This window comes from Chroicocephalus ridibundus, chromosome 7 (assembly GCF_963924245.1).
Source record: "Chroicocephalus ridibundus chromosome 7, bChrRid1.1, whole genome shotgun sequence".
NCBI classification, from domain to species: domain Eukaryota; kingdom Metazoa; phylum Chordata; class Aves; order Charadriiformes; family Laridae; genus Chroicocephalus; species Chroicocephalus ridibundus.
In genome coordinates, this window is record NC_086290.1 from 41,843,728 (window position 1) to 41,964,887 (window position 121,160).

At 44.9% G+C, this 121,160-nt stretch overlaps 1 protein-coding gene across 1 annotated transcript; it reads right to left on the reverse strand.

Moving 5' to 3' along the window:
* Positions 1-16,333: 16,333 nt before the first annotated feature.
* On the reverse strand, positions 16,334-82,274 carry ABCA12 (ATP binding cassette subfamily A member 12). The gene is made up of 52 exons (XM_063341130.1): positions 82,271-82,274; positions 80,597-80,707; positions 79,846-79,955; positions 78,929-79,114; positions 77,456-77,634; positions 74,407-74,519; positions 73,240-73,336; positions 68,958-73,112; positions 68,214-68,329; positions 67,411-67,517; positions 65,622-65,875; positions 65,401-65,513; positions 64,828-64,952; positions 63,828-64,001; positions 62,741-62,905; positions 61,548-61,749; positions 60,826-60,965; positions 60,123-60,242; positions 58,860-58,950; positions 57,352-57,531; positions 55,546-55,861; positions 52,818-52,932; positions 51,152-51,481; positions 50,183-50,252; positions 49,951-50,085; positions 49,121-49,276; positions 48,195-48,372; positions 46,436-46,654; positions 45,578-45,774; positions 45,023-45,183; positions 43,143-43,367; positions 41,824-41,962; positions 40,197-40,449; positions 38,920-39,006; positions 37,622-37,715; positions 35,934-36,061; positions 34,977-35,064; positions 33,468-33,573; positions 29,932-29,986; positions 29,260-29,437; positions 27,273-27,388; positions 26,500-26,659; positions 25,227-25,495; positions 24,377-24,587; positions 22,641-22,750; positions 21,875-22,019; positions 21,595-21,729; positions 20,111-20,214; positions 19,772-19,864; positions 19,213-19,318; positions 18,360-18,497; positions 16,334-17,079 (listed from the first exon to the last, which is right to left on the reverse strand). The coding sequence occupies exons 1-52, from the start codon at positions 82,272-82,274 to the stop codon at positions 16,960-16,962; spliced, it is 11,679 nt and encodes a 3,892-aa protein (XP_063197200.1). The 3' UTR covers positions 16,334-16,959.
* Positions 82,275-121,160: the final 38,886 nt, after the last annotated feature.

Sequence of the window (121,160 nt, forward strand, 5' to 3'; positions counted from 1 at the left end):
GAAAAGGGGAAACATTGCACCCATTTTTATAAAGGGTAGAAACTGGGAACTCCCGGCCTGTCAGCATCACCTCTGTGCCTGGGAAGATTGTGGAACAGATCCTCTTAGAAGCTTAGTTAAGGCACATGGGGGACAGGGAGGTGATTTGAGACAGCCAGCATGGCTTCACCAGGGGCAAGTCCTGCCTGACCAGCCAGCAGCCTGCCAGTACTTCATGGGGGCCTACAGGAAAGACGGGGACACAGTTTTTAGCAGGGCCTGTTACAATAGGACAAGGGGTAATGGCTTTGAACTAAAAGAGGGTAGATTTAGACTGGATTTAAGGAAGAAGTTTTTACACTGAGTATGGTGAAACAGCGGACAGGTTTCCCAGAAAGGGGGTAAATACCTCATCCCTGGAAACATACAAGGTCAGGTTGGATGGGGCTCTGAGCAACCTGATCTACTTGAAGATATCGCTGCTTATTGCAGGGCCCATGGGACTAGACAACTTTTAAGGTTGTTTCCAACCCAAACTATTCTATGAGTCTATGAAATCGATCAAATACTCAGACCTCATGCATCTGTATACATTGTTCCAATTATAACCAACATGTCTGAGGCAGCACAAACGTCTCCAACTGAAATGAGCCCAGGAACGGGTGGGCGGGCGCGACATGGCGGTGCTGAGGGCCTGCTCCCCTCACGCCCAGCACACAGCCCAGGCGGGCCACCCGCCCCCTGCCAGTGCTGTTCCACCCCGACTTTAAATGTTTAATTTTCTTCCCTCTCTTTCACCTGTTCATCAGCTTCAGTCTGACCGAGACACTTCACTGGTCACTGTTACGTTGAGTGTCAAGGGTGGTTTTTTCCTCGGCCTGTGTGTCCAGTAGTGCTGCAGGGTTCAGCCCAATCTTCCACTTTTTACAGGTTGCTTTTTTGAGGTGGTACCTCCATAGAGGCAGCCCCCGCCTTCCCCGTACAGTGTAATTACTGAAGCACATAAAGCAGTTATAGCAGGAATTTATCACTTTCAGGTAGAAATACTCCTGGCCAAATAAAAGATAGAGCAGGAATGCCAGGAGCGATTTATAACAGGCTTACTGACATTTCGCATCGAGAAGCTCCGCTGGTGAATAAGCATCAAGCCATAAATCTCAGAGAAAACATGATTAAAGCGAGCGAGTTATTCTTTGAGGGAACTTCATCATAAAAAGGATGTGGCGGCATGGAGCTGCAAAATTTGGTTGGCGACAGTCGTAGAAAACAGCCATCAGAGAGGTGTCCCAGCAGCCCTTCTGAAATTTTGGCAGCGTTTCTCATCGTGTGTCTGCCTCCGTTTGCTTCCTGCAGGTGGGTGGTTTCCCTTCGTCCCTGCTTGCCAGGTGAAGTAAAAGCAGCGAGACGTTGAGTACCGCTGCTCAGCCGAGCAATGGCAGCCCGACAACAGGAACTAATTTGACTGCTGCTGGCAACTGGGCATTTTCCACAGCTCTTACCTCATCTAGAGAGAAGGGCTTCTACTCAGATAAGTGTTAAATCAGGGCTGAAAACATATCTTAATAAGTTATCCTTGTCTTCCAAGAAGGGGTTTCTTCAGTTTACAGGTTTCACGCTCCTTTGCTTCGGTAGTTCATTCCCTTTGTAGCTCCTGAACATGGGGGATGGTTTAAATTAGGTTATTTTTTTTTCCTTTATTTATGGAAGGTTAAATATTTATCTTTGCTACTAACATTAGCCAGAGGTGCAAGGAGGTCAGCTCCACACTGGATAGGGAGTTGTGAAATCTCTCAGCTCCATCGATCTGAGAAAATTTGCTGCTGTCATCTAGGGCAAGCTGATGTGTCACAGGGTGAAACACCATCACGCTGGTTTGAACAGTGGCATATTCAGCCTTTATAAAATCAATGTCATCGTATCTCCTAACCTGTTTGATCCCAGCAAACAACATCTTGGCTTTCTCTGTCTTCATGATAACTCATGGTCTTTACCCATGAGAAAGGAAACTGTGGAGCTGTATGGAGGATCCGAAGGGTTAAACAACAGCCTGTCCTTTACAGGTGACTCTGTCCTTGCAGAACTGGGGCTGGAGCCCGGAGGGAGAGGTATGGATGTAGGCATCCCTACCACACACCCCATCCACACACCTTGGTTTCCTTGGCACAGAGAGGAGAGCTGTTTGTTGTCATTGACAGCACAGTAGCTGCATCTGTGCACTTGGATCCAGCTGTGAAAAGTGCGGTTGTATCTCTGTAACAGCCTGTTGTTTTCTGGTGCTCAGGAAACCCCCCGCTGCATTAATAACACTGAGCGGTGTCCCCTTTGCTAACAGCCTGTCATCCCCAGTGGTTGGGATCGTCAGGCCCTCTGTGGTAGAGAGAAGCAGCTCTGGGGAAAGAAACAACAGCCTCAGAGGCGAGCATGGAAGTAAAACAAAAGCAAATGCCAACCGCACCTTGTTAAGAGACATGTGTAGGCATCAGATGCCCCTGGGCAGGCAGGCTCAGGCGTGTTTCTGGCAGGAGCTGACTGTGGAGAGCTGCTTCAGAACAAAGCGTCCTCCTTGCCTGTCCTGGGGAAGGAAGGGGGCAGCAAGAGGTGCCCTGGGCCCTGTCCTGCCCAAAGGGGAGCTTGTCCCCAAGCCCAGTGAGGTCGGGGACTGGTCCATCCCATGGTGTCTCTTCACGTCCTGGGTGCAGGTGCCAAAACATCTGGATGCAGGAGAGGGATGACAGCGAGGGACACAGCGAGGGCACCTTCACTCCTTTCCTCGGGCTGCAGGGCATGGAGCTGGGACGGGGACCTTCTCCCTCACGTCGCTGAAACCAGGATAAACTCTCAAACTAAACTAAAACAGTCATTTGTCCCTTAAACATGAACAGTTGCCAGATGCAACCTTAATGTCCAACTGTCTCTTACTTGGCCATTGTGCACTTGTCCTGTGCTCCAAAAAAGCAGTGCCTGGCATCTCCCAGTGCGTGGCAGGGTTACTGGAAGATGGCAAAAGGCATTGCTGCCGAGATGAAACTTTGACGCAATTTGAGGCATTCAGCGCAGGTTACAAACAACACTTGATCCATAGATCTCTTGAGTCAACCTGGCATTTATGTTCACAAAATATGAGATGCCGATATATACTGTATAGGACAATAAAACAGATAAGTACCTCGTCTTCCTTTCCTCCGGCTGAAATATGTTTAGTGTCCCTCTCAATAAATCCACAGGTAGTCTCCATTGTGTGGAGACATTATGTGGGAATTTACAAACGTTTACAACTAAGTTAAACTGAGGCAAAGCACTGCTCTGGGCAGCCAGCATCTAACAAATACTTGTGTTTGAGAAAGATGTAAAAGTCACAAGTGATTCATTCTCCCTAATTTTATAAAGGTTAAGGAGTTGGCGCTCTTGGAAATCTAAGAAACGTCTTCCTCTGCAGTGAATTACTGCAACCAATTGGACAGTCAGAAGCAAAAAAAATGATGCAGAGAACAGGAGGAAGCAAGAAATATATCTCTAAATTTGGCTTATGCAGTATTTAAAGTACAAGTAAAGCCATTCCAGGCAGTATAAGGTCCACACACTTTAAAATAAATTTGTTGCATGACAAACCCAGTAAAACGGTTTCAGCAGTGGTGTGATATAGTGCGACAGTCGCGTTTGGTACATGCATGAATCAGCCGCTCCATACCCTACCGAGGCAACGATCATCTTCACCGTGCTAAACTGATAATGGGATTTTCAAACAATGTGAGGCTTCAGAGCAAAACCTGTGCTGAAGGATGGTGCTCAGCTTCTCGGCCGACGAGGAAGGTAAAAAATCCTCGTCTACCTCCTGCTTCATTTGAAAGCATTGCCCATCTGGTAAAGACCCTTTTATGTAAATACACCGGTACCTGATATTATATTCATTAGCGAAGCTCCCCAGCTGTTTTTCAATAAATATACAGTTATTACATGATTCATCATGTAACGGCAAGGAGCGTGCAGAGGGAGGCAGTTCCCTCAAGTCTCACAAGTCAGTTGTTTTCCCAGGGGTTAAAAGAGCCAAGGTGTCTGCAAGGAGGGGGGGGTCCCTCTCCTCTTGCCCACTCAAGTACCGGGCACATCCTGAAACAACTGCACCCTGCCAGGAAGGGGTGCTCAGCTCCGACGTGCCATGCACCCACAGTAAGCAACAGGATGGATCCACTTAAGCAGAAGAATGGAAAAAAATGGGAGGAGGAGCCACCTGACGCTTCAAATTCCCTCTTTCTCCCAACATCTGAATCAAAGCCTTTAACAGGCTTAGTTTGCTCCTCAGGCAGCCCCGCTGGGGCCAATTTTGCCGCACGTCCAAAGCCCTGCAAGTGCACCGTGGTCTCAGAGGCATCGTGGGCTGCGGCACCGCCTTGAAAGACACAGGGCTGCTAAGATCATTCAACAGAATAATTGGTTAGGGCCATTAGAATAGCAAGTTTTAAGATTTCAAATATTGAGAGATTTGATCCCCAAAAGGAAATAATAATAATAATAATAAAATAATAATAATAAAGGTCTATTACGTTTTCAGACTAAGCAGCACAGTCAGCATCGCGTTACACGGCATTAAATTATTAGTCGAGTCTCGATAGCAGGAACATCTGCTGGTGTTAGACATGGCATTTTTAATTAAAGGCAGCAGCAGAGAAGCCTGTGGTTCATCGGTTCTGCTTTCGTCGTGCGAATTGCTAAATCCAAAGGGCACTTGTACAAAAGATTTGGTCAGAGCACATGCTCTGGACCTGGCACTGCAGAAGCACGAGCGGAAAAGCAACTGTGATGACAGGTAATTTACACCTGCGTCCGCCGGGCCCTTCACTCGGCGAGAGCATTCTGTGAATTCCCGGCTGGGTCAAAACTGCGGGGGACTTTACAAAATTGAGATTACCGTTCTGTTTTTTCCAGAAGAGGGTGGTTTTTTTTCTGAGAGAAAGGCAAGTAACAGAGAAAAGCAAAGCAGGAGGAAGCCCAGCACCCAGTGATGGAGCTGGGGACCGTGCGCACACCTTTGCTTCAGCAGCTGCTGGTGCTCCCCTGCTCCCGGCGCTCCCTGCCAGTGCTGGGGTGCATGAAGGAATGGCACAGACCCTCCATATCAAACAGTGTCCCCTTCCCAGAGTTTTACCTTCCAAAGGAATAAAGGTTTGAATGGGGAATAGTTTGCATCCCCATCAGCCACCCACCTAGCCCCCTGGCTCTAAACAGGTCAAACAGGATCAAAAATCGCCATCAGACCTGGACCAGGGTGGAAAATGCCTAAAGCCCTTGGCAGCGTGGATACATCCAAGAAATACCTGTGTGGATAGAGCCAACCAAAAAAAAGCCCCCTTCCCCTCTTCCACCATCCCAAGGCAGTCCCACAAGCCTGAGTCATCGGTAGGCAGCCTCCTTTGATGGGACCCAGCAGTTCTATAATAAAATCTGAATTTTTAAGTCTGTTTGCAAAATGCCAGGTCCTAACTCAAGAGGATGGGCAGTGATGAGGAGCAGAGAAAAGCTCTTGTCTCAGGGTATGGATGGCAGAAACGTCAGGCCCCGTGGACACGCGTGGCTGCCTTCCCGTTGGTGCGGAGGGGGCCAGGATTTCCCTCGACGAGCCCCGCAGATGGTGTTTGTTTGCTCAGCCACGATAAAAAAGGAAAATATTTGGTGCAATCTGCTAGCAGGCAGAGGCAGACATATGGTCGGTGCGACGCAAGCCTGGATGCTTGGGAAAACGCAGTCAAAGCTTTGCAGCGGCTTTTAGATGTTGGATTGCCCTTGAGTTGAGCACCATACAAGTCCAAAGAAGCCTTTGAAGAATTTGGGTACAGGTTTTGGACAGTGGCTGCTGTGGCTTGAACCCTCTTATTATTAGCCCCACTCTGATTAGTCCTATTATACTATCCCTGTTGTACTCGAGTTGTTATAATTAACCCAATTTTAATTAATGCGAGCCTCGGCTCTGGCTCAATGCTTGGAGAAATTCTCCCTGGTTCGAGGGGTGTTCATCTGGCACACACAAAACACAGGCTAAAAGCGACGGAGGCAATTAAAGGCAATTGTTTGCGTGTTCGGACACCGCATTGGTTCTCTTTACCTGTGATTTACGAGCCTGTTGTTAAATGTATCATTGCAGCATCAAGCCTGTGAGAAATCTTTGGGCCACCCCAAAACATAAAATCCTTTTTATTTCCCTTTCAGTTAAGTTTTAAAAGCCCAAACCCTTATTTTTCTGATTTCAGTTTCCCAAATATCAAGGCCCGTTTCTTAATTGGGACTAACCCCCAGCTAAGATGGCACTGGTGACATTAACGATTTCATCGTGGTTTCCTGGCTGTGCTGAGGGGGCGATGGGGCAGCGGCCCACAGCCCAAGAGCCGCAATGGGGCTGTGACACGTGCACCACGATGTGACCCTGTGACTGTTTTGAGTCTCCATGTCCATCCGATCCCAAGGGAAAATGCCAAGGGCAGCACATGCTCCACTGCAAACATTGCTTTTTTGGGTGTTGTGGGTTGGTTGTGTTTTTTTCTTTAACCGGAGAAAGCAAGAACATTTCCTTTCCATCAAGGTGCCTTTGTCAGGATTCCCTTCCCCCTTGTACATCTCCTTTTGAAGACATACAGTCAAGTGTCCCTTTGAAGTCCTTGCTTTTAAATTTACCTTTTGGTTGCCGTGTGCTCCCTGGGGTCAGTCAGGGATCTCCACACTGTCGGTAAGGGCCCAGCACCTCAAATTTCATCAGGATAAAACAGATTACCAGAACGGCAGGTGCTGGGCTCCTTTCATGGGGAAATTTGCCGTGACTTGTTAACAGCAAACCTGCCTCACTTTGAAGAAATCAAGTCATTTTTGGGGAGTTGAGTGGACTCCCTGGCTACGCCTGAGTGCTCAAGGGCAGGGACAGATGCTGTGTCTGAGCACCAAGATGGGGAGCCCTGTGGGGTAAAGCTCTATCCCCACCGCATTCAGAAATGCTCTGTGGGGAGGGATGGGGCCACCTCTCCGGCCCTGGCATAAGCTTCACAACCAAAACACCAGGTATGGTCAAACTGGTGCTTCTGCCAGCCTTGCTCTAGTTTATGAGCAGCTCAGCTCCACCTTTTAGCTTGAATAAAGTCAGATTTTGTGGGAAAAAATAATATAGCAGCCAGGAGTATGGCTGGCATTTATGGAGAATATGAAATGTGTGGGTAATGCTCCCTTAATTTAAATTGAAATGCTTCTTCCCTGTTAAGCCTTCCTTCCAAAGGCAGGAGCAGAGGGCTTCAGCATCCCACAAAACCCATGCCTCACGCTTTTTAAATTTAAAAGCCAGAGCTGAGCTGCAAATGAAAAAAACAGGAAAACCAAGGGGTTACTACAACGATATGTGGATGCAGTGCAGTACCTGGGAAACTCCAGCCTCATGCCCTGCAGAGGGGCTGGAGGACGGGCTGGGGGCCGGCGCAGAGAGGTGCCCCCCCGAGATGTGTCGGAGACCTCCTGGACTTTCTTTTTCCCTAGGTGCTGAGTTAGCCCATAATCGCAAGAGAGATTTTGCTCAGCTGCAGCTTGGCCTGACCCATTGCAGACCCTCACATGGCAGAGCTCACGCAGCGTGTTCCCCACTCTCTTCCTAGCAGGAGGAAGCTAAGGACCAAACACCCAGCACATCTCTGTGTATTTACAAGTAGGGGAATGTATTTTTTTTGAATACGTAAGATTATTCTTTTTTCTATACTAATCTATACTAAATCCAAATTACCGCGATAGCTGTTCCTGGTGATTTATGTTGTTATAATAAATAACAGCAACCGCATGCCGCTTAGCTGATGATTAATGATCCTTATTTACAGCGCGTTCAGCTCAGGTCTGCAGTTTACACTTGCAAACATCAAAGGAGAGTTCAGCTTTCCTTTTCTCCTGTATTTTGAGGCCATGTCATAAATCCTGTACGAGCAGCCTTGATGGCTGCATTTTAATCCACAAATAGGATTGCTATAAACTGCCAGAAGAAATGCCAGCCTGACCCGGGAGCCGCAGGGGCTCTTTGCCTTTGGCCTGGGGGGCACAGCCGTCTTTGCCAGCCTCTGCAGGGAAGAGTGCCGAAACCCCAGCAGCAGCCAACACCGTCGCACCCTCCCCTCCGAGTTATCGCAGTCTGTCAGTTGAACGTACCAAGCACCGAGCCCTGTTTTTGTGCTCTGATTTTCTTACAATCTCTCCTCTCGGTTCACTTCTCAGGCAAGTGAGATGGTTTGTGAGCTCCTCCGCACAAAACTTCCCCTCCCAGAGCCTATGCACACCCCCAGCCCTGCTGATGGGCCCCCCCCGCCCCGAGCCATCCAAGCCCAAAAGGCTCCTTTTTCCTGCTCCTCCCTGCAAACAGGCCCTTGGGGACACACGGACACTCCTATTTTCATGAGATCACTGCTGAGCACCTCAATGTCACAGCCTGGGAGGATGGAAAAACAGCATCCCATTTTTTAAGATGATTTCAAGGACTTGTATGACCACATAGGCTGGCGTGCTCCATTACGCAAGCCAAGCAACCTCACACGGTAATTTCTGCTTGAGCCAGAGCTTGAAAACGCCCAAGGAGGTGGGAGGGAAACACAAGACAGCAGCTTTGGTTTGTCAGGATGAGACTGATGAGTAACACAGACATTTAGGAGCCCTGGGATGACACCAATCTCTCCCATTTAACTTAGTGTGAGAAGTGGTGTTATATTGTGCAAAGGGGCACTATGTTAACGTGCCATATACAAGCCGAGTTCGAGCACTGAAACTACCCCACGTAGGATATTGACAGAGGAAAAATAATCCTTATAACATCAAGACTCTCCAAGGGACCTGTGGAGGTTTCTCACTCTCACAGGTCAGGGCTGAAGCCTCACTAATGCTCACCCAGTAATTACGTTTTTTCTGTTTGCCTCCAGAGTTATGTTATTTTGGCATGTGGGAGTTCTGTAGCGGTTGCAATATGAACTCTGTCTGAAACTGCATCCCTCGGCCCCGCTGCCCCCACCATCGGCAAAGGCGCATGGAGCAAACCATCCCGTCTCTTCTCCCAGCGGCCAGGGCTGAGCCTTTTCCAGCATCTCCATCCCTGCAGGCATCTGGGGACACAGCTCCGGCACATTAAAGGACCTTTGAAGGTTTGGGCTTTTTTTTGTTTGTTTGTTTGTGTTTGGGGGTTTTGTTGTTGTTAAACACCTTTTCCTAATTTAGACCTGAAGCTTGACTGTTCACAAGCAGCCATCCCAAACACATGTTCGTACCTTAGCTGTGCACACGCCGCCTAGTTTTCAGCCCCAAACCTCCCCATGAAGGTCCCCGTTGCTGCAGCTCCGTGGTATTCCCTAATCCTACCCAATTTCACAAATCCCAGTGTATAACCCTGAGGAGCAGGAAGCTCCGGTTAACCCAGGGAACATCAGACTGACAACCGGGGTGGTTTATAACAAACATACAAGCTTTGCCTTTGCTGCCATCCACCGATGCATGGCAAAGAGCTGTTTATGGGTAAAAAAAAGCTTCTTGCTGAGTCTATAATGAGGATGCTCAAATGCTGAAGATGTAGAAAGCAGGTTAAAGGAGAGGCCTCGCTGCCCATGCGAGGGAGGAAACCCGCGCAGCCCCTCCAGCACATTCGTACAGAGGGTTATCACAGCGGGAAGCACCAGCCCATGAGTAAATGCTCCCTTTGCGGCGCTGCACTCCCTGGAGAAGCTTTAATAATTCCTAGGGAGGCTCTGAAGGCTAATAAAAAAAAATGAATGAAGAAGTCAGCCCGAGCAATCGCTCTCTTCCTCTTTCACGGCTAGCCTCGAGCTGCCCTTGTCTGGCTGATCAGGTGCAGCTCTGATTTCCTGGGTTCCTGAAGCAGAACGGATTCAGCAGCATTGCAGCCTGCTTTGTGCTGATGGATGGGAACGATTATAATTGTTAATCTCATTAAGCCTGTGGTCTCAAATTTTGCTCATCTTACTGACATTGAAGGCACTTAAAGAAACACTTGGGGAGGAGCATATGAAGATGTATGCAGCACATGCTTCTGTGCACCTATCAGTATTGATCTTAGGGCACAATCTGGTGCAAGGTGACGTGATTTTGCATTAAAATTGGGTCCCTGGATTATCAACACGCACCAGCCCTCAGGCTTGGTATTACAATGGGCAAAAAAGAGCCTCCTTCAGCTTAGCTTTCTCTCTTTGACAGGATTTTAAATAGGAATTTTGGGGGACCAAGATGTGATCCCACAGCCTGCTGCAATCCAGAGCAGCCCAGCTATAAGCTTCAATAGCCAAGGACCACACTCCTGACTTCTACCTGCTGCATCTGGCTGCTTTGAGGGTGTTGTTATGCTGAAAAGTAGAGGTAGAAAAGTGTTTTGAGTTCCTATACCTCACATACCTCACCCCGGAGATGGTTGAGGAACACCTAGAAGTACTCTGGCATTTCTAGCGTTTCTTAATGTTTGCATTGTTAATATTTTAATGAGTTTTCTTATCAAACTCAAATGCTTTAGCTTCCACGGTTCCTGGGAGCAGGGTATGTTCAGTCACTGCAAGAGGGAAAGCCCCATCCACCAAAAAGGGTAGAAAAATCTCTTACCTTTCAGAAGCACCTGGATCTTAATTGCTTTGCAGCAATCATTTATTAGAGAAAATTGCTGGTGAAAATGGTTTCTGTGTTTTTCCTCTGCCTTGCTCCTAGGGCTGGCTGAAGATAAAGAAGAGGCAGCCCTTTGGGGTTGGGTTACCCAGCTCAGGGCTGGGCCCTGACTCGGCTTGGGAGCTTCTCCAGGCTCCCTCTGCAGCCACCCAGCAAAGAGAGGATCTTTGAGAAGGTGATTAAGGGCTCTTGCTAACGAGCTCCATCCCTTGTGAACCATCCCAAAGCAGAGCTGTCCACAAAGGTGTTCCATCGCCAGCCCTTGTGTGGTGAGGCTGCAGGAGCAAGAAGGGAAAAAGCCCTAGCGCAGAAGCACTCACAGCTGGGCTGACACCCTGAGGAGCACTGGGAACCCTGCTCCTGGGCCAGGCTGGGCCACAGCAGCAGCTCTTCCCCCAGTGGAGGAGCAGACCACCACTTAGCCATGCACACCTACGCGTAACTTCTCTGGAGCCCTCATGGATATGGGTCACCAGGCAGATTTCAGCTCTGTGCTGATGGTCCTCTCAGCACGCATCTATTCGAAACTGCACTGGTGTAATTAAAGGTACTCTACTAATTGGATGTGCAACCCTAGGGGAACTCGTTTAATTGCATTTCAATCTGGTTGGTATCATTTTAACTTAAATTCATTGCTGTCTTGCGCAGGAATAACCCAGTTGGGTCTGGTTATGGAGAGGCATATCGTCCCGCTTCCTCCTCCCCATCACGCGCTGGATGCACTTCAATTCGTTAGGCTCTGGCTGTGAAAAAGCTGCTGCACATTAAAGCGGAGGGCTGTGTAAAACCCCTTCAGCTGGTAACGAGGACAGAGACACTAGAGGGCTGAGAGTTCACCTTGACCTGCTAATGGAGGTAAAAACCTCAGTTATTACCCTGTCTTCGCTTGGATTTTATCTCGTGTGCGTTATCATAAATTCTGTCGTGCCCTGAAGATGCGTTCTTTTGTTTCTTTCTTTGGAGTCAGTGGAAACCTGAGCTTTTTCTAAGAGATGCTTCATTTTTACCCAAAACGCTTGTCTGTAGTGAAAGACCTGCTGCTTAAAATTCAAGAGCCTCCATTACACTGGAGGTTGGGGCAGATGATCAGATTGTTGCTTTGAGCCTTAAAGCTTGTGGGAGCACGGACATTTACTTCTCTTATCTCCCAGCACGGGGGCCCTCAGAATTGCTCTCCCTGGCAATGTCCTATTTCCAAAATTCTCTTCTAGTAGCAATTAGCAATGAGGTGGGGGCTGCACCCCCAGGACCTTAGTGCTGTTCTCTTCACCCTGGGCTGAATGTGGCCACTGCGACTGTCCCTTGGTTTGCCGTGTGCCGGCTTTCAGGTGCTGCAGGATTGTACCATGACATGGGTCAGGCCCCAGTCCCAAAATACTGATGCCCCTTGGGGTGGCCTTGTGCAGCTCTCCCTGTGCTAGAGATATTTTGGGGTGCTGCGCTCCCTGCGCTGCTGTGAGTGCTTGCGGGGCCCATCGTCCTCCCTCATTACCGGCACGGCGTATGCGAGTGGCGTGAGGAGCAGAGCCAACAGCAAGTTAGCGCTGGCTGTGTCCCATACTAATGTTGTTCTTACTATTTCAGTGCCATCTTCCTTATTTCCACCCTCTCCCCGAACAACTAAATTAATTAGAGTGATTTTTTTTTTTTTATTTAAATACTGTCATGGAATAATAATTCTGGTGAATTCATTTTTTTCTTTGTCATTCCCCACTGCTTCTTTTCTCTGTTGTGCTCTCTTTTAATGCACTGTTGATATTTTGTTATAGCTATGCAAGATCACAGCTGTTGTCTGGAAAAAAAAAAAAAAAAAAAGAGAGTGAAATGATGCTATGTGCTGTTGCCATCCAACAACCATTTTTCTTCCTCCACCAGCTCACAAAAAAACCCCCTTCCCCTACCAAGTGCAGGAGCGTATATTTTTCATAGCTTGTAAAAAGCCAAAAAACCTCACAGCAGCTTCAGTGAAGCTGCAGCAATGTGAGGAAGCTGAAGCCCCTACAACGGGCTGGGGCCCCATCCTGAGCCTGTTGTGAGGCCGGATCCTGCCAATCCTGGATCCCAGGAGGGTCCACGCAGGCGGCAGGTCTGTGGGTATCACCCACTCCTGCGCCTCACTGGTCACTGACTTCTGCTTACCTGGACGCATTTGTGTGGTCAATAAACGTTTTTTCTGATCACATCCCGTAGCAAAACCACTCCTGCGGTTCTCATGAAAGAATAAAAAAAACCCTTTTAGACCCTGAATTTATATTTATGGTACCGGTCAGGGCTGAGAGAATCATTGCTTAATGTTGGCCCTTCCAGGCAGCTTTCCCTGGCTGCTGCCAGACCTTTTCCGGCCCGGCAAGTTCAGCGCTCGGTGGCCATTTGCATGGGGACCGAAGCTGGGCAAGGCTCAGGCTGGAGAAGCGCCGAGCTCTCAGCAGCAGCACAAAGCCATAAACAAAGGGGAGCTGGGGTGGAGATCTGACTCGTTGTCTCCAAGTCTGCAGCTCCAATTACAAAACTTGATTGGAGTCAGTCTCACAATCCATATAACCGGTTATGAAATTCCTCCTTGACTCCCCGGACCCGTTTAGCAATTGCACTGTATAGACCTTGTGTCTGTAACATTTTAGAGCATTTTTAAATTAAGCTCAGTTGAGGCCCACACAGTTCCAGTTAACACATTCGGGCTGTGTGATCGCTCCGGCAGGGCTTGCCCGGCGCGGTTGCTCCCTGTTGCCTCGAACAAGGGTTAGTAGAGTGGCTGAAGTGAGATTGCGTTAAAGTGAGATAAAAAGCTTGTTTTCCCCTGGGCTGCAGCGTTCGTCTCTCGCTGCAGGAGAGGTGATGCGCGGTGGTGTGCAGAGCGCTCCTCTGTCCCTTCCAGGGACCCCCGGGTCAATGTTTTCAATGATCTGACCTCCCTGCTCAGACCAAAGACAGGACGGAGCTTGTTGGCTGCCTGGCCTGTTTTTGAAAGCAGAGTCACGTAAAGCAAAAATTTCTGAGGGGATTCAGAGGGGGGTGACAAGGGAGGGCAGCTGCTATTACGCCCGCACATCAGCAGGGTGAAGATTACTGCGAGCACCAGAGAGGGAAGCGTCCCCATCCTTCCTCTGACACGTACACCCTCCTCCTCATCTTTAAAACAGATTTTATCAGTTGTTTTCTTAGGCAGGGCTCGGTATTTCTGGTCACCCCTGGAACCAGAATCAACCCTCCTCAAGGAGAGCAAGGGGCAACGAGGAACCTGGAGCCAGTGTTTGGAGGCAGGAGAGTATCAGCTTCCACGTTCGTCCTCCCGGAATTGAGCCTGGCGTGTGTCCTGGCACCGGAAGGGACAGGTTCGGTCTGTGAGGCTCTGCGGGGAGTCGGGATATTTGCGATGTGGCGCAGGAGGTAATTCAGCCCCTGGTGATGTTCTCTACAATCTCCTCGCCAGATGCTTCAACCCCCTAAACAGTTGTAACCGCTTCTCCACAGGTTTCAGTTAAATTCCCTTAAGTATGTAAACTTTGGCTTGTTTGGACCAATACCTACCGACTTGGTGGCAATAGCAGATGTTTTATCTTTACCTGCAAGTGAAAACGGGGAGCGTATATCATGGCCGTGACACATTTTGCATGAAGCAGATGTTCCTATTAATGCCAGAATTGTGTGGAAATTGAAAGGATGCCTTTTGCTTTTTTTTTGAAAACTCTATTTTAGCCAATTAAACCCCAACTTAGTGAAGTATTCCGATGAATCATTTCCTTTTTTTTTTGATTAGTAGGCTCTAAAGGGACAAAAGAATAGCTTTGTATCGGTCTTCCTCAATTAAATGTAAAGTACATCTGGACAGAGTCTGAAGATCCATCTTTCACTGGCAGTTGCAAAGCCATCGACATAATAAAATAATACTCTGATTGGTATTACAAGGCTGCATTTAAATCATTGGCATTCATGCTCCGAGTCCTTTGCAGGGAGCACAAGCCCTCCATTAGAGAAAAGCTTAATTTTATACTGTGATCTGTATAAGATATGCAATGAAAATGAGAAAAAAAGCGCTTTTGCAGAGCTGGAGACATAATAATAGAAGCCACAATGAATGTCTGGGCAGCTTTTTCAGTTACTTATAAACTGCAGGTGTCAAATGCATTCTGGAAAGAAGCTGAATTCCAGTTTTAATTACGGTCAGCAGGTTGAGGCATAATGCAGGGCTTAATAATACCTTCTGTCCGTAACAAAGCTCCTCCTGCTATCAAGAAGAAGTTTACACCAAGACCAAGGATGCCCTCCTTGCAGGAGCTAAACTCTGAACTTCAGTATCCCACTGTAAAATCCCGAACACCCTTGATATTTAAAGTACCTATTCCTGGCATGATCATATCCGTGAGCCTCAGCATCAAATGCGAACTGAACTCGTAAAACCCCTCTGATGATCAGGGTGAGAAAGACGTGTCATTGAAGCTCTCATCTAAAGTTTCCTTTGGCTCAGATTAACTTTGGGGGGGAGGGGGGAAGGAAAAAAACCCAAACCCCTCTGGCTGGAATGGTGTGCGTGAACCCAAAAGCCTTCCCAGGTCTTGCGAGGCCAGTACAACCTGGCTTTATCCACAGCCTCTTTTACCAGCAACAGTAAGTTTATTGAGCTCAAAGAGTTTTAAGTTCGTTATGTGCTTGAATAGCACCACGTACATCAATGCCCTGACCCAAAACCGAGTCTTAGCAGCCTTATGCTGATACTTATGATAACGAGTAATATTAAACCATTCTACCTATTAATGATTCTGGGGGGAAAAAGCAGGATGTGCGTGCTGGGGGGCTGCTGCTCTAAGGTAGGCAGAGGTCTCATTTAAAGCCAGAGTCTTTGAAGGAGAAGCTCGTTATGCTTTATATTGTGTGGGAAAACACAGCTCTAGAGTTAGAGGGGCAGCCACCAGGCGGGTGTTGAGGAGGAAGGTCGCTGAAAAGGAAGCAGTGTGGCAGAGGCAGACGTAAAGATTTCTGAGCGAGGGAGAAGCTCGTTGCTTTTACTCTGCTCAGGGAAACAACCTTATCCTCATATCAGAGGATTCAACCAATACACCTGCCTCGCCTCGTACCATTCGTCTGGTGAGGGGTCTGGAGCACAAGTCTTGTGAGGAGCGGCTGAGGGAGCTGGGGGTGTTCAGCCTGGAGAAAAGGAGGCTGAGGGGAGACCTTCTCACTCTCTGCAACCCCCTGAAAGGAGGGGGTAGCCAGGGGGAGTCGGTCTCTTCTCCCAAGGAACAGGCGATGGGACAAGAGGAAACGGCCTCAAGTTGCGCCAGGGGAGGGTTAGGGATATCAGGAAAAACGTTTACACTGAAAGGGTTGTCAAGCATTGGGACAGGCTGCCCAGGGCAGTGTTTGAGGCACCATCCCTGGAGGTATTTAAAAGCCGGGCAGACACAGTGCTTAGAGATACGGTTTAGTGATGGGTTTGTCAGAGTTAGGTCGATGGTTGGACTCGATGATCTGAAAGGTCCCTCCCAACCTGGGCAATTCTGTGATTCTGCCATAATGGAGAAGCCCTGAAGAAGAAAGGGGCTGGTTGGTGGAATGATCTTCCATCGGGTACCAAGAGCCAGGTACTGCCTGGGACTGGAGGACTTACTCAAGGAGTTACATAGAGCTGGGATAAAGTACAGGAACAAACCAAAACCACTGCAAGTGCTGACTTTTAAAATATTTATATTTGTACTGACATAACCTACACATACAGATAAGCTTTATGTCATTACCAGAGATGGCCCCCACCAATGGCATATGTGACTCTCAGTACATAACACCTACGTCCTCGCAACACCCCTGTGAGGGAGGGAAAGGCCGTGAACCCCATTTCACCGCGGGGAACCTGTCAAAACTGAGCGACTTTCTCATGGTCCCCCAGAAAGTCTGCTGCTGAGCAAGGAGCGGTGCGTGGGCTTGCAGAGAGGGCAGCTTTTTTTTGTCAAACACCCTGCGCTGCCGACAGCTCCTCTGCTCCATCACGGCCATTTCTGCTGTAAGCCAACGGCCACGAGCAGCAGGTGATGTCAACTAAGTCCTCACAGGCATTAAAGTGATCATAAAACAAGAACAGGGGCGGGCGGCGGGGGGAAGAAAAAAGAACCTGTGGAAAGACTAATCTGATTTGTAACCAAATGCCAGTCTTAAATGCTTACCATGTTCCTAGTAACAAAGTAAGTGCATATAAAAAAAAAAAAAAGTAGTAGTACTTTAAGAAAATGTGACTTTTTATCCCAGAATCGTAGAACATAAGGCTGGAAGAACCCCAAGGGGTCATCAGGTCTTTCCCCAGCTTCTATGATCCCCCGTGGTTGGGTCCCTTCAGTAGATGGAGCTCATGGTGCTGTCTTGGCTGCTTGTTTCAGAGCTGTCCAGTGTCACATCAGGATCTGCATCCGCGCCATCGGGATCTGCTTGGTCTTTAGCAAAGTTGATGAAAACCTAGAAGTTTAAAGGAAAACATTCAGTATGTGGCAGCATAGAGAATTTATACTATGAATTAGTACATAAAAGGAATGGCTGTTTGTTTGACTGTGAGCCTGGAGAGAGTGCTCAGGAATGGAATTCACACGGGCTTTGAGAATTGCGAATGTTGGGCTTCTATGGGCTAATGTAAATAAGTGGATGTGCCACTCCTGTACTGCTGAGTCGACACCCGGGATGCAAAGGTAGACATTTCTGTACAAAACCTACTTGTCCTGCAGCTCATGTTTCAAAAGTAGAAGCGAAGTAATACCCGTGCGGTAGCTCATTTTGATCGCAGCGTAATACAGCCATATTATTACTTTATAAACCCATCTGTCTATATATAATTGACATCCGTGCACGCACAACTGCGTATTATAGATATAGGTATATATAATCACATGTAAGAGTCTTTGTTTGAACAGTATCTAATGAATACATAAAATAGTCTTACTAGAACACAACCTGCAATCGCATTCGCATGTACACAAATCCAAGCTGTCCTCCCACAAAACAGGACGGGGGGCTTCCTGTTGGGACTTTGCGGTTGGGACATTTTGCGGTTTGTCTGCCCGGTTCTCTCACCGCTGCCCCTTATTAAAACAATATGGAGGATCTCCTCCCCCAGGTCTCTGTCTAACAATTCATAGGATTACAGGGCTGCAGTTTTTGTTCCTGCCTCTGGGACAGACCTATTATACCAGACGCTGATGCTCAAACAGGATGATTTCTTCTGGATGGTCCTTGCAGCATCCCTTCAGCTGCTGTGCTTCCTACAAGATTTTAATGCCAGTGGGAACGTTCTTCCAGGGGCAATTGGAAGGAACTTAGCCATGAAGCTAGGTTTGGAGTAATGCTGCATGAACTTGCAACCCAAATACAGTACGAAAAAGAGCAAAATCAAGGAAATTTCCAGGATTGGTGGGAAAAGTCCACCACTGGGAAGCCCAGCACTGGGCTCAGGGGTGATTCACGTAATCCTGCCCTTCATCCACACCCACGAGGCTGCTGAAATCAGCAGTCACTGAGGTAAGAGCAGTTCCTCTATGCTACAGGCAGCTTTCCATGCACGTTTCCTAGCACCAGCACAGGTATCCGGAGGCAGCAGTACTGATAAAGTAACCCCCAGAGGAACATAGATGGAAATCCCTTTCAAAATGTAGTCTATTGTGTGCAGCAGTCCATTATGCGTAACCATCAGTCTGCTCCCCTGTTAACAGTTTGAAATGGATGGCCACACATCTTTCATTCCTTACCTCCTCTAACGTTGTTTGACTCACTGAGAAGTGCCTGATATCGAAGGCTGCTTTGCTGGCTTCCAGGAGATCAAATATATTTGCTACGCCTCCTGCAGAGACCGGAACGTGATACTCCACCATGTTGAAATGCCGATCCTGTGGGGACAGGAATGACGGGGTGAAGTTAAGAGGTTGCTGCCTATGAAAAGCCAACAGATCCAATGGCTGAGAATGAAAGCAAAGAGGATGTGAGCCATGGGAGAATGAAGGGGCAGAGGGTGTGTTCTCTCCTTCTGGCTCCCAAAGGTGAGGAATATTATTGTCTGGTATTGACTGGTGTTTCCCCATGGGAAGTTTTTGCGGGTTTTGTGACTGGGAGATGATAACTAAGCCGCAGAGCTGGAAGCTCGAGGGTAGAACATAGCATTTTCCAGTGCCAAGCCTGCTGCTTTGATTAACAGAGAGATGGAGTTACGGACAACAGACAGGATTCGTGACTCAGTTACTCTGGTTTTACAATTATTCAGTTACTAGAAGCACCCGACCATCTCATGAGACCATCTCATTATCCTTCGTGCAGCCCAGGCTTCAGCGGGGACCATTCACAGAGGCAGAGGGTCACCTAACAGCTGCCTTACAGGACACTGCACCTGTTTGGCTGAAGTTATTTAAGCCACCAAGGAACGTGGGTGCTCCAAGCCTCGGACAACGTTGCTGACGGCACTGACAAGCGTGTGTGTTTGAATCCCTTACACCCTGAGAGCACAGATCTACGTGTGCGGTGTGTTACAAAATGTCTATCTTGCGAGATCCTCTTGGTTAATTTGAAGGGATTGAGAGGGCCTCTCCTGAAAACATTTGTCCTGCTTACCTTCAGGCACGTATTTGGAAAGTGTGACTTCATGAACTCTGTCAGCATCTCGGTGTTAACTGTGTTGCTATTTAAGTGCATCTTCACAGTGAATCCTCTTCCAAACCTAGGGGAAAAAGAAAAATCACAATTAACACAGTAGGAAAGAGAAACAGATAAAGAAAATCCCTTGGGAGTGCTGCACGGCCTCTTTGGGGAAATCTAATCCAAGCAGAGTGCAGCCTGAACGGGGTCAGGGTTGTTAACCTGGAGTCAATCTTAATAAGCAGCCGAGCTATTGTGATAACTAATAAAATCAAAGCTCAACCCTAACATGCATTTCACATTTTCAGCGGTGAAGAGATTACTTTGGGGAACACATCTCTGGGAAAAAAGGCTGTGAGAGAGTGGAAAGTGCATCAGTTAATGCAGAATTTCAATGGTGTAGTAAGAAACAAACCAGAAAATGACGTTATTTTGACGCCTTGTTAACAAAGGTCTCATGTTCCGAGCCCCCGGAGCTGTAGGTTAGTAACTCCACACGCCGTTCAGTGAAAGTGAACGGGCACATTTTACTGACCTGCTCTTGATATGCTGCAAAGAGCCGATGCACTGAAAACTCCCGTTCACCATAATAGCCAGCCTGGTACAGAGGGCTTCACATTCTTCCATGCTGAAAAACCAACCCAGAAACTCAAAGTCATTGAGAAGATATAAAAAAATATTAGTTATTTTTGTGATCAGAGACTATTAGTTTCCCTAGAGTACTAAAGTGTTGTGGGTCTCTGTGGGCACCCACATTCACTCACAACAAACCCCCACACCTGGCTTGGTGCCCTGAAATTCTGCAAGGACCAAAGGGGAGTGTGAAGGACGGACCTCTCCATACCTCCTGCAGACCCCGAAACTGGAGACCTACCTGTGGGACGTGAGTATCACCGAGCATTTGTTCTGCACTTCCTCACTGATGATTTTCCAAAGGTGGCGTTTAGCATTTGGATCCATTCCAGAGCTCGGTTCATCCTATTGGGGAAGACAGGACTGAATGTAAATTTGCACTCAGAATCTGATCTTCCTAACACTTGTGCTCTTTTTAGGTTCATCGTTAGCGTTATGTTTGCTAATAAGGACCCAAAGGAGAGCTTACAGTGGTACAGGTCAGGGAGAAGGATTATCTTCAATTGCATTGTGGATTTGACTGAGACATCCTACGCTCCCTTCAAGCAGAAGCAAGTCAGCTTGACTAAGAGCTCCGTCCTCACTGCCCTTTGGAACTGCGCAGCTCTCCTGGCGACTAGTGGAGACTCTCAACCTTCGCTGGACTCTAGAGGAACTGACTGGTGCGATAGCACCGGCTAAGATAACCCTACTGTGCATTTTATACCATGGTGTTTTAACGATCCGTAAACACCACAGGCATAACCTCAGACAAGAAACTACCGACTGGCACTTGGTTCCCACGTGCACCTGCGTTTTGCCTCCTTCGCGCATGCTGATGAAGCAAGTCTTGCATTTCTCCATTTAGAGAAAGACAGTAAGCCGGAGATGGAAGATGGTTTACTATCCCCTGTCTTATACATTGCTGATAAAACTGTTAGCCAATTGTTAGCCAAATCGTTATTGTTGAGGACAATGCCTTATAGAAGGCAGAAATAAAACCGCTTGGGTTCAAGGCAGCAGTCAGTACAGAGGAAATTTCCCCACCTTCTATTTTCATTGAGATTTTTTTAGCTCAGAAAAGCAGCTAGAGCGCTGGTGCGTGTGGTCAGAAGTAAAGGCAGGAGCGCTGGGCTCGATATAAGTTGGGGCAAGGGAGATTTATGCCCACTAGGTATAAAATTTAATACTGGGAAACCTGCTCACAGAGCACTGCACACATTCAAAACACCGCAAGCGGTGAAACTGCACAAAAAGGTGTGTTTCAGCAATGGCCCATCTCGTGGAAGAACTGGAAAGTTCAAAGTGATAGACCAAAGGGGAAGCCAAACCTAGAAAAACAGTTTTATGTTCTAATCCTGAGGGAAGGTGCTCATTCGCTTTCCTACAGATTTGGAGCCTTGGATGCCGCTTTTCTTGCAAGACTCTGCAGGTTAGTCGATACACAAAAACCAAGAAAGAGCTGGGAACAAGGAGAGTTTAATTGGTAAATATAGGATTGATTTTTGGCCTCTGAAAGATGGCTAACAGAGAAACCACCAGACTCGCCACTCAATGCCCTCAAAGAAAATTCGTGTGCTTGCTGGAATCTAAACTTTCCTCTGATGCATGAGCTGTCAGGCTGAGTATGGGCGTTTGGGGAGCGTCTGGTGAGCTGCGCCTGAGGGGGTTTTGCTGGACTGTCGAAGGACCCCTGCCAGCCCACGGAGCTGCTCATCCTTCCCCCACCAAGGCCCCATTGCTCACCAGCAGCAGAATCGATGGATTCCCAATGAGAGCCAGAGCAGTCGACAGTTTTCTGTTGGTGCCATAACTGCACATGGAGGTGACTCTGTCTTTGTAGGCCATCAGATTCAGCCGGTAGAGAAGCTGGAGTACAACCTACGGGGGCAAGAGCACTGCTTTCGCAACAATGTCCAGACATAACTTACCATGCGCATATCTATTTCTCGAAAGACTAATTAAATCACTGTAAAGGCTCTCAATAACTGGAAAATGCTTTCAGTCAAGCCCCAGTGTCACTCACTCCTTTGATGTCTCTCTCTGGGATGCCGTGGAGCCTGGCGTAGTAATACATGTGCTCTTCCACTGTCAGTAAGTCATCCAAGGCATCTTCTTGAGGACAGTAGCCAAAGAGCGACCAGTGTGCCTCACTAATGTCGTTCAAGGACCTGTGTAAGGAAGTTGGCAAGTCATTTCCAACACACTGAATTTCCAGTGCGCTCTGGAATTAGACAGGAGAGAGAAAAACCCCTTTCTCCTGCTTCCTACCCCCTTCCCCAACCCTTGAAGGAAAGTGCTATGAATTTGCAGACCTTCAGCTTTTAGGCCCTCCGTTCTGCAAAGGAGGAATTGCATTTGCGGCATCTGTTTGCCACGATATCTAGTACAAAGCTCTCCAATTACCACCAGCACTGCAGACGGCACGGCTGCCACCAAGCCTACTCCTCTTAAAGAGCACTTTGAGATGAGTCCTGCTGGTCTCCAGGTACCAGCTCAGGAGCAGGATCACACTCAGCTGAGGATACGAGTCTGATCCCATTTGTAATGGAATGAAGTGGAAAAAACACCACCGAGAACAAAGAGGTACGACAGCAAAATGCAGACCCCTAGGGAAGCAACCATACCATCCTCAAAGGATGAAATTCCCCACCTTATTTATTTTTGCTCTGTTTTGAATGTTTTGGTTTGTTTCAGACTTTTACATTTCTTTTCCTTTGCCATCCAGCCTTAAAAACCGCCCCCGGGCTGATTTGCTCGCGTGCCTGCCCCAGAAATCACATCCTCCGTACCCAGAATGATCCTGGACCCGCAACTTTCCGCTGGATGCTCCGATGTCACCTGTCAGCATCTTAAAGATGGTCGTCTTTCCCGCTCCGTTCACACCAAGCAAGCCAAAGCACTGGGTTGTGGGAAAGAAAAGTAGAAATGTAACCACGCTGTATTTATAATGCAGAAATATTGCTCCGAGATGAGTGCTCAGTGCATCTTGTCTCTTCCTTTTCGTTGGACCCTTGAGCAAGATGAATTGCACAAGAGGCAGAGGCACTCGGAGGATACGAACGTTATAATGGAGGTTGTTTATGGTGCAATATACTGCAGATTATATTAGGACCGTTTGTTTAATACGGTGAAGAATCAAGGATGTGTCTCTAATAGAGTCATTCCTTTTACTGCAAGGTGCGTTTTTGCCGCAAGCTCATCTGACAGGCCAAATCCTGATCGTCTAATTTGTACAAAGCCTCCCGTTGACAGGAATGGAGCTACTCATAGGAATGAGGTGAGTGAGGTTTGTGCTGTCATTGGTAAAACCTTAATGCGGCACCAGATTTTTGTCAAATAATCTCACTAATGCACTACATTAATAAGATTAAGAACTGGCTCCCTGTAGTGCAGTTCAGTAGCTGCTGCTAAAATCTATGTTTTATTGCTAAGGTTGGAGCTGTGCAGTTGTGCGTTGCATAAGCAATCACCATTGGGCTGATAATTACTATTATTTTGATATGATTAATACAAACCAGCAGATGTGAAAATCCCGATGTGTTGGGACAACTGCGGATGCACAGCATCTGTCCAAGGCTCTCCCCCACCTTGAGGTGCATGCAGGGACAGTATCTGTGCAGGGCCATGGCCTCTGCTGACACCAGCATCGGGCTGACTTTGGCCAGAAGTTAGAAACCTTGATGGCAGTTGTGGCTTGGAAAAAATCCTCTGCCGGAAAGATCAGCGCCACAACCTCAATGTGAGGCTGCTGTCCTCCTGCCCAGCACCCTCCATCCTTTCGTATGCTCAGTATCTCAGTGGGACCCAGGCAATTAAAAAAATCACTTACCAAGGATTACTTCCAAGCTTCCCCACAAGTCAGGTGCTCAGCCTGAAGCAGGATCTGGGCTCCAGAGGCCCCAGGAACTTTCCCCTGGCTCTCAGAGGTGCTCCCCGTGCTCCTGTCTTTTCTCACGAGTCAGTGTTTTTGCAGGTAACTGCACTGACGTGACCAAAGAACGATTTTTTCTTTGGAGTTAGACTAAGTCCTGATTCATGAAAAAGTGTTCAGCTGAAGTGATTTGTCTTTCCCTGATGGGAAAATACAAGCAGATGAACCTGCCTCACTGTCTCCCACGCAGTTTAGGTGAATAATTGCAACTGGACAAATTCTGCTGTCTTCATTTACCATATGGTAATTGACAGCGACTCCCCAAGACCGCACTGTGCTAGGTGCTCTACAAACACAGATGTAGACATTTTGCTCCGAATGCAGCTCCATCACTGTCCCCTCACTCTTTCTAGGGCCTTCAAACTGTCACTTGGTGTCCCAAATCCACCAGGAGCCATTAGTCACTACCATAACCCCAAGAATCAATAAATAAGGCAAAGGAAGGAAGGAGGAGGTCAGGGCAGAACAAACCATCACAGTCATGCTGGGACAGTGGCAAGGACTGGGAGAGAAGACAACAGCAGAACTGTGGATCTGTTCCCATTTCCCTGCCCAGGGGGGAAGGTGCCTGCAGCCTTTTCCTCATGCTTTTACCTCTCCAGCAGGAATCCCGAGACTGATATTTTTCACAGCCACGATGCGTTTGTGAGGAAGGTGGTAGATCTTTGTAAGATTCTGGAGCTGCACCACATCGAAGTCAGCTTTGCCAGACTCCACCCGGTTCCTCTCTGCCTGGACGTCCCCGTCCTCCTCAGCCGCGGGTGGCAGAAGCGATGCTTTGCCATGTACTCTGTCAAACAGGAACCTACGGGGAGGGCAGAGAGGGGCCCTTACCCTCTGGCGAGCAGACAGCAGTGGGCCTGCGTACTTGAGACACTCAGGAGCCTTCCCGTGAGATCCCAGGGCGTGCGAACACGCACAGATAGACAGTTTCTATTCTCTCCTGGTATTTGTACCATTTAGGGAATTAAAAAACCCGATGTTCTCTTTCCACCTTTTTTTTTTTTCTCTTTTTCAGCTTCTGAGCTGGAGGACGTCCCACCTGGTGGACACACTTGTAATGCAGGTGATGGGACTGTTGTTGCTCCTCCCTGCGTGCACCCAAGCCAGAGGAGACGGGGAGATTCAAACGCTGTCAGTGGACTGACTCCTCTTACCAACCAGCTGAACATCAGCCCACCAAACCCAGAGCCGTGAAACGACGGCCATAATCTCACCCAGCAAGGACTACCAAGGGACTCTGGTAACCCATACCACTATTAGTTAATACTCTAATTACTGGTAGGTACTGGGACTGCTGCCAGAGAAAACTTACTCCACATTTGCAAAGTGTCTTGGGAATTTATGGGCTTCATAATTGAAAATGATGGTACGAGAGCCCAGAAATAAACCACCGAGCACTGGCTTGGTCCATTTTCATTGCAAGACTCCAGATGTTACTTACTGTAGTATGTTGTTCCAGACTCTCTGAATCATCCTGTCATGAACTGTAAGACGAATGACAAAAAACACAGTGCCCTGGATAAACATGGCAAAGAGCTTAGACGTGGTCTTGTCCAGCTCAAAGGTTTTGTCGGGGTAGTCCACTCCGTAGGCTTTCAAGAAGCCCAGCAGTGCCTGATCCTGCGACAGTTCAATCAAGCCATAGCCAAAGCAAAATTGTGGAAACAGAAGGAACGCATGCCGTAAATTTTCAGCAAGATCACGCAAGCCCTGAGAAAAACAAAAAGCAGCAGAGTCAGTCACTGTTGTTATTCATAGAATAAATTCATAGGTTTTACTGTGGGACTGAAGTGTAACAATTACATTGGGATTTGCTTGTGTCTCAGAGCAGAGATAAATTGAGAGCAAAGAGCTCTGGAGGCAGCTCATTTCAAAGGCACAAGGTTAGAAAAGTCAAGAGGCGGCTCAGAGGTTGTGATCACCCATAGTAATCAGCAGCCGGTTCCCAACGCCGTCCCTCGCTGCTGCTCCAGCCGCCTCACCCTGCGCATGTGGCAGCCAGAAACCCACCCCCAGCCTCAGCCGAACCCTGCTCCGCACTGCACTATGCCTCCCAAAACCACACCGCTGCTCAGCCTTCCTGCTGTGAAACGTGGCCCACTCCCCCGCAGCACTGTCCTGTTTTCCTCGGACAAACATCTCCATAAAACACAACTTTTGGCTTTAGTAGACAGAGAAGGGTTTTTCCAGTTAATTCATGGCAAACCAGCCCAGTGCACAGTCTCACGAATTCTCATACACAGAGCTTCAGTACATTTCTAGCAGAAGAAAGGATTAGCGCACACAGCAAAGTCGAGAGGCGGTAAATTAGCATGGAAAGAGACTGAGTCCCTGCCACTGTCTGCACACGTCAAACTCGGGGCAACAACATCCAGTTGTCACTCTCCACAATGGTTCGAGGTTCCCATCAACTTTTTATCAAACACCTACACCCACCTCCTGCCCCTTCTCCGCACAGGCAGTTTTCTGCCTCTCTTTTTGTATTCTTCCCTCTGTCACCATCATTTCCGTCTTTGCTGGGGGTGCAGATTTACAGACAAGCAAGATTTGCATTTGACTCATGTCCCATCAAGTCCCAGGACAAGCGTCCTCTGCTTGGTCTACCTCAAACACCTTGAAGCCAGCCAGCTGCTAAGGACCTGATCGAACCCACCAAACTCAACAAGAACCTTCCTGATGTTTCAGCAAGGATTTAATATTAGTAGGATTCCTACCTGATCCGTGGCCTTTTCCTGGGAGAGCAGAAATACAACCGAGTGAGTGATGATGGTATTGATGCCAAAGAACAAGTTGACGCAGACATAAACGATGAAGGCCATTCCTGTTTCTTTGAAAAACCCAGCCAGCAGGTACATCCATGAAAATGTTGCATATCTATAAATTGTTAACAGTGCGGAGAATACTACAGTAACTCAAAGAGCGATTGAAAACAAACAACTAAAGAACTCTGACAATGTAACAGTTCTGTTTCGGGATGCGACTAGACTTCCATATTGCAGGAGCTTAAAGGACGAAAAATGGCTTTGTATCTGTAAGGATTTGAAGAAAAGGTTTACGATACATACTTTGAACATGGAGCCCCAACTGAAAACAGATGGACCGGGCCTGCAGAATTCAAAGCCGGGGAGACAGTTCTGCTAAGTTTTCCTGAATTGTGCTACTGTGGTTTTTTTCCCTCTCTGATTTTGAAATGCTTTTATATCTTGAATTTTGCAGTAGTTCAGTAAGCATCTGCTTACAGCTTGGGCTGTCACTGTGACCTTGAATACTTCATACCCTCACGTGGAGTTTGCTTTGAATAAAGCCGACACGACAACAGTCGTTTAGCTCACTGCTCCTGGAAGGAGCAACTAGTCACCATTTGTAAAGCGCGTGTTGTAGAAAAAAGCCCCCGTATTCCTCCCTTGGATCTCAAATTGCAGCAGCCTGCAATATCCAGTTCCTCAGCCTGTGCAATGATATTTAAACAACTGAGCTCCACACTCACCCAAACAGTAGCAGCAGAAGAAATACTGCCAGTAAGTTATTGTTGTTGCAGAAAGCCGGTATCTGGAAGGATGAAATAACTCCTATTGAGAGTCCAATAGGGACCATAAAAAGTACCTGCAAAATGATATTAAAAAGATGTTATTAGGACGATAATTCTTAAACATTTTTCTAGAACTATGCAGAAGCAGCAACGCCAGTTCTGAACCTGGTCCCACAAGCGCAGCTTGGATTTTCTATGGGAAACCAAGTACAGGTGGGGTCTCTGTCCGCCAGAGACTTTCGGAGTCTTGCAAATGAACTCCCACAAAGCCATTTTGAATAGACTAAGCCTTAACATTCAGGGCCGTGGGCAGAAAGTGCCTTAAAAAAAGGTTGTGAATGAAAAATACCCCTCTGGGTTTTCTGTTAGACTTGCAGTCAGACCACTTCATTGTGCCCTATAAATCCGGTCTTTATAATGTTGAGTCAAGCCAGGGACCTACCAAACGTCTGCCTCGAGAGATTCCTCTCTTCCCCAGCTTTGGGATTTAACAGAATTTACTGGCAGGGATTCTCTGAGAAATATCAAGTTGCCGAGAGCGCTGGATTAGTTTCATCCCACTGAATACTGATTGTGGCAAGGACCCTGGGGATTTTTCCGCAGGCTGATTTGCAAATATGCAGTGCTGAAGCGAGGGCGCAGATGAGGGAAGCAGAGGCATCCTCACCCCTGCGACTCAGCCAGGCCAGGCTGCAGCCACGCTGCCCTCAGACCCCTTTCAAGCCCCTTGTGCAAGGCAGGGGACACTTGTGTGGTGTCCTCATCACACCAGACCCTTTAAGCAGGCAGCTTAGGCTGTTCAGTGGTGAGCACCGTATTGTTAGGACTGCTTTGTAAGTGTTAGGAAAACACCTAGAAGCACACTTGCTGCTGTGCTCTGCAGAAAGAGTCCAGGCTCACATTCCCCAAGGGATTTCAGCCCTTTAACCCTCACTGCATCAGAGGGGGCTGGCCACCCAAACGCCCTTGAAGATTTCATGTTTTCAGGAACGGATGATATCACTGGGATTTGAAACTGCATCAATAGAAATTTGTCGGATACGTAGAGCTCATCACCATTACAGCATTGCTGGCAATGCCAAAGCTCACAAGCAGAGATGGTCTGCACTTGCAGATCTCGAACTATGTGAGGGTTTGACATCGTGCACCGAAGGTAATTCATAAGACACAAAGCACTTTAGTCTACAGACACTGTGCATATTTATCCTCTTAGCCCAGTGATGCATTCCAGCAGTGCTATTAACCCTCTTTACCAGGAGGAAACTTAACTTCAGGGAGAACAAGGGCATGCCTACGCCACGTAATGCAGCACAGTGCTGGGGAGCTCAACTATCTATAGGAACAAGGTGGTAAATCTATACAGCGCAGTGCAGCACTGTAGAAGGGCACTTGCTCAGGTTCTGGAAGGCATATAGCTTCATTAGTAGCTTTCCTTGGCTTAAAAACCTTCATAATATACAATCTTAGAGAGAGCGTTCAACCCAGCAATGGATTTTTGCTCAACGGGGGACTGTCAGCTGTGAGATGTCAGCTAATGTCACACCCTGTACTCCCAGGGTTTCCAAAATGCCTGTAGCCTCAAGCCCCAAAGCCTTTCCCGAGATGCGTAAAGACATGCGAATCTAGCCCCGCAAGCTAACAGAAAAGCAGCTTGCTGCTTGCATGTTAAAACTGAAATCAAGCTCTGGCCTGTTCTGTGTTGCTCTCGTACAAATGTGCTGAGTGTTTTGCATACACTCGAGAGAGAAGGAATGCCTTCGCTTAGCAAAATCCAGTGTTGCGGTTCACATTTAATAGTCTTCAGTGTCTTGGAGAACAATTACTACATAACACTCTTGGTAGTAATAATATTAAGAAGTCTACGCAACCAGCTTTAAATAAAGAACTTTTCTTCCTCTGCTGTGTATTGCTACTCTTGGTGCATTTAAGAACATGAATTATTTACCAGGTCATAAACGAAGTTAGTCACCCAATAGCTTGTCATCCCGAGGCCTGAAATGTGCTGCAGTTGTTTGGCTTTGGTTTGATGTTCTTTGACCACATAGAGCACAAAGCTTGCCGTTGTGATAGAGTAGCCAACCAAAACAGACATTGAGACTATGATGTCGAGTAAGCTGTTGAGCCTGGGGAGAAAGTGGAGAAAGATGTCTCTGGTGAGTCAAAGTGGCAGATTTCCCTCATCGCACAGGCGTTGTTTAGAGCTCAGCAGCAGAGAGGTCCTGATTCTGTGCCAGCATCTTTTGCTGATGGTAATTACGCCCAGCTAAAAGGACTCACAGCACTGACTCATAACACCGTGCCATAGCACTGATTGGAAAGGCCAAAGGGAAAATTATGTAATTATTATTATTGTGCCAAAGCACAAAAACGTGTGATGCTGTAACTGTGACCTCCACATCTATATGGGATTCTACAAAGAAAGCCTAACGGGGATCTGGCAGCTCTGTGGCAAGCAGGATGCTATTCTTGCATAGGGGGAATGAAGACAAGGAAGAGAGCAGTTTCATCATTTAGAGAAAGATATTCAGTAATTTAGGCTGCTTCATGGTTTCCAAGAAGCTGGTTTGCTTCTTTTGAAGCTAAACAATTCAGGCATCAGCCAAATGAATCTTCTTACATTACTTGTTCTTGACTCTGTCCTCCAGGATATGGGTGAGCTGATAAGAAAATACCTACAAGAACAAAAAGAAAAGAAGTTGAAAACGTGGCTAACTTAAAGCTTCCTTCACCAGTTCCTGAGAATGACAGTAATACAGAAGACTGTGAATAGAGAAGAAAAGCAGATCAAAAGCTGGGTTTTGCTCTGTCATCTCGGTGTGATCTTGGGCAGAATTTTGAGAATTTTTTCTATGACTTGACTTCGACGCACAGCAGATCTGAAATACAAACCCCAGGCCCTGTTTCTGCATCTATCATCTGGGTGACAGTATCATTCGCCTCAGTAAGAGCACTCCCACACCTAAAATTAGGCACACGCTCATGGGTCCATATATTTTAAGTTGGATTCCTCAACATGGATGCATTCAAAACTGGTGGATATGTTTCATTTTAAAGTTGCTGCTTGATGATCTCACTGCATTTCACTTGTTCTTTTATCATCAGAAACAAATGGTTCCCTATTGGCTTTCTCTACAACTCTTATCTTGCTGATATATGTCTTTCTCAATACGGACATCTGTTGAGATGCTACCGTAAACCCAAGTAAGCTACAGGCACTGTTGTTCCCAGTTTGGCAATGGGTTAATTCTGAACTATTCTGTCTTACGCAGCTAGGAAAAAAAAAGAATCATTTTGTCCACGGGAACTAGCAAAAAATCTAGTTACTGTGTTAGTAAGCCCCGTGTGATGTTTTCCAAAAAGACCCCTTAAAAATGGGTTTGTATCAGGCACAATTTTCTGCTCACATGCATTATGTTCAGAAGATTTGGTTTAAGTACTTCTTTACCAAGGAGAACATCTATCCCAAAATATACTACTATTATTCATCACAGTGCATTTGCTGTTTGGAGGCAATTTGTGCCTATAAAACCAGTGGTTTCTAATAAAACGAGGAACTTGGGGGGTTCTGGTGGGACAGTTCTAACCTCCAGTGTAGGTCTCTGCCTTGGTCCCACCAAGATACCAGCCCAGACTCTAAGACTGTGGCACCTGAGAAAGGGTTTAGGCTAAGATGTTAACGTGCCTAAAAACGAGGTTCTCAATCAGTATTTAGGCAACTAAGTAAATGCCTTGCTTCTCAGGGAGTGCTGGAGCACCTCGCGCTGCTATTAAATCCAGAGAGATTTGCTAGAACACACCACCTCTGAAATTTAAGCTCCTTACAGCCAGGTGCCTGACTTTCAGCGGTTATACGAGGAAGAACTATTCTGGGCTATTTTCTCTAAGAACGAGCATTCCGACATGGGAGCCATAAAGGATGAGACTTGCGGGTTTAGCTGAGCAAATGCCGTACTGAGCAAATAAATTTGAAAGGGAAGATTTCATAGGAAATTTATTCCAGAGGGGGAAGAAAAACTCATTCTTGTCATCAGGGAGAGAAACGGAATTAAAATCTTGGGCTGCTGATAAAGCCACACACAAACAGCCAGGAAATGTTCCCCTTCTCTAAAAGAGAGAGAGAGAGAAAGAAAGATGCCGTCTGTCTAATCTGCTAATACTTCCCTATAAAGCCATTCTCCTTTACTGAAGCTTAGGCTAGGAGTCACAATTTCCATTTCAATGCTTTCTCTTTTTTGTTGGTTGGGATTGAGAGAAGAGAAAGCACAATATACATAAGTCAAAAGCTATTATGACTTGCTTAGTGACAGGGTAAAAAGCTTTTTATGTATTTTTTAAAAATATACGCAGTCTAAGTCAAACCTTTAAAGCAGGACTGGCACCTCTTTCAAACTGCTGAAGTGACAACACACTTTTATCTGGCCATTTCAATGGTTCTTAAACTGTCATTTATTTGTCACAACAACAAATAGATTTAGCTGCCAGGAACATACCACACAGAACGTCTGTTCGATTGTATTTCAAACTGGATTTACACTACCCTGGGGGAGCAATCCTCATCCATTCATTTTATTTCCCCCATTCTACGGCTTGGATTATTAGTGGGAAGCAGAGAATTATCTGTCTGGTCATTTACTACTCAGCATTTCTTTCCAAAAATATGTAAGTAGCAGGACAGATGGAATAAAAACTGCCACTGTTCTTTCCCACTGAAAATTGTTATTTTCCTGGAAGAAAACTTTCCCTGTGAAAACTTTCTGACTGTTCACACGAACTTCCTGCCTTTGCTCTCGCTACGGCATGTGTTGGGAATACAGAGACAGAGCAAGAAGCTTCACTGCTTAATAATTCAGCTGCTCTGGGACGTTCCTGCCGCTGCAAGTGCCTGGCTCAGGTCTCCTCTCTCCGCACCCGGACAGGGGCTGCAGCTTTGTGATCCGCTCGTGCAGTGCACACCGAAAAGCTTGAACCTTCTGACCTGCACGGCACGGTGCAGATCTCGAAGGTTTAAGGCGGTGGGTATTTTAGGATGGCAGGGGGGACGAGGCACTGATTTCGCTTGTTGTGAGGGGAGTTTTGGTGCATCGGGATGCGGAGGTGGGAAGAAAGACATGCTGTGTCGACTTGTAATCAGCGTTCTGCTGCTGCTTTAATTCGTGGCACGACACGCAAAGCTTCAGATCAGATGCCTTTTCTATTACAGTTAAATTCAGACACATCAGTAAGGAATAGTCTTATGAGCAAAGAGACACCGTCACCTGTGTCACTGTCACCTGGAGGGGGGGCCAGGCGTGACCAGGACACGGCTGGAAGGGCCCTATTTTTCAAAGCAAATCAATCGGTAGGGCATTTCTGCACACAATTGCTACTCTTGTCAGATCCCATAAATCTCTATAAGATTTCTCGAAATGGTATCAACATAAATCTTTCTCTTCTGCCTGCACCCGCTCCAACCTCTAGAGACAGGCTTATTTATACATAGACATATTTGTGCCCACGCTGCACCCAAAATGTGGCCTGAGCCGTAAATGGTAAAGATAGGGTGCCCTGGTCAGGAATTTGGGTTGCTGCATTATATTACTGAGGAGAAGCCATGAGAACTGATAACCCCAAATGGGCTGCTAACACTCCTTGGAATCTGCGTAAGTCGCATGTCAGAGGGAAAATATAGCTGAAAATTACGTTTCTCACTTAATCTCACCCTCTCAAACACAAACATACACATACCCACGCATCCTGAGTTGCTCTCAGCAGAAGGGTGACATATTAAAATTGACTAATCTAAACCACCCCCTGAGATGATCTAAAGTACCCTTCTGATGCGTAACTAATGGGCACCTCTCAAGAGACAGCTATTTCGGTACCATGATGACAGGCAATAAATCAAATAGCAACCATTGGCATTTTTTGGATGAAGGAAGTATTTTATATAGGAGCTGGGGTCTTCCCTCTCCATCTCCCCTGAGTCTTTGACAAAAACAAATGAAATATGTGATTTATTCATGTTTTTCAATTCTGTTTTTAAAGGAATTGCATCATTGGGAATAAAGAAATGGCCTCACTGAAGTGAAGGCAAGTGTTCTCATCGATTTCATCAGAACCAGGATATTCCCCCCAAAGGGGAGAAATTATTTGCTCATGTAAAGGGACACTTACCGTATCTGGAAGTCTCATTTTTTGGCAAGTTAGCTCGAAGAATGAAGTTGTTCAAGCTGTTGAGATAGGCTGGAAGGCTGTGATAACCTTCGGGATTATACCACACCTGCACACAATTGAGAAATTGAAAGAATTTGGGAGAGAAACTGTTACTAGTAACATTTTGGTTTGTTCTGCTTGCACAAATGAATCATTCCGTGTTGCTATCTAAAGTCATAATCTCTACAAGTTAATGTCCAATGATTAAACCACATCAAGTACCAAATGAGTATAAAAGCACATTTCACTTTCAGCACGACAGTCCCATCAGCTTCATTTGCCTCTGGGAGAGAAGAAAGAAGCAGTAGCTGGGTATGTGACATAAAGCATACAGACACTTGTTTTCTTCTCTGTAATAAGCTGGTCAGATCTGATGAACGCCAGTGGTGGAGACCTCCCAAAGAAGGCTAAGCAGTCAAATGTCTAAGATCCCTTGAAAGCCAGACAGAAGAAGGTTGCTTTTGGGCAGAAAGTAGCCAGTCGTCACTTTTTCATTCAGCAACAGCCTTTCCCTCCTCATGATAACTTTTCTTACCTACACCACAATAAACCCTGGGGACTGAGGGGAAAAAGTCAGATCAGAGGACATGCACTTTGGGGAGATTTACTATCACCGGCTTTAGGCAGAACCCACAGCACCCAGGTTGGCGGTGTAAGTTACCTACCCAGGGACAGAGAGCTGAGGCTATTAAGGTTAGAGGCTTAAACACAGCCCACAGCATCCACCTTTGCATATCCCCAAGTGCCGCGTGCTCAGTGATTTCATTCTGCTTGCCCTAGCAAAGCAAGGACTAGAGTCTGCCCTGCTTCCAACGCTATCAAGGTTTCCGGATATTAAATCTGACATGTGATAAACAAAAAGCAATGCTTTCAGATCTAAAATGAAGCTGTAAGATCGGTGGGGTGAAAATACCTGCAAATTCATTACGTGAGCTCTGAGTGTTAGTGAAAAAATAAACCCTGTGATTCCCTTTTCTTGGAGCCACCTCTGAAAACACCACTGCTCTTGCAGGAACACCCTCCTGGTAGGTTTTGCAATGGGATCACAGGACTTTCTCAACTCTCTTGCATTTCCCTGCTACCTCAGATTTCAGCTTCGGTGCTTTTAACGCTGATGCGTTACAGCATTTTCACTGAGCAGAAACAGAGAAACGGGTATATCAGAATCCAGCAGCCAGCCCTAGTTAAGGTACATACATTCTGTCATGAGATAAAGGTGCTACTAATTGATCTTTTCACCTCTGTATAATAAAATTATGACAGCAGAAAAATTGTCTCCTGCTAGCAAGATAAGTCAGACCAATAAAGAAGAATGGGGAGAAGAAAGGAAACGAACTACAAGTCCCTCCCACATGAAGCTGCAGATTTCAGAGGGTTTTGCTTTATTTTCTGAAATAGCCCTGAACTCAACATCACTTCTTCTGGGTCCCACGCTGCCCGTGCTAGGATGAGCAGGCAGAGGTTAGTTACCTTAGTCAATGTTCTGTTGGGGGGCACCGGTCTGATATCGAACCGGAGATCTGCTGTCAAAGGCAGCCCGAAGCTCCAGCCGCCATACCTGAGTGAAAAGCAGAGGGAAATGCATTGTTATCCTCATTCAAAAGCTTCAATACCTTCGGTTGGTGCATGTTAGCATGCCACTCTCACCCCAGTTAATTCTAGCTTGACTTCAAAGAACTTAACCCGGTTGCCAGAGTCCTTGCTTGGGGGAAAAGATGGAAACAGAAACTTGGCAGCACTATCACAAAACTGTGCTGAAAGCCTCCATTCGAGAAATATTTTGGAGCCATGTGGACTCCAAACTTGCTCACCTACCACACTGGAATACAATGACTGCTTCTTACCCAGAAGAAGAGCAGCTCAGTTTAAATCAATGGCAGACGAACACGTTCCTTGACAACCATAATGTCAGGCTATTTTTGCCCCAAGACACGCTGCACAGCTGTGCTGCAGAGTCCAGACACACTAATAGCCCTAACAACCCCACGGTGCAAGAAAACGTTCAGCCTCTAATTTCACCAGAACAGACGCACTTGTTGAAGTGAAGCACACACTGAGGCTCTTCAGAGAATCAGACTTGGAGGAAAGTCTCTCCCCAGGGTTTACCTCATGACAGACTGTGTCAGACTTTCCTCTTTTTAAGCATTTCTGAGTCAGACAAAGACTTGTCTGTGGATCCAACTGTCAGCTTACGAGGTGATTGACATGTTATCCCTAGGCTATCTCTGCTATGATCAAGCAGAGCACTTGCACAGACCTTTATCTTTAACTCCGTAATTGCAGGACGTTTTACCTCCTTTCACCAGATGCAGGGAGGCCTTTCTCAACCCCTACTGCACTGTCACCTCTTCAAGCCCAATGGATATGACATGTATAAAAGGCTGCTCCCGGTACCATTCAGAGAAGAACTGGAGGTTTATGCTCTACCGTTTTTGCAGGAAGTCTTTGGTAGTTGCCAAAATGTAGGTCTCCACATTGTGCCCCGTGAGGTTATAAACTGTCCGTGTGGAGAAGGTCCTTCTGTGAGGGGGAGTGTAGTTCGTCTGTGGACATGTCTGAGTGGAGACAAATGAACAAGAATGTTGGTGTCTGTGTTTTAACTAAAAACTAGCATATCAGGACAAGATTGAGAGCAGGCAATGGCGACATTCTGGTGCTGGGACTGATTCCTACAGAAGCTGATGATTTGCAAATCAGGGTAGAGAGCCACACGGCACACATCCTGCATGCCGTCCTGAACATATTTAGCAAGGTGCCTAGAAACAACCTTTGCTTAAATCTACACTTCAGTTCTACTGACATCAGTGAGACCTTGAAATGTGCTTCATGCTATGTTGGAAGATTTTTGCTGAATTAAGGCTGATCCTACTTAGCGCAGCATCAGAGTGACTGCGCAGACAACAGCAGAGGGCAAAACAACTCACGGAGCAGAAAACATCGTGGTAACCTCAAATTCTCATCTTGCATTTCACAGCAGCTACACTCTACATTTTCGCTTTACTGTCAGTCACTGGGAAGATTTTCCAGAGCTTCAGAGAAACCTTGGATTAGTCCCGAATATATAATTGAACATGCTGAGGGGCAAAGTCACATCGACTGTTTCATAAGGTTGAAGTGTCCTAGTCCTACCAGACAGTATGCTGGCTACTTCTTTCAGCTTGTCCATAACAAAACCCCTGGCCTCCCCCATTGTGTATCTCTTCATAACTTTGCATCAGAATACACGAAATAGCTTCCTTCTCGCTGAGGAACACCTGCCTGTGCCTGCTAGAGGTGAGTCGGCTTCAAACATTATCCTGACTTACCAGAAAAATGATGCCGATACTTTCAATGATATGAAATTAAGTGTATGCCCAGAAAAACCACATAAAATAACTGCATTTTAAGGAATGACTAGGAACATTCAAGTAAGGACATGCTTTATCTTAACAAATGTCATCACGTTGCACCTTGAGTCTGATCTCCTACTGGAAAAAAGCTGGAGAGGTGAAGAGCACTGGAAGGAGGAGAGCTCAACTTCAAACTGGACTGTAAAATCGTAGCATCATTGGGGTAGAATCTGCCTCTTCCCCATGTGCACATAAAGACGCAAAGCCCAGCAGTGCCCATATCTAGTTCTGTATGTACCACCACAATGCAAATCACTGATGTTATTAATCATTACTATTTATAAGAAGGAGCAGAGTAAAAGCAGACAGATCTAGACTTTGCATAAAGTTGAATTCTGAAGAGCAAACAGCAATAATAGCTGTGCTTTCATATAATGACAGTGCTTGTATAAAATGCAATTTTCCTCTTGAACACATGTTTCACCTCTGCTAAATGGGACAATCATACCACATTCAAAACCACCGTTAAACCTTTTCCCACCACGGGGAGGAAGGCAGATATATGAGCATGCGAATCTTCTGAGGATGCTGTTTCCTTTCCTGTCCCCAAACTGGTGCAGCCAGTGGTTAACCAGTGTACAAAATCGACCAGGCCAAAGAGAGACAGGAGGAATCCAAACACTGAGTTCCCCTTCATACCATTCCTGCCCACAAAACCACTCCCACCATACAAGACACCCCAAGTATCCCCCCAAACTCCCTCTCTTTTGGGTTTATTCAAATTACCTGGATGCCATCTGTGCAGTTGCAGGCAGAATACTTAGTTCTCTGGTTTCCACTGATAATCCATGGGCCAAGCATGTCCTCCTTTAAACACTGCCTGCAAATGAACACATTTCCCTCTGAGGTTCTCTGTGCTCAGGTGTGCAAACGATGCTAATTGCTGTCGTGTTTAATGACAGCAAGGATGGCAGCGAGCAGCTTCAGCAGCAAAGCAGACCTCCTTGTCAGCCCTGGGTGCTTCAGGGAATACCCATCCTCCCGCTGCCGTCAGTGCCTCTCGGCAGAGAGCCCTCGCTGCTGCTCTCCGTGCCTGGCTTTCTTCAGCTGATTAGAAGGAACCCGGACACCACTTCATTCCCACAGTAGACAGCTTAAGGAGTTAGCACGCAAAGGCCAAAATCATTTTACAATGCAGAAATAAGGGCTATTGCCATCGCAATAACTGGGGAGTCCTGCGATGGACTGCATTGACTGGGCAGTTGCTGTAACAGCTCAGCATAAATATTTGCCTGCAGATATGCGACATGCATAAGCGTGCAAGCCTGCCCAGGCTTTTACTACCAATTCCTTGAAAATTTATCTGCAGAGCCCAAAAGAAACCAGCCCTCATGGCGCAGCTTTTAGATACAGATAACAAAAGCTATGCTGAGAACTTTCCAGGTGGGCTCAGTGTTATAACTGGGATTATTGGGGAGGTAAGGCCTACATCCCAGATCTGAGAATAGTTTGCTCGCATCCTGCCACCACCAAAGCAGCTCCCTTGCTCCTCAAAGTAATAAAGGAGACCACTCGTGGTGGTGAATACTTCTTGAGGGAAGCAAAAAACACCAGCGTCAAGGTCCTGGGACTGTGTGGAAGTCGCAGTCTCAGCCTTAAAGCACAGTGTAGTTTTCTGGTTTCAAGAATATCTACAGTTCTGTGCTGGCAGATGCCAGCCTTCGCTCCAAGCCGCGCGGGAGCCACGTAGGCTCTCGGCAGGGCTGAGTTCTGCCTCACACCAATCGTGACTACACAGCTCCCTGCTCAGAACTGACTCGCATCCCGCCGGCTGAAGTCTGCGAGCAGCGCAAGCTTGCGCCTGCCTGCCAAAGGCCAGTTGGCCGTCTCCTAATGAGCTGGAAGAGGCTGCAAGTCAATCTGAAGAGAGGCAGGAAAGGGTTTTTTTTCTCTGCATGTGGCACCAATGGATGAAAATTCTGCAGATGATGAAAGATGGTTATTAAGATCTAATGGCTAATCGTGCTATGTCAATTCTCCTGCAGATTCAGAATTTAAATGGAAGAAAACCAAGAACTACTTACGAATTGCTTTCATTCATGCATGTGTTATCCGTTCCAGGGAAAGCAAGCATCGAAGCAACTAAAGCATCTGTGGTTTCATTAAAATTCCTAAGATTTAACAAAGGAAAAAAAAAGAAAGAAGAAAAATGAAACATGTTCAAGGTGCTTCCACTACCACTGAGCTGAGGAAAGCTGTCTGAATGAAACAGGATTTATTTAAGATGCTAAATAAATGGTTATTTGTGGTGCTGGCCTTGCAAACCACTTAAGCACATGCAGTACATGAGGGCAGGTTTAAAAGGACCGCTCATCGCTTAGAGCTGCACAGCTACTCCAGTGATTTGCTGCCTCTAGATCTAAGCAAGATACTGATGAACTTTTGGACAAGCAAGATTCTCTTTCCAGGGAAAAGGCGTCTACTGCAATTTTCAGGCACTACTTCCAGTTTTGTCTCAGTCAGCTCTCATTTGTGAAGCCTGTTTGGTTTTGGTCATTCAAGAAGATGCTTCTTGCTTCTGACCCAGCTCTCTAGCAAAGATCCATCAGGGGAAGCGGAGAACATTAGGAACAGAGGACTCAGACATGCAGTTCTGGCTCATTCCCTCACCTAGCAGGACTGAAGTGGAAAGAACACCTAAGAGCAGATCTGCTTTAGAGCTAAATTTTGTATTTCTTACTTAAAACTGAGAACCACTGGAGAAAGACAGCAGTTCACCTCATGAAATCAGAATGATACAAGTTATAATAATTTTTGTGATAGGATTTTTAAGCACAATCAAATAATGCCGTGGTGACATCTTTTAATGGCACTGAAAAAGCGCATGCCCTTCAAATGACTGCGTGCCTTGGACTAGTGGGGCCCGGGCAGGAGAGGGCGATGCAGGCAGTCAGCCAGGCAGATAGAATTTGATCCCAGAGCTGTAATATTGGAGACGACTGATGTGGGGACCTCTGTTTCACTTTGGGGAAAGAGTGTATATATATTAAGAAAATCCCTTTGGGGCAGTATGGCTGTCACAGGGCTGGAGGACTCCAATGTGGAACACAAAGAATATTCCTCACATTTCATAGTTAATTCCAACTGAGAGGTTGCTTTTCTAAAGCTTTCTGATTGCTGGTCTGAGCCAAGCCATCTCCCTGAGAGACCCCTTAGGAGCAGGATTTCTATATGTTATCTGCGTAACAACTACACAGATAAAATAGCTACCTACTATCTGCGTAACATGTTTACACGAGGTCTGCTTAGAAATAATCCTGATGGTAAACTGGGTTTAAGGATCACAAAGAACACCACACACCCAAAGAAGTCTGCCTGGTCAGATGTGCCGTACAGAGAGGGGGAAAGCATCAGTTCGGGATATTCGGTCTCCTTAGTTCTCAGTGTCCCAAGTCCCATCGCAGCCATGACAAAGAGGACCGGGAGGATGACCTGGGCGATGAAGCCTCTCACATCCCGCCGGGTATGGTGGAACCTCTTGATGAACAAAGCCGATGTCTTCTTAAGCAGCAACGGCAAACCCTGCAGGCTTTTGGATCTAATCAGGAGCTGATCTGGGTACAAAAGAAGAACGCGTTTTATCATGGATCAGTAGTTGTGAAATGCAGGGAACTGATGGTTATAGTACCCTGGGAATAGATTTACCTTCCTGCACTCCTTTACAGATGGCAAGTCAAAACTGCTATGGAACAAATGAAAGGGTCAGACTTGGGACAGGACTCAGATTTTGGCTTTTGAGTCATAAACTTATGTAACACCAGTTTTTTGTTTAATTTCAAATGCGTACATGTAGTGAATTCATTTTGAGATCTTGCAAGAGGAACACAGGCTTCTAGATGCAAAAAGTTACCTACATCCTACTTTCCCAGCTGCAACTTACAAGGAAAACGTATTATTCTTTTATATTTGAAAACTGAAAATTTTCATAATTTAGAAAGCAGGTCTAATAAGAGGATTCTTATAGTAATTTCATAATTTAGAAAGCAGGCAAATCAATAAGAGAATTAGTTCTGAAACAAGAAAACAAGGCACACAAATGAATTGATCATTTGCATGGACTGGGTTGTGGCATACTGAAAGCAGAGCCAAACCCTGTGCAACCTATTCCAACTTTATGAAATATCAACCTGTATAACCCAACACGAAGCAAATCCTTTTCAGTGGTCTCATGAGGGGTGACACAAACCACTTCTCTACGCGTATGAGTTACTGTTTACAGTAACATTTACAGTACAGGTCAGCTTTGAGAAACAAGTATGAAAATACCTCTGTGTTGTGCCTTATCTTCTTCCCTAACTATAAATGGTATATTCATAAGCAAAAATATGTGAAAGGTTGTTCAGCCCGGTTTTTACTCATTTTTGGGCCATGCCACCATTTGCAGCTCTCAAACCCTCAGGGCTACTGCTTGTAGCTTCATTGTTTTCTGAACATGAATTTCTGCCACTGTCTGAGCTGTTTGAGCGTATTGCAGCAGCTGGGACACAGCAACAAGCAGAGAAGGACCCAGCTCAGAGCTGTGCGGCTTTTGCAACAGGCTTAGGCGTTTCCACAAAGCTTCTCTCCAGTTCTAGTAGCTACATAGAAATAATCCCCTACGTCAATTACAGCAATTACTTTCAGAGGTATACATTTGCTCTTTCACCCACACGTTGTATTTGATTAGATTAAAATCTGGATCAATTTAAAGGAAGGTGGATGCAAACAGAACCCCTCTGTAATTTATTCTGTGCTTCAGACTTTTCCAAACCAGTGGATCTAAACAACTGTTGAGTGTTGTACTTCTAGTGATTTATTGGTTTTGTGATTCCTGGTTGGGTGAAATGTGGTTTTCAACAAAGAAAGAGGACAGGGAGCTCAAATCAGTCCATCTGTCACTGTCTGCCTCTGCGACAAATCTGGAATAAAAGCTGGAGGAAATTTAGTACCGTCTCTTTCTGTGAAGGTATCCGTGCTCATAGATGTTTCGTCACTGCCAATTTGATCACTGGCTCCAGGCAGCTGTTGGGGCAGTTCAGCATCTTCTTGCTGGTCCTTCCCTAGCTCTTTTGTCAGGTTGAGAAACACCTATAAAGCAAGAAAATATGAAGGAAAATTGGTCCAAATGACTCCATTTACCAAAACAATAATCAAAACCCACTCTCCTACTTTGTAGCTGTAGTTGGTGTATCAATTCTGAATTACAATACTCTTTCTGTTCCCTTTGTGCTCTGCAGAGAAATTTAACTTTTTTTTTCCCAGTATAAAATTATTGTTGTCCAGCTCCCTGTCACATCGTGTCTCTCTCCTGCTGCAGCAATGGATTCTTAAACCTTTGCAGCTGCCCCGTGGACTTACCTTGCCCTCATTCCACCTGCTACGTGACTGAGTAGGTGTAAACGAAGCTGCATGTCAGCTCCAGCCCTACATAACTCTCCTCCCTCCACATCCACACAGAGAGCAGCGCACTGGTGGCTCTCCCTGCACGGCACTAGTGAAGGAACAAGGAGAGCTCTTTCCCTGGGATGTTTTCCCCTCCAGCCTCTGACAATGCCGGCTGCCTACATGCTGGGAGCGTGCACAGTTGTGGCACCCAAGCTGCACATGGTACGTGCCGTATAACTCATTCTCGCTGCCTTAGGAAAACACCTTAAAAGCAAGCAAGAATTTCTGAGCAGCAAGGTAAAAACCTCCCTCCCTCCTTTCTGCAAGGCAAAGATCCTCACTGCTCATCATTTAAAGTTACTTTTTGTTTCTGACGCAACCAAATGTTGGTGTTTATTTGACCAGAGATTTCTTGTGGACAGACAGGTGCCGAGATGCACCAGATGACTCATTCGTACAATACAGCATCCACACTGAAGTTTATCACTTAGCCGGTTTGCTACCTCCCTCCCTACTGACTGCACCCGTAGACAAACCCAGGTTCGCGGAGACCAGGAGAAGAGTTCAAAGAGAAACACATCAGTGCCCTCTCTCCTTAGTCCAACTCCAGCATCTCATTTTCTGGGTAAAATGCCAAAAAGCTGTTAGCAAGGTGAGACAGCTGTACGCTTTGTGTATTAGTATATGTATAGATTTACGCACACATCTGCACACTCACATGTTCGTAAGTGTAACACAGCGAACAACCAAACCCCTTCTTTCCCTGCCTGCAACTCTCACATTGAAAACATGCCACTGTCTAGCCCAGAAAGCAGAGCTACGCAGTGCTGTGAAGTTGATCTCCATAACATTTCATTAAATTGAGCGGATCCTGAGCTCGTACCTCTTCCACGGTGGTGTTTGAAATCCCGTAGCAACCAAGGCTGAGATCACTCAAGCTGGTATCGAGGGCTCTGAGAAGCGCCTGGTAGGCCCCTGAGACTGTGGACTTGAAAGGCGGAAGCACGTACACGAGCTCTCCACCAATATCCTCCTTGAGATAAGCCTCCGGGAGGTGGGACTGGATCAAGGAGGTCACTGCTGCGGTGTCACACTCCTCTACCATGTTCTGAAAAAGGAGGAAAACACTGTGGTCACCAAAGGCTGCAAGGTCAAACTTCCTACCACAGGATTTAGCCCAAATCCTGTCCCATAGAATAATAAGTAGGTGATCTCAGTCCAGGGATGCAGCATTTCACTTTCAATATCAAAAGTAGATGAAAGTGGGTTTCTGGCCCTTGAAGAGGACGGGGGTGTCCCCATCTTGGTCCATCCAAGACCTCACTGGGCTCCTCTGTCTGCAGAGACACTGGGACTGGGCTGAATCGACCACTTTGCACTAGATGGAGGGTTTGTCGTGCAACAGAGAAAGAGCCTAACCACAAGAGAGCTGACACATGAACACGGCTGCCAGCACAAGTGCAGTCTTTTCCCATGAAAAACAGGGCTTGCACTGTAATAAATGCTATCAAGAGCAGAGTTTCCCCTCCTCGCAAGCAGAATATTTTTCCTCAGGCCAGATACTGTCGATGGGCTCTTCCTGTCTGCTTTATTTCTCTGAACTTCACAATCCCCACTCTGCACCCAGCCTTGCCTTTAATCCTCAAGGAGACGCTGTTCTTTCTCAACAAAGAGTTCCTCTCTTGCGAGGGCCACAGAGGCTGGTCCAGTGGTCCTGCTGGAGAGCCTCCCTCTCCTTCAAGGGAGGCGGGGGCCACTCGTTCTGTTAGCAGTGTCCTCACATCCACATCCTCAATAGCTCTTTGGTACCACTACCATACTTGGATCTGCCACTCAGCTCCTGCCGATGCAGCCATAAGTGCCTGCATCCCTGAGCAAGCCCTGATGGCCCCCCCAAAAGACGAAGGTGCTGAGAGCTCCAGCTCAGCTCCATGCCTGCTCACAAACAGGCGAATCCCTGCTTCTGCCCCTGGCAGTGCCTGCTGCGGTCACCGAGCTCATGGGACATGAAAGGAAGCTAAGGTCCAGTGGGGAAGGGAGGATAAAAAGGACGTCATCATGCACCTGGGATGCAGGAGCTCACGTTCAGACCTCTGCCTTGTCTATTAATGCTGCAAGGCTTTGTGTAGAAGGGCTGAAGCTGAGACTCCTGTATTTTGGAGAACTCTCCATATAGGCTGTCTTTCTGAAGGAAAAATGTCTCCAGAGACGGAGACATTCAAAACCTGCCTGGACGCGTTCCTGTGCCACCTGCTCTGGGTGACCCTGCTCTGGCAGGGGGTTGGACTAGATGATCTCCAGAGGTCCCTTCCAACCCCTATCATTCTGCGATTCTGTGAAACTTATTTATAAAAAAAAGGATGTGAATACCAGCATGGGACAGGCAGAGCGAGGCGGAGAGCAGAGTGCACTGTAACCCAGGTATCTCAATGGTTGGGGCATATGAAAAAATGATCTTACTGGCAGCCCAAGGAAAGAGTCTAGCATATTCTTGAATGTGTGTGGCCAAACCCCAGGGTCTCAACCCAAAACACATCCCACTTTCACTCAGGAATAAAGCAGTCACATAAAGAAGTTATTCCATGAAAGTGAAATTATACTGAAACATCCATTCTACTGCAGACGCCTCAGGTTGAGAAGAACTTTCTGCAGCATGCTTAATTTCTGTGGGACGCTACGGCTTGCCACCTTCCTTCCTGTCATACGACTGACTCAGTTTCCCACCTAAGATGCTGAAAATTTAGGACCAACTCAGACACAAACCTTCTTTTTTGTGAGCGTCAGGTGGTATCCGTCACCAAATGTTTCCTTGAGGTAGAAGGGTGAACCACAACATTTGAGCCCTCCATGCTCTAGGAAGGCAATTCGGTCACTCAGAACTTCTGCTTCATCCAAGTGATGCGTGGAGAGAATGATGGTTCTGCCTGGAAAATACAAAGCTGTGTCAGCCACCACAGAATGAACACACCACGTGATTACATGAGACAGGCAAAAAGCTATGCTGAATGAGGGGAGAGTACCAGGTGAAGATCAACTGTGCTTTTTCGTAATTATTAGTGAAACTGGATGAAAGGCAGCATTAGAAAGAAGCTGAAAGTTACTGTACTGTAAATTGTGCATTATGGTAAAGTTACTTTTAAAATGACACCGTGAATTTACAGAAACCAACCAGGATGCACCCAGAGGGCCTGCAAAATCCCAGTCTCCCACAATTCATTCTTTGTGGTCTCCAAAACCCACAGTTCAAAGCCACTGATAGCATATTTGCAAAAGCGACACAAATCACCTTTGCCACTGGGCAGCATCTCATCACGGTACCTTTTTTATTCTTGGAGATAATTTCCCAAATACTTCTCCGAGAGCATGGATCCACCCCTGTGGTTGGTTCATCTAGTATCACCACCCTTGATCCACCCAGGAGAGCAATAGCTATAGATAACTTCCTCTTCATTCCCCCAGACAGGGAGCCAGCTAGCTTGTGGCGATGGCTGTACAGTCCAGTCTCCTTCAAAGTCCTTGAAAACAAAGCAAAAACAACCCCCAAAGGTTATCCTTCAGGCATCTTTTAAAAGCAGGGAATTTGAAAATGCCCCCCAAAAAACATAACTGCAAATGAAAAACTGCTCAAGTATGGACTGTTCTACTGAATGGTCACAGTGCAGGGAGATGATTCACCCTGTAGCTCAGTCACCAGGATTTTAATTTAAAACATTTTTTTTAGGATGTTTTCAAAGTTTCCATCTGACAAGTCAAGGTTAAAGGCTCAACCTCATCAACTGAGAACACCAAGATCCAAACTTCCTGGGATGTTCTGACTGCTTCACTTCTCCGCAGAACCAATAAAGCCGACATCATCTTTCTGACTGGTTGATTAAATCTCTTTCTGCAGAAAATTGTAAAGCAGCAAGGACTAGACCCTTAGGCCTATAAATTCATCTCTAAAGAATTGCCACAGAAGCTTGTAAACCCCCTGGACAAGAGACGTTGTTTTCTTACAGACACAGATATCAACACTCAATATGTTCCTCTAGTCAGACTAAGGCATTATTTGAACTCTACACTGGGTCCGGAGCAGTCCTCAAAACCATTCCTTTGAGCTTTGCAGTGGCAATGGCACCTACCACACAATAATTTTGACAGCCCTCTCTCCCTTCTCCAACCCTGCTATTTTTTTACCTCTTGACTTCTTGGTAGAGCTCCTGCTTACTCCAGTGAGGGACTTTGATGTACCCATAGAGCAGCAGGTGTTCCTTTGTGGTGAGGTAGTTAAAGAGCACGTTGTGCTGCATACACACACCCATGTTCTTCCTGATAACTTCCTGGTCAGTCTTGATGTCTTTGCCATACACAAAGATAGTACCTGATGATGTGGGGAACAACCCCGTCAAAATAGATCTGTAAGGGAAACATAAACAGAAAAGGAAGTTAGAAAAAGGAGAAAGCCAGAAGTAATTTTTTCACGTGGTCCTGTACGTATCATCACTTTCCAAGTTTCCTTACATCACTACCACACCTCGTCCAGCCAGAGACCACTGAGCACTGCTCCTTCTGCTGTCTGCCCATGCTTTGGCGGAGCAGTGGCCAATTAACATCAAAGGACATCCTCCTACCCCTCTGCGGGAACATGAGGGCAAGTACCAAGCCAACACACTGAACTCTGTCTGCTTTTCTCATGTACTTTTATCCTCCTCAGCCTTCCCCCCTCCCTAAGTCAGAGCCCTGCATATCCAATACATCAATACTCATGAACGCCCTTGATTTCCAATTTAATCACTGGGAATGCACATAATGCAGTTACTCTTCATTCTTTGAGGTTTATCTGCAGTATCCAGACAGCCTCATATTGCTAACCACAACAGAGATGGAAAACCACATCTTCATCTTACTAACCACATCAGAGCATGGAAACCTGACTTCACTGCCATTATTAACAGGAGATGGGAGAGAACTTCCAGACAAGACATCTCACAGTGGGCAGCACTTTCACTTAGTTCAAGCAAATAACTACCTACCTCACTATACCCAACAGACTTAAGTCAAACCCTCTCTGCTCAGAATAACTACTTGCACATTATAGGTCACTGTTGGTGCTGTCCTGCAGGGACTAAAGGGAGAAGATGCGTCTCAGACTGCCCTGCGCCTTCCCAGAGCTTCTCTCTCTCCTGGGACTTCTAGCCGTCATTAAAAAGGACAGAAGTAACTTGTGACCTTAGTCAGGTTCGGAAGCCTGCACTAAGTTTCAAGAAGCTGTTATACTTTTCTGCATATCACCGTTGCCTACACTTTGCAAACAGGATACGAGATGAATTGATAATAAGCTGAGATGAAGCACACATCTGTCTTACTGGTTTTGGCTCTTCTGAGGCTTCTATTTATCAGCTTAATGTTGCTTTCAGAGCGATGCACATATACATCAGTGGAGAAATCAAGTTCTACAGGTCTGTTTTAGTGTTGTTATCTAACAACTGAAATAATAATTTATAAATGGCAAGGCTGAAAGGGCTGAAAGGCCAACATATTAACCCACCGCCATTCCAGCCCAGCTGACACATGAGTTTGTACAGCTGAAGTATACCTTTATTAAGCTTTCTGGCCAGTATCACTTCAGCTTTGGTGCGTGCACGAGCTACCCACAGCTTTCAGAACAACCTAACCAAAGTGTCATGGAACAAAATGCTAGAACAGCTGCTGTGCTGAGTATTACAGGTATCCTACCAGGTTAAAAAGCGTGTTCCTAAGCAGAAAAGAACCTTTAATTCTAATAGATGAAGGGAGTGCTGAGGTCATTCATGAGCAAGATAAAACTACAAGAGGGATTTAGCCTAATAAAGCATCTTATTCAGTCTCCCAACACTGCACAGCCCCACTTGGTCTCTTGTTCACCCAATCATGCCCCACAGTATAAAAAAAAAAAGCAGCTTTAAAGTATACACACATGGTCGTAGTTTTGCCAGCTCCATTGTGTCCCAGCAGGGAAGTGATATTCCCTTCATAGAAGTTGAGGCTGAGGTTGTCCACTGCAGCTTTGGATCCATAAATCTTTGTTATGCCACGGAGGGAGACTCCCAAGGTGAGATCAGTGGGCTCCGGTTCCAGGTGAGGAGGGGGGGCACCTTTGAAGGGCCAGAGGACAGTTACTGCACTGCAACAGGGCTGTGCTCTTTTTTCACCTTACAGACAAGCGGGGCTTTTAAAAACAAAATACAGCAAAAGTAGGTGCCTTTCAGCTAGGAACGCAGGGAACATTTCACAGGATCTGTATCATTTTGAGCTCCCTGGGATTTCTCCTTTTTACTTCTGCAGCTTCTAATAACTCCTGACAATAAGCATTAATCACTTTGAAAAAGGTATCATATTTAGATGTTTCAGAGCCCCTCACTTAATTTATACTAAGCAAGCACAGAAAATTAGAGAACAGACTGCAAAACTACTGAGTTATTTTCAGTTAGGTAGAATCAGCAAGCTTTTATGTGTGATCTCACAATATTTTACAGGCTAAACATTTAAAGAGACGAGCAAAGAAGCACACATCCCTTTTGCCAAGTGGCAATCTGTATTTGCTCGCACAAACAAAAGTGTACTTCTACACAGAGCGTTGCAGACTGACATATATGCATCTAAGGTAACTACAACTCCAACTACGACATAGACAAACATGCACGTGAAAATCAGTACCACACCAAATAGGAAGAACAAGTATAATTTAAAAGCCAAATCTCCATTCATGCAAGCAACAGCTTCCAATTTTTCCTGTGCTACAAAATAAGGATCAATAGAGAAATGTGCTGTCTGAGCATGGTGCCTCTTTACCAATTTGGCTTCATTTAGTTAGTATTACTACCCCATCTAGCATTCACATACATATCTTATTGCTGAGGGTTGCTTCTTTCTTTAACATCAGTTTGGTGAAGAGAAGGCCTTTTCGTTTCTCATTCCAGAAGGGGAGGTAACTGTTGTATTCGACCCAGTAAGATGGAAGCAAGGGGAAATACCAGGGAGCAGCCATGCCGTATCTACCTGCAAGGAGAAGAGGAATCTCGTTCAGGTATCTGTTTCTGAGGAAGTATCACAACTGGGGTGCACTCAAAATAGCAAAAATAAACTCCACAGAAATCTCTCCCCTCTGGACGTGCTCATGTACTACTGACACTTGGTAGAGAATTTCCGATTGACACAATAGGAAGCATTCACTAATTTGTTATTCTGAGTAACTTCATAGCTGCAGGGCAGGAGTACTTTACATCTTCCACTGGGTAGACTTCTGTATGCCAGTGGACTGCTTCATTAGGTGGGGAAGAAAAGCAAGAGACAAATGTACTGGCTCTTGCCCAAGGCAGGAATTACTTTCTGAAATCAAATGATACAAGTAACACAACACAAAATCACTCAACTGACAAATGCAGGCAAACATGCTCTGTTCTCATTTTCACCCACCAGACCACAAACACATCCTCCCATGTCCTTGGCTTCAGCTTCCTCAGGAGACCCACCTACCCATTTGATAAGCAGAGGAACCTTAATTCTCCCTTTCAATACTGCTCTCAGACAACCACAAAATCATGCTCCCTTTGATCTAGAAACAGAGGTATCTTGTGTGCTCAGACTGTCTTACTGCCTGAACCATGGAATCAGCCAGTGTTGTTTTCCAAAAGAGATGGTACAGCACCAGCCTCGATGCTTCGTATCCTTACCTGGGAAAACGTTCCTTATATACCATCCCAGGATGAAGTAAATGAAAGAGTCTATCAGAATAAGCCAGCACATCCAGCCAAAGGAAGTGTTGTCTCCAATCATTGGGGACTTATACATGTTGTCCCACTGCAGACCTGCAGAAAGGAATTTCGAAAAACAAACAGAACCCATATTAGTGAAATGTCACAATCACGGGAGCTCAAAGCCTAGTTTTGTCTACAATGAACATACCTATGCCCTGTGCTTCATATCGAGCAATGTATTGACTTGCATAACTGAACGCAGTTGGAGACAACAGGCTCTGTGGAATAAACAAAATTGAAAACAAAGAACTTATGAATTAGTCTCAAAGAGAAATCAAGTCAGTCAACCTATCAGGTACCTCAGTGGCTTGGCCCAATAGCCAGGAAAATTAGTGTTTGGTCTTTTTTTCCAACAGTCACAAAGAGCACCGGACCAGGCTTAGGATGGGCGATGCTTCTGATGACGGGCTGTACTGACTCCTTAGAGCCTGCCTTCCTTTTGCTTCCACACCCAGGTCGCAACTTCCTCCCTCACACAGGGCTTTAATTTAGGCTTTTGAAATACAGCAGTGCTTGAGAATTACCTGCCAGGTGGTTAATATTTTTACCAGTTGCATTAATAGATGTCCCTTCCTGAATTTGGTGACTCAAAGAAAACAAGCCTGGTTTCTGGAACCTAATACCTACCTATTTCTGCCCTTGGTACGAAACAAGGCTTTACATCTATTTCCATGGCTAGGAATTTGAGATACAGGAAACTAAAGGATGAGCAGAGCCAGCAATAAGCAGAGCCAGCCCTCCTTCACAGCCCCACTACCTAAACTCCTCACTGAGACAGCCTGGTTTTTTGTGGTGGTTGAACGTAACCCATTTTTCTTTGCAATTATAAAGGGCAAAGTATGTAGCTCAAACTACTCTGATTCAGCTGGCAGGTGGGAACTCACTCACTAAAATTCCACAATACTGCTTTCAGTCATGGAATTCACCTAATTCCAGAACAGGCCATGGCCAACTCTCCTGTTATGCTCTCGCACCTGTCAACACCCACTGATGGAATCTAGAAAGGCAACCAACTCACGTATATTTGTGACACAAGATACAATAAGAGCTGAAGTTTATTGAAGGTGAATGACTGCTCCGACACACACGGTCCTGGTTATTGAAAAGCAGAACTTACCAGCAGGCTCTTCACAGAGAAGCTCAAATGATTCTCGATGACAAGCAGCACGATGAAGGGGAAGAAGGTGAGGATGTACACGAGGCTGCCCACCAAGGCTGCTATGTTGGTGTTATTGAAGAAAACGCTGATGAAGTAACTCATGGCTATAATGGACAGGCTGTAGTCCATAAGGTACAGGAACAGGAGCGCTGTGTTTGTTTTGGGAAGGATGTCACCCAATTTTAGAACAATGATGAGGAAGGTGACAGTGATTAGAAGGAAGACGGCACACTCTATGAACCAGGCGATGAAATGGCTGCTGGCATTAACACCCATCATTTTCATGTACTAGAGGGGGAAAGGTGAAAAAGAGAATCACAGATGACAACTGTTTATTATGAGATCTTTCTGCTGATATTGAACTGTTTCTTTTTTCAGTTTCTCGACAGGGCGTACAACTAAAACATGTTCTTTCAGACTTTGGCGTATTGCATGTTGGTAACCAGGGAGAAACCAGGCACTCACATTTCTGGAATGCCCTAGGTTTGCAAGCAGTCTGTTGCAAAAGAACAGCACAGACAGCATCTGCAAGCATGAAGCATCACAGCCCACAAGCTCTAAAGCAACTTCTGGCCTTAGATTTGTAACTTTTCTAAAGCATTGTGGTTGTTTTTTAAAATAATGCTAATTGCCTAGTGGTCTGAGTGTAAAAACTCTTAAATATCTTTGAAACCAAATTCTTTCTCATCTATCCCCAATAATAGATAAATTACCATAGTTATAAGGAAGCAATATTAATTCATATTAGCCTATGATCAAGTCCACAAGACTTGTATAAAACTGTAAGTTTGTACTGATAAATCCAAAAGAAACTATAGGTACTAGCGTCTTGTTGCAGATTATTATATGCCTAAAAAAATTACCGACACCCTGTTCTTAGGAGCAGAAACTTGGTTTCCTAAACTAGAGCAAGGAGCTGCCAGCTAGTCACTGGGGTTCACTCATTTTCGGTCTCATCACAGTTCAGAGTGCGCCCTTTCTTGGAAATGTTTTTGATGAATCGGTATTTGTTTCCATGGTACTGGATAAAAACAAATCTGCTTGAGCTCCTGTTGCTTACTAAAGCTTAGTTTTACAAAAGTTCTGCGCTGCTTGTCTCTGTTGACTCTGTTCACACTGAAAATCTGAGTTAATTTAATAAATTCCCTATGTCTCAATGTCATTTCTTTTCCAATAGGCAACCCGAATGAAGAAGGTTGCCTTCATTTCAGAGGAGCTGATGTAATATGTAGCACCTTCTGAAATATTAAGTATAATAACTTAAAGGATAGGAAATAAGTCACTTTTCATGCCTTTGTCCCCAACAGGTATGACACAAAGTCAATTTTAAGAGAGCTTTAAATCTTCACAAAACTTGTAATTTTGTGAGGTCCCCATGTTTCCAGTGTTCGGAACTTCAAAGCAATATTCTCACCACTTGAAGGGCAAATGCCCTGCATTTCCATGGTTTTGAGCTTGGTTACAATGTCAGAATTCAAACACTGCAGGTCAAAGCATAGGTGTTTGGAATATTATTTTCCTAAATGCTTGTTTGGCACCATTTAATATTGCACATGAGACATACCACCCACTAATAAGGAAAATCTGTTTATAATTTTGCACGCCCCAGAAAGTTTCACCGTACCTCGTAAAGCCTCAGATCTTTCTCTTGAACAAGTGTTTTAACAAAATCAGCTATAAACAGCACCCAGGCGGCCATCAGAGCAAATGGAAGAGAGTAGGTCACGCTGGTTAAGAACCTGTAAAAGGCAAATGCAGGCTTTAGCTGAATATGAAATGTTCTGCGGATTAAGGCTTTATAGAGAATATATTTTTCAGAATAATACTTTGGCACAGGAGAAGACATGCTTATATTTCAAAACGTGGAGTATAATTAATAATTACAAAAAAAAAAAGCTTATTTTGCCATTGCATTGGATTTTCTATTCATGGAACTCATGACTGTTCAAAATCTTTTTTCTTTTTTTAAATCACAGAGAAATTTCCAGATGCATTCTGGAAGTTTTGCTCAGCAACACCACTGGCAGGAGCAGGAACCACCATGGGCACTGCCATCTCCTGGCTCTCTGATGGGTTTCCATCCCATTTTGAAACATCACAGCAGCCAGCCGTAAGTCCCATTTCTGTTAATAGATATAATGGCCAAATTTCGTAGCCAGGTAATATTTCCTGGTGCCAGAATCTGAATATAGGTGCTTCCCCTCAGAGTGTCTGGCCTACCAACCCCGGGACAGGTATTGCAGATCCAGGTCTACAACGTGGGCTTCACAATTCTTGGCTCCCCACTTTAGTTAAAACCTTCTTCCTGGGCCAAATGCACGCAGAGAAAAGACAACAACGGCCAACCGTAAATTTCTCCTTTTATGATGGAAAGCAAGATTTTATAGCAGGAGATTGACTTCATTGTATCTATGGGGCTTGTGCTTTCCTCCCTCATTTCTAGACCTGGCTTAAAAAAACAATAATCAGTGTTATTCCTGGGAAAAGTTTACCGTACTATAACAGTAAGGAATTAGTATGATTACATTTGTTTTTAATTTTTTTTTTAACCTGTAAAGCTGAAAATTTCCCATACACCAGTGCTTTCAGGAAATGCTTCCATGCACATGAAGCCATATTTATAAAGAACAATGAAAAGGCATTTCAGTAGCTCTAGTAGCTCTTTGTGGCTTGGGGTTTTTTTGGCTACCACTTTGTGCGTGCTCTCTAGGCTATTAGAAGTGCAGCATTTCCTTATACCTTCTGTGTACCGGTACATATATTCCCTCCATTTCCCTACAGGATGGTAACTATGCACTAACAATCAACAAACAGCCATTTTACGATGACTTCTACTGCATCCAAATCCAAAGCCTTCAGGTATTCTAATAATTGAGCAAAATCATGTCCCTCTGAACCCAGGGTGTGGAGGGAAACCTGAAGGCCAGCAGTTTTCTCAGCAGCCCAAGAACAAGAAAAGCAGATAAGACTGTAGTAAACGCCTCCAGCAGCCAGTTAATCATTGTACAAAACCATCTCACAGCAATAATCCATGTATTTGCTGCAAGAAGTTGACACTTGGTTTGAATGCCTACTGCCTGAGTACTTGCGGCACTTTGCATGCTGTTACCTTGAGAAGAGATTATGGGTCCCCAGCTCTCTTAAGTGACAGGCCGGCACAGGAGATTAATGGGTCTGCTGTAGCTCCTATAGCTGTAACTCCCAGATACTCTTTTAGCTCACACGGTAGACGCGCAGGCTTTTCAATAGAAAGAGCTCCCACATCTAGTCTGTCCTTTTGGTCCAAGGGAGACCCTCACGTCAGGGCGGAGCGACCATCCAACCTACCAATACTATTTGCTGAACATCCTTCAGCACTTTCGGATGGACGTTGAAATCCCTTCCCTGTGTTTTCCACTCAGTTTGGCCACCAGCTGTGGTCAGGGTAATAACTCTGTGGAAGTACCACGTTGCCAGCTTTCCAATGCAGACCAAAATTGCCTTGCCAGGGTGGCAGGTCCTCAGCTGTGCAAGATTTGCTTCTCTCTATTGCATTTGGCAGAGATGTGGTTTATACTAGCTGCAGATCTGGCTCAAGATGAGCGGAGAGGAAGATGATCCAAACCTTTTTGATCTGCTTCACCATTCAAAACTTATTCTGGTCCACACACAGTTCATGCTGCACTACTCTGTATAACAGGGCTGTTAACCCTGGCAACTCAGTGCATGAAAAGCTTCTCTGTCCTCCATCGTTATTGCAGAGATGAGTGGTACAATTTCGTCTTCCCTCTTATCCTTCTGAAAGCATCTGGGAGGCACCTGTATTGGGAACTATTCACTATACACTGAACATTAGCTAGAATCCCTGGAATGAACAGCAAATACCACAGCTGGATAGCAGTCTCTAGGAACAAAGCTCATAAACCTAGGGACTCTTTTTTTCCCCCCAATAAATAAATTTTCTAAGTTCTGCTGCATTGTCTGCATGTAAACACCTGCAGAACAAGCCAACAATCATATTTAACCCAAGTCCTGCCAACCCCAGTCTCAGCTCCGCCATGTGTAGTAAAACAGGGACAGAGTATTTTACCTGCTGTAAAACCTATCGTTACCATGACAATTCAGGTACATACAGAGCACAGAAAACAAAAGATTAGGCAAACTAAACAGAGACCATTTATACCAGAGTCCAAAATGCTCTTTTTTGTTCAGACCCTTGGAGGGAAAAAAAAAAACAAACCACAACCACAAAATGAAAAGATTTCTATGCCGTGTGAACATGGTATTAAGGAGACCAGGGCAGCTGGCAAACTCCACCAGTCAGACACGACAAGCTTACACAAAGCATGAAGACAAAAGCTACACAAACTTACATATCCTTATTGTAGCAGGGGTAAGGCATGGCCTGGACTTGAACAGCTATTTCCTCTGGCTTCTTGCCAGTCTGCAACTCAATAATGGCTCTTTCAATGCTGTCCTGGATATAAATAAACGCCCGGCTGTAAATCTGGCTCTGGGAGGTGGAGTTGTGTGGCCCCACCGTCCAGATGCGCTCCCTTATTCTGTTGGTGGTTTGCGTGATCCTGCTGCTCATCCGGATGGTGTAGTTGAGCACAGGAGGGAGGGGCGAGTCCCCGGGGACTGAGCGTCCAGGGCTGCTGTGGCTTGAAGGCAGCTTGAAAATGATACCTTGGAAAAGAAAGAGAAAAAGCTTTCCTTCAGAGTCAGTAGCACGGGAGCAGTACACACAGATATGTAGGAACCTCTCATTTTTATAAGCCTTTTCTACATTACAATCCATCATTTCATTTCTTTGCTGCACAAATAATGCTCAGATGGGTAGGCTGCTTATCGAGGGTCTGAAAGTGGAAACTATATGTCACTGCAGCTACCCGTAATTTCCAATGTGACCAATGATTCTGGTGGTGAAATACACCCCCAGACCCTTTAAACCTTTTCCCACTGAGCGTTCAAAAACCAAAGGCTCTCAAAATAACCAGCTGTATTTGGAAAAAATCTCTGCTTTGAACAAGGACCGTCACGTAGCTGTTGGGTACGTCACTCAGCACACACCCCTCTCTTGAACGTGCCCACAGGTACTCTCTCAGTAGAGCTCACCTAGTAATGCTGTAACATAAAAACCTCAGCCACACAGTGTTCAAAATTCTTCATGACCTACACATGTATTTTTGTGCCCACGCAAATTCCTGCAAAGCTGTGACTGCTAAGAATACAAAAGCTTTGCAAGTTCCTGTTAGGAAATGGCACGCTGTAGATACAGTTTGATTTAAAATGTCTGTTTGAGTAGAGGAAATAGCACAAAAGTTTTTCTCTCCAGAATATTTTTCCTGATTATTCCATATATAAAGCATATGACTGAATGGAGGGCAAACATAGAAGAAAACTGCTTTTAGGGGAATAGACAAATATTATCAGGGACTGAAGTTCCAAGAAAAGAAAAAGTTTCTATCATCTACCCCTCAATCATGAGATATGAAATCAAACAGGTCACAGGACTTAAGTAAATCCTAATTGAGGAGATATTGGTCATTCTTTAAAAATTAAGACACATTTGTATCATTCCAATTAACGTAAGCTTCCTATTCTCTACTCCCCCCTGCCCGTCTCTGCAGTCTGATCCGAAGCTGAATTCCGATCCCACAAACGTGAGAAGTGTGGCCAAGAAGACCCAATATAATATTGCAGTGTTTGGCTGGAACACCTCAAGAGCTTTATGACCTTTTAATAAATTGAACTGTCTCATATTTGGACTCAATGATCTTAAAGGTCTTTTCCAACCTCAGTGATTCGGTGGTATCTTTCTCGATTAAAGCGTCTTTTCCCAGGGGAGCCTGAAAGAAGGCAGCTGTCATGAAGATCTAAGAGCAGTGAAATTTTGCTCAAACAAAGAATTGAGAGAAAACAGTAGTTGACCAAAGGCTTTCTATACAGACAGCGAAGGTGTAAGAGAAAAGGAGGAATAAAAAGGAGAGTGTAAAACACTGCCATAAGGAGGTCTGAGTGTGCAGGTCCCACCCACACCAGGTGAAAATCGATTGCTGTGTGGTGGGGGCTGTGACCACAACAGTTGCTGGTGGAAAGCCAAACTTCTTATGCAGGACTCCCACCCTCTACCAGGCTAAATTTAATTTACAGGGAGACTCGAGATTGTCACATACTTGCAAAAAGCTCGTTCTTCAGAAAGAGCTCTTTAGCCACCATTTCCATTTCCTCTAAGTTTCTGACTGCCTGAACGCGATTAAATGAGACACAGGAGGACACATTTACAGCAAGGGTAGCTAATGTATTCAGCTGATCGACAATGTCAGCGTTGTTCTGCAATTCCAGCCGAATATCGTCTGAAAAAAACCAAACACAAACCCAGTAACATCACTACATGTAGCACAAAAATCTTTCACATCATCCTGTGCTTTACACCAACAATGACACCAGAAAGGAAGAAAAAAACCCATCATACTAAACATTAAGTGTAAGATACATTTCTGCACGTAGCAGTGCAATGAAGGCATGTTGTTGACCCAATTTTTATGTTAATCATTTGTAATCCGCTCATGAGTTTGCCTTTGGGAGGATGCCAGCAGTGGGATGTGACAGCCATCCCAAATCAGAAGTTGCTACCAACCTGCTGAGGTTTTAGACTCGCACATGATGCTTGCTGTTCATTCCCCATCTTACAGGTTTTGATGGAATCAACTTGTCTGTTGAGCTGCTCTGTCTCAGGGGAGAATGTGCTTTATCCAACAGCATCAAGGAAAAGTTATGTCTGTTGTGCTGATGTGTGTACTAAACCTGATAATGCAGTTTAATAAAGACACTGCTGTTTCCTGGCTGTTTCAAAGGGTAACTGCATAATGTAGTGTAACTAATATGGAACAGCTGCTGCAGGCACGATGATTTTATGGGGAGTTAAGACAGGAGATGCTACTCATGAAATAACTCAGGGGTCATCACGAACAGTATGTAAATATCCTGGCTGCAACAGACTCAAGCACTCTTGTTTTATGCTGGGTTTTGCTGGCATAACCCAGATTTATGTTGACATGTATGGCCACTGATTGAAAAAGTGGGTAGGGACAATAAGACCAGCTAGGAAGGGACCGTGACACCGTGCTCTGCACTAACAGGGGATGTATCCACCACAGCTGTTAGCTGATGATTCCCCCAGTGCAGATCAGCAGCTCTCATCCTGAAGAGCCATACAAGACCACCAGAGAACAGCAAACTCCAGCATGGCATCTCCTGTAACGATGCCTCTGGCTTCATCAGCCTGACTACCTTTATCTGATCCCTTGTTTTTCTGCTCTGGAAAACTTTTAAGTTGAACCCTGATGCAAGTGTGCTCTCCACAATGCTTCCCAGCAGAGTCCCAGGTAGCTCATTTGAAGTGATAATTATGGCTAAACAGTGTCCTCCAGTGGCCACACTCAGCTGCAGAGATTCGCATCCTACTATCCCTTCAACACTCAAAAGAAGTGTCTTTTCATAGAAGCCCTTTGCTTTCTAAGAGTCTTTACCCACAGGCCACAAGGTTTTTGAATCACAGCTGAGATTGCCTTGCACTAAAGCATCCAATTCTGGCCAGAGAAGAGCAGTACCAGAGGACGGCTACAGTTTGGTGACTCTGGAGCTCCCAGACCTGAAGTACATCACATATAGACCAACTTACCCAGTTCGCTTATTTGACTCAGCAGTTCGGCTGCATCCAAATCCACCATCAGCTTGATAAAAACCTGCACAAAGGGATTCTGCAGCGTGTTCTATCAACAAGCAAAAAGAAAAAGCATCAGTTTGACCAGAAGTCCCTTGAGCTTGCTCAGTGTATTTCTAAAATACAACGGACCAGCTGCCTTCACTCAGCATTTGTGCAACCCCCTCCTAATCCTTTCCTGACCTTCCATATTTCACTCTGTGTACCAGGATGGGGAAACGTTAGCAATGAAAACTTCACATGGAGCCCTGTGAGTCCAAGACAGTGTTTCTTCAAGTCAATAAGATGTCTATTGAGACTCAGTAGAGTCTCCACCAGGCACTAGAGTCCCACGGAAAAATCACGGACAATCTTTGTTATTCTAAAAGCGCAGTAAATTTCATTTGTGTCTAAGTCCTGTGAACACAGCCAGAGCAAAATGGGTAGGTGACCAAAATTCAGCTTGGAAACCAGCAGACAGATTTGGTTTGGCTGAATAGTTCATTATTCCACTAATGAGTGCAGTCAGCAGAGAATATTCCCTTTCACTTTTGTGTATTCCACTCCAGATTTTCTCTCAGTGCCATGGAAATGACAATGAATTCCAGCCACTGAAATTAACTTCTAATGCTTTAGGGTTCCAGAGATCTCATTTTCATAGTCTTGTAAGAAAAGGACACAGTTTTTACCGCGGAGAACAGCAAGCAAATATAGGAAACGTTACAGCCTACTGCTTTCTGTATCCAAGCAAGGCTAGGCTCCTTAGGAGGGGAAAAAGGAATTTTATTTACAGTCACTGAGGTACAAAGACATCTTCTAGTTTTTACGGGTGTACCCAGAGCTACATGCTTATTATAGATACTGTTTCATTTTCTGAAAAAGTCATTTCTTGCCTGGTCTTGGCTGGCTGGATCACTCCATCAAGCAGAAAGTTAATTTACAAACCGAAGAGCATTCCCTGCTCATCTTAGGCCTCCAGCAGGCCTCAGTATGACCAGTGTCAGGGAGCATATTACAAAGAAATCATTTCCAAGAGAGGATTTGCATGGAAAGGTGTGTCAGGAGTTACAGGAACAGGCAGGCACAGAAACTGTGAAGCCCAGGACAAAAGCCTGAGAAGCTTGTTTTCCCAGCTGACTTAAGATGTCCCTGAGGTCCCTGGAACCCCAGTTTATTTCAGTGAAGAAATCCACTCTCCCAATCCCCTCTCGCGAGAGACACAGGGGAGGTAAGATCCCATACCTTAATCATTGGAACTGTCTGGTTTAACTTAGTCAGTGAATTCATGATGACAGGAGACTTGTCCAACCACTCCTGGGACTTCAGGGCTAGATCAGCCATCTGCTTCAGGGTTGCATTAGACTACAAAAAAGCCCACAACATGTAAGGATCCATTTATTCATTACCTTAAAGCTTCTTTTAAAAGAAATAAATCAATAAAACAGCTGAGACCAAATTTGGGTTCCTTCGGATTTTTCTTAGCAGCCTATCACTGTTTGGCAAGATATCCCTTCAAACGCTGAATTTGGATGCGAGTACTTAAAAACGTGGCCCCTCATATGTGACATTAGGAGCATGCCTTGGATATCAGTTTTCCTTCTACCACTGGTCTGCTTGCGAACAAGTACTGGTTATAGCATTAGTCCTGGGAAACATCTCTATTACTGGCTGAAAATATGGGGGTGAAACTTCATAAAGTGAAGGCCTTAAAAAAGTGTATTATAAATATGCGACCAACAGCAATTTTTTGGAGGTAAGACTCATTCAGAGACAAAAGATGACTCATATGATCAGCAACGCAACTAGGAAAAGATTTGACTACTTTGACTAATACTCTAACCAGTCAGAAAATAGACTTCTGCTTCTCAAAGAAAGGAGCCTGTGCTAGATAAATTAAAATGCTTCTGAGCGGGTATATTCTGATGTACTGTAAACAGAGCCATACCCTTTCCATGATTGCTCGAGTTCCTACGGTATCTGGTGTATAAAGGATCTTCCCAAGCACCATTGGTTTTAAAAAAGACCAAATTAAAGCTCCAGTTGGGGTCTTGACCAGGTCCAGGTAAAAGGATAAGCAAAACGGTGCTGCAAGGGGAGAAAAGCAAACAAATTGCAGAGAGCACAAATAGATGAGATACAAGAAAGCTACCAGTGTATTTTTTTCCCATCTGCCCAGTTTGTTGCTGTGTCCGGTGAATGACTTCAGGGGCCTCTTCACTGACTGATATAATGTGTCTCGACAAAAGCAATCTACCCTCAAGATCTCCTGTTGCTGAACTCAAGGCAACAAGAGCCTCAGTGTTCGAGCCAAGATTCTCTGCTTGAAGGTTAAACGGACTTTCGTGAACTTGGAGGAGCTAATAATGTCAGTACAGGCAGAAAAACCGCGCATCAAGGAAAAGCAGTGACCTGTCAAACCCTAAGACCAGATCATCGACAAACAGGAAAATGCGCACTGTCAAGCACTGCTGTGCTACATAGGCTCTTTTAACATTTATGGAAATAAGCCACCAATAATTAGGGCAGTGCAGATCTTCAGCTAGCATAAATCACGAGCTCTTACAGCTCTCCAGAGACATATGGGGGAAAAGCTCAGAACCGGATCTCTCTGGAAACAGTAGAGTTTGGCTCTGAAACATTTTTGCCTTAAGGAAAAACTAGACTTACTGGAGTCATGAGGAATCCCGTATTTCTTCATCATCTTTTGGACATAGACATCCTCTGCAGAAGAACTGTTGCTTACAGGGTCTCCAAAATCTGGAAGCAAGGACTCAAAAAACAGAGGTGTGATCTCCTGGTTGCAGAGAACTTTTGACATGGACTTGAACGTGCCACGTGTTACCTTAAAGTTGTTTGGTTTAAATAACGCCTGCAGAAAAGACAAAATGCAAATAAATCCTGAACCCTAAAAACATCCCATTCTGAGAGAAAAAAGAGATTACAGAATTACAAGGCAAAGATTAAGCATTTTTACACTGCTTTCTTCCAAGAAGTTTGTCCCTACAAAAGAAAATGGAATTTCCATGGAAATTGTGCTTTTTTGGCTAACCTTTGCTATGACACAGGTGGCAAATTTCCAGGTATGTGATCCAGCGTGGGAATTGCCTGTAATGCGTGTACAGGAATTGCCTATAACATGAGCCTGGTGACACGTACACACCCTGGGTTACAAGCCAGAATTTGTCACCCAGGTGTGCACATCCCCATCTAGTCCATGGCCGCATCCCCAACTAGTCCACAGCCACATGTGCTTCTGCAATGTGCAGGCAAAGTGCTTACTAGAAATGCTTCCTGTGATCTACACTGTCATTGGCTATGGATCGGAGAGGGATTGGATCCAGTGAGGATGAAGTTAGTGGCACCCGAAGTGACTGCAGCTGTCGGAGCAGGACTGGGTTTGTGCTGAACGCTTTGGGCAGTCTTGATGCTGTGGGTGTGATCTAATGCACACTAAAGCTAGAGCAAATTTTGCTGTTGACTTACACGGTTTTGGATAGCCTTTACTGGGCAGTTCTTCAGTTCTTTTCACAAGCTGACCACTTCCAGTATTTTGCTGGAAGTCTACCCTCCTTCAAAACAGTTGTTCACCCCCTGCATTTTTGTTCCTACTGTCCCTCTCACAGCACATGTTCCTAGTGTCCTCCCTGTCATGGGCCCATGATGGTCCCACTGCTCCAAATCAAAGCTCTCCCAGGAACGCAACGTATAAGTTTGGTAGAGATTCTTCTTAGAACACTCCTGCTTTAAAAGAGAATCAGTAATCTATGATTTAATGCACCTTTGGCTTCTACGGTAAGAAATTCCTGTAGAAACTGTTCCAGGGGTGTTTTGCTTCCACAGTACACGCAGACTACACGTACCTTAGTCAGCGGCACATTTCTAGACTGCCGGAGCTTTTTCAGTGAATGAATTGCTTGTAGCAATGGATCAACACCAGACTCAACCTGGTGTCTGAAATATTTCATTTTTGTCAGAAGGTCTAACATCTCGTCCACGGATTTCTGAAGTTCTTTAGGGAAAAACATCTGCAGGAGACATGAAGAAAATCAATTATGATTAGCAGGAATCTGTGAGCACATGAATGTACAAGACCATAGTGTGTTAATTCCAAGACAAAGATTGTGGGATTTTCAAAACTGTTAGGAGGTTTATGGAGCGGACGTCCCATGGGAAATGAATGGGATTTGTATTCCTAAATCCCCAAGCGTGTTTGCAAACCACTCCCCTGAATATCACATATTCTGAACAGTGCACGTTTTCCAACACCCACAGTTGGGAGATGTGCATCAGATATTGGCTGGGATATCACCCAAATCTCTAAGAGGCAGCATTTCGCACAACAAAAACGTCACAAACACTATGACTTTTGACCTGAGCCAAATTCATTGGCATTCTCATTTAATAACTTTTTTCCCCCAGGATTACTTCTGTAGCATCTTAAAAAAATGTATTCAATGCACACTTTTCCATGAATGGTATTTATACATGCTGTTTATATTGTCACGTGTGTGGGATATTTGAATCATTTAATAACTTGGCAATGCCAACTAGACTGGGAAAATATATTTTACAGGACCTTTTCCAGGGCTTCCCTTTTCAAGGAATAAAAAAAAAAAATAGCCGCCCAGTGCTTTATTTTTGGGAATCCTGAACTCAGCTGGGAATGTTCAAGAGGTTGTGACAGCATATAAACAATACTAGCAGATAGGGAGGCATTTCGAGTAGGTCCAGTGCCTTTAAATGTGGTTTGCTGGTTTACGCCAGCTGGGATCCTCATTTATATCCGCGCTGTCACAGCATGGATATGCAATAAAAATTACTGCATGAGCAAAGCCTGATCTTTGGCTTGTGTAAATCGGCCTAGCTTCTGGCCACTGCAACGATATTTTATGACTTTTCAGCCACTACATGCAGCAAAGACTAGCACTCTACAAATCCAGCACTAACCTTGTATAAGAAATTGTAAATGTCTAAGTGTCGTAACAGGGTGACCCCCAGGATGTACGTCTCGCGAGTCCTCTCTGGAAGAGAGAGATTGCAGAACTCCTCCGCTACTGTTTGCAGCTGTGGGTCAGCAGGACGGACACTACAGGACTCCAGCTGGAGGATCTGAGAAATGAGCTGCGTTTGCACAAAGGAAAAAAAGATTTGTTAGGGGGTGAGACTGCTCGCTCCAGTATGCACGGATTAATCTTGCCTTGCTGTTGTTCTTTCCACACTGTCATATTTCAACCCTGAGAACCAGAAAATGCCTACCCGTTACTCCTGCTCCAAGGGACAAATCCTACAGATTGTATTTTACTGCCCAGCTTGCACAGTAGTAAAAGCTTTTGTGGCTTCAGTTTCCCATTGACTGATGCATGTGAAGTTTGGAAAAGGGCGTGCTCTTTGGGGCTCAGTCCAGACAAGATGGTTTGGAAGCAGAAAAGCATCTGGAGCTCTGCTCGCGCAGGAGGCTGAGGAAAGCAAGCTCATCTCTCATTATGGGAGGCTATTTTTGGACCCTGAGTGCTCTCACGCGTTGTGGCTAGAAGCATGCTTTTCCATCTGGACTGCAGCAACTCCTCAGCACTGAGGACCCTAGCGAGGACCCCACTCAGTCCTCATTAGTCTGTCACAGCAAACTGTGCCCTTGCTACGGATCAGAGCAATCACTCACCAGGCAGTGTGTGGCTGCTCACCAGCTACTGGTGACAGCCAAGGAGACCATATGGCTCTTGGTCTCTAATGGCTGAACTGATGTCAGTGACTGCTCTTACTGCATTTCTCATGGCTATTTTCATCTATGTCATCTATGCTCACTATCCCTGTGGAATCACCTATCTCTCTGTGCGCTCTCATGCATGCAGTGTGACCTGCTTAGCTGCATTCATTAACATATTCTGGTTTAAATGGTCTGAGAGGAAGGAAGCGACAAGATCTCCCACCAGGATGACAGCAAACTTACCTGACTGCTGTTTTCTGGGAGAGGTGCTTCCAGAAGAGCATCAATACTGGCTGTGGACATTCCCGTTGTGTTTTTGAGATCCTCTTTGAGCTGGTCAACATTTTTAAACACATCTCTTAATTTTTCTGTAAAGAACAATCAAAGAACAATTGATGTAACAGCTTTCTCCAGACATACAGCAATTTCAAGCTCACAGAGAGGACTTTAGGTAAAGTATGGAAGCAAGGTACATCACTGCTGATTGAAAAAAAACCACCCAACCCTTGCAAAATACAGTCGTATTTCCCAGGTTTTACAGTCCGATTTGTGGGTGGAAGTTGACAGGTCTAACGATAGCAAAAGTTGCTCAACTACAAAGACGTGGGACTTTCAGCACATAGGGCTATTTGGGCTGTACAGAAAACTGAGCGTCATCTAGAACAGCCTCTAGAGTTACCCTAGACTAAGGATCCCAAGGACATGGGACATGGTGTATGGTTATTTCATTAATATCACATCTGGCAGCTAAGCACCTCTTGGGATTTCCAGCAGAAAGCACACTACCAGTGATGATGTTTACCAACAGAAAACTACCTTGCTTGCTAGAATCTGTTAAATTCTCCGTGATGTTCAACATGGAATTCAAAGCAGTCATATACTGAGGAATCTCTTGAAAGAAAGCAATTTCTGGTACATTTTCGTGAAACCTAAATTGGAAAAAGAAAACAACCAACAGAATTGGGAATATGAAAAGAAGGCAAGAAGCCATTTCATCGTTTCGTAAGTAGAATACTAAAGTGGAGGGAGAGCCTCACCACTTCATTTGTGTCTGGAAGTTTGTGATATCCCCAATCAGTAGATTTTGAAGCTCTTGGGAGATTCTTCTGTGATTCAGTACATTGGTCACTACTTGATTGCTCAGTTCAATGGCGCGGAGGAGCTGCTCATGAGACTGACTTTGTTCACACAGTTCTCCAAAGCTAACATTAGGGAGATGGCAAATCTGCTGTATTGACTGAAAGCTCTCGTAGTCACAAAGAAGTGTTGTCAGATGCCGGAGGTGAGATATCTTCAAAGGAAATTTTGAAAAGGAAGATAAATGCACAAACACAGTTAGATAACAGAATTATATAAGGAAGACAAATGCACAAACACAGTTAGATGACAAAATTATAAAAGGCAAGTTTTAAAGAGTCCCCTTCTGTTTTTCTTTAGGATTAAGATTTTAATATATACTTCTACTTCATTCAAAAGATCTCCAATAGAACAGTTCATAACAATCATTCCTACCTGAGTTTGTAGCAGACCTGGCTACACAACATTGCAGAGGATCTAATAAATCTTGCAAACCTTAACCTATCATTTCCCCTGCCCAACACGCACACACAGCGATACTCCACTTGGACTTACCTGTTGACCAATTCATCTTCGCAGACACCAAATAAATCTACCTTGTTCAACAGGTTTAGCCTTTCAGACACCACCTGGTCATCTCTACTACAGCATGTGAAATGGAGTTGGCTCGAAACCAGGAGTTGCGCATCTGCCAACCAGTGTAAAATTATAGTCCTGTGCCTGCTCTGCTATTATGGGCTTCCTTCTTGTCTGACATCACTATTCACATTATCAGTCTCTTACGGCAAAAACTGTTTTCTGTTTTGTGCCTACAAGTACACCTGTCACACTAAGGCTCATCATATTATTGTTACAGATAGAGTAAGCAGAAACAGCATTGCATACTGTTACCTTTTTTTAAAAAGACTTTTTAATTCTATTTCTCATACAGAGAAATAGAATAAAGTGCACACATGCTCTTAGTGCAATCAGGTATGCATGGTGTAAGAAGCATTTTATCCAAATGAGGCACCGCCAAATCCAAAGCTGTGGAGGGAAATCCATGACTTAATATTGCTTAGGTGCTTAATCTCAGAAACCATTATGGTGTTGTGAGACACTTAGGGCTAAGGGAGCATGCGGGAACTTGGACTCCAGCCACACTGGTGTCGGTATAGCGCCTTAGGCACAGTGGTAGCTAAGTTAGTTGTTCTTGTAACTGCCAATTGGGTATGCACAATTCCCCTGATTTTCAGCAGGGCACAGGTACCTATCTGCTATTTGTGCCTTCGAAAACTCCTCCCTACAAACTTCTCAAGTGAAGCTGAGGCATCCCAGAACGATCTCAGCTCTGCAAGGTGCTTTGCTAAGTCTCAATGTACTGAACTTTAAAACTACTGGTGCACTGATTTATGAGGAATATGCTGCCACTGCCGACTTATGCATTCCCCATCCTTTTGGGATGGCTGGTGGAAAACACAGGGGATTCTATCCAACAGACTGGGAGGACAGGAACACCTCCGCCTTCTCAGAAAAATGGGTGTACACTGGGTAGAGACTCTTACATGAACAAGTTCCTCAGCTCAGTTTAGTGACAACTTTTAAATGCAGGCAGCAGGCACAGAACAGAGTTTCAGTCCTAGTATTTAATCAGCTGTTCTTTTCAGAACTCTTTTTTTTTCCCCCCATACGCTGTTTTTCAAAACCTCTATTGCACATTCATGTATCACCGCAGGATGTCCTTCAAGTCAGCATTTTAAGCAGACTCACTTTTAGCTTCAGGAGCTCTGGTATGGATGAATGTTTCTCAGAGGTATCATTTTGCATAAGAGGGTTCTTTTTCAGATGAGCTTGCTTCAAAAGCAGCGTGATGTTTTCTGTGCAAGGAAGAAAACAAAAGTTACTCAGGACAAAAACGCCAGACTTACAGGAAGTTCACAGATGGGAATATCGGCACTTCTATTCTGAGGCCTCCTGAGCATTACTATTTTCCACCAAATTCACATGGCTCAGGACTTCTGAAATCACAGACAAAGACCTAGGTTGTAATTTGGATTATAATAGATCCAGTCCAAGTAGGCGCACTGGTCCTAAAGAAATTCACCCCACTCTGGTAACAGGACTTCTGACAGTGCCCTTCAGAGCACTCACAATATCTCTATTCTGTGAACAGATAAACCCCTTGGGTTTTACAGGAGGCTCATACTATGAATGTGAAATACCATGTTAACTCTCCAAAATAACTGCTGTCATCTTACAGGTACACAAAGCTGTGAAGGGAATATAGGTTTCTATTTGTAAGATTTCTTTATCTAAGTGTCAGCAGCCTGTCATCGCATAGCAAAGTGTAGACGTGCATTTTGGATAGAGTTGGATGGAAAACTTATATCCGCAATCTGACATAACTCAAACAAAAAGCACTCTGGCTTCCCAAGGTCTCACAGCTCCAGTTAATTGCCAACGGATGAAAACATGTAGCATCATTCCTTCCCACCATTAGAGAAAACACTTCGAAAAGACAGGCACAACATATTCCAGCTGAGGTCCCACAACATTAACGAAATCATGATTACCTGTCAATTTGCTGTCTTCAACTTCAGTGGCATTTATTAAACACATCAGGTAAGGGTTATAGCTGCTATTCACTGTCACCTGTAGGATGGTGTTTTCAAATTCTAAAAACAGAAATCTGAAAAATAAGATAGGATTTTAAATCAGCTTCTTTTTCAGAGACAAGGTATATTAGCGAGCAACCTCTCAGCTGTGTAGATGCTGTTCCTTGGCAGCATAAATAAGAATTCCAGATGAAGTCATTTGTCTCCCGTGACATCTCCTAAATGGGTACCCTCCCAATTTTATTTTATCAATTCTTTTTGCTGTTACCTCCCAAAGCTGTCATTCACTCTCAAAACATATGTATAAGAAAACACACTTGAAAGGTTCGCTGTGGATGCAAGATATAGATGGAAAGGCACAACCTAGAGGAGACTGAGAATCAAAAATTAGCAGCATACCACAAAGAAGGGGTTTCTGAAGAGTTTACCACTTGTGGCAAGCCTCCTACAGGATCCTGCTTCCACCGTGAACTGATACACGCCAACACAGAAAATTTTTGAAAGTCTCAATTTTAGCTGTATGTTCAGTTAAAGGAGAAATTTCCTCTTCAAGTTAACCCACGTTACACCTAATGTCCTAAATTATGGTGATTTCAGGCTTAAGTTGCTTCACTGGAAGAAAAATACATAATTCTCATGCCAAAATGAGAATGGTGGTCACTACCCATAAATGCAATTACAATACCCCAAAAGCAAACTCACCGCGTGATCAATCTGGTTGGTGACAGAGTTTGGTCACTATGAGTCCAAGGTAGGGTCTTGTTGTACAGAGTTTCTGCCATGACAACAAAGTGATGAGCAACAACATCAATCACATTGTCAAAACTAGTTTTGTTGGAGAGAAAAGCCAAAATGGAACTTATATTGAATTCATTTATCAGATCAGAGTTCAGCCCCTTGAGAACGTAGCTACTGGCTTCTATGAATTCTAGAGCTGATACATCATTGGCAGAGTTGTTTGCCACCAATTCCAACAACTTTGCAAAGGCAGCCACATCGGTTAGATTCCTTTCGGTGTTTAGCAAACCGTCAACCACATTCCAGACGCTTGAGTAATAACTCCATTTGGTGAGGTTGAAGGCGCCTTGGAGTCTCTGCAGCAGGTCATTCACGTGGAGTTCATCCTGTGCCATGTTAAAGAGCACGGACATATTATTCCAGCCTGCTAAACTGTCAGGAAAATTTAGGGAGTTCAGTACTGTTTCATTCAACATGAAAGGAATGAGCATGTCCAAAAGCTGAGACGGGAGCACACCACCCACATCCTGGACTGGGATGGGGCAGGAGGCATTACTCTGCAGCAGTTCCTCCATGAGAGCACCCAGAGCCCTCGCCTTCTCCTGTACCCAAGAGTTTTCCAGCTCGGACGCAAGGTTTAATTTGGAAAGGAAACTCAGAGAAAACTGCAGAGACTGGATGACACACAACAGCTCCTTGGAAAAGCGCTCACTGCTGTTCTCGTAGATGGCAGCAAACTCTGGAGACAGTTTCAGGTTTGCTATGGCAAGCTGGAACATTTTTGTAAAGGTGTCATTGGGCATCGTTCCACTCTCTGTGTCCATGGAATCAAAGAGGGGTTTGCAGAGGCTGGCGGCTAAGGACTTGCTTAGAGTGGTATTTTCAAACAGCATCTCGAGTGTTATGTGGAGCACATCCCGAGCGGAGCAGTTCTGGGATGTCCTATAAACATCGTCGCTGTTCTCAAGGAAAGGACTCAAGACTGAATGTAAGAACTCCCAAATTTTTGCCTCTAGTGAAGTATTGTGCTGTAAGGAAGACTCACTGAACTCCTTCTGCAGCAGCAAATGTGAGAAATTATAGACAATGTCCATTTTTTCTTCAAATGTTTTGTTTGATTTGGTGTCGTGAAGGACTTTCCTTCCTGCTCTCCAAACTTCAATCAGTCTCTGGGTAGAGTTACTATAAAAATCAAATAATAGGTTGACAGTTTCAAGCTCACTGATGTTAAAACTTTTCTGCAAACTTTTTAAAATGAAGATACTCCTTTGCATAGCTTGTGAGTATATGGAGATGTTGGTTCCTCTGGAGTCTTCTTCACCATACAGCTCAAATATGGAGGATGCCATGTTTATCAGCTGCTTCAGTTCCTTACTGAAATGAGGGCTGGAGTAATTTTTCATGGCACTGAACTGATTTTGCAGCATGTTCAGAAGTGACTGGGAAGCGAGACTCTCTGTACTATTCCAGTTCGTGGACTGGAGTACTTCAGCAATCTGCCAGAAAGCACCGAGTTCATTTCCCTGCCTTCCATGAAGAGAATTCTGGAGTTTCTGCATTAGCTTAGACAAAGAAGAGATCAGCAGATAATGATCACTGGTATTCACCTTTGCCAGGGCAGCAAGGAGCTGCTCAAGGGACAAGAGCTGTTCTGCAAAATTCTCTGAAGTTACAGGGGTCGACAAGAAGTCAGAAAATAATGATGACACTTTTTCATTTGTGCTGAGATAATTTTCAATGTCTTCAAGCGAGATTGCATGAAGTGCAATCATTTTGATAACCTCCCATGCTTTCTCTGTATTAAAGTGAGGCCTGGTTAAAATTATCTGATTCCAAATCACTGCAGCCATAGTTAGAACATCTTGATTTTCTTTTCCGTAGGGATTAGGGTAGAACAAGTCTTCACTGCCAGCTTCATACAGTGGAAGTATTTCTTGAAACATTCTTCCCAAGTCCAGCGTGCTGTTTGTAGCAGACGTTGAATTGAAGAAGAGTTTTAATGAACTATACAAATCATTCTGATCTGAGAATTTAATTCCTCCACTGGAATTATGAAAGATCTGATACGCTAATGTTTTTCCAGGAGCTACCCCAAAGTCCACAAGAATTAGAGCTTTCTTCATGATTTCCAGGAGTTTCACATATTCGTCCACTTCAGTTAGGTTCCATTTAGTGGTCAACATGCTGCCAGTGGCGTGCCACAGCTGCGAGAAATGTCCCCACTCAGACTGGTTGGAAGCATTTCTGCCCACCTGTAGCAGTTCATATATGCTGCTGTTCCTCGTGGTAACAGTTGGTAACAGATGGGAAAACACAGGCAGCCTATGCCAGTCTGCTGAGCTGTCAGAGAAATTTAGGGAGTTCAGTACTGTTTCATTCAGCATGAAAGGAATGAGCATGTCCAAAAGCTGAGACGGGAGCACACCACCCACATCCTGGACTGGGATGGGGCAGGAGGCATTACTCTGCAGCAGTTCCTCCATGAGAGCACCCAGAGCCCTCGCCTTCTCCTGTACCCAAGAGTTTTCCAGCTCGGATGCAAGGTTTAATTTGGAAAGGAAACTCAGAGAAAACTGCAGAGACTGGATGACGCACGACAGCTCCTTGGAAAAGCGCTCACTGCTGTTCTCGTAGATGGCAGCAAACTCTGGAGACAGTTTCAGGTTTGTTATGGCAAGCTGGAACATTTTTGTAAAGGTGTCATTGGGCATCGTTCCACTCTCTGTGTCCATGGAATCAAAGAGGGGTTTGCAGGGGCTGGCAGCTAAGGACTCACTTAGAGTGGTATTTTCAAACAGCATCTCGAGTGTTATGTGGAGCACATCCCGAGCAGAGCAGTTCTGGGATGTCCTATAAACATCGTCGCTGTTCTCAAGGAAAGGACTCAAGACTGAGTGTAAGAACTCCCAAATTTTTGCCTCTAGTGAAGTATTGTGCTGTAAGGAAGACTCACTGAACTCCTGCAGTAGATAATGCGTTAAGTTATAGACAGGGTCAATTATTTCTTTACCGGAAGCTTCCCTGGCACTTGTATAACGAAGGATTTTCATTCCTGTCCTCAGAATTTCAGACAAGGTCTCTAAGGTTTTATTGTCAAAATTAAAGAAAAGATCTATAGATTTTAATTTACTGACATTATAATTCATCTGTAAGTCTTTCAAGATGTACAAGGTCTTTTGTATGGCTTGAGTGACTACTGAGATATTGGCTACTTCAGAGTTTTCCCCAAACTCTTTAAACACGGCTGTTATAAATTCTGACAGTTGATCCAACTGTTCACTGAAGACACTATTTGAATTATTATTCAGCTTTTGTAAATGGCTGCTTAATACCTCTAAAAACTGCCCATAGGCTATGATGCCTGTGTTATTCCACTTCATCGATCGCAGTTTTTCCCCAAGGCGCCAATAGGCATTCAACTCATCCCACCAGGTTTCCCCCATGGAGCTTTCTACTTCCCGCATCAGTTCAAACACAGGCATGAGCAGGTACTGGTAACCTATGTTTGTGTCTGTCATTATAAAAACCATCTTCTGGAGAGCTAGGAGCTGGTCCAGGACGTTTCTGTAGGACACTGGCTTAAGCAGATAATCGGCAAACAAAGATGGTATTTCTTGCATTCCCTTTAAACGGTCTCTGAAGTCTTCCAGAGATGATGGCATGCTAGTGGAGAGCAACATCTTGAGAGCATCCTTAGTTTGCCCTGTACTAAAATTAGAATTATTTAACAGAACTGGATTCCAAATCATTGTAGCTAATTTTAAAGCACTCTGAATTTCTTTCCACTGGGTCATTATATTGAAAATGGAAGTCCCATTAAAGTCACTCTGTAATTGCAGTGATGTGAAGTTATAGATTTCATCAATTATTTCCTTATTATATGGTTCCTTTAATTTATAATCATGATGTGGATACATTCCCAGTTCAAGAATTGCATACAATTTCTGTAATGTTTCATTCTTCAGATTTCTGAATAGATTCAAGCTTTTTAATTCACTTCTATTCATTTTTTTCTCAAAGCCTTTTAAACGATGTAGAGACTTTTGTATGGCTTCTAAATCATCTGAATTAATGGACCTCTTGGAGTCTTTTCCACCAATCTCTTGTGACTTTATTTTTCTGGAGGGGAAAAAAAAGCATTTTAGTGAATATGAAATCAATGCAAGTGGAAATGTAAAGTGATTTAGAGCAAAGATCATAGATTTGAATTATACTGTTAGTAATATCCCTTTAGCTAGTGTCTTACCTCAGAACTTTTTCCAATTCAGATACTAAACTCCGATTATCTTTCCGGTTAACAAAGTGATTACAAATATATCTGGTCACCAAACTTTTTTCTTTATCTACAACAAACATGTAAAGAGTATATTAGTAAAAATCACATTAATTTGGAAACTGAGAAGAGCCATATGGCAAATCTGTTAAGGATAACATGCATGGATGAAGTTAGGCTCCTATAAGACACAAGATCCTGTTTAGAAATTTGACTGTTCTTTTGGGGTCTAACCCTTCCTGGCCTTCCAAAGGAAGTCAGGATGCTACCTGTCATCACAGAAATGATTTTTCATCTCAGGAACAGCTCAATGCCCTGTGATCCGGGCACTAACGGAGCTCTTCTGCTTTAGGAGCGCTTTGCCATCAGTGATGCAGCACAAGCTAGTCTCATATTTATTATCATTGCTTTCCATTTGTTTGGGAATGCTTTTTGACTATGCACACGTAGGCTTTGTCTGCAGCATCATTTATGTCTCCTACAGCCATTTACACTCATCTTGATATCCCTGTGTGTCCAGTCCTCTCAGTAGCCACATCTCCATGTTTTCCCTACTTGCACCGCATTAATCTGCTTTCTTCTTATCCACCCCAACTTCCACAGCCTCCACCAAAGAAGAAGTAGAGAATGGATGGCATTTACCAATCTGTCCCTTGTAGCATTTAGATGCTGTAGCTTTCCCTCGCCCATTCACATAATCTCCTTTAAGAGGTGGACGTCGAGGACCCTGCCTCTGCTGCAAGCTGATGGGGATTTAAAGGAATGGCTAATTTTGCCGTACACGGCTTGTTGTGAAGCCCAGCCCCTACCCTGATACACTGAGGTGAGTTTAACAGAACCCAAAACTAGAGGCAGATTTTGACCCCCCAAAAAAAAAATCAAGGTAAAATATTACCACTCCCCATTTGCACTGAGACTGCAAACTCATGTTAATTCATTGTCTACTGACAAAACCCAGCTTTTTACTTTTCAATTTGAAATGAGGTATTTTATGCACATTTGTAAAAAGTTGAAAGAAGAATTCATTATGCTGAGCCCTGAACAGCATGCAATCTGGCTGGTTACTTATTAGCCTGCAGTTTGCTTCTCTTCAGCACCGCAGGTTTTCAGCGGAGATATGACTGCACGGAGGAGTCTTACCTTGCTCCAAGCAGTTCAGGGAATATGGAGGATCTGTAACCCCCTTCTGAACAGTTTCGAATCCATCATCAGTCACAAGCGATGCAGAGACATTCCGAGCTGCCAGCACAACACTAAAGGAGGGAAAAAAAAAAAAAACAACAAGGAAAATAAATTGTGGTTACAGGTTTATGAGAAGAAATAAAACAAGCATTCAAATAGGAAACAGCTGGAGCACAGCCTATCATTCTTAGAATGTCTGACAGACAAGACATTGCCCTTACTTTTAATTATCTGTTTGATCATGCACAAAATACAAATACAAAGGGCTTTGATGGGAAACCTGTGGCCGTATATTAGCACAAACATATGTGTAGCACTCATTAGATGTACTTATTCAAAGGGTTATGCAAAATCTATAGACCACTTAAATCCTCACATTAGGGCTTAGAAAACAATCAGGTGATATGCCAGCCCAGGGCTTCGCTGCTACGGGTGAGTCTCCTCCTAAAAGAAACCAAGAAGCGAGCAGACAAGGCTCCAGGGAGAGCAGGGATCCCTGGGGGACAACATCTGTGGCTGGAAAATGCAATCGCAACTAACAGTTGCCATTTTCAATTCTCCTTCTTTCTCCTTTTATACAGTAATAACCAGGCTGACGGGGAAGCAAGGAATGTTTTTCAGTCTTCGGAAAGAACAGGCTGATAATCAGGCATATTGTATCACAGAGGAAGTAATTTAAAAGACGCTCTGTTCAATGTGTGCAGGTTACTGAAAACTTCACGGTGATTATTAGTCCCTTTTGCTTCTCCCGTATAAAGAGTAGCTCTTCAGTGTAGGCACAGGGTCACCGTGAAATGCACAATCTCTGCCTGCCTGAAGTTCTGCAGGTGATACACAAAGAACCTGGCTGAGCTGATTTCAGTGGCATGAATAAATACATACTGATTTGTGGGAACAGACTGCTAGTGAGAAGAGAGCACCAGGGATCTCTTTTCTCCTCATTTAACATAATGTCTCCATGCAGGTTTCGTGGCCTTGGTGCTCACCATTTCCATTCTGCAGAGGTGCTTGTTAGCAAGAGTCTTAAAGGGGGAAGAAGCTGCAGTTATGTGACGTATTTAGTTGAGCAATGGCAGAGCGAAGGAGGAGGGAGACATAGGCTTGCTGAAAGTGGATTCATATCATACAGATCAGAAGGTAGCAATTGTGAAAACAAGTGGTGGTGGTGCCATTTTATTTCAGTCTTGGAGGGCTTTTGCAGGCATTGGCTTTCGAGAAGAAGTTCAGCTTATGTGCTTATCTCAAAAACTATCTCAAAGCAACAACAGGAGCATTTGTGAATTCAGTCTGTAAATCAGGTTTGCGTGGGTAATAAAATTTATTCCCAAACTTTCTCTAGAATTCATGACTTTGAAGTTTACTGTTTCACAGTGGTGGCGTTTATCACGTGGTTAATACAGATGCCACAATGAGCTCTTTTCTTCTGTATCTTCATATTTATACTACAAAAAAATTCCCAGTACAGCATTTCTTTAGGAGGTCAGTACTGCCTGGGTAAGAGACATGGCCAGGCTAGCTAAGATGTGCTTTTGTAAGCATCATTAAAAATACTATTTGTACAATCTCTTTGCAGTAACTCTTTACTCATGCACTTAGACTGCCAGATGCTAGGCATAACAGCATCGCATGGTTCTGGTGATGAAATTCTCTATGCCACTGTGTTGTGTCCCTGATAACTTTGCCCAGCTCCGCAGCTGTAGAGCAGAGCAGCGCAGAAAATATTAATTCTTCCTGGGCACTCAAACAGTGCTGGTTCCCAGGCTTGATTCTGCAAGCCAGTAAATGCGAACAAGTGCAATAATCCTGTGACTGAAACAGCAGCATGGACAAAACACCTCTGAATAAAATTAAAATTCTTGCCACGCTGCTACTGACTCCTTTAAGGATAAGGACATTATGACTTACAAATAGTTGTCACAATGCAGTATGGCAAATTACCCAGACATTAAATGTACAGGTCTTTAAGTGCCTTGGCAACATGCCAGCCATGAAAAGTGAGTCCCTCTAAGCCTGGGTGCAATCAAAGTGGCAAAGTTTCTACAGCCCCTTTTGGCATCTTTATCCAAATGCTCATGTATCCAAGAAAATAAAAAAGTCTGAAGACACTCAGTTGCTTGCTGTCCTCCATGTGCCACAACAAGTGGACTATCCAGAATAATTTATAGCAGTGTCAGTCACATATCCAGTAGATGATCTAGAACAGAGTCCCTTAATCTCTTGAGTAACTCAAGTCTTCTAGAGATCAGTGAGAGTTTAGCCCAACTATGGACCAGAAAAGGGATTTCAAGGCTAAGCCCATTTCAGAAGAGTTTTTATTGTCCTAGCTGCATACAGCATCAAATATTTCATGCAGTTAAGCCATCTCTGTTTTTCATATAACCGTTGAGCAAGAACACAACTGTTACTTTCTTCTTAAAGTCAGACATACTCAAAGCCCCCTACGCTAAGAACCAGGCTCCCTCTCTCCTCTGCTTTCTTGGGGCCATTCTTGAAAGATTAAATAGCAGTCAATGAGGTAAACAATTTTAAAAAAAAAAAAAACAAACGAATTTATGGCTCCTCTACAAATGCTTGAGGTGTTCCAAAGCAACTTGAATTTGGCTCTATGCTTTTCTGTAAAGAAGCAGCTAGCTGCTGTCTTTAACAGAACAACTATCCATCCAGGAGAGCTTATCTTCAACCAAGGGCAGTGGCTGTTACTTGCCACCCTTTCTATCTGCATGTGGAATTGACGGTGCTGGAAGAAAGTGCCAGAAGCAGGCTGGAAGAAAACTAAGAGTTCACATCAAGCTCCCATTTAAAAACTGATACAAGAGTCATTGAAAATCAAAACATTGCTCACTGGCCATAGAGACCTTTACAGACGCATCAATTCGGAGCCAGATCATTCCCCAAATAAATCATACTTTTAAGCCTAACGCCCTTCCTTCAAGATGAGAGATGACAGAGTTCAATACGCAAACCCACCAACTTTCAGTGCCTCTCCTGGCACTTTCAGTATTTTTACCTGCTTGGATTCTGAAGGAAATCAATTATATCTTGCAGTTGCATGCTGCCCTGAAACACATCTGGGGCCAGCAAAAGGAGATGCCACAGGGAGGTGTCGTTCTGCACTTGGGAGACGAGCATTAGAAACGAGACCATTTCATTGACAAATGCTGCCTGGTACTGTGGGTTGTGTTGCACCTTAACAAATAACAAAGCAAGAAATTATTTAAAAACAAGAACCCTTGTTGCCAGTGGGTCTTTTTATGTTTTTCAGCTTGCACTGCACTTGTACACAAGTCTACAAACAATACGTTCAAAGGACTCTAGCGACAGGCAATAACTGAGAGAGTGAGATGTGCTTTAACTTCACATCGCACATTGTACAATAAATTCTCTGTTTAGACAAGCCCTACGATTCACAATGTCCCAAACAGTCCAAAGACTAGGAATACAAGAAAAATTAATATCAATCCTCACCCTGGCAAAAAAGAAGGCATTACCTTTAAAGGATTCATTTGGTTAAATTATATAGCTTTCCCAAAGACAAGTACTGCGTCAATCATAAATAGTTGGGTCAGATGCAGAAGTTATTGGATAAAGTTATATGGCTGAGGTAATACAGGATTAAATTTATTGCCTCCCCTAGCTTTAAATATTCTTATTTACACCATATTCTCACACTGTTCTATCTACCTGTCACTGCAGCAGGGCAAATATGGAGAAGAAACAAGACCTAGCCATGGTGAAAACCCTTCGCATGGTGAAAATCCAGCTGACAGCTATATGTCCTTGCCTTTCCAAGCTGTGAACTCAACTCTAAGGTCTTTGGGCTAATCCTGTTGTCCTGGTTTCAGCTGGCAAAGAGTTAATTTTTCTTTCTAGTGACTGCTGTGAAAGGAATGTCAATAATACCTATTGGTTTTAGTTGTTGCTCAGTGATGTTTACACTATTCAAGGACTTTTTTTCAGCTTCCCATACAAGCATAGACAGAACGATGGAATGGCCAATGAAATATTCCATACCATACCAGACATCACAGTCAGCATAAATGGGGGGTTAGCCAGGGGGGGACAGGAATCCGCAATCACTGCTCAAGATTGTACCAATTCACTGGGTAGTGAGAGGGACCCATGCCATTATTATTATTGTTATTTTTCCTTTGCTGTTATTGTTTCTATTAAACTGTCTCTATCTCAACCCATGAGGTTTTTTCCTCCCTTCCCTCCCCCTTTTTTTTTTCCCCCCTCTTCCCATCACCCTTCTGGAGGTGGGGGAAGGGGGAGGGAGTGAGCGAGTGGCTGCGTAGTTCTAGCTGCTGTTTGGGGTTAAAAAATTAGCTCAGCCTTGTCTTGCGCTATATGCACTTTGGTATAGAGAAGAGCAACTCCCAGCCAGGGGGGGGTCACATTCTTTCTCCAAAACACCGCAATAATGTGTGTGAACTAACACAGCTACTAGCTGCAGATATTAGGAAAAGTCCTGGGCACTCACCTGAGAGAGCTGACTTCTGAACTCTTGGGTAAATGACTCTAAAAGCGATGAGTCGGTAAAGCAGAACGTCCGGTGGATATTGGCTGCCATCTTCTCTTCAGTGAGCCCGGGATGTGCCGTGTATCGCGACAAGACCTCACACAGAATGACTTTGAGATTGCCTGCAGTTGAATATTGGGTCTGGCTCTAAAAGCAAGGTGTTAAAGTTAGCTTTAAAGCAGTACTTCGTTTGCTTTAAACATAGCAATGAGACTTTTTTTAAGGGGTGGTAGTGACATCTGAAAAGGATTGTCATTAAAAGCACTTAGACACATACAGAATGCTACCAGATGAACAGTGTCACTGAAATCCCTCAAACTCCTCAGACAGATAAAGAGAAATGTGTGCATAAGTGTTTGTAGGCCTTTATACAAAACCATAAGCATACTGGTGTCCATCACATGGTACCATGTTTCTGTTACAAAGGAGTCGTTCCTATACCTAGTCAATAGCTATATAATAAACACACAGCACCTCTGATGCAGGATTATAGTGGGCAAATAATGAATTCAACGGCAAAGCCTGTAACATCGTATCTTTAATTTAATGTGAAAGAAAACACACTCTAAACCCCTTAACTCACACAAGTTTTGAGCAAAATATCTCAGCAATGTGTGTGGCCGTATGTGGTAATTCATGGTATTAGATCCCAAGGTGTCTGGTTTATCTGGTTTCCGCTTAGAAGATAATAAATTTACCACAGAGCTTAAAAATCCACCCACAATAATTGTCTTCCTCTTCCCAAAATAAAGCACATTCACATAATAGGGGACATCCAAAAAGCAACAAAAACTGTATGTTGGCACTTTGAGCTTCTAACTCTTTAAATGACTATACATAAATGCTGCCACTCAGCTATTATGCCAATGCAAACTTACCTTCCCAAAACTGAGGATTTTGTTGAACATGTTGATGCTGGAAGTCAAGTCGGATGGTGATGAAATATTCCGAAGGGTTTTTTCTCCATGAGATACCAAATCCCCAAATGCTGCAATAACAGTTTGAAACACTGTATTTTACTTAATGTCTTTTAACCTCTTTGCTACATCAAACCGTGACACAGGACAGCTGACTACAGCTTTGGGCATGCCATCATTATTAATTGCTTTCCAAAGGTACAGCCAATGGCATCCTGTGATTACTTACTTAAGTTTTTTTTCTGTTGTAATTAAATCCTAGATTACATTATTTCCTTCTGTAACTTTATTTAAATTAAAAGCCTTTAACTATCTGTTTGCAGGTAAACTTTAATTTCCACCTCCTTTCTCCAGTCCTGCAGCTCCCCCATGCAGGAAGAGGGATGGGTGGCCTTACAAGGAAGCCCACATCAGCTCAAGCCAACAGCCCAGTAAGAAAGAACTCTCCAGGTGTCTTTGGCACCAGTGGGTGGTACTTGTTATGCAGAAGCGGCTCCAACACAGCTTCGGAGCACTGCTGCCCACAATACACAGTGGCCCACAGCCAGGTACCCGGCTGACGTACACCAAAGCCAACGCTTGCACTGAGCTACACTCTCCAACAACGCAGCCCACTGGAACCAAAGGAGCTACGCCAGTTTACACCGGCAGAAGCTACGACCTATGATTTTTCTTTTATTTTTTTAAATAAGATGTAGAACTGAGTTCTTACCTGACCATCCGTGGCCATCAACATGAGCTGATAGTTCCCATAACTGTTCACTGATTATTTTTTTTTTCCCCCACGCCTCTGCATTCAGTCCCTTTTGAATTCTGCCTTTTTCTGCCCGCACACCAAAGAGTGAGTGCATTGGCAGGAATGCTAATTGGAACAGTGAATGGCTGGAGCAGAACAGTCACAGAATGCAAATCTGTAATCATTTATTTGATTGTGAGCTCCCCAGAGAAAGGACTGTCCATCATGACGGCTTGTGGATAGTACTGGCCATCAATAAATAATAATTGTAATGATTTTATGGAAAATTTAAGCCTGCAAGTTCCTTCAGGAAAGAGAATCACATCAGAGGAGAACATCACCAACAATAAATATCCACTGTGGCACAGAAGAAGACTTATTTGCTGGATAACTCTGAGTAAGAAATACATTTAAAAAAATAATAAGCTGATTATGGACAATTTGTGGGCAGTAAAAGGGCAATATTCCATAAAAGGCCAGGTCTTTAATTAATGTCCAAACAGTCTGTGATCTCCCATTGCTCCTGTGAAGCGCAACAGTTTAATCCTGGTTTCTTGGCCAAATTCCAAAAGCATTTTCTACAGACAGTTACTTGTAATTATTCCCAAGAATTTACATTAATGTCACAGCCATAATCACGTGCCTGTATAGAACACATAAATCATTTTAGCTGTGTTCTACGAATTGCACCTCTGTCCAGAGAGCTTCAAAAGATCAGCCTTTAAAGACCAGAACTTTGCACAGCAGTGAATAACCTACCCAGTGAACCGTTCCTGGTTTTAGGAACTTCTGCTCTCCATGGTGATGGATGGTTGGCCTTGGCCACAGTGGATGAGCTCCTCCGCTTACTAGGGGAAGGAAGGAAAAAAAAAAAGAAAGAAGATGTCACCTGTAACAACTCACAGAGTTTCTTACAATTAAGGGTACACTTAACTACTGTGTGACTCAGAATGGGTCTATGGCTGGATTTCATGGCAGATGTGTTGAAATCTGGGTTGTGCAAAAGCCTGGTTCCTTCTAGAGGCCTGGCATATCTTTAGGGGAAGCACGCTGCAGCACACTCAGGCACAAAACAGACGGAGGGGACTGCACTCGTGCCTGCTCTGCAGGAACACCAAGGACAGGCAAGGCTTGACATACGTATTGGGTCTAATTTTAAACAAATTCCCACTTCTGGAAAGAAGGTCTCATTGTATCAAGTCCTCCACCAACATATGCTCAGCAGAATAAACAGTGCAGAATGTCATGGCACTGTTAATGACACTCCGACTGAGCAGAGAGGCCTTAATGTAAGCTGGAGCAGCTCTAAACTGTAACAGCAGGTTGCACGTCCCTACCAAGAAATCCCTGAAGACATCAGCTCCTTATTTCATCCTTCCCAAACACTTCACTACAGGGGAAAAGAAAGGGTGGATGACGTTGTACTTAGTTCCCTTTTATTAAGGGAATCAAAGATGAGAACCTTGCCCATTTTCTCTGTTGGCCACTGGTATGACAGAGTTTTAGGGCAAGTTTAATAAGAGCTTCAGTGAGTTGCACAATGGGAGGGGAAAAAACCAGCCTGGATATTACAAGCTTTAGATTACACAACAATATACCCAGAGAGTGAAGGGTTGCAGTTCAAATGCTGTGCCTCTGTGACAAACTCACGCATTGTGATTCTGCTCCTGAGGCAGAGCTGTATCTCTTCACGTTGGCTTCTGGAGCTTTCCCCTACCCCGGCAACCTTCTGCTGAGGCTTTACACTCTGCTGTATCCTGCTAGTTTTGCCGTGGCTACTTAATCGTTGGTGTTTTTTCTTGTAGAATACGGTATATTTCTAAGGCTGACATTGACCACACAAGGGTAGGTATGCCCACATAGCTGTATGATACTTCACACAGCCAACTTCTAGCATCAATAGTGGTCAAGATGCTTATTAATGACTCATGTGACTTGAGCTATAGTTTGGCCAAATCCTTTGATTTTCAGTTGGCAGGAAAAAACAGTTATTTCCTCAACAGCTGTACAGAAATCGAAAACAGAAAGCAAGGAGGATTTGTAGCTGCTGAAACCCATGGAAGACCTCCAGCTTTGGCGCCAGAAGTTCCCATTTCTTCATTTCAATGCCCCAAATTAATCATTGTTTGACGTGCCCAGGGAAAAACAATGACACTGAGGAAACAAGTGAAGAGCTGCGAATCCAGGCATCCAGTCCCTGTGTGGCTCTGCCCTCTTCTGCTGTGTGACCTTGAATTTGATTAGGATTCACCTTGTGTAACTTCAGTCATCCACATATTTAGTCAGTCAAACCCCTTCTAACAAGTGGAGAGATCCTGACCGCTGACTTGGCCCAGGAAATCCCAGTCCCTCTGCTTTGACTAAGGAGGACCCTTAAGGAGTCACCAACCCTCAGGATCCCCCATCCTGACTGATGGGCTCTCTGGTGGAAGGCATGGGGCCCACCGTAACTCTTTAGAATCTCAAGGTCTGGCCAAAGGGGACTTTGAGGGTCTGACATAGCCACTTTGGAGCAGCCTCTCACCTGAAAGTAAAGATGGGCAACCAGGGACCTTGTATGCAAGATGCCCAGGTTTTTAGCTCTTGATCAAGAGCAGCATGTTCCCCAGGGGTGTGCCAGAACCAGGCAGCCAAGATGTAGAAACAACGCTGGCTGGCATGTCTCAAAGCAAATGCTACTTGGCTTCAACTGGAACATCAATGAAATTGAAATGTCTCCACTGAACGTTTCAATTTCAACAAACCGCCATTCCAACAAAACATGCCCGGCCAGCTCCACGCTGCAAACCTACATGCTTTTGTGGGCAAAAACTGTTTCTTCATTTTCATTTGTTTCCCAATATATTTGATGCAGAGAGAACACCCATTCTGGTTGGCACACGGAGGACGTGCTGAAAGGGCAGTCACTCCAGACCAAGCGTACCTCAAACTAGAGCTGTTGGGGAACATTTGCCACTTCCACCCAAAGTGTCCTGAACCAATCACCGCAGCGGCAGATCACCATGCTGGGCTGCTCTTGGTACAAGTCTTATACACTGACACCCTGTAGGACCTGACCAACAGTCATGCAAAAGAAGTTTCTTTGCTCTGATCTGGGTAAGCAGAAGCATTTTTCTCAGGGAGCAACATTCTCTTCTACTATCAAGCCTGGATCAACTGACACACTACCGATAGCTGTCCCTAACATGGATATTTTTAAGGTGTGCCATGTTGCAGCCCATATTCTCATTTCTAAGTGTTCAGATATCTGAGATGTATCTGTTGTGGACATACTTGCACATACATGCATGCGTGGCTGCTCCCTCCACCTCAAAGCAAGTTTTGCTTTACAGCTTGTAACACCCAGATAATATTTAGACTCCCTTACAGTCTGAGAGATGAGATATCATTAAGTCTTGGCAGCAGATCCTCTGGTGTGTACGGTGTGCCTTTACATCTGGCATCTGAATCACACAGCACGGTTTGCAGGAACGGGAAGAAGCCAGCACTAGGAAGGTTTCGGGGTGCAAGATAACCTGGAAGAAGGAAGAGAGAGAAAATACCATTAGTATGATGCAGTCATGCCATGTGTTTCTATCAGTATGTGCTACTTTCTCTTCCTAAACCATGGGCTTGATTCTCAGTTTCACTGAGGCTCTTTTACTCCACCCTGGCAGCACTATCTGACAAATCCCACGAGAAGTCACCCCTCAACACCGACAGAGCCATGAAAGGCTATTTAATAGGAAAAGGAGTCAAGCTATTTGTCGGTAACTGCAACTGCAGATTTTTTCCCTCTGCTCCAAAATGCAAGAAACAGGCAAGAAATTACAAAAGCACCCTAGGTTTATGATATTCGAATTCCGCCTTTAAAAAATAAAATAAAATAAAAGCAGGTGCATGGCCAAGGTAACCTGAAGCACCCATAAGAGCACGTTCTCCAAGACTTGGTTGGATCAGTTTCTATGCGACACCACAAGCTTCAGTTTCAAGTCAGATTGTTAAAACAGGGCTCTGTCTCAGCTTTTACCACAGGAAGGGGCAACAGTCCCAGGACCAGCAGCCTCCTTTGCTTTTTTGTGCAGACCTGCCCAGGGAAGGGAGAGGAGCAATCTATCACCACCACCCCCTCCGGGTCTCCTGCCATCTCAGAGCATCTCTTGTACCATCTGCTTGGTGACCGGTGACGCTGGCAGCCACCACTGCGGGGTGAGATGTATGTCCCTGTCTTCCATTTCTGCAAACACAGAGTGGACCTGGGCAATTAGAGACTTCAGTATTTTATGTGCCACTTGCCCCATGCTGCTTACTGCCAGCCCGCAGAGTTCACCGGCAGCTTTTCCTCTCAGTGACAAATGCTCTAATAAATCTCAAAACTCTTTTGCTGGATCACAGCAACATATTATTTAAAATAATAATTTGGAAAATTACCTGGCAAAGGACATTGCTATTATTTCTACTAGGGAAAGGAGCCAGATTTACAAAAGGCCCGCAGGCAGGCTTGTGGTAATTGATTACCTTGCTCTTTAGTCTCCAAAGACAACCTGTGACTCTCGCCCAGACACAGCTTTATCTCTAACCCCTCCAACAAGGACACCGTACTACATTTGTACTACATTTATTAATTATAGCAGTGGTCAAACCCCAGATGTTCCCCAAGGGGATGGCAGTGATAGGTGGAGTACATGGCTGTCTGTCTCCTTCAAGGAGACTTGACTTTCCTGAGCACAGTTGGTCACAGCCCGTGAGTGTGCACTGCATTTTGGGGTCAAAATGCAAAAAGCTCATCGTTTAGCGCGGGAGTTCCCACTGCTTCGGGCCAGATACCAACTGGCACAGAGGCTGCTGAGACCTGCACAGTCAAAGGCACCCATTTTGAGTGGTGGTGTGATTCTCTTGTATACCTCAGCAGAGAACTGCCCTAGAAAATCAAAGGAGATACCCTGCCAGAGGAGAAGGATACCTGCTGTGGGAAGCTCCCCCAAGACTCCCTGCAGCCCCCGGGCAGTTACACAGCAGGCTGAGCCAGCTCCCGGTAATCACAGAGCACCAAGGAGAGTAAAAGATTTCTCTTATCCCTACAGGCAGCCCTTCTGGTGTTGGGGCCAAAGGACCAAACACATGCCACTCTAAAGGTTTTGAAGTGTAATTAAGTCTGCTGCCCATGAGGGAAACTTTAGAGTAGGGCACTTTAATCTGGAAGCATCCTTGTGTGAATATCCCTGCCGTGTCTGGGACGTTTGCCCTTTGAGATCACCAATTATAGCCCTGCAAAATAGCATTTTGCACACACTGGCATTTTTCTCTCATCTTCCTTCTGATCTCCCGCACCCTCATTCCCATGCGGGAAATTGACTCACACCCCAATCCAAAAATGCACACCACAGACCTCACTTTATCAGTGTCTCTACCAAAATGCAGCTTCAAAGACCTGGGAAGCCATGAAGTTCAGGATGGAGAGCATAACCACAATGAAGTGAGACAGGTAGGAGCCAGGAGGGAAACGGCTACAGTTTCCAGTGCCATCCACATCTACCAATGACAAGCAGGGCCAGGAACTAAGCTCACGTCTCTTGGGCAACCTGGAACAGCTAAAGCTGTGTTAACTCCTAGCTGGACAGCAGAGTGGGGAACACAAGGATGGGGCTGGGAGCTTGAGGAGCACTGGTCTTCTCTGGAGAGACGCGAGATGTTTACAGAGTCAAGTATGCAAGAGATCCTGCTGAATCCTGAGCAGCGAAAGACACTTCCTTGAGATATAAGTAACAATAACAACTTTTAAAATTAGACTCAAACGTGGTACACTTTGAACTAAGTGGACAATTAAACAATCAGTTGCTGTATCACAAATGAGGCGTACAGCATCAGAACCTGGTGATGATGCTGTACGTCTCTTTCTTTTCTTTTAAAAGAGCAGTCTGAAAAATGAAGAGACAGGAATTCATGACCTGAAGTCTGGAAATGCTGCTACTCGTGGTGGTGGCACAATGCCTGTGAAGACATCGCTGGCCCAATATGATTGATGTATTCAGTGAGGCTCTACCAACTTGCATCAGATGTTGAGCATTTTGCTGGTACCTGGTTACCACCACAGGGCCTGAGCCGTCACTGAGTCACTGCAGATGTGAACTGGTGCAACCCCATGATGTTCTTGGCCCAAAAGCAGTGGCAATGCCAAAGAGGACTTTTCTGGAAGATGCCTGGACTCTGACAGCAGTTAGAAAATTAGAGAAGTTTTTCAAGAAAGACCATGACACAGAGAAAAATCTGAAATGTCTGGGCCAAATTCCCAAGTGGTGTAATTTAGACCTATGCTGGTTCTTAACCCTGATTATCCAGCACAACCACGCCCTGTGCCAAGCACACAAATATAACATATTCCATCTGTCAGGATAAACTGAATTGTTATGTTGGCTCTGCTGCCTGCATTGGTGAGATCTCCATCTACTCCAAAGGAAGTTTAAAGACCTGGTTCGGATGCAGGCACCCTTTCCGCAGACACCTACTGCTGGGAGATGAATCCCATCCTTGCTTTCTCGTGTGCCAAGGTGATGGTGCTGAAGGAGCCACACTGGTGCACACTGCCTTCTTTATGCACCGGCCCCACCAAGGCAAAAACAGTGGCCAGGCTGGTGTGACAGGTCTGTCACTCCCAGATAACAAGCAGTCAACCTCATCACCCTCGGAACCACCAAGCACTTGTCCCCCTGTTCATACTGCCTTGAAAATCATGTCCTTCAGGGGCCGCAGAGGCCAACAACTTAATTTAATAGAAGCTGAGCAGCGCAGTCACAGGAAGCTCAGCTTCTGAGGGTGCTGTCTCCTTGGCCAGTGTGTCTGAGATCAGAGCAGAGGCACGGCATAAGGCACTGTGCAGGAAGCATGGCTGATTTGGGTGTCCAAGCCCCAGGCAGTGTGGCCTCAGAGCCCTTTCCTGTAACTTCCCCTCACCCTGCAAAGGAAGGAATTTACTGATGAGGAGGTGAGTCAAGAGATGAGTGCGCTCCCTGCTCCATCCTCCTGCCCTCCCATCCCCTTGCTGGTGGTAAGGAGACGTGACTCCACGGAGCCACATGGGCTGCTCTGCCCACACATACAAATTCATCACGTGTCTCGGCCCCGTACACCACCGCGAGGACGGCCAGAGAGGAGGCTGGCTCCTGACGCCCTTCAGCGCTTCAGGAGACGTTCGTAACTGCCTGTCCCTCCCTCAGCTGAGATTTATCCAGCACGTCAACTCAACGTAAGTACTACCTGTAAAACATTATTGACGGAAAATCATAAACGCTCTACAAATTTTAAAGGACAGTGTTTCGATAGGGATAGTTTCGCAATCTGAAACATCATGCTTATCACCATTAGTGGCTTTTACAGTATTTCTACTGTTGGGAATCCCTTCAGTCTTCCACACACTGCACAAGGCAGCTCCTTCTTCCACCTAAGTCTATGGCCATGCCATATCCAAGGGGTGTGGATTTCCCTAGCTCTGTATTCCCCAACTTTATGATGCCATGTCCCACAATACAGCAGAAACACAACACATGACATCATTTTTCATTCTCCTTGCTGCCTTTAGCTTTAAATCTCTTCATTTTCTAAAATGACAATTACCTTTGGAGGGCCTCACTATGCTGCCTATGAGCCAAGCGGGAGAGATCCTTGCACCCTCTGCTGCCCCACGTCTGAGCTGGGAGGTCACTAGCACATTTCTTGTCAAATCGACTTGTCTGCAACCAAAATCTGAGCCCAGATCTGTATCGTGTTAGTAAAGACGGACTTCTGGGCTTGCCAGCAACAGAATCCCCTCTCACTGAGAGCTTTGATTTTCTGTCACCATTGAAAGAAGGGTGCTGAATCTAAGGAAAGTAAGACGCATCCCAAAGGGCAGAAGAGGCCAAGGGCTCAGTGCTGCATGGGCTGGCTGGTTCTCCCTGCTCAGCGGGCCAGCCACATCTCCCAGAGCTGAAAAGAAGGCATGAACAGCAGTAATAATAAACACAAGATGCATATAATTAATACATGCATGCCACTGGCAATTCTGGCATTTCCACATTTGCTTTCATTCAGAATAAAATTAAGAAAATTAATATCTCTTGCTTTCCTGAATGTTTTAAATTCCAACTTACTTCCCTTCAACACAAGCAAGACATTTTGTTTTCTTCAGGTAAAGGTGCTTGGTATAATGATGATGAAAAATGTCAGAGCAATAATAAATGTCACACAAGAAAGATGAAAATTACTATTTCACTACAATCTACAAGATTAATTGAAATTGACCGAAACGTTTAAATCTAAATGGACCATGTTTTACGTTGCCACATTGATTTTGCTTCTTTCATTGCACTGAGGTTTCAGGCATTGGCGTTAGCCGAGTCCAAGCATTCATTTCAAGAAAGCGGGCATTTCGGTGGACTGCAGGCGCTGTGGTGTAAACTAGCACCGGTTCACTCATTGCGCTGCTAAATACCTCCCTTTCCCTCATTGTCCCAGTCTCAGCTCTGCTAGTCCGAGAGACGCTAACTATACCGCAGCCCCATCATTTGAACATGCAAAACCCCCTTAAATCTAATGGAGCTGCACGGACCGTGTCTTTTGCTTTCAAAATATCACCCATGCATCCCTTCTCCCTTTTCCGCCCATGCTGTACGTCTGCTTTCAGGGCTTCCTACCTTGCTCTGCCATCCATCCTGCAAAAACAGACAAAAATCTATATTCCATTTTATTCCTATTAAAGATGCAGGATTTCCATTATGAGCGGCGGCTACTTAAATACATTTAGGTACATTAACTGTATTTTCTTACTCCTTTACCATTAATTTAAAAAGGCACACTGAATTCTTCTGTTTTCTATCCACCCATAGTTTAGTGTCGTGTCACTACCCCTCCCTGGGCATGAAAAATTCTCTTGGCTTCAGTTTTCACACTCCAATAATGCATATACCTTATCCATTTAGTCCTTCCGTCTTCCTTCCATAGTTCATAAAAAATCCATACAAATCTTAACTCCCCCACTGGTGAATTAGAGGCATTAATGAGCAAACGACTTCATTAGGAAGTATTGTGTTTAATTGGAAATGCATTCAATCACTGCTAAATCATACAAAGAGACTTAATAACTGGGGCTCTTCAGTAAAGAAAAAGATGGCCAGAAAGTGGTTTGATAGAGTAATAAATAAGATCACGATCAGTGATGAAATGGGTGAGTAAATGATCATTCCTCGCAACACAGGGACAAAGAAACACAACGAGATCATGAGGCAGCAGCCAAAAGGGACAGAAAGTACCTTTTTTTAACAAATACTAAAATGTTGTGGAACTCACTGCCACAGGGTGGTGTATGCTGAAAAGCAGGCATTCATTTAAAAACAAATTAGACAAATTCACAAAAATAGATTTGTCAGCGGCTATTAAATATGATCACTTGGATTCAACCTCTTCAGCTTCTGGCTGAAGAAACCTTAAACCTTTGAAGACATTGTTTCTAGTGGAGGGAGCACCCTGTGCTTTGCATTCCCACCCCTCGCCCCACCATCCCCGAGCGGCAGCAGGGGGTCTGACCCAGGGTGACAGTTCTGTTTATCAGCTGGGATTTATATTTACCTAAGAAGTCACAAAACGGACAGTGAAAATATTTACTGCTACGGTGATCTCCTCCCAGTTTTCTAAGCAAAATGTTTAACTGTATTGTGTATGCACAACCGTCTCCTTTCTTCTTCTTCCTTTCTAGTCTTTTTCCATAGTCACACAGCATTGCTGTAAACTTTATTCTTTTAAACAGTCAAGAAAACAAACATGCCTGTTTCATGACATGATGCTGAAATTGTTTCTCTTCAACTACATGTAACTGCCCATTTCCAGCTTTGTTCACATCTGTTTATATACGTAACAACTTACATTGCCTATTTTTTGTAGAAAGCTTTAGAATAATGCCAGGACTTTTGATCTTGCTCCAAAAACTAAACTCGATCATCAAATCTATGGAATAAGACTAGTTTTGAAGCAGGATTTTTTTTTTTTTTTTTTTTACTTTTTTTTTTTCCAGACATGGAGAATGGTCCAAATAGCAGGCTGGTGTGTATGTATATTGATGTGTATGTATATTAAAAAAAAAGAATATTTAATTGCCGTGGCACAGGTACTGCTGTGACATTGTGACATTTATGCACTCTGAAACTCACATCTGACCTCAAAGCTGGAGAAAGGGGCCTGCATGTTCCCGGTTACCTAGGTCTTTTGTGGGAGCAGGACCAGGAGAGAAATGCCAGCTGAGCCTTTCCTTTACCTTTTTCACACCCCAAGATCAATGCCCACGCGAGTCCTACACTTGTTGCAATAAAAAAGGGGCGAGGACAGTAAGCGTTACAGTTCCTGGCAGCACAGCCCCAATCTTGTTCCGTGCGTCCAAAGTGCACAGCACAACAGTGATTAGCCCTACTGATTTTAATGGGATTACTCAGACTTCGGGTTAAACACACACTTAAGAGCTGTCCTGGATCAGAGCTAATGGTTTGGTATTGCACTGTCCCTACACTGTTGCCTTCCGTATTACAAAGCCCATTTTTAAAACCACTCCAGAGCTAGCAGGCAATTTCTTTCACCCTATTTTGGCCAGCCAGCAGAACTGCTATTTACCTCTGGAAGTTCACGTGGTGAGCAGACAGCACTGAAAAAAGACTCCCTGAGCTCACTCCAAAGTGCCTCAGTATCTATCGTACCGGAGTCATTTTTTTGTTCCTCTGCGAGCCTCCATCCTTGCTGTCTGTTCGGAGAGGTTTGTGCTGCAAGGTGGCACACGGCGCAACGCCCTGCCGCCCGCGTGTACCAGCACAGGCTGGATGGCAGGCAGCGCGGGGAAACCTTAGTTACAATGATCTGGTGTTAGCCCAAGCCTCACCATCCCTGAAGCACGTGCATTCCCCCACTGCCTTCCTATTGTGCTTTAAGCAGTGTCATCTGTGGCCCTCTTCCCCTCAACTCTAATTTGATTACTTTTTTTTATTTTCCTCCATGCCAATCAAAGATGTTGTGAGCATCTATTGCACATACACCAGTTCTCCTGTGTACCACACAGCCCACCCTGATTTACAAGGCATACACCCACTACCTAGCTCCTGTTTTTCTAACTGCAAGCTCAGCAGGACCCCAGAAAACTCCCCTCAACCCCCCCAGAAGCCCAGTGCGTGTGGGTGAGACTCAGGGCCTTGCATTTTCCATCTTTATAGCAACAGCACCCTTGTTTTCTCGAGTGTCCCAATAACTAATGACAGCGAGATCCCAGCAGGAGACAACTCACTGCAAGACTCCTCCCTGTGTTGGTGGCCTCAATGGAGGAAGCATTTCATTGCCTAATTCTTCCCTCTAACATTTCAGGCTCTGCAAATAAGACGACCAGCCCAGAGCAGACGGCAACTACTTCCACGCTTATTAAGACTAGGCAAGCTAGTTTTGCTCGCCCACAGACCTTCACCTTCCGCCCCCTTATTTAATAAATTAAAAATCAGCACTTGAATATGAATGTATTGCGTTCACATACTGATCAGGGAGATGGATCATAAAGACCAGAGAGCATAAAAATTGCAAAGGAGCAGGAGAAAAAGGAGGTATAAAGGGAGGAGAAAGAACCCCCAAACCAAACACAAAGAACAAAGGAGGGAAGATAGAAACCTTCTAAGAGGTATTGCAAATTCAGGGCAAGATGGGGAAATTACAGAGATGATGTCTGCCCTGCAGGGCAGAGCTGATGGGGAGGGATCGCGCTGGAGGTCGACTGCGTTGTGGAGGGATGCCCCATTGCCTGAAGCGCAGACACACCACGAGAGAGTGGGAACTGTACAATAGCCCTTTTCCTACAGGGCTTTTTTAAGCAATATTTAATGCAGGCAAGGCTAACTTGGTCTTGCTGTAATACGGCCAACTTGCTCCTGTATCTATGAGCAGCAGGGCACTGCACAAACAGGACCTAAGAAGAGAGTGGGAACATTTCCCAGCTAGAAGCCTCAAAGTAAAACCCTAAACCCATATCTAGACTCTGGGAAAAAAATTCTGCACAAAAGCTGTGTTTACTAAACCAATGTTGTTCAATGCTGGGTGCCTCCGGAGTCCAGGTCTAGATCCTTTAAACAAAAGTGACCTGCCTTCCAGAAACACAGACATCAACAACTGATAACTTCAGTGGAAGCCAAACTGCTCAGTACCTTTGGAAAAGTACTTCTGTGCTTCTAGATTCCATCATCTGGATTCAGATGCTTCAGGAAGTCAATTAGAATTAAACGACTGCCCCAAGGCCCTGTTGTAATTCAGTGAGGAGGAAAAAACACTGGTACCACAGGAGTTCCCGTCTCCAACTCTATACATCCTTCAGTCACACCTCACAAGGCGGATGAGGCCGTAGAAAGAAATGGAGGTGTGGAGGTTTATGAAAAGGGAGGCATTACAAACATCACAGTGCTGTCTTCAGGCTCTTGGTCTCCAAGCTACGTGGAAGCTTGGACAAGTCACAGGGAACGGTATGCCGGACACTGCTTACAAAGGAAATCAATATATATGTCTATTCCAGCAAATGTGGGGATAATTAATACAATTCATAGCCCCCTTCAGTATTGTTTCAATGAAACAGAGTGTTATCTAGCAGTTTGCTCCCTGGCACAACAGCAGCACAACAAAATGAAACAAAAAAAAGTTCATACCAAGGCAAGGAGGGACCTGATGAGGCTATTTTGCTAATCACACTGCAGTTGGGCACAGACAAAAATCTGTGTCTAGAGAAGAGGAGAAAACTGACAGAAAAGAAGGGGAGAAAAATGAAGCAATGTAAAGGAAGATGAGGAGTGGGGCTGCTCCGCCACAGGCAAATGGTGAAGGAGAGCTGGAAGTCTGATGTGTGCTTGCCTGTGTACAGAGTAGGTTGAACTCTTGGGGTGACTTATGCCTTGCATAAATACCCATGACCTATCCAAATGAATGGAGTGGCCTCTGTAGCTGAGCCACCATCTCAACTCCCTATAATTAGCATGGGAACCTATTAATTTTTCCACACTACTGGGAAGAAGATGAGTTCAGGTCCCTCCAAATATGAAGCAAATTCCTTTGAAGTGCAAGCATCTTTTCAGAGCTTTCTCATCTCCAGGATGGTATCTCAGAGGAAGGACAGTGCTGTGGCCCACCTTGCTCCATGCCATCTGCCCTCACACGCGTCCTGGCAGCCACAGCCATCACTCACATTGAGAATTAACCCAGATCAAGGTTCTTCTCTGTTAACTGTGGGACAAAGTGAGTTTAAGGGTTTCTGCACCAGAGCAACATGCTGGGATTGAGGCAGGGAACTGTCAGAGCTAGAAGTGGTCTGAGGTCCTCAGCTCAGGAGCCCCCTGGATTCCTCTAGCAGCACACTGCTACAACAGCCAGAGGGGCACACACCTGGGTGACATGGACGGAGGGCGATAGGCACTGCCTGCCATCTGCTTGGCAGAGAAGACACCTTGCACCCATCATCACCAGCTGCCTTATCCCCTTTCCCAGTGGTATGGAAAAGGGGATCCTATCTGCATTATTGCTTTTCTTCTAAGCTATATAGAGCATCCTGCCGCTTTTGCTGGCACTGCCCTGACGAGGGTAACTCATGCCTCAGTTACCTCTAACACGGTAATAGTGTTTCCCTCTGCATGGGAAGGCTCCATCTGCAGGTACAACAAGCCACAGCCTCTCTCCTAAGGCATCTCAGGTCTGTGCCCTCTGATTGATACTGATTTTTCCAACTAATTCTGGACCTGTTCAAATCGTAGCTACCGATCACAGTAAGACTGAATGGAGAACAGTTCAGAGACTCTCCTGTCCTGGGCCCTCTCCCAGGACCACCGCAGAGACAAGAATGAGAATAGAGTATGAATATTTGCTCCTACGTAGTGTTGTGTCACACAGCTCTGGCTCTAAACTAGACCTAAACAGCTCTGCCGGTACTGGCAAACAGTCTAGTGCTCAACTATTATGATATTCCCCCAGAACACTGGCTGCAAAGAGCAGCCTTGCAGAGCACTCCGCTGCAGAGTCTATCATGAGTATCTCTGAGCGAATGCAATACACCCTGCAGGCATCTCCATGGGGGTGATGAAATCTGTATGAAAATTCTGAAGTGAAGGGTAAGATGTGCTTCACTGAGAAGAGTTCAGGCGACAAATCCCCTGGCAGAAAGAATTTGGTGGATTTTAAGACTAGACCCAAGAGCGCAGCTCCCTTCCATGAAGAAGGATAAATATCTGTGAATGAGGCATGGCTTCTGCAGCCCACTGGATGTCTCTTGGAAAGCCAGGGGGAGCAGCGCGCTGGGTCTAACAGGAGAACAGGTTTCTACCACATCTTCTCCCCAGCACTGAAGAGCAGGGTTTCTGAATGAGTGGACAACCAACCACACCCAAGAGAGCTTCTACGGAGAATAATGATGAGGTCAAACCGACAGGAGGCAGAGGAGGAGAACAGAAAAGGAAGAAAGCGGGTGGGGAGGGCGTGACAGGGTGTGACAGCCCTCGTTAAAGCAAGGAGTGTAATTGGGCTTCTCTGCAGACTGAGTGGGTTGAGCCCTGAGGAACAGATTGTATCTCATACACAATTCCCATACCTTGCAAAAACCTGCAGTGATGGAAAGGGACTTTTGTCCCTGCTTGGTCTAGAAAACAGGTGATACAGGCACAAAAAGCTGGAAGATACCATCAAACCCAGTTCACTGGATTTCACGCTGTAGGCTTCCAATCCAGAGCTTCCTATTCCACATGTATGCCACAAAACATATCCCAGTACCTTCTAGCAAATTCAAGGGCTGTAATAAAAATGTCAAAAGCCACAACTGTGATGTGCATAGTAAGTTGGATGGGGATTTTGTGTAGTTAGACTCTCAGATCATCACAGGAACTGTGTGTGCAGAGAAAGAGAAATCTTGTTTTCATTTCTCCTGACAATAATCTCTGCTGACCTGGAAATACATCATCAAACAGATGCCTGGAAGAAAGAGAGGTGGTTTTTTGACTCTTAGATACTAGATGCTTTAGTTGTGAAGAAAATTATATATCAGATGAATTTCAGCTCCGTGTTGTCCTCAGTCCTCAATTTTCCTATGAGCATCCTCTTGAATGGTGACATTTATTTGGCATGTCACTTCCCTTCGGAGCTCAGTCTGGCACAAGCTCCCAATGCATTAGGTGCTACACAACGTAATTCAAAGCAAGCAACTTGCTCTTGCAGGAAGCTCTTGGCACTTGTTCATTCTTGACTGATATTTGCTAGGTAATTTCTCTACATAATCCTCAATCGTGTATTAGACGTCCTTCAGAAGAACTTACTGGCTCGAATTTGAGCTGTTTTAATTGAGCAAATATTAGATTCCATGATATTTCTGTGGCCGTGAATACAAGAGATAAGCGTACAATCCGAGATCTTCTGTGGGGTTATCTCTAAGATTTCAAAACTCAGCATCTGAGTAGCTTATTCTATCTCTGTGCCATTGATTCTGTGCTTCCTGACCTTTGTCCACCTGCAACAATCTCTTGACAGCACAAGTAGAAACAGCTTCTTGTCACTACTTAACAATTGTGTCTTTTAAGGCAGGCACTGGAACTCAGCATAAAGTGTATTTTATTCCTGTTCAAAATTAACAAAAAAACCCCCTCCTGCAATAGTTTTCCCAGAGGTGCCCGTCCTTTTTTATTTTTCTATCAGAAAAGAAAATTCCCAAATTATTTCTCTTTTGCTTTTCAATCAAAATGTTGATACATTTTTTCCAGCAGTCAAAAAGAGAGGGTAATTGTCAAGTGACTAGTCTTGTTTAACTAGAAAAGCAGCAGAAACTGGCTGTTTGATGCTCTAGTTAATGTTCTTCTCCATCTCCTTGGGTTTCTTAGGTGGTCTCTGAACGTCTGGATCACAAGAATACACCACAACCATTATTTTCCAGCATAAAAACCTCTCTTGCAATAGGGAGTTCCTATCATCCACTTCTAAAAGAGACAGACACTTACTTTCGTACTTAATGAGACTTGTCCCAAAATAGAATTCACCCATGGAAGAAGAGGGAACTAGTCCAAAGATACTGCCCAGTCTTCTCCTCTCCTGCAAAGCACAACTGACGGAGGTACTTGCTATTCCTAACAACATTCCTTCCAATCTATTAATTCAGAGATGCAACCATCCAGAGCAAACATGCTCCAAATAAATATACATTCAAACTAATAGCCGTGTAAAGTAGAAGAATAAATATTTTACTACCCAGCTGGCTCTCTTGACGTTTATCTTATCTGATTTATCAGAAATGGGAAGTACAACCAATGGAGCAGCGTGGGAGGACTGCCATTTCCACACTTGGCAAAATCTTGGGGTTTTCACAAAGTACAACATGTCCCATCTTGCCTGCTCCAACTGGTTCAAGGGAATTTGGGCAGAATGTAAAACATATAACATGCTTAAAGATGCCTTTTGCTGCCAGCAGATGGGCTTGGGGTTAAAAGGCTGCCCTAAAACACCAAGAATGTCCTTCTCCATTAAAGACTTCCTATGATACTTTCCAGAAGTTACTTACTCTGGCTTTCCATTCCTGTCTACGAAAGGAAGTACAAAAACCTTTAGCCAGATTAGGTTGCAAGCTCTCTGGGACAAGGGCTTTTCTGATTATATATCTAGTATTTGTCACTATATGGCCCTTTCTCACACATTATACAGAAACATAGACTCTTCAATCAGAGAAACACAGGTCACTAACTGGGTTGAACATTTCCAGTGCACACACATGTCAAGTACAGATCCCTCGCAGCCACATTTTACAATAGCTACAAACACTGGAAACCAACTGCTTGCCCTCACTGCTGTCAGAGTATGTCTCCTCTCCCCCTGCATCAGTCTCCCTGTCCCAAATACAAAAATACAACATTGTGCTAGGGTTTTGTTCTTGGCAGGTCGATGACAGCCTGATGCAGGTCATCCAAGCTGGTGTCTCTCCTGTGAATCAGGTGTTGCAAATCCTTTAGTAAAGTAATTTTTGAGGCCCTGTTCCTACCCTGTGCTGGGAAACTATGGCTCTCAGTAATAGCTCTAGGCACATGGATGTAATTCAGCAGATGAGATGTGCAACATGAAACAAGAATCTTGCAACCACTTTCGGGGTCTCTGCAATAAGGCCGAGGAGCCCCTCTAAACGAGCAGATAACAAAGGCAGTGTAGCTCCATGGTTGATTTCTCCTAACTAAAAGGTAGGCGATCACTGAAAGGAGGGGCCCAGCCCTTTCACCCGCTCCCCTCCCCTGAGACCGAGCTTGGGAGAACACAGAGAGCAGAATCAGGGATTTTATCCAACTCAAAATTAACACTGTGGAAGAGAAAAAAGCTTCCAACTGGATAAACTGCTTGCTTTTTTTACCACATAACTTCATAAACAAATGCGACCAGAGTTGGAGGCATGCTTCTGATGGTGATAAGGTCTCACTAAATCAGTGTAAGTCTTTCAGAGCAAGCTCAAGCACACCCATGCTCTGAGATGCAGACACGTTCTCCTGACCCAGGAAATAAGGCTTGCAAGTGAAAGCCAGCTTGTGCAAACCCTTTACCCATTTAACCACCGCCAAATATTCACCCACCCAAAGAGCTGCTCTTTGACTTGCTAGAAAGGGCTCACATAGACCATCAGGTCACAGGAGCCAAACAAGTTACCACTCTTCAGCTGGGCCTTAGTAGTAGCTGCCTGAATAGGTGCTTTTTTCCTGTAGCACACGCAAGGCAAAATCTTTCACGTTGACCAATCTCACGTTTGTTACTTCACCTTCATAATCCCACTTGAAGCCTACGCCTTTACTCATTTTGCTGAATAAGATCCCCCCCAGCTGCTCTGTTGGCCCTCGGTTTATCATGCAGATTTATACTGCTGCCTACAACAGCAGTATCTGAGTGCATCTTGATGAGACAGTTCTTTAAAGTTGTTTTCTAATTATAAAACTAATTTGAAAAAAAACCCAACCATAAACAGAAACAACCTCAGAGGAACACAGACATTTTATTTACAGCATGCTGCATCCCAGGAAATCTCCATTGGAAACTACAAAGAACCAAATTTGTAAAAGTAACAAAACGCATCAAATTAACACATCAGTCACTGAAATGAGAACTAAACCCCAAAGACATAAAAACGAACCAGTTACTTACAGTTTGGCTGTGGTTCTGGAGGGAATTTGAGACGGATAATGGCCAAGATTATGAAAACAACCACAGGCCAGGAAATTAAAATGAACGACCATACCTATAAAACAGCAATGAAAATATATCGGTTACATTTGTCGCATTGATGTGTCACAGAGTTTGTCTGGAATGTGCAAGTACCACCCTAAATGAGTTATAAGACGCATTGTAAATCACGCCTGTCTTGGTATGCATACTATTAAAACCCAAGCATTATCTATGCAGGAAGAAAAACTACATAAGATTTTAAGAGCAAATAACAAGCCTGAAAATAACACAAGCCTTCCTGTGCTTCAGTTCGGCTGATAATTATGGGGGACAGTGTTTACACAGCTTTGAGACACTGCTATGTAATAGTAAAAGCACGCCGAGACGTACAAGACTTTTGGACACGCTGATGGCAAGATAAGAGCTGAAGTGTGAAAGGCTGGTTTCACTTTCAGTGAATGGCACCGCTCAAACGACGGGTAAAGATGACTTTGAGTTATAACCCAAAATTAAAGAGTTTGACAAGTGAATTGACAAATCTACAGCATTTTTTTTCCCCAAAAAGTTTCACCGTTCTTCACAAACAGTAGTTCAGCCTCACAGTAGGGCTGAAAAAAAGGATTTTCATTCATTTACACAATGTGAAGCTCAAGCATGGTGAAGGAAGGGGTTTATGGGGTTGTGAAACCAGTCAGCTGGAGAAGTCACATTTGAACACCAGGATCCCTCGTACGAGCTTCTGACCCCAACAACCCGAACCTCTGGCACCTTTCCATTTCCAGACTAACAGTCCACATAGATGAGCTGAGATGGAAGAGAGATGATGTAAAATTGGCCTAATACAGTGGAAAAAACATAAATATAGAGCTCAATATTATAGAGCTCCTGTCTCTGACATGAGGCTTGACCATTTCAATGGACGAGAATGAAGACAACACAGTCTGCTAATCACCTAGTGCAGTAAGCCAATCTAGGTAGGACGCTCAAAGTCAGTCTTAAAACTACAAGCCTTGGAGTTTTCTAAGCTAGGAAAATGCAATTATTCTAATAATCAACTGCTTTTGTACTAGCTGGCTACCTTGCTACCGTGTTTACTAGATTAGAGTTTTCCATCCATCAGTAGTTAAGCTCAAACTACTCTGTGCTGCAAAATTGCTGTGCTATCTTCATGCCAATTTTTGAAACCACAAAGATGTCTGTCTTCAAAATCATCCCATTTTTCATCGTTGTGTTGCTATTTTTTTCAGATCAGCACATATTACCCAAAACTGGTTTTCCAAAGTAATTCCAAGCCCATAACAGTGTTTTCATTTCCTGTAACACTTACTGGAACATAAAAACAAACAAATAGACAGACAAACAAATCCTGGAGAGCAATTCAGCTTAAAGATGGTTGTTTTACAGCAACTCCATCCCCATCATCCCTGATGAGATGACACAGCCATGAAAGCAGGAGCAAGATTCATGCCCCAAAACAGGCAACTGACAGACATCAAACCACAAGGCACCTCCCCATGCATCCCTTCAGAGATAATACTCCTATAATTTCAGTGTTCAGCAACATTTTAGCTTTTAGAGACAGTACTCCTTCTGCCTTTTATATATACACTGCCAACTTGTAACAAGATTCATCACTGAAACTAACAACTTTTTGTAATTTTTTTATATCACATGCTTTCTCTATAATCAGTTCCCAAACACACTATTTAACTCTGATTAATTCACATGCAAACGGTATTATTAACATATCCTCCTGGTTTAGAACCACGTAGGCTAAAGTAAAATTATGGGGTAACAGCGCAGAAACTGATATTAGTCAGAGCCTGCCTAAAGGAAGGGCAAGAGATCTGTCATATTCTCAGGGAAGAAATGAATACTGATCATCTCTACTCAGGGAAATTTTTGTAGCTCTCCGTTTGGATCTAAAATGGTGCTTCTACTCCACACTTTGCAGACAGATCTTCCCTTAGCATCTCTGTCCTTTGACTTAATTGGATTTAATGGTAGCCGGGTACATCAGTTGCAACACAACAGCATTCCCACTATCCCAGGCATTTCTAGTTAACAAAAACAAGACAACCACCCTGGCCAAACTGATTGCAGGTGGAACATGTTGACTTGAAGGGAGCGAAAACCAACCTCAATTTGGCTCTTGGGACATTAAGTACTGTGATGTAGTTTGCATAATCCTTTGCCTGCTGGATTATTTCACTGCTAAAAGTAGGTTTAATTGCTTAGACCTTACTTAGTATCTCTGGATGCAGGCACATTTTTTCTCCCTCCTGCCTCTGTTTAAATAACCAAGCTGCCTAGAAGTGACAGATGGAAAGCAACAAAAGTGCAAGAGGCACCGATTTCTCCAGTTCCCCTCGGTACACAGGCCAAACCTTGCTCCCAAGAAGGCCGCCACCTAAACTGGCAACCATTCCTTTCTTGGCAGGAGTAACCCGTATCAAGGCACTCCCTGGCCATGGATGCAGAGCTTCAGCTGATTTCAACAAATTGAGAGCCAAGCAAGCTGTAGCTCTCCACAGGTAGAAGCAGCGTCTCCGGGGGCTCTGCAGAGAGCTCACAGAGGAAATAAAGTGTAAAGGAAAAGGCAGAAGCAAATCTGTTTACTAGCCCTGGAGAGGCTAACAAACAGAGCAGGAAAGCACTGGAGTCTGCGGGAAGGAGGACAGGGGCTGCCTGGTGTCAGGCCATCGTGTGACATACCAATCAGCCCCAGCGAGGACAGCCAACACCGCTGCAGCAGCAGGAACCACCTCCACAGGTTATCAGAAAGCGAGAAGCACTACAGAATGCTTCGCTCACAAAACAAGCACACTAAAAAAAAAAAAAAAAAAGCTTTCTAAATGCCTGGTCCATAAGTGAAGTCAGATTACAGAGGTGAAAAGCCACAAGCAGGAGGACAGAGAAATCAGGATGTGTTCAGGAGCAGAGATCTGGGTTCACCTCCTCACACCCTCTCCAGACTGAGCAAGCTCCCCAGTTTGGAGCAAGAGAGGGAAATGAAGGAGGGCTGCAGGGAATGTCTGCCATAATAATCGGTAGTGTCCAGATTTTTAATTTAATTGACATTTCTACTCTACAGAATTGATATTTCAACTCCATAGGAAACCAGCATTAAAGCAAGTGAGACTGTACGGTCAGAAGCACAGGCAGAGCTTATGTTACCATTTACTCTGGGTACACAAGAGTTGGAAGAGACCCCAAAGCCTTCTGCTTTTAACAAGGCTACTAGAATTTCTCTTGAGAAATTAGAGGTAATTTATTGGGATTCCTCTGCACCTCAGAAAAAGTCTCCTGTATCCTTAGCACTGGTGAAGGATACGCTACTTTAAGGTGCACAGCATATCCACAGCTCCTATGGAAGAGCACTGGGAGTCAGATGAACTCAGCACCTCCCTGAATCAGGCTCCAAAACTAAGAGGCAGGACAGGGCAGGCAAGAATGGACCTTGCAGAAGCATGCGGTGATACGGCCTTTCACTCCGTCCTCACATCACACCCTCCATCACCATTTCTCTTCCGTCAGCATTTTCTGTACCTGCCAAAGCTTCCATTCAACAAAAGAGTTTAAAACCCATCACGTTTGGATTACTAGCAAGAGGACAGGTTGCGATACAAGCCCACGAACTGCAGCATGCTTCTGCTGAAATTACAGTGCAGCTGTATCGAAACCAACCTGGGACAAAATTACTGAGCAGGCTTTGCCTGGACACGCAATGCCACTCAAAGGAACATTTGCCTCCCTGATGCTGCTGCGGTTCAGATTGCTCTCTGGACATTGCTGGCAATGGTTTATCTTTCGGGAAGAAAGACCATTTAGGGTGTCTGATTTGCAACACACTGGACTGCACTGGAAATCTCTCCCACCTACATCTCTCAGAGCTACTTTTTTTCTTCGTCCATCCTTTACAAATGGCCCTGTACAAGAGCACCCCCCCAGTCCCCCAAGGACTCCTTGGGGGCTGTATACCGACCATGGGGTCTGCTCACATGGGAGCAGATTCAGAACTGCAGCGTTAATTCAGATCTGCCCATGAGTTTGTGCATGGGTTTGTTTGCACAGACCACTGCCCCAAGGGAACAACAGTGGCATCCATGGTACTCAGTCTGGATTCCTGAGCCTTCATACATGAGCTCCGATGCAAGACCCAATCGCTTTGGCTTAAAAAGACCCACCTTCACTTCCATGCCATTCCCTTCCTTCCCTCTGCTTCTATCACCAGCCTTCAAAATATTTCTATTTCAATACTGTGACCTTCCTCTCGTCTGGTGCCCCTCTTGCTCCTCAGCTCCTAGGATCTCCAGGTCTCCCTCCTCTACTACTTTGTTTTCACACTCACCGGCTGCCTCTTGACACTCAGCCAGTTCTTCCACAGCAGGATCCTCAAGTGCTGAGAGAGCGCAGCCATCCTTGGCTGACCCAACCAAAAGCGAACGGGCTGCGTATTCGTCCTCCCCAGGCTTAGGAAGCAAAAGCGGAGGCTCTAACCCAAATGGGCATCCAGTGTCCAATATCCAAGCCTCTGCCTCTTCCCCACAGCATAGCTCTGAAGCAGCTACTTCATCCACTTGTGGCTGCTGTACTCCCAGTATCTGTAGCTCTTGTCCTCACAGCAATAGCTCCTAGCAAATTCAACAGGTTATTCTTCTCCAGGCAGGCAGGCAGGCAGACGCAGCAGCCTGCCTCCACTTGCGTTAATTACAATATCCAGCCTCTCCTGGCTGCTCGTTGTTCAAGCCCTAACCGATAAAATGGATAGCATTCCAAAAAGATGCTTCTGCTTAAACAAAAGGTGATGCATGCCTCCTCCTCCTCCTCCTCCTCCCCATGATGAAACGACCTGTCTGCCCACACACCGCTTCTGCTGGAGAGGTGTCATCAACAGCCAAGAGTTAGGCCACTTGCCAGGCCAGTCCGACTTCCCCGAGTTCACAGGGAACGGCTGGGAAGAAGAAAGAATCCACAGCGTGCATCTTCCTGGCATTGCTGATTTAGAATTAGGGTTTTTTTAATACTTTTGAATGTCTCAAACCTACACCCATCCAGGGAAATTAAATGAAAGAGTTAAAAAAAAAAATATATATATGTATATATGTAAAATGAAAATCCCAGGGACTGATCTAATTGCTCAGCTTCCTGCATCTTCCCTTTCCTCCAAGAGATCAGTCCTGGGGTCCTCACCAATTCCGTATATCGCATCAAATCCACTGGGAAAGGGATTGCAGGATCAGACCCCATGAAGATTTCAGAGCACTAGCGTAGCTTGAACATTGTTATTATTCAACTGATCATTGAATTTTTCAAGCTGGTGTAAGGTATCTTAAAAAAAACAGCTAGAGATGAAAGGAAAGAGTAAACGGCAGGTACAAAGGGAAGCAATGACAGCAGAGGGGGAGTACTCATTGCAGCAAGAACTATAACAAATCTGAGTTTTGAAACCAGATACAGACTTGTTAGATGAGCTCTGGTCATCCAGAAGAGCTCTGGTCCCCCTGGGGAGAGGAGCATGTACGTTCAAGTATCCCACCTGCTGACACAGATCATCCTCAAAGTACCTAGGTAAGCCATGGAAGACTTCACTCCTCTCAGCATATTTCATAAAAGAGATCAAAAAAGATTCTCCTACATGGCATTTCTTCCAGCCACAAACTTTGTGCCTCAAAAATGAAAAACATCTTGAAGGAGTCCTCGCCAAACTTCACCCAGGGACAAAAGTGGAGGGAGCAGCCGTACCATCCAGAATGATCTTGGAATTTTGGGGCTTTGATCTAAGGGCTGCAAAAAGTGCTGAGTGAGAGTAAGAGAGAGAAGAGAGAGATGCGGTACTCAGTGAAGAGAAACAGCTTCTCTGGATTGGTTAGGAAATACTTCAAAGATGGGAATAGCAACAGAGATGGAGCAGTCCCTGCTCCACATACCTGCAGTCTAAATAGACTGGACATTCCAATGGTGGGAGTGGAGCCGGAGCTAAAATGAGCCTAAAAGGCTTCCCTGGTATAGTGATGGGAAGAAACCCAAACATCTAACCTCCTAGCTCTACATTCACTTTGTTTTGGTTTTTTCCTACCAAATGTCCTTAGGAGAGAGAGGGATCTCGTTTGGGTCTGTGAGTTGAGAACAAGCCCAGCTCCTCAGGACACGATTCTAGTTCAGCTATATGTAAGAGGCAAAGCAGGATTTTTTGCATTTGGTCCAAACAGCATTTGAAAACTCATTTCACTTCCTCTCTGCAGCTGAAAAAAGAAATCCCAAATATAGACAATTCTGCTCTGAGGGGGTAAGAGAGAAGACATTTATAATTTCACCATTTGCTGCTCTGCCAAGGTCTTTTAAGGCAAGCGTCTGATTGCTTCTTTTTGGTATTCAGTCAAACAACTGTTTCAAAAGAACACTGTGATTTGGATAATAATTTTCCCAAGCAAATGCACATCCTTACTTCGTTTGTGAACTGAGTCAACAAACATTCCCCTTAGGAAGTACCCAAAGGGTAATTTGTTCGAGTTCACCACTGTAAAACCAGAATAACTCTATGCCAGTTGGCTCTCAGACCACCTGCGCTCAAATCCCCAAACGCCATACTGTTCCAATTCAACAACAAGATGAGAACTTTATAAAGCCATTATATGTTTTTGCTTTTTAACTCCTTTACTTAGCAATTCCTGCAGATGGCACAGAAGGCTATGCAACTACATGGCCACTCCTGGACAAAGGGGCCAGAACGGACAGATGTCCCAGTGACAGAGGGGAAGAGGAGGGAAAGGCCAAATTCTTTATTCTCCAGTAAATCCTCGGTGGGTTTATTCCTCTGGTTGAAGAACTAGGGTTCTTCTGGGCTTAAGGGCAAATTGTTGGTTCAAGAGCACAGGGAAGAAAAGCAGAATCTACTTTTGTGACCGTGAAGCTGAGAAAACCCTCAGGGGACCTCTGAACTGTGATTTCATTCAATGCAGGTCTTTAGAGACATGACTCATCTCATGTACTTCAGTGGTGGCTGTAGCTCACGAAAACCCCATGCAGGGGCTGTACCCTCCAGGGCAAAAAACCCTCTCTCCATACACCAAGAACTCACAAAGTGAGATCTTTCCTTGGGATATTCTTTCAAGTAGAGGAGATTTTACTTCAGTAAAAAATGAATGCACTTGTGCTTCCCATGGGTGTGCTGAGTTACCTCTATGAGAAATGAAAGCTTAGGGAAGTGATGCCAGACAGAATTGGTAAGAGAAGAGGATAAAGCCTAAGAGTGGAACCATCTGCAAGACTGCTGGAAACATGCTTGCAGGGGGACATGCCCTTATGGGTCCTGTTGTATCAGGGCCAGCAGCTGTGCGTGCCACAGGCAGCAACGCTGTGCAATGTGAAGAAGGGACCCACAAATAGAGAAAACCGAACAACTGATGGACAGGGACACACCAGGGGTGTGTGGGGCTCTCTCCAGATCTAACGCACTGGGAGGATGAGAAGAAATGGCCAGCCTTATAGTTAATGTTTCACCAGTTCCTTGGTCAAAACAACAGGTCCACACAGCAGAAAGCTAACAGCACCACAAAGCGCAAGCAGCTGTCTGATCATCAACACGCTTGACTTGGTTTTTAAACACAGGGGTAGCTGGAGCAAATCTGACAGGGCGGAACATTTACCCCCCTTGAAGTCAGAGCCAGAAAAGAAAGACAAAATCTATTCTGCTGGCTACGAGGAAAAAAACCCAAACCAAAACACTAATCTTGCAGTGACTGCGCATGCTACAACTAACCCGCAGCAGAGACTTCCAGAGGCACATAGGTGAGCAGTGGTTAGGTGCCCTCAGGGGCCTGGAGGAGGAGAGATCACACCAGGAGCAAGGGAAGAAGCAGAACCAGATTAACTGCTATGCCAGAGAACCACACGCAAAGCGGAATGAACCCAAGGAGATCTGCAAGGGGAGCGATGGGGTAATGCCATGACTCATGAAGAGGCAGGACTCTGAATTTGGTACTTTCCTCTTACAGAGTTTGCAGTGTCTTTAGTTACCGAACTTAGCTCAGGAGCAAGACCAGACTGTGTCACAGATTGGCTTTTCTCATGGCTTGTGTAAGCTAATACTGATCAAATATTTGATATGTTCTCCGTAGAGATCTCAGGGAAACTACGCATAGATTTTAGCTGTGATCTCTTATCCACAAACCAAGCCAGGGGAAGGACTGCTGAGTGAGCAGACTTCAGCCCCACACTCGTATCTGCAAGCTGTAGGGCACCTGCAGACCTATCTGCTGAAAGGTAAGTTCACGCTTGCATGTACTGCTAGACGGCACTTTGCTACGGTCACAGGCACTAGTGAGGCACTACAAAATGCAAGTGTCACCATTTCTACCAGAACAGAGCACGAAAAATCTTCATGCAATAGGTACAACTGATTTTCAGCTCAAAGCCCTTGGCTGCTCATTTTCACGGCATAGCCCTCTATCAAAGGGCAGGCCTTCAAATCAAGTCTAGGTTTTAGGATGCTCTGAAACCAGAATGAGTAGGAATCGAAGAACATCACACACCCTTGCAGCACCGAGGAAGGTAAAAGTTAAAAGCCAATTTAAAACACTACCTTCCTTACAGGTAGAGAAGCAGTTGCCTGAGGACTTGGCAGCGTTAGGCAACACAGTGCCGGATGATGCTGAAATGGCATAAGACACTTGTGCAAACTGGAACACCATTTGCTAAATCATAGAAAAGTCTTTTGCTGAGCAGCCCACAGCATTCCCCAGTGAGAGACTGCAGATACTCTCTGGTCTGGTTGCTCCAAATTCCTTCCAAAGGCACAGCAGGAGCCTACAAATGTAAATTCCTCGACATTTCCTGGGTGTGTAATTTCAGGCACTTGAACAAGGCATGGTTTTTAGAGAGATTCCCACTCAGCATTTTTGAAAAAAAGTCAGAGCCCTCAAAAAATCCTAATGAGGCAGCAATATTTTTAGCCACTGTGGAAACTGCAGGTGAATTAGAGGCACCACAGGCTGATAACATTTGGGACAGGATTTTCAGAAGAGCTCATCAGTGGGTTTTTTCCTCTTATGTCAACAACGTTCTACAGGAATAGATTTAGGGAAGTGTAGGGAAATGCAACTTTTGTCTTTAAAGTCATGGTGCTGCTGCTCAGAAGTGCAGTTTTACCAACCAGCCCTTTACCCTACTCATTTTGTCCTAAGGTCACATTCATTTACATCTGGTCTTAGCAAACCTACAGGTCCATGAATCATTTCCCACCACGCCCAGGAGCTGAGGGCTTTATTTGCGAGGCTCCCACATGCACACCTACCTTGCCACAGGCCGCTTGCAGGCTTCACGCTGCCCCTTTTCCACCAGTTACAAAATCCTGTGATACCATTCACTCACAATGCTGAACCAGGACTAAAGTGAGACAAAAAAAGAGTTGCAGGGACAAGCGACGGACAGTGAAAGGCAGTCACTCCTGATAGATCCTGGCAGCCACCAATAACCCCAGCTTAGTCTCTCGCTGGTAAAGTAAAAGTTCACCAGCAGAGCCATGCACCCCTTCTGTTGCACCCTCTTGCTCATCAAATAACCCAGCAATGTATAGCTCCTCGGAGTACGTATTCAAGCCCACCAACTTGGGGTCCGTTGGTGATGTGTAGTGCCCTGTTAATTAACACCCTTTCTCAAAATCTTTATTCTTGGGGCCAGGGTCTAACTTTTAATTTACACAAACTCACTAAATCCTGTTGCATTGCCTGATGCAACAGTGGGCATGCCTGTTTCAATGCAGACTTTGCTCAAGAGCCTTGCTTTATAAGAGCAAGCAGATGATATCATTGCAAGTTTCATTAGTATGTCCTTTAACCCTTCCTCCAGATTTTTTACAATGTTAAGTCCTGATCTAATGCCAAGGCTTGCAACAAGATATGAGACAGCTACCAGCATCCAAATCCTCTAACATTTATCATTCTTTGTGCATTCAGCTAGTTTCCAACCTGCGTGGCAATACTCATGTTCTGTCACGTGAACCTGGGCAGCTGACAGATGGACTAATTGGAGATCACACTATTTATGGTAAGACTGATAACAAGGTCAAAGCAAGGTCACTGTGAAAAGTGGATTTGACTTTGCAAAGAACAATGGGTATTTCCAAGGCTGGGGACAACCATGCTTTCCAAATGAAACTGTCAGCAGAGCTGCCAAAAAGTTCCAACAAACCAGCTTCCAAATTAAGAGGCCTAAAGACAGACTGCAAGGATAAGGAAACAGCAGAGGCAAGATCCACTTGCGACAACAGCTGTATCATGAGCGTGCTATTCTGAATGCAATGGAAATGCACATTTTCTGAAAGATTAAAATTGTATTAAGGTAAAAATTAACTATAGTCATCTGCACACGATGGGAAGGTAAACCCTCAAATATCTGAATTTAGAAACAAAGTTTTTTCTTTGTCACATAATAAATGCAGGTTTGGCTCCACAGATGATTGCCTTGAAAAAGTAGAAAGAAAAAACACCAAGAGCATATATCCTGACAGATACCGCAATACAGAACATGAAGCCAGTGTCAACAGAGCAGTGATCACCAGTACTGAAAAAGAAAGCTCCTCTTGCTTCTCCCATATAAAAATGGGACTGGCTGGCTTATGTAGGGACAGACGTCTTTCCACAGAGCCTGAAATAGTGGGCTGAAATACCCAAATACACATCTAGGTCAGGTATACATGACTGCAGCTAACCAACAGCTGTCTAACTCGCACAACATGGGGCAAGACATTCTTAGGAAGATATCTGATGGTCTTGACTGCATAAGTTTAGAGAAGAACTTGTTATTTCAGACCTAAGGACACCACCGAAAAATAAGCCCGATGAAACCCCACCGAAACAGAGGTAAAGCAAAAGTTCAACTTGTACAGAGGGTATTTTATGAGTTTTTCAAAAGGCAACCAACTAGACCAAAAACCTGCTCAGTGTTATAAAGATAACCAAAGCAAAGCTTTGTTTGGCTCCAAACAATATAGTCTTTGGATATACAAAGCTGACTGTATCTGATATCAAATACTAAAGAGTCCTTGGCCAAGCACCTACTTTGATGGCAGACCACTTCAAAGCCCCAGGCAACTTCAGCAAAAGCCCGTGAGACTTGGCTGACACATGCTGAAGACCACAGAAGCCTAGCAAAATGGAAGCCATTGCTAAGCTGCTGAGATAAGAGAACTTAAAAGTAGCAACAGAAGTCATAAACTGAGGTTATTATAGGATAATAAAACACCTACTTATAGTCCAGTTTGCTCAGATTTAGTAACTGAGTTGCAAGCAATGTTTTTTCCCCCCATAGCTGGGGCATTCATACATGCTCCTTCCCACAGGAATTTTCTGTTACCTAAATAAGCACAGGATTCTTAGTCCAGGCACTTAAACTATTCTTTCTCTTCTACCTGGTTATAGGTTTCTATGAAATATCTACAGGTCTGATAATTCCTGTAGGATTTATCCACCAGCATAACCTGGCTGAAATCAGCCAACAGTTTGGGAAGCTATTGGGAAGGATGGACAAACACCATCACAATTTCTAGAAGCAAATAACAATCTAAGAGAATGCTCTAAGGACAAGGAGTCACTACACTCCTATTTAATAGGTTTCTAGGGTGTCTATCCATCACCAAGTCATCTGGGTGTTATTACAAAATCAGATAATTAAAACCACACCCTGAGATCTAAACGAGCATAGGGAGTGCTGATGAGTAATGACAAGTTGCACAAGGCCTGTCAGCCTCCTGTAGCTGGGAACCTGCTTGCTGTAGAAGAAAAATATGTGTTGTAACAATCTCATACAAGCACTGCAGTGATGGAGGAGCACGGACAGAAGCTTGCTGACCTACAGACTGTTTTTAAGAGCTCCTTAATTTATAGCAAAGGAAAGGTTAAAGAGCCCCTTTCCCTCTTCAGGTCATTGATAAAAGACAGATGTCCCCAAAATGGGTTTGATTCTCTGACTCATACAATGGAGATCGGCAATGGGTGAGGGAGGGTGGCTCAACCTGAGGCTCAGTAATCAGCCTGGGAGAGAGTGCTCACCCCTCCTTTCCCTAATGACTGGCATCCCGGCACCCTTCCTGAAAGAAAACAAGCTGGTCCTTCATGAAGGCTTTCTGATCTTACTCACTGGGCTGAAGGCAGTGCAGTGCCCATGAGAAGGGCTCATTATAAGGCATGCTCTGAGTTTACGGCCTGTATTTCAAAATCCATATGTGCCTGAGCACAAGGCAGGCAGCGTGTACCCTGGAGAGCTGGGGAGCAGGCGTGATACACGTGCTGGGAACGGCAGCGGCTCCCTGGGAGTTGCTGTAAGATGTGCTGCTGTGTACCGGGGCCTCAACTGCAGACCTAGAGTTTGCAATTACCCAGCTGCCTGCCGCCAGTACGCTCTCACTAGTTGGTTTCGTGATGTGTTCTTATCTTGGGAGTTGCCCTTGATACACACAGAGGTCTTCAGCTATGATATGCCCATCCCTGAATGACCAAATGGGCAAGATCCCACTCTAGATTTATACCTCACAGAGTTTTCACCACTTGATTTACCTAACCCCATGCTGCAGTTTTATTTTCCAAACAGAAATGACAGCAAGACAAAGTCTGGAGTTGATATTGTGACTTTGCTTCCATCACATGGAAGTTTTCTTGGGTTTGGAACAGAGAAAGAGAAGTCAAACTCAGGTAGTGTTGGACAGACTTGCACTAAGGGCACAGCAAGTCGAGCATCTTCTGGATAGCCACAGATAGTCGATCACATCCACAGCGGGCCATGCTTGGTGGGCATACAGTGATCCACCATGTAGGACCTGCTCAGCAGGTTGGACAGGTCCTGGTTGTACTGGTCCTACTATATGTGCTCTGCAAAGCTGAAAAGCAAGTTGTCTAGAGCCATTAGTCCAGGACCTCTGGATGGCAGTGTTAGCAAGGTGGCTTGGTGACTATATTCTGGGGTCCTTAGTCCAAAGTCCAAGCCATCCCAAATGACTTGCTGGGTTTTGCAGCTACCAAGTCGCAGAACTGGGGCAGAATTGTAGTCTTCTCTGGAGTCTGGATGTCTGGAAATCTCAAATTACCTTGTTTGTTGGTTCTTGGGGTTTTTTTTCTTGCCCAAACAAAATTTCTGTCCAGAAAAAAACCCCAGATGTGCATCCTTTTGGATGCCATTACAACTACCACAATAAGAACTGTGTTCTGTAAGAAATTTATAGCCATGAGATGCACCTGAACCACAGGCAAGAGAGAAGCACAGGACCAGACACTGTGCCTGTGCATGAAGATGAATACCTTTCGGCAGGAAGTTACAGTCTGCCTACAAAGGGCCCTGAAGAGCTTTATTATTTACGAACAGTATTATTATTTAGAATCCAAAGGTCTGCCCTTTTTCTTCAGCTTGTTTCAACAGACATCAAAAGAGGATTCATCAGTGTCTTCCCCTCCATTGCCAGAAGGTAATAATAATAATAATAATTGGGGCTCTTTACAGTAAAAATGCTTATAAAAACCATTCTCTAATTACTTAATAATGAGACATTTCATGATGCACTGGAAGCAACATTCATGGCCTCCAAGAAAACAGAAGTAGCACAAGATGTCTGCTTGAGGAAAAAACAGCATGAGAGAGTGCACTCTGTGTAGACACTGACCTATGTAACCCCTTGAAAGGAACTAGCTGATGCCTTCTTTTCCAAAACTAGTTTCAAGACAAACTATAATATACATAGATGTATACTTGTATCTCACTAGAAATGGGTGAACAAGCCTCAGTTTGTGCCATTCTGATAATTCAAAGGCAGCAGTAAGGACTTCTGAGGGGAAATTGGATAGTGATATTTATCTGGGATATAACTTCTTCCTAGAAGTTAGACCAGAGGATAACTGTGGAGATAATATCCAGTGTCAGTTAGACAACATAGCAAGGCATTAACCTGCTCACCAGTGCAGGCTTTTTAACTTGTATGAAGAAACCTAGAGAGCGCAAATAACATAACATGTAATAGCAGAAATCATCAACCAACAGATCAACTTGTCCCCCATAAGAAAAATTTCTCCTCTTAAGAATAGCAATATTGAGGAGTCCGTGATATCTAGACACTGGCTTGCATGACTACTCCAGCTATCGTAGAACAAACATTTTGTCTCCTGCATTTACATGAAGTGAGTTAGGCACAGATGAATTTGGAAAAAGGCTAGCCTAGCAATGGAATAAAATATTGCAAGGAATTTTGAGCTGCATGACTATTTTCACATTGCTTTGGGCACAAAGGTTGCCCAAGAACGTATCATTTTGAGACAGGCAAGAGCCTTGGGGGCCCATTCATGTAAAACACTCTGTTCCTACACCACTGGTATTTACAGAGACTCGCTCAGTCCCATATATTCATGTCACTTTGATGCAATTTCTTACAAGTCATCCAAATGGACCATGGTTTTTGACAGTGAAGTATCTTAAATTTCACGGGAAAGTTGATGAAAATCTTAATTCAAAAAAATCCTTGTTAAACAATGTTTTGGCAAAGGGAGGTAGATTTTGGCAAAAAACTCTTATGCGTGTGAGAAGGTGGAATAATCCCCACACGCTCTGGGGTGAGAGCATAGGCAGTTTCAGCAGCACGCTTCCTTGAATATGGAAGAGTCCCAAAGATTCCCTTGACTTTCAGATGCACGCATAGCGGTGGCTGCAATGCTTAGAGTTAAGTATGTTCAGACCCCTGAATATTAGGTAATTTGAGGGCCTCTTCTTTCACTTGGTACTAAAATAGCTTTGATGACACTACATTTAGGTGCTTTCTTGTAGCAGAGGCCGTTTCCATAGATTGTTTCAGTGCGTGCAGCCAGCTTAGGGGCACTGAGTCACTCTCCCATCACCCCCCTCCCTGCTGCTGAAGAGAGACCAAAGCTGGGACTCACACCATGGTGCGGGTAGCTCAGCCATCATCAATAACACAGACCTGACCTCTCCTTCTGCTCTAAGCTGAGCAGGAACAATGCAAATCCAGCCATGGTGAGAGGCATGGTGTATCAGCTAACTATGGACACATTTCCAGAGCTGGAGTATGGGAAGGGCAGGCACATCTGCCTGCAAAATCCTCAGAAGAAACCATCTTAAAATTCATAGTCCTTAAATATCCCAAAGCCCCACTTCTACAGTCATTTATACACATGCTTAACGCCACAGACAACTTTAATGTGGAACAGCTACCCGCACGGGGTAAGAAAAGCCTGCGATGGCATCCTTGCAGGAACTGGGGCTCCGGATTGTGGAGCCAGAGGCTTCTCCTTGATGGCAGGATGGCACTTTGCATGCTGTGGATGCAATGCAAAGCACCGCAGAAGTCAAACCTTAATATAAACATTAGTTAGAACCATTTCATTATTCAAATCTCAGGCAAGCTGTGGAGTCAGGCATCTTCTCCTTTTTACACGAGAAAATGTGAAAACCCTGCACTGCCTTCTTACTTTGCCCTGGACTGGAAGTTGGGGACGTCCAGACAAGACTCTGTTGCATGCATCGGCTTTCAGCCTTTTTTTCCCTCAATTTCCGGGACGCACAACAAGCGCTGCTTGCAGTTATTTTTTTTCCATGGACAACAATCAACAGCTATAAAACCAATTCCAAAACCAAATGCAGCCTGGATCAAGTTTCAAAAAGCACTCATGTTCTGTGTGTGTGTGTGCGTGCACAATTAAATTTACTGTGGCTAGAGAACTGCATTTGTAGGACTGTATTTAATCTCCAAGGCGGTTATCTATGACAGTGAGTGTGTCGCAGGACGACATCATTTGCAGTGATTGCACAAATCAGCCTTCAGCCTCTTGCCTTAACAAGCTACGCGACCCAGTGATCTTAAGCATGACACTCCTTGCGTTTTATTGCTGGCTGGAAAGATTTGTTTTGAGTCTCTTTCAGTGCCAGAGGTCTTTATTGCTAAATAGCCCTGGCTGTTGAGTAATACGTGAATTTAATGTACTCATGCTGGAATGCCCACTTGGAAGGTAAGGGAAATTGAACTTAAAATAGCAATCAGTTCCTTTTTTTTTTGCTCTTTTTCATTCTGTCTCTGAGTTTTCTCTTTGCTGTTTGTAAACTACTTCCTGAGCTGTTTTAATGCCGTTACAGCTCTTCGTGAAGCAGACTGTCACCTCTGTCCCGCTCAGGCACTTGAAAGAGATGATCTAGAGGAGGGAGGGGCAGTGGCAAGTCTCATAAAAGCAGCATCCTACTTGCGCTGCTTTGACGAGACATGAAATAGTCCCATTCTTCCTGACCATCTTATTAATAATCAAAATCCATCCACAGAACAAAGCGTTGCTGGTAACATTTCAGCTGGCTGTTTGGTGCATGTGGGGAGGACATGGAAGAACGCTACGAAGAAGAGCGCCAAAGCCCATGTGGGACTGTTTCATACCTGCAAGAGGTCGAGGAAGGTTTCTGGGGTCCAGGCTTTGGAGAAGGAATAGGAATCATGCTTTTGAACATTCTGTATCAAAGCTCTCTTGAATGTACCACTGTTGCCTCTGGTACTTTTTCCTAGGAAACAAAAAGCTTCTGTGACAGCTACCAGCAGTTGCAAGTGTGGAGCTATGTTACTACTGGGGAAAAAGTTCTAAGTCTGTAAATGTGTATCTGAAATTTTAAACAAGTCTGTCTGGCGCTTTTCATAGAGCCTTTCAGCAAGTGCTCCACACTTCCAGCAGGAGCACTGACAGTTTACTGGGAGAAAACCTTGTGCTTTATTCTGAAAGAACATTTGCGGTTTGGTGCTCTCAGGTATTCCATTTTTCCCTAATGTTCCCGGATCTGGGGTGTAAGTGAGAGTATTATCTTTCCTTAAAGCAAAAGATCCATTTTCAGCCCTCACAACTGCAAGAAATACTGAAAAACATAAATTCTAAATAGACACGGACATCAGGAAGACCACATAATGATGTCACCATTTTTTAATGGCATGGAGTGAAAACTGAACTTGTGTTCTTCCCTCTGCCCGTTGCACATGCGAAATTTGATTCTAAGGGTTATGCTCCCATGATCAGTGAAGAGAAGCACACTATGTACCTATCTATCCAGTTAACACTCCAAATTTGGCCACCTAATATCGCAACAAGCTTCTCTAAAACAAGTTACAGATTCAGTGTTATTTGCAGAAATACTAACAACCAGCAACTTGGCACTCTCTGAGAAAACTGATTTTCTAAAGGGCTGTTCATGGCAACCCCAAATAGACAAAATTAACCTAGCAAGGTATTCATTACATATCATTTACCAGCTTGTGCGAGTATAAGTCCAAACGCAAAACCACATCTGACCTTTTAATAGACACATTTTTCTAACAGCCACTTTCTATCAGGCTACGTTGTAAACCAGCTTCATTTTTATCCTGGTGGCTGATCACAACATCCCTCCTCCCCTCTAGCATTGAGCATCCTGCTCCACAACTCTTATCACACCTCTTAAGTCCTGCTGCTGGGATGAAGACCAAAAGGAGCCCTGTGTCTTCTGTGGCCTCTCAGAACATCTCTATTGCAGGTGCAGGCTACCAAAAAAAAAAAAAAAGGAAAAAAAAAGACATCAAGCACAGAAGCAGCGGCTTACTGTTGCAAGGTGATGATAGGAGATGGTTATCTCTGGCAGGTCATCCGTTATCGAGGCGAGTCTGCTCTGCGTCAAAGCCCATGGATCAATGTGGAATAGAGACATTCCCCAGGTCAGTGCCCTGACTCTCGTACACTGACGCAAACAAGAGTAGCTGCTAAATGTCACTGCCTGTCCTGCCTCTGCACTCCAAGTTACCATCCCTAGCAGGGAACAGCAGAAGCCTCTGCTCCAGCGCTGCAGCATGCCCATGGCACCTGCCTCCGCTGGCAGCCCATATACACTGGCCAGTCTTGCAAATTAGGAGCTGGGGACACGGGGATGTGTTCCCTGCTGTGAGGCCAGTCACCCTCGGTGGATGGTCTTGTCGGCAGCTGGGAACCCTGCAGTCTGATCTGCCAGGGCTTCTGTGGTGCCGTTAGTTTAAGTTTCAGACATGTGCCTCAAGACTGTTAAAGTTCATCTTAACAGGCAAAAGGGGTTTACAAATGGACAGTGGCAATTGGGTTGCCTATGAAAGAAGTGTCATCATACTGCATCAGGCGCTGACTCCTGAGTCAGTGCAGCAAAGCATTAAGCTATAACCTAAGTTTGCAACTACCCAGCAGCCCTGAAAATATCAGGGCCCGTTCTCAGGTATCGTGAGTGCTTTGAGAAGTTCCTTTTTTATAGCGTTGATGTCGGGCTCAAAGCATCTTCCTCACAGTGGGGGAAGGGACAGTTGTCTCAAACCCAGGGGAAAACTAGCGCCATTCACCTGAGGTGACGCTATGAGGTGCTCCCACTACCTGTTTTGAACTCCATGGCCTCCTGCATCCCCTTCCTGGGATTATCCTTGTCTCTCTGTGTCTGCCTTTACCTTGGCTGCTCTGCGAGGTGAGGAGGACCCAGCTAACAAACTCCCAAGACCTGCTAACCAACGGATGCATACTGCAAAGGGCAGAGATGAGGCACCTTCAGATTTACCCTGGCACAAATGTGTCCAGGTGCCTGCTCCCATTACCTGCAGTGGGGATGCAGGTATGGTATTTGGTTTTATGTCCATGAGAAACCAGGAGCTGTGTAGGAAGGAAAGGCAGAGAAGATGCAGAGATTTTTCTCCTCCCATTTTCTGAAGTGGCTGAAACAACCTACAGACTGGTGCTGCTGTGCTGTGGCTCAGGGAAACCCTTTCTCAGTTGCTGGAGAATTAAAGGAAGAAAAATATGAACATGAAGACTGGTTTTGTTTTACAATAACCATCAGGCACAGACAGCTCAGCTGTGCCAAGTACAGACAAACATGGCTGTAAGCTGCCTTTTGCTCTGCAGGTACAAAAGAGTGACTCTCAAACTCTCCATAGCAATGCTGGCTGATAAACACAGTGTTTCAGACAAACCCCAGACTCTTCCATGGCTGTTGATGCAGAACCCAAGGGTATTCTACAACAGTGACAGGTTAAGTAGGGAAATGCAGGCAAAGAGTTCCCAGTGAATGGTAACTGGCTCTATCTGTGGCACATTAAAGACCAACTCACATAGGCTGAGGGATTTTTTAATATGGAAGGTCCTTCCCTTTGGGGTACAGTTTCCTCTCACTTGAATCAATGATCATTTGTTACATTAATTCAGAGACAGAAATCAGCTACACTGCATTCATGCTCTTTAATTGTTCAGCCGGAGAAATCGATGCTTTTATTGAATTAGCCAGTTGCCACAGCAAGTTTTCTTTGATTTCTAAGGCTCCCATGAATCAATAGGAGTCCGGCATTGCCTCTGAGCGGAGCAAAGCCAGACCCAAGTCATGCTGGTGGATGAAAACACAAACCTTCCCACAGAATTCTCTGCATTAGGTGGATAGGGGCAATTTGCCAAAAAACTACCTCCAATCACTTCATCCCCTGCCTCACCAACTTCCCTTAGCTCTTAACTCCACCCCTGCCTTACCAATTCTCATCTCTCACACTTAGTATATACTGTTTTCCTGCTTCCTTATCAGCTTTTTCTGTGTCGTAGGCAAGATCTGCTGCTGCTATCTCCACATTGTCTTAGGTGCAGGTGTCTATGCCAGAAACATCTTCCCCTACACAGGCTTGCATCTGATAAATCTAAATGCCTCTCCAGGACTCCCTTCCCTGCGCTGTCGGCAATAAGTCATCTTTAATCAAGTGCTGGTCCAAATATTTTGGGGATTTTTTTTCACAAAGGTAATTTTGTTGTTGTTGGTTTCCAGCCTTCCCATAAAACTGGCCATTTTTTATCAGCACAGCTGGCTGGGAAGCATGACTCATACATAAATTACCACTTTTACGGCATTCCTTCCCTTTGTCAGCCCTTCTGCTGTCAACTACGTGGGACAGGGCCATTATTCTTCAGTGTTTAGCAAACACTCTACACATAATGGGCGATACTGTAAATAAATGAAAATAAGACCTGAAATCAAATGAAAGCTGACTGACAGGACTTTTGTGAAACCACCTGAGCTTTGCAGGTTTTTAATCAGCTGTGCTGCACTGTTACATGGCACTTACAATGGCTCTGCCATTCTTCCATAGTGTTAGACAGGATCGCAAATGGATGGCAATGGAAATCAGGTCTTTAGCTCTTTTACCCATGTCTCACTTCAGTTGATTAAGGACAATCTGTGCTTACAGGCTGAGAAGCACCAGGTAACTTCTGACTGGCATAAAATGATGGACAGCCCAGCATTTATTGCTTAATCAGAATTTCTTCTTGAATAATCAGGGGAAGTGACAGAAATTAATGCTAAGGAATGGCAGGCTGCAGAAGATGTCAAGGTGGAGAACTGATGGGGGAAATTCCAAAAGACAGGCTGGCCCATCGTTACTGAGTGCAGAAGTTCATAAATATCCTGTGCAAAAAAATTTTGATGATGTCGTAGAGAAGAGAACAAGGGGGAAAGGCAAGGACTGCAAAGATGACTAAGTGCTGATCTGAGCACAACTGAAAATCAGGGGAAAACAGTAAAGCAAGCTCAGAGGGCTGTAGTATTTCAGCTGCCAGGTGGAAGTAAAAGAAATGAGTAGCAAGATGAAAACAAAACTGGTGCATTGCATGACACAGTTCAAACTGGAACATCAAACCAGTATCAACAATATTACATTATATTAGCTGTAGGAGAAATAGCAATGTTTTCACAGTGCCAACAATGAGAAGCTTGTGGCTGCACACATGTTTGAAATGGATATTGTTTGTGTTGTACTGCCTACCCCAAACACTCAAAACTTTCAAGTTAGGCTTGGAAACTGTGAAACTGGCTTGAAAATTAACAGGTTTATAAAAACACTCCATATATTCTGAATGTCTGCCTTCTAGTTTTCAACCTTCATGCAACTTTGAGTTGCAACTTTCCATTTTCTGCAGTAACTGAACTAGAGCTTCATTTTATGAAAAAAAAAAAATATCCAAAAATCATTCCACCAAGAGTCATCATTGTCAGAAAAAAATCCAAACCACTCAAAGCCCTGTGCAGCCTGGCCTTGAACACCTCCAGGGATGAGGCAGCCACAGCTTCTCTGGGCAACCTGGGCCAGGGTCTCACCGCCCTCACAGCAAAGAATTTCTTCCTAGTATCTCATCTGAATCTCCCCTCTTTCAGTTTAAATCCATTACCTCTCGTCCTATCATTACACTCCCAGATAAAGAGTCCCTCCCCATCCCTCCTGTAGGCCCCAGATGGGATGATGCTGATGATCCAGTAAAATTAGGAACAGTGTATCAGTAAAGAAGGATTTAGGCAAAGAAATGTCATAGAATCATAGAATCATAGGGTTGGAAGGGACCTCTAGAGATCATCTAGTCCAACCCCCTGCCAGAGCAGGGTCACCTACAGCAGGTTGCACAGGAACGTGTCCAGGCAGGTTTGGAATGTCTCCAGAGACGGAGACTCCACCACCTCTCTGGGCAGCCTGTGCCAGGGCTCTGCCACCCTCAGAGTAAAGAAGTTCCTCCTCATGTTTAGGTGGAACTTCCTATGTTCAAGTTTGTGCCCATTACCTCTTGTCCTGTTGCCGGGCACCACTGAAAAGAGCCTGGCCCCATCCTCCTGACACCCACCCTTTCAGTATTTATAAGTGTTGGTAAGGTCCCCCCTCAGCCGTCTTTTTTCCAGACTGAAGAGACCCAAATCCCTCAGCCTTTCCTCATAAGAGAGGTGTTCGAGTTCCCCTAATCATCTTGGTAGCCCTTTGCTGTCCCCTCTCCAGCAGTTCCCTGTCCCTCTTGAACTGGGGAGCCCAGAACTGGACCCAGTACTCCAGGTGCAGCCTCACCAGGGCAGGGCAGAGGGGGAGGATCACCTCCCGCGACCTGCTGGCCACACTATTCTTGATGCCCCCCAGGATGCCATTGGCCTTTTTGGCCACAAGGGCACATCGCTGGCTCATGGTCATCCTGTTGTCCACCAGGACTCCCAGGTCTCTTTCCACTGAGCTGCTCTCCAGCAGGTCAGCCCCCAGCCTGTCCTGGTGCATGGGGTTATTCCTCCCCAGGTGCAGCACCCTACACTTGCCCTTATTGAATTTCATAAGGTTCCTCTTTGCCCAGCTCTCCAATCTGTCCAGGTCTCTCTGTATGGCAGCACAGCCTTCTGGTGTGTCAGCCACCGGATGCACTCTATCCCCTCATCCAGGTCATTGATGAATATATTGAAGAGGACTGGACCCAGTACTGACCCCTGGGGAACACCACTCGTCACTGACCTCCAACTAGACTCTGTGCCCCTAATCACTACCCTCTGAGCTCTGTCTCTCAACCAGTTTTCTATCCAC

Bases quoted from the DNA above. Each gene is read 5' to 3' on its own strand.
- ABCA12 (XM_063341130.1), bottom strand. The intron at 48,373-49,120 runs GTATGTGAATGC...GGCCCTTCAAAG, and splicing joins AACCCTCAGCAATAAGATAT to GTGCCCCCCCTCCTCACCTG. The intron at 22,751-24,376 runs GTAAAAGCATGA...CCCACAACCCAG, and splicing joins TCGGGATTCCTGCTGGAGAG to TGCTTTGGCTTGCTTGGTGT.